At 42.5% G+C, this 143,790-nt stretch overlaps 3 protein-coding genes across 7 annotated transcripts; 2 read left to right on the forward strand and 1 right to left on the reverse strand.

Annotated features, from left to right (window-relative positions):
• Nucleotides 1-7,336: 7,336 nt before the first annotated feature.
• MTMR2 (myotubularin related protein 2) lies at nucleotides 7,337-70,169 on the forward strand. Of its 2 annotated transcripts, XM_036382893.2 has the most exons (15): nucleotides 7,338-7,487; nucleotides 29,080-29,185; nucleotides 44,709-44,784; nucleotides 48,038-48,132; nucleotides 48,310-48,420; nucleotides 50,435-50,536; nucleotides 51,241-51,324; nucleotides 58,077-58,226; nucleotides 59,022-59,210; nucleotides 61,280-61,465; nucleotides 62,342-62,548; nucleotides 64,103-64,195; nucleotides 65,567-65,680; nucleotides 67,060-67,236; nucleotides 68,189-70,169. In XM_036382893.2, the coding sequence occupies exons 1-15, from the start codon at nucleotides 7,405-7,407 to the stop codon at nucleotides 68,348-68,350; spliced, it is 1,935 nt and encodes a 644-aa protein (XP_036238786.1). In that variant the 5' UTR covers nucleotides 7,338-7,404; the 3' UTR covers nucleotides 68,351-70,169. The 2 variants fall into 2 exon arrangements, with proteins under 2 accessions (XP_054374057.1, XP_036238786.1); XM_054518082.1 differs by lacking the exon at nucleotides 29,080-29,185 and having other exon boundaries at nucleotides 7,337-7,487.
• A 790-nt stretch (nucleotides 70,170-70,959) lies between these two features.
• CEP57 (centrosomal protein 57) lies at nucleotides 70,960-93,834 on the reverse strand. Its single transcript, XM_036383011.2, has 11 exons — nucleotides 93,728-93,834; nucleotides 88,294-88,450; nucleotides 85,162-85,341; nucleotides 84,719-84,840; nucleotides 83,698-83,814; nucleotides 79,193-79,270; nucleotides 77,947-78,051; nucleotides 77,713-77,790; nucleotides 77,127-77,365; nucleotides 73,578-73,722; nucleotides 70,960-72,192 (listed from the first exon to the last, which is right to left on the reverse strand). The coding sequence occupies exons 1-11, from the start codon at nucleotides 93,767-93,769 to the stop codon at nucleotides 71,956-71,958; spliced, it is 1,500 nt and encodes a 499-aa protein (XP_036238904.1). The 5' UTR covers nucleotides 93,770-93,834; the 3' UTR covers nucleotides 70,960-71,955.
• Nucleotides 93,835-94,447: 613 nt separating this feature from the next.
• Nucleotides 94,448-107,158, forward strand: FAM76B (family with sequence similarity 76 member B). 4 transcript variants are annotated; one of them, XM_036393948.2, is made up of 10 exons: nucleotides 94,449-94,613; nucleotides 94,735-94,799; nucleotides 95,292-95,346; nucleotides 96,919-97,074; nucleotides 97,928-98,124; nucleotides 100,050-100,097; nucleotides 100,298-100,378; nucleotides 101,048-101,183; nucleotides 103,844-103,945; nucleotides 104,579-107,158. In XM_036393948.2, the coding sequence occupies exons 1-10, from the start codon at nucleotides 94,509-94,511 to the stop codon at nucleotides 104,666-104,668; spliced, it is 1,035 nt and encodes a 344-aa protein (XP_036249841.1). In that variant the 5' UTR covers nucleotides 94,449-94,508; the 3' UTR covers nucleotides 104,669-107,158. The 4 variants fall into 4 exon arrangements, with proteins under 4 accessions (XP_036249867.1, XP_036249860.1, XP_036249841.1 ...); XM_036393958.2 differs by having other exon boundaries at nucleotides 101,051-101,183; XM_036393974.2 differs by lacking the exon at nucleotides 100,298-100,378 and having other exon boundaries at nucleotides 94,448-94,613.
• The last annotated feature ends 36,632 nt before the right edge of the window (nucleotides 107,159-143,790 follow it).

Below are 143,790 nucleotides of genomic sequence, written 5' to 3' on the forward strand. Positions count from 1 at the left end.
CTGGGGTAAAAAAGTATCTTTGACTTGGAAATTCTTCTCTTCTTTGGTTGAGACATTGAATGTTAAACCTCTGTAATTTCACTTCTCAGTTTCTTTAGCATGTTGGCAACACCCCAGAATGACTGAAGCATTGAGGGAGCTATGAGGCGCGTGCTGGTGGTTCAAGTCAGGGCTCATTCTGAATTCCTGCTGACATCAGGCACTGCCAACTCCACAAAGCACCTCTGCTCTCTGCAGTTGCTTTTGCAGCAGAGTTGGCCAAAGCAAACATGTCCCAGCCAAAGCATCAGCCTCCAAACTGCCTCTGCTCCTGAACCACCTGAGCTTGTCTGTCAGCATGCTGAGGATGGGCTGAACCTGTTGGCAGAGCAGCAGCAGATATTACGCAGAGACACAGCTGAACTGCCAGAGCAGCTGCACCTGGGAGATGGTGGCGAACTGTGCATCATGTCACCATCCTGTCACACCACTCTGGGGCCCCCATGACAGGCTGAGGGATGCCATCCCTGAGCAGGATGGCATCCTCAAAAGGAAAAAAAGAGAACAGTTGCCTTAGGCTTCTTTGTTCTCCCTCCACAGCAGTGCCAACATATCCAGCACTAAAACTCCCTTCTCATCCTTCTCCTTCCTTGTTAGGGTCAAAAATTCCCCAGCTAAGAAATGAGGGCTAGCATCTTCCTTCACACACTCACCACTAGCAGTGTATGTCCCTCCTAATCTCCCAAACTGCAGGGACCTGAGTCCCCTGTCCTTCAAAGACAGGAAAGAAGATACTGGATTGTGCTCCTTCTCCTTCTCTTTTGAGCCAAACACACGAGACAGCTATCCTTTTCAAACATCCCAGACCCCAATCATAGAGATGTGCACAAGCAAGATGAGGGTATCAAGATCATCAAAGTTTCTGAGTTACTGTACTGAAGGTTCAGAGGTGACTCACTGAAGATAACAGCAAGGTAACTTATTACATTTGTGTAAGATAATTAATGCTTAATTTTGGCCTTCAAAAACTGCAGAAGCTTATAATTCAGCACAGGGTAAAAGCAGTTGATATCCAAATGCTGAACTATGAGCAGAAGCAGCATATTTGGAGTTGCTTGTGAAGCCTGCCCTTACGTGCAGGCATAAAACTGGTTTCTAATTGCACAGTTCCTTTATAATTTTTGCCCTGAACCTTCCCTGCATCCAGCATTGAGATGGATGTCTGAGTGGGATCCCTTTAGGTTATACTGGAAATTTGAGAACCAGGCATTTCCTAACTTTTGGTACATGTGGCATTGCATCCTAAATATTTCTTTCATGCATTACTTTGGTGAATACAACACAGATTGATGTATTCATCAATCAAACAAGGGGCAGAATGGATAAAAGCTGTCTGCTCCTTTTATGAGCCAAAGCCAGCTTCAAGAGGAGGGCAGTGCTGTTCATGCCTAGGAGAACAGTAACAGCAACTAGTGCTTCCAGCTCATGTCAAAATTAGTCTGAGACCACTTGTAAGACACTGCAGGCTCCTGCAGTTGTGCACTTCCCTGACTAGTCACTTGCTACCACCTTCTTGGGAGAAGCACACACTCTCCAGCTGTCTGGTGCCCCAGGAAACATTGCCCAGCATGCTCATACTGGGTGTGTGATGGTCCTGGAGCCAATGAGAAACGATTCCATGGGAGGTCCACATTGCTAAAATAAAAAGTGTTCAGGGGGATGCTGGCCATGGAGCCAGGTAGAGCAAATTGGCTTCTGCTCACACTAGAACCAGTTCCTTCTGGAGCAGTCTTGCCTCATCCCTGCAATACTCAGCCTGGTTCTCCACCAGCTCCATTAAAGCCCTGTGATCTGGCTTTTCCAAACTTTATTTCCATTGGAAATTGCAATAAGCTTTTTCCCTCATTGTATCCATGGGCTTAATGTGTCTTCAGTAGCTTCCTGAACATTTTCTACAGCTCACACACTGCAGACAGGTAACTTACACAGAGCAGACAATCAAACACTCTCAAATAGTTCATTTTTATTGCAGTCACTGTTAAGCTTGCAACTCCGCAGCCCTTTCATCACTAGAGCATAACACCCTGTTGCTTTTAAAAGAAAGTATAAGCCTTCCACATGGAAATTTGAGCCATCAAGCTAAATAAAAGGGAAACCAAGAGGAATTAATTTCTACTGTTTTATATTCTAGAAGTGTCCTTCTCATTTTAGTATCATCTCCAGATCTTACCATCAACATTTTATTGTGTTTCATTAAAACACTACCACAAATGTGCATCTTCCCTAACAGAAAAGGAAGTATGAATGCAATAAAATCAAGTATTCTTAACCATTTCCCTAATTGTAGCTATTAAACATAGCAGCTGCAGATTAAAATCTCACTTCAAGTAGTCTGTGTGCACATAGGAAATATAGATAGTACTATTTCAGGCAATGTAGACATAAAATTACTAAATTTTAAATTAATGTTTGCTTGAAAATTGGTGTATAAATCAGGACTGTAAAACACAAATTTGAGATCTAAGAGGTACAGAGACTTTTCTCCTCCGTATGAACACCTTTTCCCATCTCAGAGACTGCAAGTGCTTTTGCCTTGCACCCCCTCTGTGTTTGATAGAAACAGAAGCTATTGATCAATGACCCTTTAACACCTTTTTTTGGTAACTTTTTTTTTTGTATGCAGTCATGCAAGGTGCTACAAATGTGGGGCTCTGGACTCAACCGGGACCTAATCCTGTACGCTATAGCTTGTTACCTGTGTTTGAAGCACTTTTGATGGACACACTGTTTTTTTCTTCCTGCTGCTCTGTCTGTGTACTTCTTTCTTGTCCTCACTCCCAACAGCAGCTCATGGCTGCCCACAGAACAGTCAGGCATGATATATGCCACAGGCTAATAAGTACATCAGGTTCCATCCGTGTGTGCTCAGTGTGCACAGTCCTCTGGAGTCACTATGCAATTCACCTGGCTTTTAATTGCCTGATGCTTTTAATTCTCCATGGCCTGTGCATTACTGCAGTGCTCCATAGCCTGTGTTTGCTCACAGCTACGTGATGGCACCAGCGCAGTCCAAGGCACGGGACTGTAGTGCTGAGCAGACAGGGAGCCTGAGAGCTGTGGGCACCCGGAGAGCTGCAGGGTGCCATCATAGCCAGTCCAAAACCACACTGTGAGTGAGCTGAGGTGACCACTCTGATCAGGTTAACCAGAATTACAGTAACTTTGGAGGCACAGTGACAATTTCAGTGTAGATTTAAGTCCTAAGTCCCTCTCTTTGTTTTGACTAGTTTCCAACTTCAACAGCACAGGCATTATGATCAGCAGGACCAAATCTGTGCATGTACCCTATGACCATCTTGTAACAGATGTTCTTGCAACCACAAGCAGCTCTAGCTCCAAATCACAGCCACAGTGAGTTGTTCTTCATCAACCTCTCTGCCTGTGCCAAAGCTCTTGCTGTTTCTGACCTCATACTTTATCAGCTGATGGGGCTTGACAAAAGGAACACATGCCACCTCCAGTGTGATTTGATGATCATACATCACAGTGGGATCTCACCAGTGACAATCCTCCCTTCCCAAGGCACTGAGAATCTTTTATCGCCTGCCCACTGCCCTGAAGCTGTAGATCAAGAAGACAAGAAAATGTAATAAATCTCACAACCATTTTAGTGAATCAAAGGAGAGACAAGGGTGTCTCTGGCTGTGTGGTTTTCAGAACAATTATGGGACTGAGTCATGCTGCAAATTTTTTGGACTCATTGATGGGGACTAGACTAGAGAAGGCACAGTGTGTGAAGCAGACTTTGCCATGAACCATTTAATGTGCTAAGAGGGCACAGGAATATATGAGTATAGTGGCAAAAATATGGGAGATCCGTAGAGCTGCAGCAAAGAGTTTTAGGATGGATGAGATTTTAATGTTGGGATCGGAGCAAAAGGGAAAGGTGATCATTTTCAGAAGGGATTAGAGCTCTGACTCCCTTATTGTTCATAGGCCTTTCAACCATGTGATGAGTTGTGTGATGGGAAGAGGGGGAGGGAGGGGAATGTCTGATGAGCTGTGCCATGTAAGGACAGGTTATGACAAAGACTGCAGCAGGGGAGCAAGTTTTCTCAGAGTGGACCATTTGAGTACATGATCCTGCTTCATGGTCTACCCTTTCACCACTGTAGAAACATGATTCCTCCTCTGCTCTAGGGACATTTAGTCGAGCAGCCACAGACCATGGCCAAACATCCTCACGAGACCCCTGCAAAAGGTTGTGCCAGGATGTCCGGGCTGTGTGACTGTCCCTAGCTTTGGTGAGCCCCATGCTCAAAGTGTGAGACACAACAGACCTGTGTTTGGCTGTGCAGCAGCAAAGCTGAGGAGCTAATCCAGGAATGAGAGCATCTGGATTCATAACATCTGGCACATTGATATAGCAGATGTATGGACCACACATACATACAGAGCTAGAAAGCCCTTAATTCAACAGACACATAGTTTAAATACAATGGATACAAAATAGAATCTCACTTTTCACTCACAGGGACTGAAGTAAAAGCCTTACTTCCCCTCACTTAATCATGTTTTACATGTACATAATAATATCCCCTTTGTGCTGTGTTCACCACAGCTTTGACAGCCTCTAAACACCTAAGAAAGCCTGGGGCTATGTATTTTTCACTTTGTATATGCTACAACCACATACAATTTGAGGAAGTATTGGAGGATGTCTGTTTGTCTTTTACTTGGAATTAATCTTATACACCTTTGACTCAGGGAAGCTCCCTGTCATTCTCTCTTTCAGATATCACTCAGCTGTGTCAGCCACACAGTATTAAAGATGAACACAGATAATTCTGTTACTTATCCATGATGTTAATTTTATTTTACTGTTTCCTGTGTTGAAATCACAAAATGACAGAACATTCCCTCATTACAAAAAAGAAAAAAACACCCAAATCCAAATGATGATACTTGTAAGATAATGGTAGGGGATGTGGCAAGCAAAAGTAGGTTAAGAGACTGAACGACACTTATTTTGCATCAGTTATACAACAGTCTTGTGAATTGTCCTTAATTGCTTTTGGTTATGTCAGGCCTTTATTTAATTCTCCACCACTTTTAAGAGCCCTGAGGAAACACACTTCACTGAGAGAATATTCTGACTGACTTTGAAAATGTGGTATTGTTGAGCAGAAAGACTCACTGAGCAGACTGCTAGTTTCTTTCAGCAGCAGGAGAGATGCAGGAGGTGATTAGCTTTGTTCTCATTTACAAAGCACCAGTGGGAATTTCTAAAGGGTTTCACAGGCCCTGGGGATAAGGCCAAGAACAAAACAGAGCAGTGAAAAGCAAATAGAGCACTTCATCAATAAACTACTTAGAGATGCCACATCAATAGCAAATTAGGAAGAAAGGAAGGCATTCTAATACCTTCACATAGCAATGGAGGTTTATATATCGTTTTTATTCCTACTTGACTTTTTTAAACAACTGCACCTCTATCAAACCAAGCTTAGCAGAGGGAACAGAGGTAGTACCAACTCACCACAAGGCAATTTGATAAGATTTGAAAGGGAGACATGCACTGCTTTGTGCTAGTTCTACAGCGCTGACCTCTCCCAAGGGTTACTACCGCCAGGAACTCCATCCCCGGAAGGGCTGGGAAGAAGCACGCCAGTGGGAATAGGCTACCAGGAACTGCCTGACTGCTCGGCAGTGATGCTGAAGGACTGCTGCCACAGCACCCCCTGCCAGCATGTCCCCACAGAGGACACCATCTGCTCGCCGGACACAGGTGTGGATGGAAAGCTAAACAGAAGAGGCAAGAGAGACAGTTTGCCATTCATACATCAGTTTTTATTAATAAATGGTGCTTCTAACATGTTCATTGCCCCTAACCAGAGGGGAGGAAAAAATATGAACATATTTTAAATAATTTTATAGCTGGTACAAAATCAGCACAGGCCTATGTATTTTTCAGCTGTAATGATTTTCAATTGTAATGTTGAGGCATTTTGTTTGGATTTTAATGCTGGAATAAACTACTAGCAATTAGCTTATTTTTCAAACAAGGATCTCACTTTTAACCATAAAACAGAGTTTTCATTTTAGAAAAGCCTCCAGGAACTCAATTTCCTTGGCTGAAACCTTCCCTCCCCCAAATTTGCCAATTTGGTAACTTTTTGCTCAGAAGATCAAATGAAAAATACAAAAATAAATCCTGCTTCAACTAAACTGCATTTTCAAGTTTAAACCTGCTTCAAAACCATCCAGCATCAACTTTGCTCAACAGCAGCTGATAGAGACTAAAGGAAAGAGAAACAGAGGCAGTTTCACAGCTGGATCATGCAGTCTCAGGTGGGGATGCTTCAGCATCCTGCATGACTTCTGACAACAGGAACAAAATGGGAAACAACAGAGAGAAACACATCAACTACTTTACTCCTTGGAGCATGAAGTGGGATGATGTTTTGGTAACCATTCTACAGCCACACAGTATACAAATGTTTAGAAGACACAGGGTTTATCCTACTTTGAGGTAGTATTTAAACAGGAAGGTCCATTTGGATGGATGCTCCTGACATCAGATGCTCTTTGCCAACACGCAAATCTTTCTGGAAGCCCACCAGCCTCCTAACACATCCCCAGTGGCTCATTCGTTTTGCCTCATGAGATTCCTGCCAAAACAGCTAAACAATTGAAAGACATCTGCATCCTTGATATGGGAGGCTTAAGATGCAGTCCCTCAGTCTTTGTAAGCAAAGCCAAGAGCTTTTCTCCCACTCTTCGATTGCTTCAAGGAACTGGGCATACCATGGCTCTTCCTGCACAGCACTTGATACCGAACTGTGCCTGCGAAGCCTTCGGGACACAGATCGCCATGGATAAATTCGAGCTTTCCTGTCGGGTGTCTCCGCAGAGGATCCGTGCCAGCGCCCTGCAGCCGTGACTCCTGTGATTGTGACCTGCCACCTTCCACAGCCCCTGCTCCACCCACTCGAGGGACAGACTCGGTGAGGATCCTCGAGCAGACAGGGGCAATTACAAATGTGAGCAGCACAACTGTTTTAACTGTGGGTACACAACCCAGCTGGAAAGCCTAACGCAGGTGAGCTGACTTCAAGAGCGATGCTTGAGAGAGACCACTTCTTTGCCCTTAGGAACGACCACCGTGCTCCGAGGATAGAACCCGGGAGCTGCCACCTTCCCTCGGTTCTCGAGAGGACACGCAGGGGGATCGCGGCCCACTCCCCACCCTCACGACCCAAGCCCCGCTCCCGCAGCCCGCGGCGGCTCGGCCCCCTCAGCGCCCCGCCTCGGCCCGCCCCCCGCGCGGCACGCCGGGCCAGCATGGCCGCTTCCCGCCCCGCCGGGCCGCCGGCCGCGGCGCTGAGGGACGTGGGGACAGCGCCCGCCGCGGGGCCGCCCGCCATGGAGGGCAGCTCCAGCTGCGAGAGCCTGGGCGCCGGGCGGGCGGCGGCGGCGCGGCCGCCCAGCGGCGACTCCCTGTCCAGGTACCGCCCGCCGCAGAGCCATCGCCCCCGCCCGCGGGGCTCGGCGGCCGGGGAGCACCGCGGGGCGTGGGGGCAGAGGGAGGGAGCGGGGAGGGGCCGCCAGGGCAAAGGAAACCGGGGGGATGGAGCTGGTGCCGTTTGCTCTCTCAGTGGGCAGGAGGCTCCCGCGCTTCCCCGCGGTCGGGTCTCTCCTGCCGGGGTGTACCTGCGCTGGGGGTAGCCGTGGGGTGACGGAGCAGGAAGGCAGGCGTGGACTCTGCCCGGCTGCGGCACAGGCGCTCTCTCTTTTAGGCCTTTAAGCAGGGCAGGAGATGCTACTTCCAGCAGGCTGTCGGTAAATCCCTGCATAGGCAGAGCGGTGCCCCTGCCCTTGGTACCTGCGGTGGAGCGGTTCGGGAGATGGGCAGCACAGGTGAGCGGTGCTGGCAGGGCAGGCACGGCACCCGCTTGGGAGCTGCCTTTCAGCCTGCTGCCATGCCCATGCCAGGCCTTGTCCTCATCAGGAGCAAATTTCCTGTGGTGTGTTGACTGTCTGTGGTTTTGCCATCATGGTTTTTTCTGAGAGCCTGACTTTGTGGTCTGAATAGCTTGTAATGCCATGTGGGTAATATTCAAGGTCCTTAAGCCACGGAAGCTGAAAGGAGATTTGTGTTCTTCGCACCGTCCATGAGCTACCAGTGAAATTTGAATTTAGTGACTGAAAGCACATCCTGCTTGGGCCCTTGTGTTTGATGGAGAAGGTTGCAGTAGGGTAGCAAGGGCAGGCACTGAGAGACTGATAGGGCTGGTGGTGTGGGAAGCCCTGGTGTTGTGCTAGAGCCCAGGGGCAGGATGTCCTGATGGCTGCTGAAGGTTGTTCTGTCCCGTTCTGGCTGCTCTTACCATGCCCAATTTGTAGGATCACTGGATAACTCTGGGTGAAGAGATCTCAGCATCCCTGAGTCCAGCTTCCCACTCGTACAAGAGAGACAGCTTTAAGATCAGATCTTTTACCCAGTTTGATCTTGAAAACCTACAAAGATGAAGTGCACACAGACTCTCTGGACAGCCCATTGGCATCTCCTGTGTATCTTCCTGTGGCACTGAGCCTGCCTTTTTGGTCCCCCTAAAGCAGTCTCTCCCCAGTCTTTCCACACAGGCAGGGTGCTCCAGCCCTGCTATCCCCGTGGTGCTTCCCTGTACTCCCTCTAGCTCCCTAGTGACTTTCCTGCACTGTGAGGCTAATACCTGGATGACAGAGGGGGATCCTTCCCTGGATCTCCTGGTTCTGCCTCTGTTCTTAGAGCCCAAGGTGCTGGTGGCCACTGTTGCCAGCGTCTCAAAACTCCCTTGCTTGGCTATTACCCAGCTGCTCCTCAGACAGGCAATGCCCAGTTTGCGCTCGAGTTTCTTCATTCTTGAGTCCTTATGACTCCTGACCCTCATTTCACCCTTCTTCATCAAATTCTTCTGTTCACTGCTCTCTGTACTGGTTTCCTTGTGCAGTTCTACCAGTGCCCTGCCAGAACCTGCAGGCTTCTTTCCCCCTTACGTAACTGACCCAATATATTCTTTTTATCTCTGCATCAGCTCAGGCAACTTGGACCCATCTGGAGGTCATTCACTGTAAGAGGCCTGTGGACACTAAAGAGAGCTTAACTCAGAAGAGCCAGTGGCTACAAGGAAGCTCCTGTTGAGCCTCTCGGCAGCGTGCCCTGCACAAATGGAACCATGGGGAAATTGAGATGATAAATCTGTTGCTGTTGAGCATGCACAAGGCTGTGTCCTCCAAGCCCAGACTCTAACAGATTCCTTGGGATGTAAAAAAGCCTTATTCAAAAGCTTTCAGAATCTCAAGTGTACTTGAACATCTAAAGCCCGTAGAAGAAAGCTAGCCAGTTGGGAGGGTTTAATGTACTCCAAACAAAATATAGGTGTTTGAAATAGATTGATGCTTTTTATCTGTAATTATTAATAAAAATACCGTCATCTTGAGTTGGTGTACGCTGTGAAACTTTTTAGTTGAAATGGTTCAAGGTTAGGGCAAAATTACAAGAAAATAAACTCAGGGTCTTGTAATGAGAGATGGCTGGTGACCTTCAGAATGTTTATTATCAGCTTCCCTTGCAGTGATGCATATACACAAAAAAATATTTGTCTATGAATTGGACAGAAGATTGATTATCATCAGGGTTTTTTTTTTCATTAAAGCTGTATTGCTATTTGATTTTATACATCAGAATAATTCTAAACCTAATTGGACTATTTGTATGCATTGAAATATTTTAATCTCTATGACTGTGATCTAACAGCTAGACCAGCTTCAAACCTACGACACATTTTCACCAAATGATTTCGTTTAAAAAGAAGAAGTTAGCTTTGGGGATGATGTGAGGAACACAATGAATCATGAGGATGCTGTCATCAGTTTTGATAATTCATTTATTTAAAAGGAACAAAAATCAAAAAATGACTCAAAGGTCACCCATCCCAGAATCACCATTACCTAGCCATGTGAAGCTGTACTGAGTTGTAGTTACTGAATTGTTTTATGCAAGATTTAGAAGACTTGGAAAGGTGCTAATATGAAATACATACATCAGTGCATTCTTTAGATTCTCTGAGCTCCTGGTTGGAAGTGTTATTATTTCTGGAGGTATTTAAGATCTAGGAGACATGCTTGATGGAGTTTACTTATACATAGGGCTGCTCACATTTCAATAAGTGTCCTGAAGAACATTGTAGGTTTGTCTTTTAATAAAGCACATGAGATATGGCAATAAGGGCATTTGACAGTGAAAGTTGCTTTGATATTTTAGTAGACCCTAGAAATGTGCAGTACTTGTGGTCCTTGAAGAAGATGTAGGAATAATTAAACAAATGTTACCTACTTTCTGTCCCAACTAGAAAAACATTTGAAAAACTCCTAATGAGACACACAGTGTAGTTGTTTGTACAGGGTAAAAAATTGCCAGCTCTCTGTGAAAATACCGAGTTAGTTTCAGATGAGCAGGTCACAGCTAATTGACTCAGCTGCCCTCATCGTTGTGCTGAACCAGCTGTTCTGCTTTTCAAGTCTCAGCCATCTCACCCAGAGCTGGCTTTGTGTGGCACAGCACCGCGTTCTGCAGCTCTATGTGGTTTCCAGAGGTCAGTACTTAGGGTGGACATTCCCCTTCCATCCTGTTCTCATGGAAGACACATGACTATGAGCCAGCTACTCATAAAGAGCTGTGGTGGTATTTGACCAGCTTGCAAGGAGTGCTTGTGTGTCTGCAGTGTCTGTCCAGGAACGACCCGTGAGACAGAAGAAGGAGTGAGGTAAAACACTGATTCAAACATTTGATGAGCTACAGTATGGTTATGTCCAGAAGAGCGAGCTTTTCTCAATGTTATGGATATCTCTAGAATGGCCTGAGAATCCTAGGTGAGTGAGTGATAAACACAGTTTAGCTGTGCTGGTTATTCAGATTTCTTCCAAGACCATTCTTAAAATGAATTTGTGGGTGGGTTTGTATTGTTGTTTTTGCAGATTTGAGGTTGCATATGGACCGTCTGACCTCTGGAATTCAAAGGGACAGCCAACAAAATTCTACCACGATCTTTTCCTTTTGTGAAAGGAGAGCCAGATAGAGTTGTGTATGACTTCAGCAGAACACATGACTTTAGGGAAAAAAGTGGTAGCAAACTTCTTTTATTTGCTTTCCATGAGAAGTGATTAGGCATTTTGTTTGTGCAGCCCATGTGGTTATGTTCTGTAGTTTCTGAATGAGCATACATCTCTCTGTATTCCTCAGAAAAAGCATATATCACAGTTCAGTCTAAACAATGGTCCAGTAAGATACTAAGAGGCTTTCTCTTAGGTCTGCTGAAGATAAATTTGTATTGCCTGTGCAAATGTGTGGAGGTGATTGTACTGTAAAAAAACTGCTATAGGAGATGTCAGTGATATTTCAACATCAGTATAAAATTAGAGAACGATAAGGCAGTGAGTAGATATTTCCCAGCAGCACGACTGTAGCAATGCTTGATGTCACGGCTTTCCTGGTTGCTTGTTATCACCTTTGTTCTGGTGTTTATCATCCACAGAGGTCTGCAGACACGGTGGATCCAATGCACTGCACGTTTACTGAAGCATATGAGAGCAATCATGCTCCTTGTCTTTATGTTTGCAGGGATAAGTATGAAAACATAAACTCGGTGTAAATCAGTGCAGCGAGGTCTGTTGAACCAGTAACTCCACGAGGTATGAACTCCCCCCTTGTCTCAAATAAGGCTCTGTCAATACCTGGTCTGATTTAAGGCTGTGTTGAAGGAATTCTTTCCCCATGGGTGAGAGTGATGCTGGAAGGAGTTGGGTCTGTGAGCTGTTGGCTGAAGAGGGCTTTAGCTGTAACACCACATTGCTACCAGATGTGTGAGCTTTGCTGATTGAGTAGTTTTGTGATGAGTCATTGGAGTTTGAAAGGGAAGATTTTTGCCACTTCTGGTGTTTGGTGAAATGCAAGTAGCTGTCTTTTTCCTCATGGGCTTTGAGAGCATTTCTTGCATTTGATTTCTTGTAAGTGCCAAGCAAGGTTGTTATATTAAAGACAAGTACATTGCCAGCTGAGTGTTGATAATGAACTGGTTTTGCATCTCAGGATCTTGACACTAAGCCTACAACCAATTAGCGACTCCAGATGGGCTCAATATTATTGATTTTAATAAATGAGTGATAATTTCTAACACTTACTTGCAACTGTAGTCCATTCTGAGACAGGGGTGTTCTTTCTGGTGTATTGTGTATTGTGAAGATATATAGCAGTTCTGCCTGCATATAGATCTGTAAAATGAGGGGAATCTTTTTAATAGTCTCAGGGTTTGGGGCAGAATATAATAAAAATAACATTTAGTGAAAAGGACTTTAGAGCTTTTAATTTATAGCAGTTAAGAGAATCCATTGCCTCTAAAGAATTCACAAATTATTTTTACTAGCAGTCTTTGCCATGCACGTTTCTGCTTCTGCATTCAGCAGAAACCATTTCTACTGGTCCCGGAGTGCGAGACCTTCAGCTTAAAAGTTTTCCTCTGTCTGGCACATGCACATCTCTTGGTCCCAGTTCTGACTGTTCAATAAAATGCTTTTTATTGATGACAAAAATATTTGGGTTGAAGCATATTTTCCATTTGAGAATATAAAATACAAATGACACCCACCTGTTCATTGTGTTGTAATTAAGGTTACACTGGTGTTTAAAAGCCTCACAGGAACTTGCAGCATTGTAGTTCTAGCTGCTGTACAGATGGTGATGCTTTCTGTGTTGAGAAGATGTGGACCAGCTATTTAATTGTGCCTAAGCCAGGGCTACTCTATGTTTTAATAATTCTTGGTGGGTAATTTTACTAAGCTCTTGGAAGTGCAGTTGAGTACTGAGACTCCTTGCTAAGAGATTGGGCACAGTGTGAGGATGTCTAAGGATGAGATGGGAAGCTGCAGGGGAGACATGAGGCAGGATCTGACAACCGGCAAGGAGTGAAGCTGGGCTCAGAACACGACTCTCCTGGGTCCCATCAAGCACTGCCTTCTCTGAAGAGAGATGGTAATGCTGTGTTGACTAGCAGTCTCTTTGCTAGACAGCGCTGAGTTGTACACGTAGTTCCTTAACTACAGGCTATTTACAGCAGGGCTGCAATCACAGAACCTGAATTTGAAGATTGTGTATGACCTGACAGTGTCAAATTACACAATTCCTAGCTGTTGCATGATAGTGCTCCTGATAGGTTAACACCTGTCTCGAACATATTTTGTTACCTATTTCTGATGTTTTATCATCTCCCTTCCTTTGCTAATTCTTTTAGACCTCCTGTGTACAGGCAAGAACTGCATTTGAAAAGGTCATAATACCTCTTTAATGGCTCAGCAGATCAATTGTCCACATCTTCTTTTTCATTAATCTTTTCCTGATGACCTGCTTTACTGTTATTGGTGTTTCAGTTCTGAGGGTATCAGCAGTGTAAAACGAGACCATACCCCATACCCCCATACACCAAAGGGCTTTTGTTGACTCAGGAGCTGGACTTGGTCCTTGTGGGTCCCTTCAAGTTCAGGATATTCTGTGTTACTAGAAAGCTTAATCAAGGAAAACAAACAACAGGCCTTCATAAAAAATGAAGGAAACAGTCCAGAGGTCACCTTGATATATGGGTGTTATGTATTAATGTAGTTGTAATACAGCACATAAAAAAGTCTTTTTAATTGTCTATGGGAACCCCATTCCATCATGAGGGAAGAGTGTGACAGGAAGGGAATGAAGTGTTTGGTTTCTGGAGATGTCTGGGATAACCCAGGGAAGTGAGAATATAGGAGACACACTGTCACAGTAATTACCCCATCTTCATTTTTAACTGAAAGAACATCTTGCTTTTTTATTGCCCACTACTGGGAGCTAATTGAAGAAAAAAATCAGTGAAAGACAACAACAAAAAAAAATTCAGTGGAACTTTTCAAGTGTTTGCTTTTCCCTTTCCTACCATCTGTAGTTACTTTTGCCAGAGAATGTTCTCACTCAGTAATTTTCCATTGATTTCAAGGTAGCTCTTTTTTTTTGTTTCTTTCTTGCTTCTCTGCTACATGAATGCTTTGCAATTGCTTTTAAACCCTGATAGATTTGATGACGAGAAAGTGTTAGCAGTTTCTGAGTCCACAAGCCCTTCAAGGTGATTTTCTAGTAATTTTGTTAGCTCCTCACAAATGCTCCCACTTTACAGATCTGGCTTCTGTAGTCTTCTGGCCATGGCTCCAGAACCATTAATGCTAGGTCACCCAATGATTCAAATCTGGTCTGGGTCAGGTATGGGTGCGTGATCATATTTCTGCTGAACTATTTGGAAAAACAGCAGTTTATGGGTTTTTTTTCTTTGTTCTGGGAAGGCTGGCAACACCTGTTTAGAATAAAACAACATTTTTATCTGGAGTTATTTACTGTGATGTGAAGACTGCATGTCCAGACAAAGTGTTACACTCAAAACCTTGTTCACAGCCAAAAAGGCAGTGTGTTTTTATATAGCAAAGGATTTATTCTTAGCGTAACTGAATTTTTGGAAGTCTAATTGTGATTAATCCAGATGCTATTATTACAGAAAAATAAAGAATAAAAATGCAGTTAAAACTGTTGTACCTTTAGTTCTTGGTTTCTATCCCTCTTCTACTCCTCTCAGTTCCAAGGTTGCTGATTTTATTGTGGTAGTAGTGGGTGTTAGAGCAAATTGTCAGCGTCTGGAGTACTTTGCTGGGAGAAGTATGGGGTTCATCATGTTGATTTCCTCCTTTCCTCCTTTCCTGTAGGATCCACCTGGGGTCATTTTAGTATGTTTGGTAAAACAACTTTACTCCTGACTCTTTTCTTCATTGGTCTGCAGTTCCACATTGCATCCGAGTTTTTGCTATGCATAGTTGCTTTTATGTTATTAGATACAATTTCTTTGTTCTCTTTGTTGTCTCTGAAGCCAGTTTTGTCGAGCTCCAGGTCTGCATTTCTTTGGTTGACCGTTGGTGATTTGTTTATGGCCATGGTCTCAGGTGCCAAGCCTGTGCCCCGTTTCTCATCCTGTGCCTCTACTCTTCCATGCCACTTCCATGCCTCTTCCTGTGTCTCCACTTCTCCAGTCCTCTGCTGTGATACCAGACTGTTGTATTTCTCTCTACAAAGTTACATTAGTGGTAAATATTCTGTATAGAATAGCTGCTTTTTACTGTTGTCTGTGCAAAACTGTGGTTGTACCACACACAGACAAAAAGAAATAAAGGGGATACGCATGCCTGACCAGTTACAGGAATTGTAGTCACACCTAAACCAGTTAAACCAAAGCTACAAGCAGGCCAAGAAAAGGCAAAGCAAAAGTGACACGTCCCAAGACCTTGAAATTTCACTACAAAGCTTATGGCCTATGAAGAACAGTGGCAGTACTGAATGGCAGGGCTAAAGGTTAACCCAGCTATTTTTTTCTGTACAAAATCTAACTGCTGGAGTGAATATACCTGTGATCATTGCTTTGTGTTTTGTGATCAAAGTGTTTGTTGTGTTTCTACCCCGGTACAAAATGAACTGATATATGAATTACTGAGCTGAACCACACCCTCATTCGTACCTTCTGCCTTTAGTGAAAATAAAGCAGTTGTGCTGCTTTTATTGCTTTTTTAATAAGTCCTATTGTTGACTTCAGTTGATATCACTGCTCAGTGGTCTACTCAAAGAGAAAGATTGCACACATTGGTAGTAGGATTGACTTCATGAACAGATTGAGCTAAATCTGCCCAGGAAGGGGCTGGAGGCTGGGAATGAGTTAGGTGCAGTTGTGAGATTGAAGGGCCTGTGCCTGCTGTGGAGGGCAGATGCTGAAGGTAAGGGCAGGTCACTGGGACCTGTAGTACCAGAGATGAACTGCTGAAGGGTGACTGTCAAAATCAGTTGATTTAACCAGCAGATAGATACCTTTAACAAATCAAAATTGATCAGCATCTCACTTGTAAGTAGAACTTCTCTGGAAAGAAATTTAAAATGTAGGATCTTCTGTTCATATTTTACCCAAGTTGACTTTTGGAGTAGACTGTTCTTGAAAATTCAGGCTGTGTCTTCCAGTCTTAGAATAGGTATCTTACTCCCATACAGCAAATGAGTCCCCACACCTTATGAGGGAGTACTTCCCAAGTCTTTTTCCTCAAAGATGAGGCAACATGCTGACAGAGTAGTCATTAAACACTGGGGTGTGAGGAGGAGAATATGAGGGGACTGTTGTGGATGTGTTTAGGGTTTGTGCCAGCAGAGCACAAACCAGTATTCCCACCTGTTTGGGTACAGCATGTGCTGATCACTGTCTCCAGCATCACAGAAAGACAGAGTTCACCTTTTTTTGTTAAGACATACTCTGATTCTAGATTACACATTTGGATCCCACTTTCTGCTTCCACCTTTCATACAGAAAAATACAGGCATCCTGTGTGAGATTTTTCTCATCTGATTGGATCAATACAGAGTTCTGGTAGTCTCTGGGTTGGTGGTTTTTCTTTTTTTTCTTAATTTTTTTTTTTTTTGAAGACAATGAGAAAGAATCAATTTTATAGACAATGAGTCATCTCAGTTTCTCCACAGTGACTCTAAGTAGAGCCTACAGTGAGTAATTCAGATGTGACCACCTACACAGAACTCCCTCCCCATCATTGTGGTAAGGGCAAAGAGAGCATTGAATTTGGGTTGTTCTCAACTCCAAAAAAGGAAGGAGCTATTTCTTAACTCACAGCATCCTTCTTTTTTACATGTTAACTAAATATATTTGTAACTGAGAAGAGAGCAGAGATTTGTAGTCTGGTTTCCTAAGCCCCATTTCTCCATGTATGTGTATATATTTGTATAGTTTGTCCACTGATAATTTTTCTAACATTTAGACAGTTTTAGCCATGTGTTACAGAGGAGTGAAAATAGTAACTTGTGGCAAGTGTTGCATTTAAGCAAAAATGGATATAGGAAGGGAGGGCACAGCAGTTTTTCCTTTACAGAAAAAGTTTGTTTGATTTGCAACACAAGGGAATACCTACGTGAGAAGGATATCATGAATATGTGCAGATTGTCTTGGACAAGGCTTCTCTCAAGTTGGAGAAATACATTATATTCTGTTAATTTTGCATTTCTTTCTTCCCCTTTGCTTTCTCTGGTGTCTGCAAAAGGCTGTGTTCAGTTAAACACACAGCTACTCTGCCACAAGACACTGATCTTCAGGAAACCAGGGTAGGTTCTGGTTCAGATTACTATATCTCCATGGGAAATAGGCATCTAAAACCTCTCTCCCCTCAGCAGAATCAATAAACTCCACAAGTAATTCAGTAGAGCAAAGGAAGGCTGAATAGCTGTCTAAACTCCACTGCCTGGGTTCCCCTTAGCTAAGTAGAAGCAAACACACCCATGTTATCCACAAGCCAGAGGCGAACTATTCTGACCTCATTGATCCTACTCCTTTTTGAGTTACTTGGTTGTTCACATACACTGAGTTCTGCTTGAGGAAGCAGAAGTGGCAGGAGGAAGTGGCTGTGGGTGATCTTAGTTTAGCCCTCATTTCAGATGAATGAGAACTGATGAACAGAAAATCCTCAGATGAGTTTGCATGGTTTGTATTCCTCATATCACTGAAAGGCAGAAGAATTAAAAAACTTTTGTTTTCAACATGTACCCTAGAAGTTCTTCCTCATGTTGAGATGGAACTTCTTGTATTTTAGTTTATGGCCTTTGCTCCTCATCTTGTTGCTTGGCACTACCAAAGTGAGTCTGGCGCCATCCCCTTGGCAGCCACCTTGGAGATACTGCTGAGATCCCTTCTCAGTCTTCACTCCTCACACAAGTGCTCTGTGTTTCTAGAAACATCTTGTGTTGGCCTAGGTGGAATTTCAGGAAACAAAGCTGTGAAATTACTGAATACTTGTCTGACTTGAGCTTTGAGATTTTGCTAGGGACTAATTTCATGCAGGGGCTGAACTGTCAACAGAATAAAGTGTTCCCACTCTTTTTTTTCTGAGCTGAGTGTGGCAGAGCGCATGGCTGTGTAGTGTCTGTGAAAGCTTAGCAAGGTGTTACAGTTTCGCTAGGTGATACAAGACTCTTCACATTGGCTATATTTATACATTCTTTCCTCCTTCTTTTGATTTTCCCCAGGATGGAACAAGTAATGTCATTGATTAGTAAATCACTGGTATTTTTAATTCCTGTGGGTGTTCAGTTTATTGGGGTGAGGGGTTGTGGGATATGTGTTTTAAAGAAAATCAAAAATTGAACAATATGTGTTATGTTCTAAGGTGTTTCTTAAATAGGGACGTATGAAGGAAGCTAAAGAAAAAACTGAGACAGCACATGAACTGTTAGAAGTACACATATATTTGGTTAATCTAAACACAACTGGTTCTTAGTACATAGATAGAAATTGAGGTGCTGCCAGAATACAAATTGTAAAAGAGAAGTTACATCTGTCTTTTTATTGAGTTCTTGTTTCTGTCTTAAGGTAAGTACTCATTAATATGATTCTTGTTTCTCTTTAGCAAGTTAATAGACATTTCCTAAAAAATAAAAATTAACAAGAAAATTAAAGATTTGTTGTTCTGTGTTTCCATTTTTTTTCTTTCTCCTTGCTCTCCGGTTCTGGACTAATTTTTGCAACTTGGCATGGGAATGTCTGAATTTGCATCAAATTCCTGATAGTTTTTTACTTGTATGTCTTTCTCTGGCTTGATAAGTTTTTAAAGCAAAGGTGTCAATGTTTATGAGGTAGATATAAATATTGATTAACTGCAAGGGTGATTTTGAATTGTATGTAGGATACATCATGGCTTTTGTCTTTATTCAAAGTACTTGTGGAGACAGTTAGATGTTGCCAGCTCTCTTTCTTCTGTGGGATGCAGTGGGAAATCCAAATTTGCTCTGATATAGGAGATAGCAGCACCACCCAGGTGTCTTATTTCTCTGCCACAGGATGTCCTGAGCTCTGGAATCACATTTTCCACAGGCAGGGCTAGCAGACAATGGGTGTTCTTGTACCACCAGGTGACACCTGAAGTTGGATTAGTGAGTTCCCGTTTTGCCAGAGCAGTCGTGCAGCATGGAGATTCCCTTGGCTAAGGCAGCTGCCTGGGCTGTCTGAGGGAGAAAGCTGCAGGTCAGGACATGTGCTGGTTCATCAGAGCCCAGGAGATCTCTTGCCAGACGTCTTGTCAGTCAGCCATCTCCCTGATGGCATTCTGTCTGTCCCTGTGCAGCACTGCGTCAGCCATCTGAAGCCTGAGGTGCTCGAATGTCTCCACCTCAGCCGTATTTTTTTGACCTAGAAATAGTTTTCTCAGGGCAGGCAAGATCTTCATTTCTCGTTTAGTCCTGCCCTCTGTAGCATCTGATATTTGAAAGCAAAGGCTCTAGCTTCTTCTGAGCAATACCAGAGATGCCAAAAAGAAGCATAGCAATAACCCAGTATGCAGGAAGCCACAGAGAAGAGCAGGTGAGAGCGCTGTTCTCGTAGACAACCTTGTTTATATTGGCAGTAAACAGGTTGTGTTTTGAACCTCTCTTCATCTTATAGGCTTGGTTTATCTGCAATGCTGAGGGCGTGTGCTGGTGGTTGGAAACCCATAAGCTTTGGAGCACAGACCCAGATGTGTGCAGCATCTCTAGGAGGTCTGTCAGACCTTCCTCCCTAGGAAGGCCTAGGGCAGAGCCAGATGGACAGGGCTGCCTTTCCATTGTGTGTCACATGAGGAACATGGGATGCCTGCCTTGCCTGCCACTCCCTGCCCAAACTCCTAATGCTGCAAGCAAAAGGGCTTGTGCTGGGCTGGATTTTGCAATCCAAACATTTCCATTAGGAACTGGAATCAGACCAAAATGCTGGATTATCAGCCTGCTTTCAGAAGGTAGGGAACTAACTTTACATTCCCTGGATATGGGCTGAAATTAAATTGGTAAAGCAGAGTCAAAATGTCAGTTCCCTGCGGAAGTCTTAACAATTATTTGATTTTTTTTTTTCTTCTTTTCTCTTGTAGCTGAGGATCATCCCATACCAGCTGGGAGCTTGTTAGAAACTGAACTTCCCTTTTGTTCCTCTCATGAATACAGATAATTTTGTAGTTATCTTTCTTGTGCTGATCAGAGAATATTGATCCAGGGATCTCATAGCTCTTGTCCTTCCTGGTTTTTACCTTCTGGATTGTTGACTCACGAGAGCATGATACTGTGGGTTCCTTGCTGTTATTAATTACATGATGCATATTGGTTTGTCTTTGGGCGTTGGTCTTTATTCTTGGAATCTTGCAAATATTTTAAACAATCAGCCTATTGTTTAGCAAGTGCTCTACAGACACTGTGGGCCTTTTGTGAATTTCAGTTTAAAAAACAAATAAAAGAATGACTAATGGAGCACGAATGGTGCTTGTGACACTGTAGTCCATTGTGTAACTGTTGAGAGCAAAATTTGCATTCCTAGAAAAGCTTGTTCACAGTCAAAATATAGGGCATTTTCTTTATGGCTCATGGGAAAAGATGTACTGTATATTCAGCTCAGGATGCTACTTGGAAGGATCAACTTTTAAAAAATGTCATTTTCCTCCCTTGGAACATTGAAGTGAGACTGAGACCCGGCTTTGCTTGGCAACAGAAGTGACTTTTTCATTCAGGCAAGTGACATGGGGGGCTATTTTTGGTCTGTCACATACATGCACCATGATTTGTTTGCTAGAATGGCTTCTCTTTTAGATGATGGTCAACTTTGACATTGATGGCCCTTTTAAATAGTGAGAGTGCAATATTATATAATATAAATGTATGCCTTCTCTGAATGCCAGAGGCAGCCTGGCAGTCTGTGCTTTTCTTTCCTTCAAAAGCATATTTGTTTATGGCTTTTAGTTCTTCCCCTCTGAGGTTGTTACAGGTCAAGCAGAGGTTGAACCTGGATCTTTAAATGTTTAGAAAAATTGTGAGTTTCAGTCAACTCACCTGAAACTAATAACTGTCTGTCCTTCATATGCCTAAAAAGATGGTACTGGGTGCTCAGAGGGGTAAGGCTACATCTTACATATGCTGTAGGTAGTTTCCTGTGGCATTTGTTGTCTAGGTAGAATTACTGTGTTTTGACTTATTATTTCACTGTGAAGAATCAAGATCCAGTCGCTGCTCGCTGGAGATACCACTCTTTTGTCAGTGAAATCTCTTTGAGAAAGGCATTGCCTTTTATAATGGGCACACGTGGTGCCAGTCACTGTGGGATTCCTGTTCTGGGAAGGATGGTGTTAAAATGCTAAAACTTAATTTACAGCAGCAGAGCCTGTTCATGGCAGAGTGGAAGTCAGCAGAGAGTGCCCAGCTCCTGCTGCAAGGCCCTGGTTCCGGCAAGATGCCAACAGAGCATTCAAGGGCTTGCCTGGAGAGGGGTGTATGAGGGACTTCTGAGGACCCTTAGGAGTATGTGTGTATACACAGATAAGGACTATGGGGACCACTTAGCCTTAGCACAGATCCACAGAGGGCTGCTGCAAATGGGAGAGTCTGATGTGGGCAACAGCTGGGTGTCCCAGCCAGTTCAGCCAGTGCTGGCTGGGACAGAGTCATATTCATGGGGAACAAGCACTGGTTTGTCTCCCTCTGCTCTGATGTGACCCAGGAGGTTTTTCAGTATTAGCTTTTTCTTCTCTTGAAGGAACAGGAGTGTTGGAAATATTGGGGAGGGAGTGTTGTCAGTCTGAGTTTGGGAAGTGAGCGAGGAGTGCTCAATACCTCTGGAGCATTACACTTGTAAGAGAACTGCCCAAGTGCTACAAGTGCTTCTATTCATGGCCCTGCTGTAAATTCAAATCAATTGGACCCAGCTCTCTTGGCATCTAAAGCTTCAAATTAAATTGTATTTGCCACTCGTCATCATTAATTTACAGTTTTCACCTTGATTAATTTTTAGGAATGTACATAATGAGAAACTTTAAAAAAACAGGAAGAGAGGAAATGGATATTTGCCCTCTACAGTGTTTTTCTCATTTATGACCTCTGTGTCTGAAACTATTGCTCAGTGGTGCATTTTGTCACCTGTTTTCTATGTCAGTTCAGTGACTATTGAAACAAAATATTCTGTTTGATACAGAAGAAATGGTGTGAGCAGCTCATGCCAATTAGTGTCTGAGTAATTGGCACATCTTTGCAAGCAATGAAGCAGCTGCTTGTTGTACTGACAGAGATAGAATATTCATAAAGAAGGTGCTGGAAATGTGGCTTTTTCATCACTGACTACTGATTTTGGTTGTGTTATTTATAGGAGTGAGCCAGGTTAGTTTTTAAGACATTGGTACAAAAAATAGGTGTCCTCAAGCCCTGTGCATGTACTGCAACTCAAAGTGGGCATATTTTCCAGAGATGTGTTTCCCTTCTGTTCCATGAATTTTTTTGTAGAGTTCTGGGTGTTAAATTCATATGCATATTCCTGCTCCTGGATTTAGGAAGGGAACTTTAGGGATCAGAACTTAATCTTATCTTCTTCCTTTTTATGTTCTCTAGTTTTGGGTGGGGTTTTTTTTGTGTTTTTTTTTTGTTTTGTTTTTTGTTTTTGGTGTTGTTTTGTTTGTTTGTTTTGTTTCTTTGTTTTTGGGGGTTTTTTGTTTATTTTGTTTTGGGATCTTGTTTGTGGGGTTTTTTTTAGACAGTGTCTTACTTTGAAGCAAGACAAAAGTCTCTTCTTTACTTTTCAGTCTGAACAAGTGTCATAGAAACATAGAATGGTTTGGTTTGAAAGGGACCTTAAAGATCCCCTCTGCCATTGGCAGAGACATCTTCCCCTAGACCAGGTTGCTCAAAGCCCCATCCAACCTGGCCTTGCACACTTCCAGGAATGGGACATCCACATTTTCTCTGGGCAACCTGTGCCAGTGTCTCACCACCCTCATCATATCCAGTCCCTTTCTGCACAGGATTTACTTGTCTTTGGGAAGGTGTATGGAATTTATGTTCTTGCTGATCAGAAGTATACTATACTATACTATACTATACTATACTATACTATACTATACTATACTATACTATATGTATACTTCATGTTTTTGCTGAACAGAATGAGGCACACTTCTAAGAGCTTGCTCAGAAATGACCATTTTCAGTAATTACAGGCTGAGATGGTTTAGCTAGATCACACCTCATATTCATTTTGTGACTTCTGTCTAAGATTTTGCCAGGAGTTGTTGTTTGGTTTTAAGTGACACATGAAATTGGTTATTGTGACTTTTCTTCTTGAGTCACATGATACAAGAGAAGAGGTTGTATGGAGTGGTCATCCTTAGACTGATGTTCACAGAAAGCTTTTCACAGAGATCACAGAGTAGGAGTTTTTCTTTCCTCTGGAGTGTGAAGACAGCAAAGGAAGATATCCTGGCTTTGTAGTATGAAGAATGTTGTATTAAGTTCCCAACAACAGGGGTAAAGATATAAATAGAAGAGCTCAGTCCTTCAGAAATGGTTCATTGGTCTGCATCAAGTTAAAGCTTCACGGCTTCATGGTTTGATTCTGGCAGTTTCTTTGCATCTTTGGCTTCTCTTCTACCTGACTTGGGTTCACTGTTGTGCTCAGATCTCACAAGGTCAAAGCACCCTCTTCAGAAGCTTGTACTTGTGCTTTCTACTTCCAGGGAAAACTATTGCTTCTCTATGCTAGGAAAGAAAGAACTTCATATTCAAACTCCTAGTGTAACAGTTGCCAGAGCAAATGGCAACTATGAATTTTGTTTCTCTTCCTGGGCTTTCTTATACATCACTTTTTTTACATTGCAGGGAGATTACCTTGTATCATTAATGGCAAATGCCATTTAATGATACTTTTTGAAGTGGCTTGAGACTTTGTCACGGGTTTCCCCCGAAATATTTCCCCTGCATGTTCATAGTTTAACAGGTCAAGTTTGTGCATCACAGACACTTCTGTTTGCAGCTCCTTTCCATCTTTGTTGACACTTTAGGCTCAGCACGCTGGCATGCCTTCAATTCTGCTTCGGGTGCAGTAATACCTTTCAATTGCCTGAACAGGAACCACCGGAGGGCATCTGTCTGAGTCTGAGTTATGTTTGAAAACCACCTGGCATATTCTGAGATAGTCCTAATAATAACAATGAACACTTTATCAGGAGTTGAGTCACTGTGCTCAGTTTCCAGTGTAATACTCTTACTGGTTGCATGTATGTATTCCTTATAGCCAAAGGGTTACTACTGCGTGCAGATGTTGTATAAGACCATTGTGCTGACAGCTCACATTTGGACCGTTTATCATTCAAAATCTGGCTATAAAGAAAAACATTTAAATAATAAAAATAATTACCAAGATGAAAGACAGATCAGTGTTAGTTGCACCCTAGACCTGTTTCCTGCTTCTGCATAGGGGAGGAATGAGGAGAGGAATAAATAGGGATGGAAGTCACAGGAGTAAGGTCCTTTCCCTGAAGGTGCTTTTGACCTGTTGAAGGGGTGTCTTTTTATGCTTAACACAGACATCCATCAACAAGGACAAGGAAGAGCTGTCTGGGCCTGGGGAAGAGAAAAGCTCCAGGAGGTCCTTGGTCATCCCTGGTTCCTCACAGGAGCTCACTTATTTTTCTATAGGCAGATTCAAAGTATTTTGTGAATCTGAGTATATGCTGTTTTCCAGAACCCTAATGAAGTTCAGAGCCAATACTATAATTTTGCATGTTTAAGTAGTATTGCAGATAGCAGTGACTGGCACAGCCCTAGTGATTTCTAACCCTGCCTCAGATCTGTCCAAACCTACCTGTGTTCTCAGATGTTTGTCAGGTGCCCCCAGCCCAGCACTTACATGTGCCCATCTTACCCTGACCATCCCTCAGGTCTGCTCTGTGTTGCCTTACTGGTGAGATACAGCTGTTGGGGGTTTGTCCCCATGAGAACAGAATGTCCTCAATGGTGTCTTCAGCACATTAAACTGGTGCCAGACATACCCGTCAGGCTGCCAAAAGTACTGCACGAGACAGCTTTAACTTCACATCGGCAAAAGCTGGGATAGTGTGCAGAAGCCATGGCAGAAGCATGAGTAAATGATTTGCTTGAGATGATGCAGAGGGGCTGGTGGCAAAGCATGGAGGGAGCTCTGGTGTCCTCAATCTGAGTTTGCGTGCTGGTCCCAGGATGCTCTCCTGTTCTCCCTTATCCAAAGGCATATGAAACTCTGTGGTTTGAGGATCTTTGCTGTTGTATTGGCAGCAAAGGGGAGCTAAGATTGACTAAACCACTGAAACTAATAAACTTCTCATGTGCATGGAGGGACGTCAGATTAATTAGTTTGCTAAGCAGTGGAGCTGGAGCTGTGCAGCTGCCTGACAACGATAAGAGGAGGGAGCCACAAACCAGCGGCCTTTCTGCTGTCTGCTCCTTCCTTCCATCTCAGCTCCCTGGAAATGGCAGATGAGGAGAATAGAGGTAGCGAGCCAACCATATGCAACCTATGCATACTGTGCTGAGCTGCATAACCCAGGGGTATTGTTCGCTGTGTCTGCAGGCGTTGCTTCCCAAAAGCTCCCACTGCTGTCACTGGAGGGAGGCTTCACTGGTGGTTTCTGGAGGAACACAGGGACATTGGTGTGGGGAGCTTTTGAAAATCTACTTCTAAAATGCAAATGCTTTCGTTCTTTAACAGCCACTTGAAGCCAAGTGTGATCAATAAACACAAAACACTTTCACAGCTCAGACATGCTGTGGGTTATGTTTCTCCCCCTTTTGTCATTTTTCTCTTTCCCCTGCATAATGCTGTTTGCCCCTTAGTTTGAAAGTGAAATGAATTAACAATTTCATAAAAATCTTTGGTTTACAATGATTAGATAATCACTGCTTGTGTATTAAGCAGTCACTGGCAATGTATCTGGGCAGACAAGTTGTGTCAGCAGGAAAACTGGTGAAATGTTGATTCTTTTGTTAGCACTCTCCTTCCCTGGGAGCTGTTCAGAGCAAGTTAGACAGACAGCTCTTGGGAACTGTTTGGGTCTAGCTTGTCCTCACTTTGGGGCAGAGACTAGCACACTCCACTAAACCTGTCAGGTCTTTCCAGCTCCCTTTTCTGTCTCTAAAGGACATTAAATTTTTGATGCAAATGCTTCTGCCAATAGGTTACTGTGATTTTGCTGTGGTTGCTTGGTTGAGTAAGCTGTCCTGCATGGGGTACAGGGCCAGGTCAGCTGCTGGTGTGCCCTGGCTTAGGTACTTTTACCTGTGCTAAAGGATTTTTAAACTCAGCAGAGCTGCTGACCTTTAAAATGCATTTAAATACACAAAAGAGTGGGCCCTGAAAGGGGAGGGAGCTAGAAGGCTTCTGGAGGCTTACCCTCAGCCTCTGGCTCCCCTGGCTGGAGCCGGTGTGAGAGAAGGCACGGTGGGGTCCCAGGGACAGGAGTCAGGCTTGTCACCCAACAATAACAGCATCTACAGTGTCTGCTTCGTCTTCATTGATGACTTTTGGGTACCTTAAAGTACCCTCTAAGTACCATCTCCTTATAGGTTGCTGTACAGTAAATGGGTGCTGCTCTGTGAAATAATTAAATTAAGTGCTTTTTTTATTTTTTTTTACATGCTTTTAAAAATCAAGATAATTAAATGGGTGCAAAGACGAAGGTGAAGACTGACCGTGCAGAAACCAGGCTGAAAGAAGTTTCAAGGGAGCACATAAGGGGTCTGAGCTCATTTAAGGAGAGTAATGTAAAAATGTGGTTTAGTGCTGAGCCTAATTTAGCATGCCTGCAGGCTGCTGTGTGCAAAGTGTTCTCAGCCTTCCTCATCATCTCCAGATACAGATTCCTTCCCTCTCTGTGTGCTGCATCTGATGATTTATATAGCCATGTAATGAATCCAATCAGCCTTGTTACCCAACAGAAGACTCTCTTCATGTTTATTAATAGTTTACTGCCCTGTCAGATCGGCAGATTGAACTGTGCATCCCATGGTGCCTGTCCAGCACAATGGAGATGGCAGCAATGTGTACTCTGGGTCCAGAGGAGAGAGGAATGGGAGCAGCCCATCAGCAGCAGCAACGAGTTTATATCAGATTTGTTGTAATGTGAAACTATACCCAGATACAGTGCTTATATGAGGCCTTTTCCTTCATAAGAATGGGAGGTTTCACAGATTTGTTTCTTGCTGTTTTAGTGTAAGATGATTTTCTGCCTGAACAGAGACTGTAGGGTGGCTGAGGCGTGAGTTGTATGCACAAGTCACTCTGGCCATCCAGAATTACGTGAGTTTACCTGGCAACACCACAGGAGTTGAGCACATTGGAAGGCTGAGTGACTGGCTGTTGAACCTTGTACAACAAGTGCATTCAGTGGAATTGTGCTAATCGATTGGCACACCAGTGTAATTTATTTAAAATAACTTTTTACTGTTCCTAAAGGTTCCATTTTGAAGTTTCTACTTCATAGGATGAAAGAGGTGCCAGTGCTCTTTAATTCTTGAACAGACAGGACTAACTCCCAGCAAGAGCCCAATTTTTCTGTGGTCCTTTTTGTTTTTAATACTCCCTGTGCAATACTTTGCCAAACTCCAAAGAATAGAAATAAAAATGGAACATTTTCACCTTCTGGTGGCTGTTTATCAGGGGCAAAATGATTTTCAGACAATAACCAAATCTCCAGGCCCTTTGGAAGCTCAGATACAGCTATTTCTAGGTTGTCACACATCTAATTAATATAAGTACTAACAATAATACTCCTGCTGGTATTCTGCTTCAGCCAAGGTTAGGCTTCCAAGTCTGGTAGCTGATCCTTAAGAGTATCTTTACACCCAGCTAATACCTTTGTGGGGTTGGTAAGAATTAATTGGCACAGGTAGTATTTATCACTGTACAGTGACTTCAGGAAGTAACATTGTACCTCATAGGATCTTTCTTTGCAGTCATCTGGGGTTTTAAAAGCCTTGGTATCAAATACTCATTTTAAGCAATTAGGGTTCTAGGAGAGGTTGCAGCATAAAAATGCTGTAAAATATAAGCTTATTTTAATTGTTTACAGCTATATTAGGAAAACTGTATAGAAAAGGAAAGTTTTTGTTTTGCTTTGTTATTTAGAGAATTGCATTTTATATCACCAGAGACATATGCTGGGAGAGTCTTTTTATTCTCCTCAGCTTTGTATGCATCCTTGAAGAAGAAAAGTTGTGTGCAATGAAAGAGTTTTAATTCTGAATTTCTTCCCCCGCTGTACAGCTGCGGTCAGGGCTGTGCTGGCGTGTGTTCAGGAGTCTGTCTGTTTTCATCCCCTTGCAGTGCACTAATGTCTCCCATCTGAAGGGCTGAAATGTAGGCCCTTAGTTCTGCAATTTAGATTTGATCCAATGCTAAGGAAACTTCCCCATCCAACCATCCAGGAGCCAGTCTGACAGTTGCTCTCTCAGCACCTGAGCTGGGAGCAAAGCCCCTTTGCATCTACACACCCCGCACTCACAGACAGACCAAGTTTTGTTACCATCTCCACCCTGGATTTCCCACAGCAGAGTCTCAGATGACTGGATCCTTAAAACAACTTAATCTTAGTGCAGTAACTAAATAACAAAATAGCAGCTCAAGCTGGTGCCTCTGAGGAGGGACCCCAAACGAAGGAAGCCCTGGGCTCTTATACCCTGCCAGTGTAAATGCAGGAAGGTCTGGGGTCATTGGCTTCTGCCGTGTCTCGGAGTGTCCGGACACCTGGCCGGGCCACAGGTCCCCAGGCCCTTGGCTGTGCAATGGGTTGGCAGTTCTGGCCTCTTGGCTCAGGCTCTCACCACACACAGCCCAACCTGCAGCTCCACTGCAGCTGCTCACCCAGCTTTGGGCACTGAGTGTGTTCCTCTCAAGGAGGGCTCAAGGTGGTGGTTGTAGTAATGTTGGCTCAGTCAGAGACAAGTTTTAGTAATGAGTTGTGTGCGCTTTGGTAATCCCTGGTAATGGCAAGTAGAACAGGTTCTCTTAAAGCACTGCTGAGGGCTGAATAACTGAGAGTGGAAAGGGTAGGAACAGTGGGAAATGACTGTAAGAGAGTGGCTGGACTTGTCAGCTTTTGAACTTTCTTGAGCACAGTTTTGATACACTCTGGTGTTTCTCCTTATAGCGCTTCCACGTCGCAGTCGGACCATTCCACTCACACCAAATCTGCTTCTGCTTTGTCGTCTGACTCCATCTCCACCTCAGCAGACAACTTCTCTCCAGATTTAAGGGTATGTTTTGTCTTAAAAAATAAAAAATTACAAAATTGTGACTTCCTTTAGAGAACATCTTGCTTCTGTGAGTTTGCTATGGTAAAATAATGTCAGCTTTCAGTAATGCCAAAATATGTTTTGCGAAATTACTGAAACGACCTGAAGTCAAACAGGTGAAATTGAAGTTTACTCTCTACCATATGATATCCTTCTTTATAAAGTTGTTTAATCTTGAAAAAGCTGACTCTTCAATCCTCACTTGGAGATGAATTTTCAAAGTTGCTTCATTTTGTTTTAGGTGCTTTAAGTGAAATCCTCAACCTGTCAGTTGTATATACTTTTTCTTCCTTATGTATGTATGTATGTTGTGTGTATGTGTATATACATGAGGTGTTCAGTCTTGAGAGCTTCTGCCTGTTTGTAAACACTGAGTCCTTGGAAGTACATCCTTTCAGAGAAAGATTGCAGTCTCCGAGCTGATAAAAATAACCTTCAGTCACAATGAATTGCTCTGACATAAAAAAGGTCCAAAAAAAAGGGCTCTTAGATTATTATGCTATTAGATTAGTTAATTATAAATTCAGAGTTCTAGTTTGGTGTCACAGGAGTTTTGAAAGCTATCTGTATGTTCCTCTTATGAAACCAAGGGGTTTGTTGATATATCTTAGCTCTTAAAAAAAAAAGTCCCTGGGTATAAAACTGTTGGTAGTGGTACATTGTATTAACAACTCCTGCATTTCTCAGCTGTGGTTGAGAATCTTTGTAAAATGTAAACACAGTAAAATTGCATAAAAATCTCTGAATACAAAGCTAATTCCTTTGACAAGCATGATGATTTTTCATCCCGTGAGTGCTGTCTCAGTCATCCATAATTAATAACAGAGAGTCCACCTGTTCATGACAAGTATATGAATGCTTCTTTCTAAAGGCAGATTATTAGCCAATTTTAAGCTAAGATTTGGAAATTAATCAGTAGTTTATGTGCATTCTATGATAGCTTGCACCTTTTGCCTATGGATACAAATAGTTATCTTCTGAACATGCCTGGGTGTGGAAATTTGTAATATGTCTGAAGTTTTCCCCCTGTGAAGTCAGGGTATTCAGTCACTCTGACATACAGAAAATATCATTTTTAGGCTGAGGCTAAGTGGCTTGTTGATATGAATAAGATTGCAAATTCTGCTACCACTGTGACTGTATAATATTAAGTTATATATATGATATTATAAAAAAATTAAACTTACTTAACTTTCTTTTTTTTCAGATTCTTTTCAGTTTATGTCCAACTCGTCTTCTCACAGTTTCTGTGACACTTGAGGACTACCTTTAGAAGTAGAGGCCAAGCCAATATTTCCTTTCTAGAACTGCAGTTGTCTTTCCCTTCTGGTGGTTAAGATGGCTCAACATGTTTTCTTTGCAATCCTGATTGTATCTTGTGACTCTTTCCTCCCTTTTGTCACCTTATCTGTGTGAACTGTAAGCTGTCTGGGCAGGGATTCCAGCTCTCCTCAGCTTGTCTGGCTTCCCATTCAACAGAGCCTCTGTACTCACTAGCAATCAAAAATAGTGTCCACAGAGGAATGTTCACTTAGCTGCATGAGAGATTTTTTTTAAGCAGAAGATGCCTATGTGTTCCTGGAGGCCATTAGGAGCCCATAATTTCATGCTGTGCCACAGTTCCTATAATATGCAGGAGTGATTTCTTCACAGCCTGCCTGCTTTTTTTATTTCTAAGCAATCTAAAGTTCTGCCTTGGTTGAAACAAATGCAGCTCCTCTTTCATTTTAGAGTAGTGTTTCAGGAGAGATGGTAAAGCAGAGGATTACTTATTTACAATAGTGTCACTGCAGGCTAAGTGTGAGCACCTGCTTCTGCTGGCAAAAGGCTTCTTGCTCTTCACCTGCGTCAACACTGTGTGAACACAATTTGGAACGTCTTCTGTGCTTCACCTAAAGCTTACTCTTGCAGAGATGGTGTGAGTGGCTGCAGTGCACCTGTGTGTAGGTGTAAAGCTGGGTCATTCCTTTACACTCCAGAGGCTGCTTGTCAGTGGTAGGCAGACCTGGAGAAAATACATTCCCGTGCTTCTACTTGTATTAGAATATAGGGAGAAAGAGACAGTTTCCAATGCTACAGATTGATTTAATTCTCCTCAAGGAACTCATGCATTCATCATTTCACTCTTCGTTACTGAGAGTGTCTTATGCTGGAGAGCAGTTCTCGGGGGTCAGATGATCTGTTCTCTGCCTGTGTTCAGCCTGTCGTGCTGGTATTGCCAGTGCAACTGCAGACCCACCATCTGCCCTCTAATCATCGCTGTCAGTGCTGGTGTGTTACTGTTTGCTCCCTGGGCTTCCTCTTGCAGCCTGGTGCCAGCTCCCAAAGGGAACAGTTGTTATGAGAGATGGCCAGCTAATGCTATTTTCTTTCAGGTCTTAAGTCGAGGACAATGGACATTCTTTCCCTTGTCATTCTTTGTTTGGGTTTCTTTGAGTTGACATCTCTGTCATGTGACTGTTCCACAAGTTTTGAAAGTCAGTTCTGTGAGAGATCTTTTTAAGGTCCTGATTATTTTTGCTATTTTCTTTGAACTTTCTGAGATGTGGCCTTGCCTTGGATATTGCAAATGAGGCAGTACCATTAACTGATACAGTGGCATGAGCATATTCTCTACTCCAGGTCTTTCCTTACACACCTGAGCATCTTGTGGAGCTTTCATTGGCACAAGACAGCGTGAACTCCCAAGTGTTATTTAGATTTGAGTACTCAGGTGCTGAGATTTGAGCTAAGCATCTCACTACTGTGGGACAAAAAGAGGTCCCATTTTGTTCCTGAAAGAATGTAAGAGAGCAAGCCCTAAAGAGGGAACTGATGCATTTTGTGGTAACTCTGTGGTATGGGTGGCAAATGCCTGGGCTATGCAATGTTCTCACAGGAAGGTGTTGCATCAGTTAGCTTTAAGAGGCTGAAAATAAGCTTTTCAAGATTTTAATGTGGATATGCCAGTTATGGGATTATTATCTTGTGTGTTTAAATTTTCCCTGCTAGAGTGAATTGCTATGTGGATTCATCATCACTCCTACCTCTATTTGGTCTCTGCCTCTGCGTGTGCATTGGCTCAAATTTAGGAATTAAATTTCTGTGACGATGGAAAAACACTTTGTGATAGCTACAATTAGCACTCTCTTTTTCTGCGGGGAATTTTTAGAAGAATAGTAGGCGTCCATTGGGAGGAGGGAACCAGAGGAAGGACCCACCTAATTTCTTGCAGTCTGTGCCTGCAGTTTTCTTTTGGAGTGCAATTAACACTCTGTGTGTGCACGCGCATGTGTGTAATGAGGTCAATGAGACAGCCACTAGGGATTCCTACTGAATGCATGTGCAGTATTTTTCCTAAATCTTTCTCCAAAGTATTTAATAATAACCTTTATGAAGGTTTGTTGTTGTTTTGGGTTTTTTTTTTTAATGCATATTGAGCGTGTCAGTATCTGGAACTGAAATTAAATTGCCTTTCCAGTAGAAAGTTTACAGAATTTTCACTTCATAAACTAAATCTAAATAACTTTTGGCTGCTTCAGTTAGTTTCATAGAGAAAAAAAAAACCAAAAGAAAAAAAAAAAACAGCAAACCAAAACCTCAACAGAAAAGCAACAAAGCACTCTTAGGTTCTCCTTCCACCCCCTTCCTGATCTTAAATCCAAAACTGTTCAGAATTGATTTAGGGTATATATATCTTGGAGGGATTTTTTAGCAAATACCCTGCCATATGTTTTAACATAAGTTATAGGTCAGGCAAGAACAGAATTGAAGTAGTTGGAAGTGAAAATGGATTTGGAAATCCATAGATATTTTGTAATTTGGGTTGAGATGTTAAAAACACCTTAAAGCCAACTTTGCCAAAGGGATTGGAGTATATAAATAGCTGTTATAGATCTGGGAAGTTGGTGGTTAATAAAATACAGTGAGTTTCTTGCTGCTAAGTCCTGTAGGCAGTATTTTCTCCTATGCATATGAGGAGACGTGTCTGTGCATTTTATAGTACTTGAGTCTTCTTGCTGATGCTCTATTTTTTATCAGTAGGGATTTTCATTTTTAGGTAGTTGTTGCTTTATAGGATAATGCCTGAAGCTTACCATGTTCAAAGCTTTGGAGTGGCCCTTATAAAAGGGTTGGATCCTGTTCATTTGCAGTTGAGAAGCAGTGGATATAGCCCTAGAGCCTGCTGCCACTTCCCTTAAGAGCAGTACCTTTGCCTGATAATTTGTTAAGGCCTATTGTGTTTGCTTTTGGATTTCATGCAGCAAAAGCTTAAGCTAAAGGATGGAAACTCATATGTTGTTTTCTTTATATTGCTTCTTGCACCTAGAAAGAAGGAAACTACAACAGATCCATGTCACCTGCATAGTTGTGCAGCCTTCAGAAAAAGTGGTTTAAATCTTTGTTAGCATTGCTGTTGTGACCACGAAACTGTTCTGCCCTTTAAGGGCAACAAGATCCACAATTCCTGATACTCCTTTGAATCCAGACAAAACAAGCATATGACCATTCATGACTGTTTGTTCCCTACATAAAGATTTTCTTTAACATACAAGGACTTGGTGGATTTACTGTAACTAGGTTTATGCATGAGGTGCAAGAATATTGCTGTAGCATTCCCAGGACTTGAAGGTTAGAAATGGGAAGAAACAGAGTGGCTTGTAACTTTAATTTGTTCTCTATTATGTGTATGGTTAAAGACTGTAGACAAGCCCATGTGGTTTGTTTTGTAAGATACATAACTGGTGCATGACAAAAGGTATATGAAGGAGTATTTCCTTCCAAGACAGTAAATGGATACTGTTGCTGTCTCCTTAGGTTTCCTGGATTAAATCTGTTTGGGTAAGTCTGCATTGAAGCTAGCCAACCACAATTCCTTTGCGCTCAGTAGAAGGACATAGATCATTTATGATCTGATCTATTTCAGCTTTAAGGATATGCCCATGTTAGGTGAGAATGTAGTGGAGTTGAGCTAGAGAAGTCCTTGGTGCAGATGTTAGGAACGTACTTTGAGGGGCAGCAAGTGATTTCTGTGGATCCCAGCTTTAACTGGCCTCAAGTAAATGTGCAGTTTTATCTGTTTTGAGGACCTAATGTATTTCTCTTCTGACTGTGGAGAGAGTGCAGAGTAATATCTCCAGATATACACTTGTAAAATTGAGGTAAATCCTGTCCTTCAGATGATATTGGGCGGGATTGATTGAAATGCCAATCACTGACTTTGCCACCTTTGCTTTACTCTAGCTTTAGTGCAAAGTAGCTTAGACTAGCTTTTTGTAGGACACGTATATTGTTAGTAGAAAAACATATTGAAGAAAGATGTGATTCCCTCCCCCCCCCCTCCATCCTTTGCTGTAAATCACTAAAACTAGCCTCAGTGAGCTTTTCCATTACTATCTCCCTGCCAATGCAGGAAGTGTGTCAGGCTTTGGTTATGTGTAACACATGTTCAACAAGAGCTGGGTTTAGAGAGTGACATAACGTTTTAAACTCTAAGCACTCATTTAAGCAATGTTTTTCAGTTTTGATTTTAAGGGACTTTTCAGTCAGTGAGTGATGCTAGCTTGGAAGCACTAAATCATGACAAAATCTCTGCCTAAGCTCCTCCATGGTATTTGAAGACCTTCGGCCCTGCCAGTCAGCTCCGTGATAATATATGGAGATAAATATTCCTGTTTCAGACTAGCCCTTGACTCCTTGTATGAGACTGCCTGCAAGCAGCAGTTGTTCATAGCAAATGCAAAGATGTCTTCCATGCTGGGAGCTTTCCTTCCCGGTGCACTGGACTGTGACTGCTATTAAGTTACAGACTGTATTGCACAAGCCACCAGATGGTGAAGATAATTGACCTGTGGTCACAAAACACTTGGCTAGATGTGAGCTGGTGATGCAGCAGTGAAATTGAATAAACTGTTCATTTTTTTACTGTCACTGTATGAAGACTTGACTGTGTATTTCTCTGCGTCATTGCTTGGTTCTGTTCTCACATGGAGGTGCACTTCACGTTTTCATGTGTTTGTACAGGAGTAGAAGCTATGCAGGCAGAAGTGGCCTTCACCTGACCTGCCAGTTGTACTTCCATAGGTCCCTTTGTACACAGGGACAAAATCCAAGAGCCAAATCCAAGAACAGTCAGTGCTTTATGTTATCAAAGGTGTCAAACAGGGACTTAAAGAGCAGCGGAAGAGAAGTAAAGTCTTACAGGGAAACATAATTTAACTATCTTGAAATTCTGATTTTGAGCATACGAATTGCATTTGTGTGCCTGGGGAAAATGGCCTTCCTTTCTTTGGAGCATTAAGCTGTTGATGAACAAAGGCACAAAGGACTGGCTTTGGAGAATGAATGATGCTCTTGTCCATAAGCATGGTCATATCAGGACAGCCCTGTTAGTGACTGGAATTTAGCCACTGCCACATTTTTTGTGGACTCCAGTTTATAGTAAGTGCTGGATATTTCATAAGAATTACAGTAATTTTCATTTTAGAATATCCCAAGAGATGGAAAATCTTGTTTTCCTCCTTGCACCTCTCCCCTAAGTCCTTTTCTGCACCTCTCCCTTTCAAGGAAACAAACCCACAGAGTAGCCAACCTCTGGGTTGCAAAATATTGATTTCATGCAAATTAGATAGGGAAAAAAGCCAGATGCAGTCAGTTTTCTGTCTCCTTTACATGGAAATAATACTCCCTAAGTGCTCATCTAGTTAGAAAAGAGCAAAGACAGCAAACATGGCTAATTTTTCCTATATAGAGGTACCTAAAGGCTTGAATGTGGAGTTACGCACAGTGAAAGAAATCTCTGGAAGCATTTATGATTGCCATCTATTAGGAATGGAAAGCTAAGGAGAATGAGCAAATGGCCTTCATATGTTCTGAAAAATATTTTCATCTCTTCCTAATTGACTGCCATATTTCTCCTAGCTACAAAGTGCAAGAATTTTCTTTTTGTTGAGTAAAACCAGGTAAGAGGTGGCTTCCCCCCCTGCCCCCGTTATAGTTTTGTAAACTGAAGGACAGATCAGGCAGGAATGAACAAGCATGGTATTTAAAGGGAGTACATGGAATTGTGATTGCATGCAGTGCCTGCCAAGATTTGATTTTCTGTAGATGTTTTTGCACGGAATGAAACATCTTTGTTCCCTTCTGTATGATTGTTTGCTCATTATAAATATATAATTATCTGTATCAAACTCAAAAGTGAAATTCTTAGTAATGCAGGCAGTATTCTGTGACTTATTTTAGTTGGTGGAATTTATAACTCTGGTTTTGGTCAGAGTGTTTTTCTGTCACTTAAGACTTGATATGAAATTCACTGAACTAGTTTAATGGTTTCCTTGAAACTTTTAATCTTCTTTTTGCATGTAAGTTGTTTGTTAAACAAAATTCAGTAAAAATAAAGGATAGAGTCAAGCTAATGTGCTGTCCAAAGTTTTTGAGCAGCCCATGGAGAACAGAGGCGTTGTGGTTTGAGACGTATGTGGAACCCTTGGCAGTGAAGAAGGTTCTGTATTAAAAAATGTTGGACTTGTCTGAATAGATAATATCTGCAACTTTCTGTGCCAGGGAGTGTTGCTGAGTTGAGTCAATGACGACTTTCTGTCAGAGCCTAATGAGAGAATTGTCTTGAGGCACCAAGCCATACAAACTTGAAGAGACAAGCCAGCCGTGGTTGAACGAGTGGCCCTCAACAATGTGTTCCTTTGAGCTTCTAAGCTTTGCCTTGTAGTTGTGCAGCGAGGGCCCAGGAGATTCACCAGCCCAGGGAACCCAGAGAGGCTGTTCTTTGTCACTGGACAGCGGGTCTCAGTGGAGAAGAACATCGTGGACAAAACAAAGCAGAAAACCCCAGGGAAACACTGCATGGTGGCTGCTTCCTCCTTCAGAAGAGTCCCTTTATATTACTTTAGGGACTGTATTTCTTTTTTCTAAATACAATAACCTTCAGCTTTTTAAAGATTTTCAAGACAGTGGTAAGTAAGCGAGTGATTTCTCAAGGACTTTTATGCTTTCTCAAAACATATATGGTAGGCAGAGATCACAGTTTGTGACGTGGTTTTTTTTTAGTGTCAGGAAGGAGTAGTTAAAAGTAGTTGCAGTGTACTTTGTATGTTATTACTGTCTTTAGACTAGTGTAATACATGATCTGTTGTCAGAACATTTTTGATAAGAACTTCTTGTGTTCTGTTTTTTTTAACAAGCTAGGAGGCTGCCTTTGGCCAAGTGCTCTCTTAGGAGCTGAATGGGCTTGATGTGGTCTTTTGGCGGTATATTTGAGTCTTTGTGTACTCTTCTGAAATGATCCATGTGTCCATGGTGTTTTGTCTTTTACCCTGTGAACTTCTAATATCCCAAAGGAATAAAACATAAAGCATTTCTCTGCAATTAATATCTTGCAGCTCTGAATGTCTCTAACATAGTTTTTCAAGCCATCTGGTCATAATCCTCAGAAAAGTCCCTGTGCCTCAGTCAGGCAGAGATATTTCTGTTCTTTCCCATAGTCTTTCTCCTGTGGTATTCTTAATGATTCAAAAATAATCAACTAAGTCCATTTACTTGCTTGATTTATGTTTTATTGCATTTCCAGTAGGATTCTTAGCACACAAATCTTCTCCAAGTACACTTGAAATAGCCATAAATGGCAGCTGAAATTCTCCTCAGTGTAGTGCAGTGTTTGCAGTCAAGTAAGCATGGCTTCTGTTCCGTGGTCCTGATGGTTGAGCACTGAGAGGACAGAAGCACCTTAGCAGTGAAATGCTAGGAAAAATGTGCCCTTTTTCCTATGGTAAGAAATGTTTCATTTAGAGAAGAAACCTATCCACCTGTGAAAAACTGTCCTACAGAAGCATACTCATCTTGTTTCTGCACAGACCTGTGTCAGTTCTGCATCCTCTGTCAATGTCAGCTGGACAGAATTAGACCGCTGTGGGGATTTTTTCTGGCATGAATGGAAAGAGCTTCTCTATCTGTTTTGTTTCAGGTGTTTTTACACCATCATTGGAATAATGATAAATCTTGATGCACCTGCCATAGTGTCACTGTCCTTCATTGATTGACTGATGGAAACAGCCATGAAACAGGAAAGGGATGGAGTGGTAGGGCAATTCAGGGGAAGGAATAGGTGAACATGGTTTGAGAGCCCCCAAAAGGCATTTAAAGCAGAGAAGCATTAGTTATGTAAGTGTATATGTTTTGCTATTAATTTACAAATAAAGTTACTAAGTTAATCAAATACGTAAAAGTAATCCTATGGCTAAGTCTTTGCAGGAAGGCTGACTTCCCTTATGTGGTTCTTTGTGACAGCAGACAAGAGCCAGCTCTGACACAAAAGCTGTCTTTTATACCTCAGCTAACACAACCTGTCTTACAAGCTTTGGAGTCATGCCTTTCTAATTAAATCCATGCAGTATTTGTATCTGACTTGGGTTCATTCCCTGCTGCCTCTCGCACACAGCACATTTGTACTTTTCTGCAAACATAGGATATGACTGCTCAGTTGTTTGGGGATGTCCAGGAGATTGGGTTTTGCTACACTGACCACGAGGAAGGACCAGAATTGGGATTTGCCCTTCCATATCTGCGCTGACATTCCTTTACCCTAGTTCTTAGCCTTCAGTGGGAGGAAGGGTACTTATCCTAAAGGTGCATCTCCCAGGTATCCTGCTTTCCACTGACTTCTGCACAGCGCCTCGGGGGACCAGCACAGATCTCCAGTTTCAGGTGAAATCGTATTTCTGCAGCTTACTGACTACATTGCCTGTAAAGTTGCAAGAATGGTGATTAAGGAAGGCATTTAATACTTTTCCATTTCTTGCAACAAAGACATTAAAAAAAAAGGGAGCAAAGGAAAGTTTAAATATGTTAAGTACAACCAGAATATTCCCAGGTAGTCCTTTAAGTGTAAAGTATCAGAGAGATATTTTCCAATAGGAGATTAAACCTCTTACTTGGCTTTTGAGTTTCAATTTCATATTTGAAAAGATAGATAGATTTTTTTAAACAGTACTCATTCTCTCTGTTTTTGTACATGTACAACATGTGCATTCTTGTCCCTGCAGCATGACTTTCAGCTGTTGCTGCTGACCAGTGCGCGCTCACAAGGTAGACAGAGACATGCCAAATCTGAGTTCAGGGGCTGCAGAAGCAAGGGGACTTGGTGTGTGTATAATATTTGTCTGTACAGGCAGGTTATATGTGTTTATGTCAAGGGACCAGTTAAGCGACCGCCTTCCTGCTGTAGGAAACGACTGTGTAGCTGGAGCAAAAGCAGTTCCCAGCTTGGAGAGCTTGTCTTCTCAGTAGATGGAGCAGACATGGGGAGAGGTTTTGGGGAAAGGAGTAATACAGAAGCAAGGTGTTCATGCTGTCAGATTGAACGTGTCGAACCAGTGCTGTGGCTTTATGCACAACTCTCTTCAAAATGTGCAAAGTGACTTGGAGTGTGTAGGAGGTTACCAAGGAGAGATTAACTCAGAGGAAAGGAAAAAAATTACAAAAAAGGGTACATTTTAATATTGTCTAAGCCAAAAAAGATTCCTTTTGCTCATTTTTATTGTGATTCAGGATAGAAGAATCTTTGTGGACTTGTGAAAACTGTTACACAACAATTTGGTAAAACAAATCTCTCTCCCCTTTAAGTTGTGTGAAGCCAAACAATCTGACCTTTGTGGGTTTCAGAACTCAAACATTCAGGAGAAAGTTACAAAAGAATAACTGGTAGATGGCTAGAAGAGACCTCAGGTGCTCTCCTCATGCATCTTCATTATCAGGAGGCTTGTGCAGTGTCCAGGGATAAAATTACTCTCTCTCTGGTTGGTTCAAGCTACTCCCTCTCTCCTGCCTGGGTTTTGCTTGCCTTCAATCCTGCAGTCACACTCTAAGCTAGTCCTGGCAAAATGATCCAGGTTATGGAAAAATTTCCATTATAAAAGTCATAAAGTGGACCCTGGGCATCCTGACTGAGCTGGACACTGAAGCAGTGACAGCACTGGCAGGGAGGGCAAGAGGAGGCAGTCCTGGCTTGGCCTCAGCCAGCGCAGGACGGGGATTGTCAGCCAGGCTGTGCAGCATCGCTGGTAGGCAAGCGCCTCACCAGGCAGTACTACAGGAAAGCACCTCGGCTGTTTCCTTCATGGTCAAAAAGCAAACTCTGAATTTAGAGTGCCATGTACCCTCTCAGGTCTTTCTAGAACAGTGTTCAGTGGTGCACAGAGCTCTAAGACCTGTGCATAGAATGTGCTCGCAATTCCACTCTGTACCACCCCTGTTGGCAGCAGCTGCTCAGGATGAGCTGTGTGCACAAATTGTGCAGGAACATCATCCAGGAGAGGGATTTCTGTAGCAGCATGCTGGCTGCTGTATTAGGAGGCAGTGTGAACATGTGGTTGGAGAGACTTGCCAGAACTGCAGTACCCTAAATCGCAGCAGTCTTACCTTTTTAGCAGGTCCTAAATATCTTTGCCTGACCCCATACATGCAAGCAAAGGAGATCGTGATTTTGTTGCTTAGATCTTGAGGTTGCCTCAACAAAACTGCAGTTTCCCTGTGTTGGGGGCAGTAGTTGGGAGGGCATGAGAGAGCTCTGCACCTTCAGCTGGGGGTGACTGTGCTGGAGCTTACACAAGGTGGGATCCTGGAGTAGAGAAGTGGTTGTTGAATGTAGCAGTGTGGGTTTGTTCTGCCAAGTTGCTGCTTGAGCAGAGGACAAAGGTAGGTGGTGGCACAAAATCCTCACACCCTCTGAGCTGAGCCAGGACATGTGTTTAGGTTCTAAGGTACTCCCATTCTCAGTCTCTTAGCTGTTTCATCTAGAGGGAGAGCTGCTGACAGGTGGGATGGGTACATGATGTTACTTGGTAAAAGAAGACAGAAATAAAGGCTGTTCTGGTGTGTAACAGGACTTCATTTCTCCAGAGATTCAGTTACCAAGCATAACATTTTTGTGGGGAAAAGATAATGAAGACCTGGTTTGACTTAGAGGCAAGGCAGAGTATTCCACTGGTTTTTGGTCATTGTATCTGTTTCTTACAGGAACCATCTTAGTGATGATTGTGATGGAAAGAGCCATGTGTAACTCTTAAGTCATTGTGGTCCTATTCCTAAGTAGGAATGATTCGCCCAGCTCTGGATGTGTTCTTCATTGCAGATCTCTAAGAATTCTTTGATTTTATTCCCACTGAACAATTTCAAAGGCTGAGGCACACGGAGGTGGCACATTTCAGCTGCAGGCATATGTGATACCTGCCTCAGTAGCATTTATGTATCAGCAGCTGCTGTCCCCCCCCTGCAGCCAGGCTGCCGCAGTCATGTCCCTGGCTCCATTCCCTGCTTCCTTGCCTTACTGGTGCTCTTAATTTAATTTTGTAAGGTTTGCAGAGGGCTAAATTTGGGCCCAAGAATGTTATTTTTAGAGTCTTGAAAATAGGCTAATGTACAAAAAAAGATTTTTCTCACAGTTTAATGAACCGTTTTTGGATTTTGAGGGGGAGAGGAGGATTGGCAGTAAGATGGAAGGGCTTTTCATGTCACCTCCTTAGTCATAGAAGGCGCAAAGGGCCCATTTATGACACTGACGTCATCTCAGAGCTTCGTGTGCTTTGTCCCATACCATTCTTTCTCCTTGATCTGTTTCCTAAACTGCTCTTCTCTTATCCACCCACTTTTCTTACCTGCTGGTGGCCCCTGTCCTTGGCTGATGCTGCACATGTCTTCTCCTGCCTGCTGCCTGCATTTTCAGCCCCACACAGATTCATTTCTCTGAATCAATTTTAAGGAGCCATTGATAGAAGTGTGTTTCAGGAAAATGCCTACCATTCATTTCTTGGTTTCTGCCGGGTTGGGTTTCAAGTGCCCAACTAGAGGCTCATTCAAAATCTACTGCTGAGCAGACAGTGCACAGACTGGCACAACAGAGTGAAGTGTTTGTCCTGGGCTTTCTGACCATGTCTGTCTCAGCCTCGTGGAAAGGATGGCAGTTTTCCAGGGGTTATGTGCTTGCACCTTTGAAATCACCATGGAGTCAGTTCTTTGTTACCTGAGATAGATACTGTCCTGAAGTCACTTGAGGGGTGGTGAAAATGAGTTTAGTCCTCAAGACTGTAGCAAAAAACCCCCGAAATAATAAGAGGGGAGGCAAGGAGGCCAACCTCAAGGTGCTGTGCTTCCAGGAAGCCAGCCATCTGCTGCCCTGGGTTGAAGTGAGCACAGATTTGGATTGCTAACCCTTTCCTCTGATCCTGGGGACATTGCAGAGAAGTGTGAGTGAGCAGATGGATTTTATTAGACCTAGAAGAGACACTTTTTAAATTGAAAAGGCTTTCAACCTTGTCTTCAGAGAATGATGTTGACATGGAGATCCTTGTCTTTCATACTGCTAGCCTGTTCCCTCCTTCTCTCCCCCACTTGCAGGACAGGGTTTAAAACCCACCTAAGCACCACCCACCTCTGCCACCTCAGCAGATGTTTGTCATACCGAGTGCTTTCTATGTGTCTTACTTCATATTTGTTTTGGCTTGAGATAGAACCCAGTTTCCCAAATGTTTACTTCTGGACGTGCTCCCACTGACATCTGTAGGAGAGCAGTGAGTCCAGCTGTTGACCGAAGTGATCCTGGCAGCAGCTGCTGCCCGTGTGGGGTACAGACCTTCTCAAAGAAGCTGTGATCATGTTCTGAATGCAGAGTGTATTTTCACTCATGTCCTTCCAAGATAAAAGGCCAAAAAGATGACCACCACTTATGGGCTAATTAGCCAGAAGCTTCCATCTCATTTATCATAATCCAGATGTTACCCTGCTAATTTCAGGGCTGTTGCTCAAGCGCAGAATTGGACGCACAGGAGTTGGGAGTGGGTCTATATCACAGGCTTTTGTCAGGGAGGCCCTCAGTCAGGGCTTTGATGGGGTGTGTGATCTTTGGCCAACACAGCTGTGCTGACAAGAAGTCCTCAACATCGATTTCTGCTCATTATACCAGCAAAACCTTATTTTTACTGATGTTGCTGATGTGGGGGAAGAGAAGCTTCCTGGCAAGTTGCTGCCAGTGTGGGTTCTGTCAATGGTGACCTCTCCTAACTCATCCCAGCCCAGCTGCTCTGACAGCCTCCCTGGTAAGACCTGATCTAAGTGGGTGCAGTTGGGAGGTTTCTGTTAGGAAGCCAGGACTGTACTTGCTTTTATTATTAATTTTTTTTTCTAAGAGTCTTTTGAATGCATTTTTTAAAATGTACATTCTTGTTCTCAAGAAGGCTTTGATCTTGTTAATCTTTTCATCTATGCATCAATCTGTTGTGTGAAAATGCTGGAATGTGCTCTTATTGTGGCAAGGGCTTTCTTTGGGTTTGTTTCCAATTTTTTTTTGCATAGTTTATGGAATTTTTCTTCCCTGAGGCTCTCCCTCTGGCTTGATCCTACATGAAAGTTGACCACAGACGTGTCAGGTTCTAGAATGCCACTTTAGGCTATGTCTTTGAATTTTCTTTGGAGGGATTTCCTGATACCAATTTGAAGCAATTTTTTTCCCTTTCCTTGCATTATGATAAAAAACCATTTTGGGTGAGCCTGCACATTCAGCTGTGAGCAGCAGTGAGCTCCCTCTGCCTGTCTTCAGCAGGTGAGACACACCAACCTTGAACTCAAAGTTTTGTGGTTGCTATAGCATGAAGCAGAGTCTGGACTAACTTTCCTGCTCTCTGTCAGTTTTAAGAGGTTGAGCAAACTGTACTGCTGAGGTTGTGGTCATTTGTCCAGTTTGAGGCAGGGACAACATGATTAAATCCATCTACATGTGGCCACACAGCCTTAATCTTGGTCACTTATATTTGCATTTCTCTTCTAGTTCTTATAGATTTAGACCTCAGGTTATGCTTTCCTAGTTACAGCTATGCTTTCCTAAAATGTCTATCTGCCCATGGTAGCAGCTGTTCTTGTGAAATCCTTTGTGTAACTGCAATCATAGGTCTGAGAAGTCATGCTCTGTTGGTATAACATGAACCCAAAGGATGGTGAAGGAGGGGTCATTTGGCAGCCAAAAAAAAAAAAATCAAAACTGTACCCCCTATATATACCTGTCAAAATAGTACCTTTGTAACTGAGTCAAGTCAGGACTTTTGCAGTTGTGGGACCCTCAGTGAGCACAGTGGAGTGACCAAGGTATCCTTTTCAGTTTTCCTCAGTGTAAACTAGAAATTGCTCTGCTGATTATTGATGTCATTGTGGTAATCAGTGAGCACTTTAACTGGGAAAGGAACTGATTCCTTTGGCTCTGTCCATAACTGTGCGGGAATTTGACTTGTGAAAGTGGCCTGGGCAGGAGAAGGTTGGAGCATGAAAGGACACCTTGGAAGTGTGCTGCCAAAGTACAGAGCCTGGTGTTGGCCTCTGAAGAGACCCTAGGCAGTACTTCAAGATCTTTGAATATTTGTTGTCCTTGATACTGTTGACCTGTAAGTGTAAACTTCTTGGTTTATGAAAACATAATGAATTTCTGTTTGTACTTGTATCTTTTGCCTAGGTCCTGAGAGAGGCAAATAAATTGGCTGAAATGGAAGAGCCACCTTTGCTGCCAGGGGAAACCATTAAAGACATGGGTACGTGAAGAGGAAATTCCTTGTTTGCTGACAAACCGTAGAATATCCATAGAGCAAAATATCTTGGCGGTCACTGACCAACAACAGCACATTGCAGATGTTTTGGGAACCGTGATCAGATTGTTTCATTAATTGAGCAATTGCACAGCACATGGGCCAAGGTAACTGTGTCTTCTTTTAGCAGTAGCAAGTACAAAGCAATTCAACACTCTTCATCACCCATGAGTGATGGGGTGTGAGCTGTACAGCTCTGCATTTGCTGCCTCCTGAGAGGACATGGATCAACTGTTTCAGTTTGTCCTTGCCACAGGGTAACTTTCTAAGCTGACACAGCACAATTATGTGTCAAATCTCTGTCATGGGCTTTAGGAAATGATACACTGCTTTTGCAAAGAATTTACTGTGATGGGGGATGGGTTTTTTCTTTTTTCATCCGGACGTTCTGACATGCATCAGATTTGCTGATGCTCTCCATTCTGAAGGCTTGAGTAAGCCTCTTGAATAATTTTCTGTGAAAGATTTTGCATTTGCTTTTTTAATATGTTGCCTTCCTCTTAAAATGGTAAGGAAGAGTGCAACTTCAGTCCTAAACATAAAAAATCAAAAAATGAAAACTGAAAATACTTCACAAAAAAAATGCACCCATGAACAGCAGTATAAAAACAAGCAAGAAAACCTCCAAGCAACCCGCCTCCGTAATTAATCTTTTTCTCAGCCTCTTTCCTCAGAGTCCTAAGGACTTTGAACTTGTACTCTAACCATACACTGCAGACTTATATCTAACTCACTCCACAGATGCTATTAGCTCTAACAGTGAGGCAGTATTTTGAAGGTTCCTAGGGAATGGTTTAAGAGGTCAGAGTTACCAATGTTTTATCTGTTGGCAAATGGTGTGATGAGCCACGTAAATCTCTAAGACTGGATGGCTTTTGGAGTAGCCCAGACAGCAGCTGCCTGTTCCAGCAAGAAGCTAAAGGCAGCAAAAAGGAAATCTTTGTTATTCATCAGCAATAATTGTTTCCTGTTAAAAGTGTGAAGAAAGGCAAATGTAATTCTCCTTGTATTTTACAGGGAAGGGAAGAAAAAATATTTTCAGCCAACCCAATAATCTAGGGTAAGATTGGCCTGTAAAAGACAGGAATTCCACAAGCAGGGGAATTAGTAAATCTGGTTTCCAGTTTCTTTCTCCCATATGTATTCTCTTATACTTACCAAAGGCTGAGCTCATTAGGCTTTCCCGTGGTGATAGCACCACTACAACCTCTCTATTATAACTGGCATTCATTCTCACAAACAGTGAAGCACTTTAATGCCTTGGAGATCCCTGTTTATCAAGTAGAGACTGCTGAAATCATACAGCTGTGGCAGGGTTAAGGTCAGACAAGCCATGTGTGTAGGTACATTTGTACATGCGCAGTGTAATTAAGTAAAATTGTTTCCTTAGGAAACCAGGCTAATAAAATGCAAATGTGAAAGGTGGTGTGGCTTACACGCTGGCAAGGCCAGTGTTTGAGATCGTGCCTGGGGTTCCTTACCTGGAAAACATTTTTCTAGCACCTTTCCTCTTTACCCAGAAATCCTATTCCATTCCTTTTCAGATGTAAATGCATGCTTTTCTTATTAGTGGATTTTGCTGGGGTTTTTTTAAGCATTTCAAAATTACATTTTGAATAATGGGAACTCCAGTGGAAAAACTAGGCAGGCTGCCTTCACCCTTGTTATGCTTCCTGAGTCTGCTTTCAAACCTCTCTCAAACTAGCCTTTGAAAAGAAGTGATTAATAATCAGACACTAATGAAACACTTGGTTTAATTAGAAATGGCTATAAGCATTTTGTGTTTAAATGTCCTTCGAACAAATACATGTAAATTTATATAAATAAATATATAATGGAATTACTAGCATGTTTATTATAGATATGTATATTTTATTTCTTTTTAACCAGATATTGTGTGCTACGTATTTTGCTGCAAATTAGTCACTTCTGATGTTTTAAGGATCTTTCTCCACATCCAGATCTTGAGAGTCAATGAAGACAATTGCAGAAGCAGAGCTGACTTGAGGATGATTTAGTTATATGAGTTGCCAGTGCCCTGGAATAAGGCAGACTTCTTCTCTCTCCCCCTCTGGGCTAAATCTCATGGGATAAAGGTAGAAGAAATTTAGGTTCCCATTCTGACCCCCGGTAGCCTCACACCTCATGCTCATGATGGTTGTCTCCTGGGTGGGAGGCGAGCCGTCCTCCTGACACAGCCCTTGCAAAATGAGTCCCCTAGGGCTTGGAGGCTTGAGGTTATTCAGATGATCCAGGAGTTTTTTCATGGTTCTGGCAGCTCAGTGGGTCTCCTCTGTGTTTTTGAGGGGTGTTATTACTTCTTGGTGATAGTGCAAACCATTGCCACAACACAGCCAGACAACTGCTTCAGTGGCAGAAGAAGTGATAGGCAGCAGAGGTGGGGAGGCAACAACCTAAATCTTGGCATTTTTAAGTGATATAAAACAGAAGGGCAGTTAGAGGTGTTTGCTGTGGAAAGCCAGCAGCACCTCTTTCCCTTTGCTGGAACAAGTGAGAAATGTTTGAGGCCATTTAAGAAGGGGACTGTTTTGAGTCACCGTCACTCAGGCTCAAAAATAATTGAATTGTGCAGAGTAACTTGATCGCTGACTTCAGACCTAAGATCACAGCAGCTGGCTGCTACACAGATTCATGGCTCCTGCAAATCACTGTAGCTCTGCTGGCTTTTAGCATGAGGGCCTTCATCCCAGGGCTGACTCCACATGCAAAGGTGTACAGAAGGACCCAAGCATCCGAAAAACCACATGTATGAGAACTGCCTTCTCCTGCCCCTGGTGGCACAAACCATCTTGGGCACAATCCTTAGCTTCTATGCAGATTGTTGTCAGCTTCAAATGTGTGCATCCAGGCACGAGTGGTCTCCTCTTTTCATGCATGACGTTCTCAGCTACTGGCAGTAAGAGCAAACAGTTTGCACTGAACACTGGCCTGTTGACAGGGGTAGCAGTTTTGTGCAAATGTAGGATTCTGGGTGATGGTACTGTCTCTACCCAAACTCTTAGCTTCTCCACAGTACTGAAACTTGCCAGTTGGCTCTAGGCTAGAACCACAGATTAAGCTTGTTTTAATTTTATTATCTGCAAGGTACAGCCCACAAATATTGTTGCTGGCATAATTTTTCTCCCATAAATTAACTGTGAAATTTACATTTTCTTTTCTTTTTTTTTTTTTTCTTAAGCTAAGGATGTTACTTACATCTGCCCCTTCACTGGAGCAATCAGAGGAACCCTTACTGTTACCAATTATAGACTGTATTTTAAAAGCATGGAACGGGTAAGCTTTTGAAATAATCTACTTTTGCTACCTTTTCAATCTTTAGATCTGGGTGGTGTTTGAGAGTATTTCTGTGTGAAACATGGCTCTTTGTTTGGGAATATAGACATAAGGGAGCAGGAGCTGGGGATTTTTCCCCCTCCCCTTTTTAAACTCACAAATTTCAACTGTCTACAGGACCCTCCTTTTGTCCTAGATGCATCTTTAGGTGTAATCAACAGAGTGGAGAAAATTGGAGGTGCTTCCAGTCGTGGTGAAAATTCCTATGGGCTGGAGATTGTGTGCAAGGTAAACTTTTATCTGTGTTTTACAATAGGGGAAGGGGAACATATATTTTTAAAGGTTGTCTCTCTGGTACTGTAGGAAGTTCTGCAAAATGTTTCAGTCAGTATGTCTCACAGGTGTCAAAAACCATTATTTTAAAAGTAGTTTTCAGTATTCTCCAGCTCCACTCATTTGAGAAGAGATCCAAACCTTTTTTCCAGGCTTTGTGCTGGGCAATAGCTTTCCTTGATCATGAAAGTGTAGGCCTGCATCCTCATTTCTCAGGGTTGCCCACCAGACTTATTCTAGGTAGACTCCAGTTACTGTGGATTTCAGTAGGCCTTTCACTTATTTGCATTTCAAAAGCAAGAAAGGGGCATGTTTCCCCCCTAAATCATTAGCTCATGTCCACCTGCTGCAGTGCTTTGCCATGAGGGTCTGATGAGTAGCCTTCAGTCCTCATCAGGGCTGTTCTTTCATTTCTTTCCAGGCAGTACATATTTCACATGTGCCTCTCAAAAACCCTTGGAATAACTGGAAATACAAACTGTAGTAAAAATTAACAATTTGCCTCCTCATGTCTGCTTACAATAGACCCACAAAGTAGATAAAACCACCATCTCTCCTCCTAAATCCATATCTCTGGATGGCATGGCCCTTCTGCTTCCCTCAGTGAGCACATAGGAAGAGCTGGATTCAGAACCTTGTAAGTCTTGGGCTGTTTAGAGCTTGTCAGAGCCCCTCGATGCTAAAAGGATGCTGGATAAGAGCAGATGGAGGAATGAATAGGAATCCCAAAGTGTTCTGGTCACTGCTGTGATTTTGAGGCACCAGGAAGCTAAGCAGACTGTCAAGCTGTGGGTGTGCTGAGTCAGGACCAGTTACTACAATCTGTACCAAATAATCCAGCTGCTCCCTTGTCCTATGAGAGTCATAATTCACCCTGGCTAACACAGGGTGGGGTGCTTGTGCTGGCAAGCTAATTTGTTCCCTGTTTTGATCTGGATTCCTAGTCCTCAGCCATTTTGTCTATAAGCACACTTGGTCAGGTTTGGAGTGAATGGTATCATCATGTATGGGAAACTCAGGCACAAACTATAGGATGGGTGTTTTGGCCCTTTATAGCCTATTTATATATTTCAGCCTGCTTCACCAGGATATGCACAGCAGCTTAGTGTAATAACAGAGTGGTACAGATACATCTTATGCATCCTGAAAAGCTCTCTGTCTGAGACCAGTCATGTAATCCCTGTGAGGAAGCAAAGTCTTCAGCTGTTTATCTCGTTCTCTGACTTGCACTACCATCTTCATGTACTTGAACTTGATAGCTCATTTCCTTTTGATAAGTTTTAGACTCTTTACTGCAAGCATTTTAGTTGCAGGCTTGACTGGAAAAACTTAGAGATGTTTTATTTACTTTCCAAATTTGGTTTTGTAGATGACTATGGAAAGGAGGTCCTGAATGACCCCTTTTTGTCTAAACTGTGCTGCTGTGCAAAGTGGAGGAGTTCTTGGTTTCAAGACATCCTCTTGAGTGCCCTGAGAGGTGGAAGCTTTAAAGGGAGATGGTATTGGATGCTTTGCACCCAGCTGGCTCTTCTTGGGGCCTCTATGTGCAGTAGCTCTGTGGAGTTGCTTTGTTAGGCCATCCCCTCCAGTGGTCTTATGGCACTGCTTGGTGTGAGAGCTCAGTGACAGCCAAGGATGTCTGTCTCACAAAGTCCTGCCAGTCAAACATAGCTTTTTCCTCAGCAGCGCTCTCCCAAGACTTTCAGCAGGTGGAGAGCTTCATGTGAAGGCAAGATGCTGTGGTCAGGCACAGCTGTGCCCTCCCTCAGCTGCTCTGCTGTTGTTGGAGGCTGTAGACAAGCCCCTCAACCAAACCCAATGTTGCAACACAACGTTGTTCAAAGTATTAAATCAGTGCTAGAAGGAGCATTGTCATGTGACCCCGTTTTGAATTCTGGCTTTTGGATTTTCCTTGGATTTTGAAGTGGCTCAGAAATTTGCAACTTGATTTCCCTCTTTTTTCCCCTAGGATATTCGAAACTTGCGGTTTGCTCATAAGCCTGAAGGGAGAACTAGACGATCCATATTTGAGAACCTAATGAAATATGCTTTTCCAGTTTCAAATAATCTGGTAAGTGTCTTCTCATCAGCTTTTTCCAAAAGACATAGAGTAGCAGTAAACTGTTTTGTTCTGTCCTATCTACTTAATACAGCATTCACGTGGGGTGCATTTTCTTGAGGGATGAGAAGTGCTGGTTTTCAAATCTGTTTTAAACTTAATTCTGTAGGAGTTTAGATCATATAGGAAACAGGAAAAATCTGTTACAGTGCCTTTTTTCATGCATGGGGAACGACTTACTGATAAAGCCTTGTAACAGAGGGAAAGTACTCAAATAGAGGAAAGTACTCAAAACACAGTGACATCCGTCAGGGGTTCGCAGCTAATGGTGACTGCAGTGCCCCAAATCTGGAATGCAGCCCTCGTGTTCTCTAGTGTTATGACACTGCAATTGTTTCAAATGTTGAAAGGCTCTGGTTGTTAATCTGTAAGAGCATTCTTGCCTAAGTAGTTTTATCTTCTCTCCTTAATAACAAACTTCTTTTGTCTGTGAAGTACTAGGTAATAGCCAAGCAAGATCAGGGACGTATTGGAAGGTATATTGTTGTACTAATTACCTGCTACAGTGAGAGTGTTAATTTTTTTTTTATAAAACCCTGAAAGAAAAGTAATGGTGGGGAAAAAGAAGGGTCAGTCGTTAATTACTATTTGAGATATCAAACATCATATAAATGGGCTCTGAGTGGGCTCTTGAAGGTAAATTTTCTTTCTTTCAGCCACTTTTTGCCTTTGAGTACAAAGAGGTTTTCCCAGAAAATGGATGGAAAGTGTATGACCCAACTTGGGAGTACAGAAGACAGGTGGGTATTGTGCCACATCCTTCCTCATCCTCTGATCTTCAGAAACAAGGGTCTGTGCAGTGATAAAATTACAGATTACATGGAGCAGAGAATGATTCTGCTGAAAAATGCTGTGCAGGCTTGGCTAGGATGTTGTTTTTCACACTGCAGTGCTTGTTGAGAGCAGTACAGCTTTAGAGATAGAGGCATCCACTGCTGGACATCAGGTGGCAGAGAGCTGACTTAAGGCTCAGCTAGAAAGAGCTAATGCTCTGGCTTGGTGATCAGGTACTGCTGGCAGTGGGGAATGGAGGGTGCATGTTCCAGGTACATGCATCCCATTGTTGAGTTTCACATCTCAGTGCTTTCTTGTATTGGTTTTAATTCTTTCCAGGTTTTCCTGTCTGAAACTGCAACTTGGGAGGAAAAAATTAAGTGTGGAATGCCTTTACTATCTTAGGCATGGGCAAGGCATGCCTTCTCAGCATAGGGATCAGCCTAGAGAGTACTGTTATTTACAGTTATGTGTGTCCAGAGTAGACGGATCAAAGGTATTAATGATTATTAATGTGAAAGGCTGTTGGTTAGGAATACTGTGGTGAAAACTTGAGTAGTCCTCTGGGAGTAAAAGATGGGAGAATTTTGATTTTTATAATGAAATCACTCCTGTCATAAAATTCTCAAGTAGAAAAAGGAGCATGATTTGGTGGCACATTTGCCCTGGACACAATAAGCTTCAGTCTCCTCCAGATCCATGAGAATAAAATAAATTTTCTATTGTAAAATTAAGACATTTTAAACAATGCAATTTAAAGATTTATTTGGGTCTTTCTCATCAAATCAAACAATACCAGACCTCTGTCCCAGCCTAGTTGTTCATCTGATTCCCAGAATCCAAAACCTAAGGATTCATTTTTCTAGCTCTAGCCTTCTAAAAGCTGGGCATGCCTTCTAAATTGGTTATCTAGGCCTGTCATTAACAGATGGGAGAGAGTGCTTCACTGTTGGGGGTGATTTGTTCTCTCCTAAAATAGCTGCCTAAGATAGATTGCTGGCTTCTAGACTGCTAATGGGAAGCGAGATGTATCTTACTGTGTCCTACTGTATGCTGCCTTCAGTGCAAAAGAGTGTATTTTGCAATGAGATGCCACAATCTAAAATCCTGGTCAAGACAAACTCCAATCATTTGTAATCACTTTGTCTCTAAGGTCAACTTGAGCATAAGATCAGATAATACAGTGCTTATTGCTTTGTTTAGACTTTACCTCCTTCTTGGTAGTTATTTAATGGGAAGATCTGCTTGTAGAGAAGGATTTGCAACCCAAGCTATTTGAGCAAGACACTTCTTTGTAGGGTTGAAAATTTTGGAGTAACAACTAAAAGAATACCTGTGCTATCAAAGTAATCTCCCCTGGAAAGCACAGCCTTCACTCAGCCAAGCATCAGTCAAAACAGGTGAAGTATACAAAAGACATTTTTATAACACCTGGGAAGAGGAAATTAGATAATTTCAATGTAGATTATTTCACTTTCTAATTCCTGGCATGTCAGTTTTTATGATAGAAGCTTTTCTGTCCGTATTAGTTTTTATACTGTGATTTGGTACACCTTAAATTTGTCAGGAATTCGGTGACATGGTGGAAGAATACATGTGTTTGCATGCCTGTGATTTGCAGCTCTTCATGGCCTTTCTGTAAAGCGATGACAAAGCTGAGGCACTGTTGCAGTGTGTACTTGTGCTGTGGCCTGCTTCTTTGCTGTTTGTGAGTGGGAAGGACAAACTTGCCTGACTGCTTCTGTGTCAAGAAACCAAGCTAATGTCCATGTGCCGAAGCCCATGGTCATTTCCTTACACTGGTTACTGCAAAAGCAAATTCAAAGCAGGATTTTTTGCAGCCATAGCCTTTCTGAGTTTTACCCATGATGGGCCACAATCACTACCATTCCAGATCACACAATCCATCTGCTCCAGTTCCTTATCTTCAAAAGTGACCAACACCAGCTGCTGAAGAAGAAGCAAGCCATACTGCAGTGGATGTTTATGTTGTGATCTGTCCAGGAGGAGAATTTCATCCCTTTTGTCCGATTGATTTAGGTCCTGCAGCACGATGCTTTATGTCCCCTCCAAAACTTTTAGGTATTTCAGTCTGTTTATTTAATTCCAGTGTTTGTAACTATGGATGTTCAATTTATCTGTGTGAGTGTCGTAGCCTTTTTTCTTAATCCAACCAGGTTCTGCTAAAGCAATAACAAATACTACAGTAAATCAGGATTATGTCTTGAAATGGCAGCAGGGATTCGTTAACAGTGAAACAAAACTGGCATCATCAAATCAGATAATGGGATTACCTGTCTCTGACTCTATGAATTGTGATCAGAAATAGAAAAGCAGGACATATGCACTGTCAGCAGGACCTTCTGGAATTGGTTTAGAAACTGTTAGAGAAGGGCTGGCCTAGGGCATCAGCAGCCCAGCAGCATGGCCAGGCATTAACTTGCTATATCTTAGGCCAGGTCAGTCTTTTCCCTGTGGGAGCAGGAACACATGGGGAGGGGAGTGGAGCATAAGTAAACTCCAACTACCAGGCATCCAGAAAAGGCTTTTAGACCAGGATCCATGGTAATTTCTATGTCCATACTGGTATACATGTCAAGTTTGAGGGTGCTATTGTTTATTTATTACAATTTTTATTAAAATTAATAGAAATATGTTGAGATGATAGCAACTGTAGCAATTAGGAAAGATAGTCAGTAAACCCCTAACTTCCCCGTTAGCATTCTTGGGAAGGATGGAAATATGTAACTTATTAAAAATCTGTGATTGTGTAAAACTATGGGGAGTAATAAACAACCTGTAGAGAACAAAAGGAACTCAGAGAGGTTTGAGATTTAGTTGGTAAATGGAATCACATGTGGCAAATGAAATTTAAAACTGAAATTGCTCCCTGATTTTTATTACACATGGGCTGGCAGAATATAAAACAGAATTGCAAAGTGAATAAGACTCACTTGAAACCAAAAGTCCTTAAGATGCCTTTGGAGTAACTTAAAGCTTTATTTTCCTTAATAAGGTGGGGAGCATTTGGAAAATATTACAAGAGGTTGTGAAGTTGTGTGATGTTTCCCTACAAAAGTCATTCTTGTCTAATATCCTTTGCTCTGGTCATATCTACTGGGGAGCCACAGTCTAAGGCTGTTGCTGGTTGCTGCTTTTGGAGAAATCATGTCAAAACTAATAACTCAGAAGAACTGACTTGTTTTGAGGATTAAAGTGCCCAGCATTAGTATACAAGCAGAGTGAGAAAGGTAGAGCTTGGTAACATCATCCTCCAGAGGATTGTTAGGTGTAACTTAGGGGAGCAAAGTGAGGATTGAATGTTAAATGTCCCATGGTTTAACTGAGGTCCTGCTTATGCTGTGTATGTCTCTGCTGCAGAACAGATCACAGCTCTCTGGGGCTGAGTGGGCACAGCCTGGGCTCAGTAAATGGCAGAGGGACTAGCTTGGCTCTGCAGCTGTATCCTGAGCTGCCTGCTGCAGATCAAGGTGCACTTACATGTGGAAGCTCAGCGTGGATCTCTGAGATCCACAGAGAGATGGACTCTCTCTCCGTAGAGAGGTGTGACGGCATGTAACTACAGCAAGGAAATTTTTTTTTTCCTGTCAGTGAAGGATCCTCTTGTGCTTAACCTTAACCAGATGCTTTGCAAGGTGGTGATGTCGGTGCTGTGCTGGTGTGGCTTCAACAGTTTTTCCCTGCAAACAAATCTTCTGCAACATCAAGTGTAGATCAAGTGATAACCAAACCCAAGTCATTACGGTAAGGCATGAAGGTCTTACCTAGAGGGAAACCAAGTCTAGTTTGTGTGTGGGGAGGACACAAAGGCTGTGTCTCTATGGTTAGATGATACAGTTGTAAGGAGTGTTCCCAAGCACAGGGGCAAGTTTCAGGCATAGCTACAGACCAGGCTGTTACCATCCCTCTTTTGAGTGAGTGTGTTTGAGCATCTTCAGCCATGCACAAAGGTCCTGTGGTGCATGTTAAGGATCACTAGTGGCATTTTGGACAAAATATCCTGTTTGGAGGATAAATGAGTTTATTAGTACTGATGTGAGGTGTGTTGGTTCACCTGGGCTCAGTGAAAATGATCATGGGTATATTTAATTTATGACTATACGTGTGGCTTTGCTGCCTTCCTTAGTTTGCCCTCTGGCAGCCACCAGACATATGAATTCCCCTAGAATCAGGGGCTGCTAGCAGCATTAATTTACCTGAAGAAGACAGACCCATGCAGAAGTCTCTGGTCACTAATGTGGACATGCCATGTGCCCTGGCAGCTTCAGGATGATCACAACCTGCTTTTAGGGAGGCTTGCCTGAGTTCCTCCTGCAGGTGCACAGGCAGGCAGCACCCCGAGCCACTCCTTACCCTACAGAGGCCAATTGAATTACATCTGTAACAGTTTTGTTTCATAGTGGGCTTTTGGGTGCTTACAACTTACCGGGAAGCAGTGAAATGCATCTTAGATGAGGAAATACCAGTGTGCCTTATATCACGTTTAGCTTTTTCTATTGATTCCAGCTGGAGAAAGGGCAAATCTGAAGGAGCACGAATAAATGCAGAAGCTACACTGCATTATGGCAAACGTCCAAGGAAGATGCAAATTCAGCTTCTCTTCTAGCCCACTTGGCTTATTTCTGTTTGCTTCCAGTCCTTAGAGAAAGTCACGATCCAAATCCAAAGCGTTCTGGGTGGTGCTGTGATTCAAGGCTCCTGGGCCAGGGAAAAGCAGACATTCCCCACGAGGCAAAAGAAATTTGAATGCTGACACACAGCATCTTTTCTTTCTTTGGGAGCTCATCATGGACTTTTCTGGTCTGGGCTATTGCAGAGGAAAGATTTCCTTCAAATTTGTCAGTGTGGCGGCTGAAAGACCTAGAGCTTTGGAGAGCTTTAGAGCTCAGTTCTGACCCAAGCAGTGTGTTCTGAAGCCACACTGTGAAGGGGGTGCTTTCCAATGCCCACTCCTTGGTCTTCTCCATAAGCATTGGTAGAGCTGCTGGGTAAAATGAAAAGGAGCCTTTCTTTTGTGTAGCTGCTTGTTAGCTCCCATTTTTCTTGCCAAGACTGTGCTGACAGGGTAATTTTCATTTGGATTTGGGGGAGGTGAAATTTTCAGGAATTCCTTATGAATCATGTGCTTCTTAGGACAGGACCGAGAACTAATTAGCCATTAGTCCACTTCCAAGTAGTAAACAGATTGGTGACTGGCAAGAGTCTGGCTATTTCCTGGCTGGCAGCAGAGCTGGGGCCCAGCAGACTCCGTTCTTGCTGTGTACAGCAGGTAGACCTCTGAGCATGTTTTACCCATCAGTAAGCTTGAACTGTGCACGCACACTGCTTGATGTCTGGTTCTGCCAATAATTCTTCAGCTTCAGACTGGGTCAAAAATAGCTTTCCTTTAGGCCTTTGAGGTGATCCTTGTAGTAACATTGCCTTCCCAGGGAGGGCCAAAGGACAGCAGTGGTTCACAAAGCAGAGTGTGTGACTGATACTAGACAGAAGGTCTGGCCTCCCCTCAGATTTCTAACCATGACCTCTTTTGACAGCATGACTCACCACTGGGATGGGCAACCGGCCGCAGTCTGTGAGGGTCAGCCATAATTATCACAGCTCGTCTGACCCGTGTTAGATGTGCTGTTGATTTCCTGTGGGAGCTGTGACAGTGGTGATCAGTGTCCCACCACCCTGCTTTAAAATGGAGTAGTGTTCATTAGAACAGAGGCATGTATTGTGTAAGGAGTTGATGTTCCCCTAAAACACACTCGGTGCTTCAGAGCCTGGCCATGTTTGCTGCAGCAGCTGTGTCTTCCCCACAGAGATGCTTTGTGTCACTGCTCACCCCTGCTGCAGTAGGGGTCTGTTTAAATCTCTCCTTGCAGGCAGCTGCACCAGCCACTCCCTGTTGGTCTGTTCTCTCCCAGCTTCAGCCACACCACGTCTGCAGGTTGTCATGGTCATCCCCATTGTGCTTCAGGTGTTACTTGGAGATTGTTGTCTGGGAAGCTGTTGAGTGGCTTCCCCATCAGGGCATGCTGAGCTGTGTGATGTCTGTGTGGAGATTCCCTGCTCTCCCAGCCCAAATCCTCAGTTCAACCAGAGAGCTTAGTGTGATGGAAACATGGGAGCTGCATATCACATACAGTCATGCAAACAGAGACATACATTTGTTAAGCTTTTGGTGTTTTTAGAGGTTTGCACAGTTGTGCCACAAACACTGAACTAAGCCCAAATCAGGCTTTTTGGGGTGTTTTACTGCCTGTTCTCCCTTCTCCCCCTTCCCTCCATCCTGTCTGGTAACTCCATTTTGTATCCCCAGTTTTCACTCAACACATTTGAACTAAGTGCCATGTGGGGACTGAGTTCGTCACCCATTCTGTCCTGCTCCTGGCTCTCCTGTAAGCCCATAATGAGGCTGGGAGGTATCTTAAAGTTGAGCTCAGGGTGTGTTGCTACATTTGTAGCCTCCACAGTTCCTTTGCCATAGGTGACCCTGCCTGAAGCCCAGCTTCCCTGCTCTTCAGTGACTTGAGCAAAACATCCACCTCTCTGGGGAGAGACGTGAAATGCAAGTTACCAAGATAATGCATTCCTGGGTGCCAGCCCTAAATGACCTTCATTAACAAAAGTTGCCTTGAATTTCAGGTCTGGGCATTTGTCTGTGCTGAGGTCTCAGAGCAACTCATTTGCTAACCTGCATTTTCCTCTTTAGGGAATTCCCAATGAAAGCTGGAGGCTGACCAAGATTAACGAGCGCTACGAGCTGTGTGATACGTACCCTGCCATTCTAGCCGTGCCTGTAAACATTCCCGACGAGGAGTTAAAGAGAGTGGCATCCTTCAGGTCCAGAGGACGCATACCAGTGCGTGGGACAGAAAAAGCCACATTGATGTGGTTTGGTTACACATACCTTTGGGCAATAAGTAATACCAAGATCAGGCTGAGTAGATTCCAGGGAGCAAATAAATGGTCAGAAGATAATAAAAGTGACAACAACGTGTTTGAGGACATAGAAAATAACAGTATCTGCTGAAACTACTGTTGAGAAAGAGATGTAGACTAAATCAAAACTAGAAGATAAGATAATTTAGCACAACTCAGACCAAATCTCAGTTCAGTTCCTGGGAAACACAAGGCAGCCCTGTTTGGCTGTTTACAATTGTCTGGCCTACTCTGACTTTCAGGACAGAGAAATATGTAGTGATAGTCTTGATGAGAGCATTTATTTAATGAAATTAAGACAAAGCACATTGATATGATGATTATTTCAGAGGTACCTGAAAAGGTACTGGTTTACTCCTCAAGTCTATAGGAAATTCAGTCTGTTCCTAAAGTGCTTAACTTTTACATGGTGTAACATAAAGTTAGACACAGCCCACATACTGACTCACACAACAGCCAGAAAAACCAGTCTGCATCATATTTAGAAGTCAGACTCAAATAATTTGATCACCTTTTGTTTGTTCAAACTTTGGGAATGCCACCAGAATGAATAAAGACAGAAGGGTTCTTTCTTTCATTCAGTTGTGATGTAATAGAATCCAGGCTTCTGGAATCCTCTGACAGAGAATCCCAGAGCAAGCCATTACAGATAATTTACTTCATTGGTTTAATGAATCCCATTTTTCCTTTATTTATTTCCCATTTGTTTCTGAAGGTCTTGTCATGGATTCACCCAGAAAGTCAAGCAACGATCACGCGCTGTAGCCAGCCCATGGTGGGAGTGAGTGGCAAGCGGAGCAAGGAAGATGAAAAGTACCTTCAAGCCATCATGGATTCTAATGCCCAGTCCCATAAAATCTTCATATTTGATGCAAGGCCTAGTGTGAATGCCGTAGCCAATAAGGTTGGGTACTTTTTCCTCTGTCTAAAACCAGGAATGTAATAATTTAGAGCACATTTCCCACCACCATTTCATATTATTCTAAAGGATCACAAGGGTTTACCAGTGCAGAAGAAGTCTGAATGCAATGATCTGAGACTTTTATACCTTCACTGGTATCTGTAAGATATCACGTGTGACTGCTGATGATCCATTATATTAATTTACAATGGGAAATGACATTGGAAAGGAAAAAAAAATTGAAGTAGTTCTGAGGTCAGACTCTAGCAGCCTACACCTTGTGTATCACCATTTTTCAATTCACGTGGTTGAAAGACTGCTTCCTCCAACACGGCTCAGAGCCCTGTCCAATCTGACCTTGAACATTTCCAGGAATGAGGCATCTACCACTGTTCTGGAAAACCTGCTCCAGTGTTTTACCACCCTTATTGTGAAAAAATTCTTCTTTATGTCTAGTCTGACTCTACCCTCTATTACTTTCAAACCATTACTGCTTGTCCTATCATAGCAGGCCCAACTAAAATATCTGTCCCCATCTTTCTTATAAGCTTCTTTTAAGTACTGGAAGGCTGCTATAAGGTCTCTCCAGGGCCTTCTCTTCTCAGCCTTTCCTCACAGGAGAGGTTCTCCAGACCTCTGATCATCTTTGTGGATTTGATCCAACAGGACCTTGTCTTTCCTGTGCTGGTTCCCCAGAGCTGGACACAGCACTGCAGGTGGGGTCTCAGCAGAGCAGAGCAGAGGGGCAGATTCCCCTCCCTGGCCCTGCTGCCCACGCTGCTTTGGATCAGTCCAGGACAGGATTGGCTGCCTGGGCTGGGAGTGCCCATGGCTGGGCCATGTCCAGCTTCTCACCCACCAGCATTCCCAAGTCCTTCTCAGCAGGGCTGCTCTGATCTGTTCATCCCCCAGCCTGAGCTGATGCAAGGGGTTGCCCCAGCCCAGGTGCAGCACCTTGCACTTGGTCTTGTTAAACTTCATGGGGTTCCCATGGACCCACTTCCTGAGCTTGTCCAGGTCCCTCTGGATGGCACCCTATCCTTCAGGAGTGTCAGCTGTACCACTCAGCTTGGTGTCATCTGCACACCTGACGAGGGTACACTTGATCCTTCTGTTTGTGTCACTGATGAAGATATTAAACAGCACTAGTCCCAGTACAGACTCCTCAGAGATGCCACTTATCACTGCCTGGGCATTGAGCAATTGGCCACTACCCTCTGGATGTGATTATCCAGTTTCTCATTCATCAAACTGTCTGTCCATCATCCCCAGTCTAGAAAGAAGGATGTTGTGGGGAACTGAGGCTTTACAGCCTCAGTTCAAGGGCTTTACAGAAGTCCAGGTAGATGACACCCATAGCCCTTCCCTGTCCGCTGCTGTAGTCTCTCCATCATAAAGGCCACTGGGCTGCTCAGGCAGGATTTGCCCTTGGTGAAGCTGTGCTGGCTATCCTGAATCAGCTCCCTGTCCTCCACATGCCCTAGCATATCTTCTAGAAGGATCTGTTCCATGATCCTGCCAGGCACAGAGGTGAGGCTGACATTTCAGTAGTTCCCAGGGTCCATCATTCTACCCTTCTAAAAATTGTGTTCCATGCCATCACTTTAAGCTTTGTTTTAATGGTGGAGCTGCTTTGTTGCAGTAAAGATCTTTTTTTTTCTTTTTTCTTTTTTTTTAATCTGCCTTTCCCACTACTTAGGGAAGGCAATTAGTGTGTGGGTTATCCTCCTCTGTAATAGTATGGTAAATTTTTAAATGATAGATTAGCAAATGTAATGAGTTAACAGCTTGAATGGGGATAAATTATAATTACAGAGGAAAAGAAGGCTTGTAATGTGATATTCTTTGGTAAAAATTACAGCATTCATTAGGTATTGCAGAAGAAAGACACAAAGTGTGTGCCTGCACATGTTTTCTCCCAGCTGTAAGATAAAGCCAATGGTTTTTGCCTGCTTTAGATAGCCCAGCCACTGTGGTATTTTGTCAGCTGCTATTTGCTCAGGACAAATGACTGGGATAAAGTACAAAATGTGATTTTCCTTAATGATTTGTATGTGAATTTTGTTCATCAGGCTAAAGGAGGGGGCTATGAGAGTGAGGATGCCTATCAGAATGCAGAATTAGTGTTCCTGGACATTCACAACATTCATGTTATGAGAGAGTCACTGAGAAAACTGAAAGAAATTGTGTATCCCAATATCGAGGAAACTCACTGGCTGTCTAATTTAGAGTCAACTCACTGGCTGGAGCATATCAAGGTATGCATGTCTGCATCCCCTGCACGTGGCTGAGCAACCACAAGTCCTTACCAGTCTGGGAAAGATATCCAGAGTCAACTCCAGGATTTTCAGTTCCTTGTAAATGTAAAGACTTATAATTTGTTTTCTATTTATAAGCGTTTAAAACCGCAGTTCTTGGAGTGAGGAATCTTAAGGAGATGAAAAGAGGGACAAGGGAGGGGGCTGAAATACTGAAAGATGCTGTTTTGGAAGTGAAGGATGTTCCTGGATGACATGTAGCTGTGAAAGCTCTGCTTAGAACTCAGGAGTCACAGAGTTTCCAAGTTCTTGGCTCGGCTCCTTGACATCCTGGCATTATTGTGTGGGCCAGACAAGCAAATGCTGGGAGTTTGGGCCCTCTCAGCCTTTCAGGAATCCAAGCAGAGTCAGAATAAGGAGGCAAAATGCTTTGGCTTCTCCAGATGCTGGAACATTTCAAATAATGTTCTTTTCTAAAAATGTCCAGCTTACACTGTTGCTCTGCTGATGCAGGCAGGGGTAGATCTGCGCCTGGGGCAGCTGCAAAGTGATGGCCTTTCCTATCAGACACAACATGCTCCTGCATTTAAATACTGACTTGTCCAAGGACTGAGTTTCATGCAAGGGCTCTTCTACAGTTGTGCCTACACTACAGTTTAGTGCCTACATCTACAGTTCAGATGTGTCGTCATCTTGCTGGAATAGAAAACGTGTTCATCAGTTTTGCCATCCTAGTTATAAAGTAGTTGGAACTGATTTACCATTCTTCTTGAGGCAAGCAGAGCCCTTGGTTTGTCCTGTGCTGTCACTAGCCATTTTTCATTTCTAGTTTCTGTTCCAAAGAGATTTTGTAATGTGTTTCTTCCCTTGTCCTAGCTCATTCTTGCTGGAGCCCTTCGGATTGCTGACAAAGTGGAGTCGGGGAAGACATCGGTGGTGGTGCACTGCAGCGACGGCTGGGACCGCACAGCGCAGCTCACCTCGCTGGCCCTGCTCATGCTGGATGGCTACTACCGCACCATCCGGGGCTTCGAGGTGCTCGTGGAGAAGGAGTGGCTGAGCTTCGGCCACAGATTCCAGCTGGTGAGTCACTAGCCCATGGAGGGCACTGAACAGAATGTTGTTGTCCCTCTTGAAGGACTTTAGACAAGTTTAACGTTTCCTGTGGCAAGTTTCCTGGCTGAACTCACAGAAGAGAGGTGAACGCCGAACCTATAATTCCATTCACCTCTTAACCTCCTTGGGACTGTATTGGTTAGATACAGGGAACAGGTGGTATTTAAATGGTATCTCAGGTGTCTGACTGATAATGTCATGTTCCCATGCTTAGCCTTAAGCTAGCAGTGTGCTTTGGGTTCAGTGCTGGCATTTCTGCTGGCAGCTGGCAGAGACCACTGGGCATTTTTTGTCTTTATTTCCAGTTCAGTCCATTTTCTCAGGCTACTTGAGCACCATCATCTAAGAAATACTTTTGTATTGAAGAGGTTTGGGAATTTGTATATAGCCTTGACCTCACATTTTCTTCAAGCACACTTTATTTTTGGAGAGGCTTCTAATTATTTAGGTGAAAGAGGAGCAGCTTGAGCCTGGACCAAGAGTAGTGTGTGGTTTTGCCCTAGCAGTTGGCAGAGAGGCAGCTTTGTGGGCTTGTGACACAGCAGTTTGTTATGGGTTGCACTGATGGGAATTGAGAGAGCTTTTCAGTAGTATCCTTTCAGTCTTGTTGCCATTGTGTTTTGCTCGTAGCTGTTCTCTAGTGGTTGTTAATTTTGCAAGGGCTAGGACAAGGTCTGTGTGGAGCACTTGCAGTGGTGGGTTGCACTGTCAAATGCTCTGAGGAAGGTGGGGAAACTGAGGCACTAATGTGACTGAGGTTCTGCTGTAGCAAAATTTGTTATCTGGTATTTGAGCAATGAGTGTTTTAGCTTCTTCACTCTCTAGGCAAGGAAGATACCAACATTATTTCCTTCGGTGAGGGGAAAACAGTTTTAGGGATCTCTGTTACTTTGACATTCTTATTCTATCTTTGTGCAGTACTTGGGGCTCCCAGGTAATGTATAATCATTAATGATGTACTGTGCTAGTTCTGAGGAGTCGTGCCTCACATGTGCTGGCCACACAGCACGGTCAGGGTTGGAGGCTGCCTCTGGGAATACTGTCATTGCTGCCTCTCTGGAGGTGGCAGGAGATGGGCTGGGCTGGTGTTTGTACAGCTCTTGGCAGCCGCGAGGTGTTGCGTGACGGGTATCACCGCATGCTGTGCCTGTAGGTAGTGCTTGCATCCAGCACCCTCTACTACTGAAGTAGCCAGGACAACAGCTGCAACTGAAGCAAAAAGCATTCTCATTTTTCTTCCTTCTGAACTTTAGCTATTAACTGAAATCAGTGCCAGCATAGCATCTGGAGCCTCTACTCAAACAACTCTTGTTTTAACTTAGCATGAAAATATCCCCATAAAGAATTTTCACTTCAAAGACAAAGAGAGTAGCTGTCCTTTACTCCTTTACCCACTGATATGGACAAAGCAGTATCAGGACTCATTTGAAGTTTTTTAAAGCTGTTGGTAAAGGTTTAGGGGACTGAGAGCAGGCCCCATGAAGCCCTGTGTGACTCGTGTTCTTTGTCCTGCTGTTTCAGAGAGTCGGCCACGGGGACAAGAACCACGCGGACGCGGATCGCTCTCCCGTCTTCCTGCAGTTCATCGACTGCGTCTGGCAAATGACGAGACAGGTACACTGCTAGGTGGCACCCGTGTCCCCAGAGCCATGCACAGTGCACCGAGACATTGTCTGGTGTCTGGACACTGGAATGGTTTCTAAGCTGACCTCTGCAGGCTCTCCTTCCTGGGCTTGTACTCTTGCTTCGATGCTGTCAGCAGGCTTTTTGGGAGTCTGTGTAGCACAGAGCCTGAAAGCAATTGCTAATATAAGTCCCTAGCACAATGGGTGTAACAGATCCCTGTTGCCCCTGCTCAAGCTGATCCTGTAACATGTTCCATTTTAACTTCTTCTGAAGGCAAATGTACTGCTCCCAATTCATAATGTGAGGTACAGAGCTGAGTGCCTCACTTCAGACCTGGCGATGGCAAAGGTACAGTCCAGGAGAGTTCCCCTGTGTCTGGGAGATTTTTCCCCAGGCACGTGGAACCTGGAAGGTTTTTTTGGATCTTCTGTGACACAAAAGTCAGCTATGATCAGACAGTTCACTGAAAAAAAGCTAGGCTCACCCTGAGTTAAACCAGGAGGAATGGAAGAGGATGGCACTATATATGGAAGAAAATGATGCCACTACATATGGCACTGTACTACATCCATGCAGAGAGAAGAGGAGGCTTTACTATCATCAAAAGTCACTTTCATCGTGGTCTGCTTGGATTGCTCCTACAGCTGGGCATCCTGACCTGCAGCTGATGAGGTCAGGATGTCACAACTGGGGCAGCCTGGGAAGAGGGCGGTTGTGAGGGAGGAAGGCCTCCTGCTCTCCTCTCCATCACCCCTGCATGTCTTTGCAGTTCACTGCATTTATTCTTATTGGCCCTCTGAGGAGCTTCAGTTGTCCCTGTCTCAGGGACAGATTGATTCTGCACAGAACTCAGCAACAAACATGGCCTGTGCCCATAGACCTTCTGCTCCTGCTGACCTCTGTCACAAGATGCCTCCCTGCTGTTCCTCTGGGGAGTGCTGTGTTAGGCACCCAGGCTATTTCCATTTGGCCCTGGGAAATTTCCACTTTTTGAATATATTTATTTCACATGTGCCTTTTGTTCACAGTCTGGCTGCATGGCTTGTCATGAGGGACAGGCATAGAAGAGCAAGCTTCAATTTTAAGCAGCACGGAGTGTACATAAACACAGTGCTCTGACCCCTCAAACCTCTGGATTTTGCTCAAAATTCCTCTCTGAACATGCAAAGCAGCTTTCCAAGAGGGAAACTCTTGCTCCTGGAAGGAGCAAATATGACCCTGAATATCCAGCTAGGCAGGGAACAGGGACAGATCCTGTTCTGGAAATCAAGAAGCCAACTCCTTACCAAGACCACAGCATGGGAGAAAGTTTATTTTCATGTTTTAAATCCTAAACGAATTTTCTATTTCTGCCTGAAGTTTCCTACAGCATTTGAGTTCAATGAGTACTTCCTGATCACCATCCTGGATCACCTGTACAGCTGTTTGTTTGGGACCTTCCTGTGCAGCAGTGAGCAGCAGAGAGTGAAGGAGGTAAGACAGCTTCTCTCCGAGGTAAAAGCCTGTTCCTGATTGCTTTAGCTGGCCAGATATTGCTACAGAAGCTGGTTCCTCACTCAGAGATAGTTGTAGATGTGAGGCTGGGACTTGGGGGATTTTTCTCTTTGCATAAACTGCTATCTGTTGGAGGCTTCATGTTTCAGAGCAGCACCATCTCCTTTCTGGACACACTGTCTACTTCCAGTTAGTCACTAGTGGTTGAATAGCTCCTGGTACTCCCAGGTAGTGGAAATGCAGCTTTGCTTTGAACTTCAGTTTACTGTAACCTTCTCTGTGGGAACTGGTGCTTATTTGTCATGCCTTGTCTTTGAGGTGATCCCTTTAGGGTGCTTTTAACTACCTAGTGTGTGCTGTCATTCTGCACACAGAGGTTACAGCAAGTAACTGGTCTTTATGTGTGTTCTTGCTGTGCTTGCATCTTCCCAGGAGAGGACAGCTCTCCTACTATTATTAGGGACATGCCTCTCTGTCCTGCCACAAGCCAGCTTTGCCCTGCAGTCTGGCCAAGGTTTGTTTGCCCAGAGAGGAGTGTAGAGATGTGTACATCCAGACCCAGTCTGGAATTAGAAGGAAAACAATGGCATTTACTCTGTCTCACCTACCTAAGGATGAAGCATTCTGTCACCAAAGGCTGCAGCCTAACAGCACAGAGGTACATGAGGGCAGTGCTGTGTGGACCTGATGTGATTACATGTGGTAGAACATCAGTTAAAAATAATCATAAAAACTAGATGGAAAATAAAAGTGATAGCATTTTACTATTGTGAAATCAGTGTCCCTGTTTCTCTGGAGTCCACAGTGACTGAATAATTACCATTTCCAGGGAAGAAAATCTGCATGCTGTTTGCACATGAGTTTGGGTTTTTTTAAAGGCCTCAGCCTAGTGAAGTACTTAATCTAGAAAGTACTTCAGCACTGGTTTCAGTGGGAGTATTCACAGGCATAATTATTCCACTAGATCAGGGCCTAAGTCAAATGTTTTCTTTTTTTCCTTTGCAATTAAATACACCAGCAAGTCCTCCAGGAGCACTTCAGAGAAGTGAAGTTTAACTAAAGCACCAGGAGCTCACATGCCAGTGTCCCCTTGCTGTAGCAGTGGTGATTCCTGATCTGTGTTGACAGCTGGGTGGGTCAGAGGGGTTGTTCTGTGCCAGGGCGTGTGTGCCTGCCTGCATCCATGTTCTTCGAGTACAAGAACCACCACATCAAAAGAACAGTTTTGGGGGTTTTTTTAAGCTACAAAAACCAACCAGCTCCATATTAATGACAGGCATATGTCTATGCTGCTACAGTTTGTAGATAGCTGGGATTCGTATGGCAAATAAAGCCTCCTCCACCCCCTTCCCTTACAGAGCCTTCCAAAAAAGACTGTATCACTTTGGTCTTACATCAACAGCCAACTGGAAGACTTTACTAACCCCTTGTACGTGAGCTACTCCAACCACGTCCTGTATCCCGTGGCCAGCATGCGCCACCTCGAGCTGTGGGTCGGCTACTACATCCGCTGGAACCCCAGGATGAAGCCTCAGGTACGCCTCTTCCCACTCCTGCTTCCCTCTCTGCTAGTACCAATACTGTTTCTTTCGGGGTCAAGAGCTTTAGGTAATGTACAAACTTATGCTTAAATCTGAAAACAAACACCTAAATTCAAATGCCAGCAAGAGCAAGCACCACCTAGAGCTGCCTAATGCAGGTGCCCAGCTGGACATCACCACCTTGTGAAATCTGCAGAAATCTCTCAGCGATCTGGGAGATTTCTCACTGAGAATGTGGGAAAAAATATCGGAGTTCTCTTTACAAAAGTTCTTAAAACCCCTAAGACTTCTCTGAATGTGGGGTTCTATATGGGAATTTCGGGGCTGTATTTAAATTACTGTGATGGGAACCTGCTGCTTGCTCTGGCTGCCTGAGCCAGCAGGGAAGCTGGCTTGCCCAGGGCAGGCACCTCAGACTAGCAGTCTGAGCATGACCCTGAATGCTGACATCACTTTTTAGTAGAAAGGGACAAAAATTCCCAATTGCTTCAGTGCCTGTCTGCAGGTAGCAGTTTTGCAGATCTGCAGCGTTAGAGACAGGAACCCAGCAAACACTTTGCAGTACTGACTGTTCAACAGTCAGAACTATGTGAAAATATTTAGAAGAATCTGGCTGGGTTTTTTCCTCCCAAGCCCCTGAAATTATGTCCAGGCTGAGATGCCATGGCCCGTGTCTCCCAGAAATGTCAGAGATCAGAGTCTGGCAACTGTCATCTTTCAAAATACATACAGACTGTTTTGTTTAGCCACCATTGCACTGTGCTTGTTGGATCCAAATGAGCAGCCAAGAGCCAGAGCAAGCACTCAGATACCTGTGGGCTGGAGACTGATGACACTCATCTACCTCCTTCCCCTATAGCTGTCTGTTTGGTCAGCAGCAGCTTTGTGCTTCAGTCTCCCTCTTCCACGCTGACCTCCCAGTGCTCAGCCACACATTTCCTTGCAGGAACCTGTTCACAATCGCTACAAGGAGCTTCTGGCCAAGCGGGCTGAGCTGCAGAAGAAAGTGGAGGAGCTGCAGAGAGAGATCACCAACCGTTCCACCTCATCCTCGGAGCGCGCCGGCTCTCCCGCACAGTGCGTCGCTCCCGTACAGACAGTTGTATAATAGGGACTTTTTTTTGCTGACTACCTTCCCAGGACCATGGAGGGGCAGCTTTTCTGAAACCTCCTGGATTTCCAACATGGTGCCTGGGAGATGCCAACTTATTTATTTATTTCTCTCCAGGGTAATTTATTAGTACTGTAGCACTAGAGAAAGCTTAAAGCAAAAACCAACACAGACAAGACCCCCTATGCAATTACCCTTCTCAGTGGCTAGCTTATATTGCACTTGCCACCTGCAAGAAGCCTGGAGCTTGCTCTTTGTTCACTGATGTGCTGGAAATCACTTGGCTTGAAAGAGTCTGTGCACGAGCATGAAGTACTGTGGAGGAAAAACATCTGCTCAGAAGTTTGAAAGGCCAAACCTGACTTTGTATTGGAGCCTCAGATGCAGCTGTGCCATCACACACCCTCCTGCACAGCAGAGTCAATGAGGGCATTTGCCAGCACGCCTGGAAACAAGCAACAGCAGTGTCTGAAACAAGTCATTCCCTTCACCTCAATCTAGATCATAGGAAGCCATGTAAATGATGCCTTACTTAAAGAAAGGGCAGCTTCTCCCAATAAAACACTGCGGTAGAGGAGTAACAATACAGGACATGATTTTGTAGGACAACGTTTACTTCCATCTCTGCAACTTTAGAATCTCATGGTTTACAGTGGGTGTGCCAGGATGCAACTTAAACACCTTTATTTCACAGGGGGGAGCAGAGTGGGCTCCCCTGGCTTTCCACGGCTCCTCTGGCCTCCAGTGCCTCATAGTCTTTAGGGGGGAAAGGTAATGGAATACCAAGGGGCACCTGTGAACTGCTGGGATCAGCCATTACATTTTGCTTGGGTAAGCATAATCAGCAATTTTAATGCTTCTGTGCAGGGTTATTGTGGTGTACTTATGGTATTTCAGCTTTCTGCTAACTAATGGAAGCAACTGTGCATCAACCAAAGACGCCTTTTTGCCTGCATTGCAACTGCTGCTTTAGGTTTTTCTGGCAGACTGAACAGCTTAGCCATTTTCGAAACCCTACCTTTTTCCTCATAGTCTGCTTCAAGAATTGGTGTCACCCAACTAAACTCAAGCTGAAATTGAATTTTAATACAAAAATTTACTGTAGGGGATACAACACATACTTGGTGAACCGTGACTGCCTCCTTGCTCTTCCACACAGGTAAGCACGGGGTTGCAGAGAAGGGCTCTCGGAGCAAAGGCAGTTAAGTATGTGCAAGGCTGCTTCTCCCCATCTCTGCTGAGGAGAAGGGGTACTGCTTGGTGTGGGTTCCTGTGTTGCTCTTTCAGCACTGGATCCCAGAGTGTGGTCACCTGTTTAATATAACTGTCAGCTGCTTCACTCAGCTGCTATTCCACTAGAGAGGGATTTTTGGAGGGACCATAAGAGCAGACCTATTCCCACCTAAGAAATGGCCTTTCAAAAGCCACATTCCTTCCAAGGTAGTTAGCAGTCACTTCCTCCTGCAGTCTCCAGTTCTGCCTGCTCTACTGCTGCAATCACCACTCCGTGCTTACAGAGAAATCCAGAGCCGCCTTCCGACAGGATGAGTAACAGGCTGCACAGCATCACCATGGCTGTTATGGGGTGGCCTGTCACAGTATGGTTCAAAAGTGCAAAGAATCCACACAAAATACTTCCTAAGGACTCAGATTTGCTTTGAGGTTAAAGGGGAGGTCTGCTCTTACCTACAATCACTATATAAGATGGTTTAAAGCGTTATTCTGTATTAGCAAATTGACTATGTGTGTATATTTTGTTTCTTGATGAAGGCTGTTCGATTTCCTTAATGCTAATAAAAACAGATAAATAGATAAAGTTCCTGTGCTCTTATTTTCAACTATGTGGTTTTCCAAAGGACTTGCACAACATGCAGACATTAAATAAATAGCACTGCAAGTTCAGTGTGTGAAATCCAAATCTCTCTCATTCTTCTGCAGAGGGTCTTTCAAGTTGCTAATGTTAAAACTCTGAAGTCTAAAATGACAGAAAACCAAGATTCATCTTTGGACAAGTTTCATTTATCCTGTACAGACCAGCACTCAGCTGTCAGTATTATAAAAACAGAATCACAGAATGGTTTGAGTTGGAAGGGACCTTCAAAGATCATCCAGTTCCAAACCCCCTGATTGGCAGAGACACTTTCCACTAGACCAGTGCTCAAAGCCCCAGCAAACCTGGCCTTGAATACTTTCAGGGACAGGGCTATCTCCAGAGGTCCTTCCCAAGCAAAATGACCAAGTGTAAGTTTCAGCTACTGATTTTTCAGGACTCCTGGCATGAGCTGCTCTTTAAGTGGTTACTCCCACCATACCTGGTTAGCAGCATCTAACAGCAGCTAACCCCTTATGAGCAAGGAGACAAGCTGGGTGGATCCCCTACAGGCAACAAACTCAACTCCCTTCTGCCTGTGTTGACCCTGCAGAGTTTCCTGCCTGCTCAGCTACAGGCAAGGGTGGACTACTCTGACTCTAACCTTGCCTGCAGCTCTCATTCATCACCCTGACCAGGGAGAAGTCACCTTGCCATAAAAAGCCCACTGGCTGTGGCCCAGTGCTGCAGCAAACACCCAGCTAATATAGAGGAAGTGCAGCTTTCCCACAAGTCATTCAACAGGCAAGCTGGCTTTATTATTTTTCAACTGTATATACAGGTAATCTGGGTCTTCTATACATTCTATTAACAGGAAATTCTTTACATTATTAACATAATAAATAACATTTAATCAGCTGTGCAAGTCAGAGCACAAACTTAATTGCACTACTACCAAAGTTGATAGCTCATCAAAGCACATACTTAAGTTAAAAGCAAGATGCCAGGACCAAATGGCACAATTGAGGCACTTGCAGTTTAAAACACTGGTGTGGTTTCTCTCCCTCCTTTACCACCCAAAGCTGTCAGCTAGAGACAGGGTATTACCCCCTACCCTACAGCAATTTCCTAAGGCAGGATTTCTGTAGAAAATTTTCACTTGATCATTAAGCAATGTAATTCATAAGCTACTTTACTTTGCTCCTTTTCTAAGCCCTCAAACATTCATTCCCACTGATGCTGACTAATGCAATGTAGCAGATCAAGAACCAGGGATGCCTTTTGAAGAGAGCCCCACAGAACACCTCTGAAGGGGTTTACCTGTTCTCCCTCAGACACTCCCAGAGATGGAGCCATTGCAGCTGCACACAGAACAGAACTGACAAAAGCCCTCAACACCCAGGACTGCAGCACTAGTTTCACACGAGATGCATCCCAAGAGGCCTCCCCAATCAACAGCAGGAAATGGCATTGGCACATCATACACACACACCAACCCACGTACATGTGGGGTGCTTGGTGTGCTGGAACAAAAACAGAAGGACTACTGGAACCATAACATAGGGAACTGGGGGAACCCTACTGTTAAGATTCACTGGCCACGTACCTTGAAAATAGAATGTGATTTAAGCTAGACCATAATATATACAATCAAATGCAGGGATGGAGAGCCAAGAGCCTGTAAGCCTATATTTCAAAAGTGTGCTTAGCATACAGTAGTCTCTTCCACACAGCAAGAAAGGCAGAATGTAAGTTTGGCCAGGATGCTTCAAGAACATCTCCTGCAGAAGAGTCAGTAGTCCCAGCTGACATCATCTTTCTGTAGAGAAGTCTGTATGGTCTGCATGTCTCTCAGCAACTGAAGATTTTTCCGACTCTTTTCTCCGGGCTTCACTTTGATGGGACCTGCATTCTTTCCTTTTGTGGTTACTGTAGTTGTTACTTTAACCTCACTGACTGGGAACCTGCTGTCTTTTATTTGTTTAGCAGAAGTCTTTCTGGACTTGCATTCTCTCTTAAGTCTCTCTAGCTGAAAGAGAAACCCAAAGAAAAACATTAAGAAGTGATCTTGTTTCAGTTTTATGTTCAGCAATTCTTCCAATCAGCTGAAATATCCCACCACTTATCTCACCGAGGTAAGCAAATGGCTGTTTCCAAGTCACACTGAACAATAAATACTTTATTTTCCTTACAAAGCATTGTTATATTTGCATCCTTAGAGCTGTGTTTAGATTACAGTGATGTACCTCCTCTCTAAAAACTGAGACATTTGTTATGGGGGAACATGGCCATCAGGAATGTAACATAAAAAGATGCAGATGGAGAAAATTGATTTATCACTGTTACCATCCAGTGATTAGAAAAGAAAGCAAGGGTTTTTTACATACATACTAGTAATTTTAATAGCTAGTCACTGTCAGAGATGTAGCTTTGAAAGAATACCAGAGCTCTGCTGGGGTGAAAAGGTGGTATCCACACACAGCTCTCTAACATCACAGCATGTGAGTCAGTCTCAGTACTGCCCAGCAAAGACTGAATGGGGAACTGGACAGTCTGAGCTTCAGACACATTCATACACCCAAACCACAACACAGGTAGCTTCTGTAGCTCCCTCTCTGCAGGTGGTGGTGCTCCCTCCTTCTATCTGACAGCATGCAACAATTTTTCTAAACCCCAGCTCCTAAAACTTTTGCCAACAGCACATGTAGTATCATTACTGCTGAGAACTACATACAGCACATCTGCTTCTCTGCAGCAGTTCCTCTGAAGATCATAAGAATCAAAAGTGAGTAATGTGTCTAACAGCAAGCATTTCACAGGTCCATTCTGGATGTCAGGTCTCAGCATGTGTTTTGTGTATAAGTTACATCAGGAGAGGGTAAATAGTGGTTTGTATGAACTGAACCAGATTAAATACATGGAGTTAAGCTCTTTGGAAGAAATTCACTAAAATTAATGAAGACAAAAAAACAGGGAATCAGTATTTTTTTATAGCTTTGAATGAAAAGGCTACACTATCCAAAACATTCTGAAAGTTATAAAATAGGCAAAACAGGTATTTTGAGTCTTAAAAGATGCAAATCAAAATATAAATAGGTCATTTACTCCAAGTAAAGGAAAACTGTTCAGCAGTGTTCAAGAGACAAGAGCAGTGTAAAATGCAATGTGAGAACAGATGCAAAAGCCCTGTCCAGGACAGGGTGAAGAATGTGCACAAGGGTGACAGAAAAGATGTTTTTGCAAAAATACTGGGATGGATGGAGGTATGCAGACTAACTTTGGCACATCAAATGTAGAATTAACTCTAGTTATTTCTGCTTTATGCAATTGCTGCTAGATTAGGATATAACATAAAAAATGCCTGCTTAAGTCAGCAACTCTACATAAGTATGATCACAGGCAAAAGAAACTCACCTGCAAACGATGCTTCCGAACTTTGCTGATTTGGTCTGCCTTTGCTTCCATCCTTTCCACTAGTGCATCAAGCTCCCTCTCCAGCTCTTCCCTCACTGTAGCACTTGGGGCCTCCAGGATGAGCTTTGACAGCTGCTGGTGATCACTAGCACACAATTCAGACAGAACAAGGCTTGCATCAGTTTCCATTGGCTTCTATATCTTGTACCCAGTTCAGAAATAACACTTCTAGGAAACCATAGCACCAGCAGCCAGACATGTTCAGCACACCATAACAAACCAGTAAGAACAGTTTTGCTGGTTTGCAGCATTATTATAGTAGCACATCGTAGTGACAGGCTGCTGCAACACTGACTCTCAATAACTTAAGTAGCTTCCAACTACAAGATGCATATTCAAAATGACCAAATACCCACTTGAGAGCTTGATCTCAGCACTCACTCAGTTAATATTTTGTGTATTTGTACCTACTGCAGCTGTGCAGTACAGTAACAATTCACGTTCTGTTAACCAGGACAAGCAAAACACCCAGCACAGCTATCCTCTAATGGACTATTTGTCCAGATCCTGCTCTTGGCTAGGATAGAGTTTTCATTTTTAGTAGCTGTTACATTGCTGCATTTTGGATTCAGTACAAAAATAATGTTGACAACACTGATGTTTTCATTGTTGCTCAGCAGTACTTACCCTAAGCCAAGGGCTTTTCAGTGTCTCCTGCTATGCCAGGGAAGCTGAGACAGAGATATCTGGGATAGCTGATTCAAACTGGCCAAAGGGATATTCCATACCACAGAACATCATGCCCAGTATTATAAACCAGGGGGAGTTAGCCACAAGGGGACAATTGCTGCTGGGGATGAGCATCGGTCAGCAGGTGGTGAACAACTATGCATCACATGATTTTTTACCTTTGATTTTATCTCTCTCCCTTTTTCATTACATTTTACTTTATTTCAGTTACTAACCTGTCCTTGTTTCAGCCCATGGGTTTTTCCTTTTCCTAATTTCCCTCCCCATCCCACCAGAGCAGAGGGGCAGGAAAGCAGCTGCATGGTGCTTAGCCACCAGCCAGGGTTAAACCAAGACAGTATTTTCTGGCACCCAACATGGCCCATGAGGGGTGAATGACAGATCTGACCAGAGTGTGTGAAGACAAATCTTTTCTAGGCACCGTTCCATTGGTTTAGTAGTGGCAGGTCGCAACGCCGGTTCATGGTGCCACGGAATCCCTGGCCATGACATTCCCAGGGGAACGCGTGCCCTCCGCGCGCCGCGGGAGCCACCTCCTGGGGGATCCGTGTAACTACACCTTGCTCCTTCCCCGCTCGGCAGCCAAGCCAATGACAGCAGCCTTGGAGAACCCGCGGTATCCCGCGGGAGCTCAAACCAGCGTGGTCCCAGGGCTAGGATCAGCATGGTGCTGAAGGGGGTTCGGATCAGGGCAGCATTTGTGTCTGGGGGCAGTGAGCGAGCAGCCGTGTGGGACTGAGTTCTGGTCAAACCACGACAGAGAAAGCTACCTTCTACACTAAAGACAGGATAGTGAGGGTACACACCTCAGGGAATCCCGAGTTTCTCCTCTGGGACCACAGGGAGAACATCAAGTGGGATGGAAAACCTATGCCTCAACCCTAGAGGGACAGGTATGTGAAATGCAGGAAAAAACAAGCACAAATAGGAATTCTTCCAGGGAAGTTGCTGCTTAAGTCTTCAGTGGGCAGCTCCCCAGACAGAGTGGCAGGGCTGATGTTATTCCTGATCCTATGGAAAGGAATTCTAATTCTTTTTTACAGGAAATGGAGAATCCTAGGACCAGTATTAGAGGAGCCCTGTCTCCAGCCAGGTGCAGGAGAGGGACAACCAGATGTACTGGACTGTGTGGCTCAGATGGCCTGGGCACATCAGCCCCACGGGAGCACAAGGCTTTAGCAGACCCTGGTGCAGTGTACCCTAATGCCATCAAGCTGTACAGAGGCAGAACCCACTTGTATTTCTGGAGTGACAGGGACATCCCAACAGCTGATGGTCTTGGAGACTGAAACCAGCCTGACAAAATGACTGGCAAAAACACCCCATTGTGACTGGCCCAGAGGCTCTGTGCACCCTTGGCAGACACTGTCTTGGGCTGGGGCATTTTAAGGACTCAAAAGGGTACTGGTGGGCTCTCCACATAGCTGCCTTGGAGACAAAGGAAATGAAGCATCTGTGTACCCTGCCTTGTCTCTGAGAGGACCCTTCTGACGTGGTGCTGCTGAAGAAGAAGAGGTGATAGAATGAAAGAACAAGAGGTGATAGAATGATTTGGGTTGGAAGGGACTTTAAAAATCATTGAGTTCCAAACTCCTTAGCATAGGCAGGGCCATTTTCAACTGGCTGCCCAGAGCCTCATCCAACCTGACCTTTATGTTTCCAAGAATGGGCATCCACACCTTCCCTGGACAATCTGTTCCAGTGCCTCACCATCCTCACAGTAAAGAATTTCTTCCTAATATCTAATCTAGGTCTGCCCTCTTTCAATTTAAAGCCATTACCCCTCAGGCAAACACTATACACCCTAGTAAAAAGTCCCTCTCCCCAGCTCTCTTGTGGCCTCCTCTGAGTCCTGAAAGGCCCCCAGTGAGGTCTCTCTGGAGCCTTCTCTTCTCCAGGCTGAACAAGCCCAGCTCTCAGCCTGTCTTCAAAGGAGAGTTGCTCTCTGATTGTCAGCCCTCTGATTGTCTTTGTTGGCCTCCTCTGGACTCACTCAAGCAGGCCCACATCCTTCTTGTGTTGGGGGTTCCAGAGCTGGACACAGCACTGCAGGTGGGGTCTCAGCAGAGCAGAGCAGAGGGGCAGATTCCCCTCCCTGGCCCTGCTGCCCACGCTGCTTTGGATGCAGCCCAGGACACGTGTGGCTCTCTGGGCTGGGAGTGCCCATGGCTGGGCCATGTCCAGCCTCTCAGCCACTAGCATTCCCAACTCACTTCAGCCATTAGCTACCCACCCACCACCTTTTCCTGCCCTGACAGACTGTTATGACAGCTGAGTCCAAAGTCATGGACTACGTTAACTCAAAGGACTAGTAATGGGATAGTCCATAGACTATAGAATAATATCTGGGTGTACCTACATCAAAAGGCTGGAAAGGTGATGGTGGTTAACTGGGGCATACTGGAAAGTGTGGGGCTTGGGCAGGATGTAACTGGTACAGTGTAAGGAGTGAATACTGCCCATCCCAACACAGGAGAAGGCTGGGTGTGGGGGGTGTGAGTGGCAGCAGGATCCTGTGCTGGCTGGCTCCACACCACAACAGTCCACTGCACTGGGGCTGTGACCACTGAAATCAATACTGCTGCACATAAGCACAGGGCTGGTGTTCAAACTGTTTAGCAGAGACTCTAACTGAAAGGACAATTGACAGCCTCTGCAGCCAGCAAGACAAACATTACATTCTAGAGATTTCCTAAGCTAAGAACTTTCTCAGGCAAAACCTTCCAAGTTCAAAGCAACAAGGCAAAAATATGAAACATCTGCATTTGTAATCTGCAGAAAAAAGTATGCCAGACTCACAAACTCATCTGTCCAAATTCATCTTGTAAAGTCAGCAACACTTCTGAGAGCTCTTCCTGAGATGAGGACGAGTCCATTGTCAGGGATGGCCTACTTTTGCAGGCAGGATGACCAGTGCTGGTGGGTTTGGCTGGAGTATCGTTCACCACATGTCTGTTACACAAAGCTTTGCTGTGATGTTTCATCAGGTGCAGCACATGCTGCACATTGGCAGTAACCGAATGACTGGGACTGGTAGACTGAAAGGAAAAGAGATTTCTTTTAAATGGGATTATCAAGAACTTGATCATACTGGAGAGCATTCAAAAGCAGTGCCACTTTGGTTTTGCTGACAAGAATGTAATTTTTGTTTGAATTAGTATGCACTAACAAGAACATCTTGTCAAGCAGCATAGTGCAGGCCTATTTTTGGAAATACCAGCACAGCTAGTTGTCAATATCCAACAAGTATTTCAGAGACAATCTGTATGAAAAGTGTCAAAGAAAATTAAGTGATCTGACCACTGGGTGTCAGAAGTGCACCAACCCAAAGTCCCTTGAGGAGCTGCAGCTACTGGGCTCTAAGCTTTGGAATTAATCAGCTCACCTTCCCAGCCACAAAGGGTACATCACCCAGACACAACCTGTAATGGGGCTGCACAGTGGAATGTCTGACAGAGCATTTCTGGAAAGAAAGAAGAGACAAGTATTTAGCAAAAATTATAATACCAAACACCCTTTCCCTTTACTTTGTAGTAAAAGAGGCAACCTGCTCCCTCATCACATGCACACAACCTTATTTACCTCCTCAGTAATTGCCCTTCTCCTCACCACATCTTACCTTCTCTGGCTGCTTAGCTTTTTTCCTGGGTTGTCTTACTTTTGGAGAAAGCAGTGGTGATGCTGCTTGAATCAGTAGTCTGTTGGTTTCCAAGCCTGTCTGAAGCTACAAGTGAGGGAATAAGGGGAGTTACTGAAAATATATTAATAAATAATCAGAGACAGTGCAAGCAGAGAACCGCAAGAATTTTTGAAACATAGGCTCTCCAGAAGCAAAGGTTGCAAATTTTTAGGGTATTTTTGCAGTCAAAGGCCAACTTAAACATTAAATACTTCCTCTGTTAGCACTACTCATCAGTAATCCTAGTAAATTAGAGAATTAGCCTTAGTCCATTAGTCCCATGCAGGCAAGTGCCAAAACATCAGCTGTGCTTTACACTTGGCAAGGAATTGGGGAGCTCAAGCCACCCAACCGTGATCAATTGATCCCATGACGTACAGTTACCAGGCAACTACTCCTTCTGTTCTATTAAATTTGACAGTAAAAAAACCTCCACACAAACAAACAAAAAAAGACAATAAACAAACTAACCACCAAATCAGCTGCTGAAAGAGTTAAGGTTAGAACTTCCTGTCGACAGTGAGAATCCTAACACGCTTTGCTGTTCAAGAGGCAGATACTGCATGGATACCTTAGAAATCGTGCCCTGAAGAAGCATTCACAGCACAGTTGTTCATTATTAATTTGAGGTACCCCTTTCCCCATCACACCAAACTTATGGCAAAGGTTAATGTTAGAGCCTGACACATTACCTCCATAATTCTCCAGCATACAATGAAAGCTTAAGGAACAGCACACTTTCAGGTTAGAAGACCACTCATCATCCTTAAGGTCTTATAATCAAGAGTATGTTGCCTCTTTTTTTGCTTCCCTGTACAGCATTTTAATTACAATTATGAACAAGGGGGCCCATTTGTTGACTTTAATATTTTGAAAAGTCGCCATGCATACTCAATTATGGATTAGTCTGAATTTCTACTCCTCTTCTCCAACTTTTAGTAAAGAAGTCAAAGTTGCAGTGCACATGTGATGATAGGTTTCCAAAAAGCTCGAAAAACTTCAGAACAGTTAGTACCTCAGGCAGAAGGAAAAACAAAAAAAGAAGAAAAGAAGACTAAAACCAGGATTTCACAATTCTGTGAGGCATATGGGGGGCACTTTCAGTAAGCTTAGCTGAAAAGTTGATAAAAAGGAAAAGAGCTAATTACAGTGCATACCAGTACAAAAGAAATTTCCTGTTGGTTACCTCAGCTGCTTTTTCCTGAACAAGCTTCCTTGCATGTTCTTCCTCATAAAGCTTCTGTTCCAGCTCTTTCATTTTTTTCTAGGCAAAGTTAAATCAAAATAATAGTGTTACTAATGAAACAATTATTTTTTCTTCCTGAAGCCTACAATATTAAGAGCTTGCACAAAACCGTGAGTTCATCTTACAACTAAAGGATAAATGGAGACTTGAGCATTAGAATGATTGCTGATGCTTTGCCAGTACAGGCATAAATACAGCAGTCAAAAGCTTATGCTTATCATTTAAATTGATTTTTCCTATTCTTACTTTCACAATGGGTATCTGACCTTAGGTCACAGCCAAACACACACAGCAATACACAAGGCCCTTTCTCTTCAATTGTAAAAACACCCTAGGACAGTAGGTTACTTTGTGTACATGATCCTCCAAGATTCTGTACTACAAAAGAGCTAACAAAGACATGTCATTATAAGGCAAGAGAAGACTTGCTTTATTTAGACCACTAATGGTATTCTTGCTAAAATCTGTAACTTACACTCTTACAAGAAAAGAATTTTTGAACATCTAGCCACCTTCCTAATAAAGAAGAGGGAGGAAAGGTTGTATGATGCCCCTGAGATACCTTTAAATACAACTGAAGTAAATTCATATTTTTATTACAAAAGCTTTAAGGCCTCTTTTGAAACTCATTTTCAAAGGAAAAGGTTAACAGGGAAAGCACACATCTCTTTGTAAACCTCCAACAAGATGAAAACATTGTTTAAACAAGATACACTGAAATTCCCAATGTGAAAGTTATCAAATAACTTTCTGGCTTTATACAGCAGTGAAAAACAACCCGGAGCTCCAGTCCCCAAAACAATTTCTCTTCTCTTCCTCCAAAGACTGATAATTCACACAGCCACTAGTCAAACTTAAGGCAGAAAAGCATGCTACAGAGTGACAGCTGTGTTTGCACACTTGTTTGTTTATAAACCCACTACATAGAGGTACTAAATATTTCAGTTCTGCTTTACTTAAGCATTAACTGCAAGAATAATGTAATGAGCTGTTATACAAAGGTGTTAAAAGGCAAAAGCCTGGATAAACATTGAGGACAAAGGCACTATATATAGGAACCAACTTTTTCTTTTGAATGAAAGAATCATTCTGATGAATTTTTTTCATTCAAAACAAAGGTATTCCAGGTAACTTAAAATCATCTTCTGCCCTTTACAATTATTGGCACAACTCTTTGTATCTATGTGGTCAGTCTCAAAGACCTTTTATTAACCTCTTAAGTCTGACATAATTTTTAGTATGAAAATACTAAGGAAAATATTCTGTTTAAACTAAAGATTGACAGCTCAAACTACACAGCAAGAATGTATCTTACTATATCATCCATGACAGACAGGGTCAGAAATTATACATCCAACTTAGATTCCCTAAATATTTTTTTTCTTGTTTATAGCAGAAGGTAGTATGCAGATTACTGGACTGTCACTAAGAGAGAGGCCACAGAGGCAAGCAAACAGCCCCTGCCCAGCAGTGCTGCCCATCATGTAAGACAGCACTGCAAGGGGGCAGCAAGCAGGCTGCAGGTCAGCACTGGGCTGCCTGAACATCCACTCAATCACCAGGAGCCACTGTAAAAAACTTTATTGACAAAATAGAAATAAAATATTTCAATGTCTATTTTTGACCTGTTTTCTAACAGAAAATGAATTTCATGCAACCATCTACCCAGAGAATGCCAGAATCACAGGGTGGTTGAGGTTGAAAGGGACCTTTAAAGGTCACTTAAGTCCAAGGGACACTTTCCACTAAACCAGGTAGTTGCTCAGAGCCTTCTCCAAACTCATCTTGAATGTTTCCAGGAACAGGGCATCTGCCACCTCTGCAGACAATCTGTTCCAGTGTTTTGCCCAGTCCACAGAATTGGGGGAGTGTGGTTTTAATCTCACTGTCAGCATTAAGATCAATTACTATAAACTACAGTTGTTGAAAATGTCGTCCACACACACATTCAAATTCTGGTCCTAAACAAGACCACAGCCCAAACTGGACTTTTAGGGAACATTTCTTACTCTATCTCCAGACACAGACATGTTCAGATCTTCTCAGTCAACTGTCCAGAGAGTGCACTGCAGGACTACAGTTGAACTAAAGATGCCTCAAAAGCATTTCCAGGGTAAGTACTCCACATAAAAAGCAATCTCAGCATTTCTTTCTCACAGCCACTACTGACATTAGCAAATTACTTGAAGACAATACTTATAGGGCCAGGTAGTGTCTCTGGGGAGATTAAATGTTCTCAGTAAGACCCCCACAGAACCTGTGCTCTGGCAGTGTCTGAACAGAGGCAGGATACATCTCTGCTCACTCAGGAGCCATCACCTCACCACTTTCCATCCATTTCAGTACACCATGTATGAAACAGTCTCTTATTTATTGCTTCAAATTCAACTTGAAAATGTTCCTACAATCTTGCCACAACTACAGCAAAGATCAAGGAGGGAACAGATGCAACACTTCTGACTAGAGAGTGCAGCCACTCCTTGAAGATATTCAGCTAATACTTATCACATAGATGCTCACATACAAACATAGCCTATAACTAGAAACAGGCAGACCTGACAACCAGAAAATGGCTCATAACTACATAATGAAGACAAGAAAAATGAATTCACATCACAGCTTAATCCATATTTATTTTAGGTCCTGGAATTGCTTCAAAATTGTGTGAATTTAGCACTCAAATCCTCTAAACCATATTTAATTGTGGCAGCTACTAATTCCTAAAGATAAAGAATCAAAGACCTCTGGTTTGATCCAGAAAAGAACACAAAAAGAACCATAAGGCGGAAATTATTTTCACTAGCCAAGCACAAAAAGACAAACAACCCAGTCTCACCAAACTTCAGCTACTACCAGTCAAAAACTTAGGAAAAGCCTTTCAGAGGGAATGCCAGCTACTGAACATGTTGTTTCAACTCTAACCCTGGAGGAAATCACTGCTACTTTCAGAGTACAAGACCCAGGAGACTCCTATTTCTCTTTGCAACTGTTTGGCCTAAGTAAACAATGCAATTGCACTCTACAACTGCAGCTCACCACAACAGGGTGTCAAGACCTTAAAAAGCTTGTTGCAGCTGCTTTGGCTCAGGGACTTCCAAGAAGAGTTGCAGCATCTAAATGTCCTGCAGCAAGCCAAGCAGCTACAGATTTACTACTAAATGTCTTCTTATGTACTTCTGGAGAAACACCATCTATTTTACCACCTGAGGTACAGGCTGGTGTACAAGGTGGGAAGCCCATGATTTTGACAGAATCCAGAACCGCCATCCTCAATATTACAATCTGATCATGAGGTATCTGGTCCTTTTTGGGAGAACAGGGGAGAAATTTGCAGAAGGAAGCCTCTCCCTGGTTAAGCTCTCTGTAGTTTCCAGGCTTGGGAGATTTGTGGTCTCTCTTACAGCAGGAGAAAGAGGTATGTGGATGAGCATCAGAGGCCAACACCACAGAAGGTGCAAAGAGATGTATGGGGTTTGTGTGGTAGCTATGGGGCTACAGGGGTGGCTTCTCTGAGGAGCTGCCAGAAACCCCCCATGCCAACAGAACCAATGCCAACAGAGCCAATGCCAGCTGGCTCCAAGACAGACCCAACACTAGCCAAGGCTGAGCCCAACAGCAATGGCAGTAGCACCTCTGGGATTACAGACAGGGAGGGGGGAAAAAACCTGTGGGGAACTGCTGCCAGAAGCAAGGAGTGAGAATGTTTGAAAGCAGAATCCTTGCAGACCCTAAGGTCCACAAGGGAGGGGGAGAAGGTACTCCAGGTGCCAGAGCAGAGATTCCCCTGCAGCCCATGGTGAGACTGAGTTTTATTTCTCACCATAAAATTAGAAAAATTATAAAAATTCAAGGGTGAACCCACCACAACACAATCACAGTCACATTGAGTTTGTAGAAGCTACTGATTCAAACAGAGTCCTGAAAAGGCAGACTGACTCAAATCCACAGGGAGTCCCCCAGTGCTAGAGGCCTTGCAACATGAGACCACAGAAGTCTGCACACAAAATAACTAGTAATAATTGTGTTTCTTAAGAAGGAGGGCAAAGAGGAAAAAATCCCATCAAATTCATACAAGTCAGGGTGAATCTCGATAATAACAGGAAATAACTACTATTCAGTAGCATGGAAAGCAAGTCAAGATCTTGAATGGCTGCAATCTTACAATGCCTAGGCAACAACTAAGCACAAAAGAGGAACACCAAAAGACTCTTAAGGCATAATTAAACTCCAACTCTTGCAATGCAGTGCCCCAAAGCCTACCTGAACATGTACACTTGCAGCAATAACTTCAAGTTTCCACAACCCCTCAGTTTAAAATAAAGTTTAGTTGCTGTCTTACTCTAAAGCACTAAGTTTTGCTCAGCTCTGCTATTGCCATAAGCTATGAAGTACAGATTACAATAAACAAGATAAATAAGATACAGTATTCAAGACAAATGCCAGACCTCTGCTGTGGACTGCATTGTAGTTAGTCTGCTGTACTCTTTTTCCAGTATATCCAGCTTTTCCAATTTAGACTGAACATGCGATTGGTCAAGAAGCCGATCTCTCTCCAAGGAGCCCTTGAAGGGAGAAGTGAAAAGAAAAACAATTATAAGCACAAGAAAACAAGACCATCTATAGCAAGCATCTTTGTAACAACTTTGTGTCTGGAGCACGAAGGAGATCCATAAACAGTCCAAAGGAACTACTAATTCCTCCGTGCAATTTTAGATGGTGCCACAACCAGGGAACAAACTGCACCACTGGTCCACCACTGTTGGGGAGCCAGACATTTAACCACATCTGAGAGAGGATTCTGCAGTCTCTCCTTCCTCCCAGCTCAAAATATTAAAAAAATTTATGCAGAAATTAGAAATAGCTTTCCTGATTTTTTTTTCCTTCTATTTAACAGACTGAAATAGAATAGCCACAGAGACCAGTGAGCAGATAGCTCTAGGTGACCCATATGCCTATAAAACAAAATTCAAGTTCATTTTAGATATAGGCAAAATCATAATCACTTATGATTGGGAATGATTGGGTGATGATGGGAAATAGAAATTTTACTGCTATTTCTACAGAATCAGTCCTTCAGGCCCAGTTTAACAAGAGTAGCACTAGTAAAGAAATCCCCAAAGGCCTGAAGACTGTAAACACAAAAGGGAGGTTATTTCCCAGTGGCACACAGGTATAACACTGGAGGATAAGGGTGAGCTACTGCAGTATGCCAATCATGCAGAAGCAAACAATTCATATTAATGCCAGAGCCTGCTATTGCCTTAGAAACAGGTGCACAAAGAAAATACCAGGGTCATGAGAAGACTGGGAAATTTAAGTAGGGAAGCTATCCATACCTAAGAATATGAAGGCCAGCTGAAGTAGACACCTACACTTAAAGGTATAAAAATTACAGTAACTATGAAAAATCATGACATAATTAATTGACTTTTATGATTTAACCCCGAGATAGTTTTGGGAACACACCTGTTTCTCCAAGAGATGCGACTTCTCATTTTCTGCATGCTGGATCATTTGTCTCATGTAGTCCAGCTGTTTCTCTAGAAGTCTGCATCGAGACTCAGCAGCTGCCAGCTGAGAAGTCAGTTCTGAAGATAACAGAAGGCAGAAAGTAGAAATCATGCATTGCTTGTTTCTGGGATTTTTTTTTTTTGTGGCTGTTTTCAGGACAGTTTCAAAACAAACAAGAAAAGGACCATCTAAGAAACTTACATATTATGCTGAATGAACTTTTGTATAAAAACCCCTAAAATTAAGAATGCCTTAAAATTCTCTTTCTTTGTAACTCCCCAAGTCACCCCATTAAAAGATGCTGAACAAAGTAAATTAAAATTGATTTCTGCATTTATAGGAATAAAGCTTCATCCACATCAATATTCTATAGTAGCTATATACACTTTGCAAACAACCTTGATTTTTCTTTGACACTTCAGTCTTGTCCCGTTCTTTGTGTTGCATTTGTTCACTCAGCATTTTTTTAAAGTTTGCTGTTTCCCTGCTGAGGTGTTTTACATTCTCCTCTGCCTCAAACCGTTCCAACTCCAGTTGATGAATTTTTTCCTGGAGATTCTTCAGAGCAGAAAATATTGCTGCAATTGAACAAATACCTTTTGTTAGATACCATTAAATCATTACTTCAATACAACATTAAACTTGAAATGTTATTATAAAAGCATGTTATGTAAGAAGGTCAGAGTGTTCGTTACCAGCATCCAAGAGTCCTTCCAGGAATTAGGACCTATTTCCCTTTAAACCATAACTGATTCTAAAGCTAGTCTCAAACAAATAGATGCCAGTAGTGCACACCCTTCACCTGACACATTTGGGAAAGATACAACTATTTCCCAGAACAAGGCATATAAATATTGTGTCAACTGAGAACAAACAGAGTATCCTCTGACCCTTTATCAAAAGGAAGTGAAAAGTCACAAGTAGATAGTGAAAACAGCAGCAATTCTCCATATTAATATTATTCCTACCACAACAAATACACAAACAGTGTTCCCATGAATGGCCACAGCATTATAAAGGTTAACAATGAGAAGAGCTATAAAAGTGCTTATAAATAAGCAGACTTCTTTTTAAATTCTGGGTTTTGTGTTCCCCTCCTCCATCTACAAACATACATCTCCTTAGTGCTGAACCATTTTGCCTTTCTGCTGCACTCCCAGCTTTAGCAGTCAGTAAACAAAGCCTTTCTATGTTCTTCACCGCAAAAGGAAAAGCAGCTGTAATAGAACACACATCACCTTGCAATTAGACCATCTGCTGGTAATCTGATGTATTACCTGTCTCTTAGCTGGGCTGTTTAATTCTGTGAAGGGAACCATAACCATAAGCCCTTTCCCCTATACAGTGCTGCTGAAGTTAAACATAAGAACATGTGTAGACACAGCTCAAATAGCAGACTAATCTGCAAGGTCACATTAGCCCACTCCTTTGTGCTTAAATCCACTCCAGAGAAAGAATGTACCTGTAATATAGCATGCTTGAGCACTTAAAGAGTTGGGACTGCATATTGGTTTGTCCATCAGATAACACAAAAAAAAATTAAAAATATGATCAAATCTTGAAGTGAGTAACAGCACATGAGAGTATCACATCAATGCAAGCCTGTTAAGTACATAAGAAGTAGCAGGAGCAGTCACAGTTAAGGGGAAGTTATTGATAATTTGGCCCTATTTGTAATATCAGAATCACCAATTACACCCTCTTCTGTATTTACTGTTCCTAGGATTCACTTGAAATGGGCATAGCTGAAACAATGAACAGGTTTGTTACTATTATTGTTAAAGGCTACATTTAAATCTCACAATAATGACTAACAAAACACAGCAATGAAGCAACTCAAGCAGTGAATAGATAAAGGTGAAACCCGACAGGCCAAATATTATTCAGTCACATTGGAGTATTAAAGCCACCTGTGCATGCTGACACACATATACAACACAAAGACATTAAACCCAAAATAAACAGAATTTACTATACTCAATTTCAGGATTTTTCAATAAGATTTATTTAATATGGGGAATGGGAGGAGCAATAAGGACCTTCAAGAACAACCAAATCAATTTTGTCATTTGAAATTAATTCCCACATCCCTAAATTTACTAAAATATACACTGCAGAACATTTCTGCATTTTTAAAAGCTATGCAAAAAGAGAAACATACTGGATCATCCATGTGTTGGATTACATTTTCAGTACATACATTCACTTGCACTTCATTTAAACGCTTTTTGAAAATAAAATTGCTAGTTTCTAAAAGGGGATATAATTTATCCGATTGTCTTCTACCACCCATTCTTATTTCAGAGTAGGCAGAGTCACTGTTAGAAAAAAATTGCCAAGTGAAAACTTGGAAGTCAAACCTTTATTGTTAATGCAACATGCAGCACTCTACAAAAATACACCTGCATCAGTAATTCATAAGGAAGCTCTTTCCTGCACATCCAATTTTTCATCTGTAAAGATTGTTTTAGTTTTGTGTCAACAGCACTCTCAAAACTGATGGCCTTGAGAGTACACTCTGCATTTTAAATACTGCTGCAAGAACTGAGATTTCATCTTTAAGGTCATTAACACACAAGTCTCTAGTAACTCAGACATGAATTGTGTTATTGGAACAGATACTTGAGGCTATCATCCTGATTTTTTACTTAGTTTTGGGTAATATTAGGATTCATCCTAAGCATTTCTCACTTTTCTTCATAAGAAAAAAATATCAAGCAGTGCATACCTTTAAGCCTCCATAACACTCCAGTCTTACAGGGAGCATTTCTGCAATGACCCTGAGCCAAACAGCTCTTCAAAGGATCAGTCCTGCTCTGTCTCCCAACTCTTCATGATGCACCCTGCATGTACCCCAAGGGAGCTCTGGAGTAAGTCTCACTACATGACAAGCTCATTCACTAAAACAACAGAAAACTAACCAAGAACAGTTTTTTTTGTTCATGCCCAGCATGGGAAAGGAGGGAGAAGGAATTGCCTAGAAACAAGAAGAATAAATGGGAGTAAAATTACCTCTATTTTGGTGTTGTGAGCACCAGTTCAGCACTTTGCTGAAGCTTTCTCTGTATCTTTTACATCTTCACTGATAAGATAAATACTCACAACACATCCTTCATCCATGACAAGCCTTCCACTTTTAACAGGACCAAACCTCTTCCTTTGCTCCAAGTCATTGTGGGGACTTAATCTCCTTATTTCTAACTCAGCTAGGAACTCAAGAAAGGAAAAGTTGAAGGAGAGGAAGACTGAAGAAGGGACAAAAGATCTGAGTAGTTCATGAATTTGTACTGACAGACAATCTTACAAATCTCTACTACCAAAGAGGAGAGTATTTCTCCATTTGTAAGATGACCTTTATCATCGGGTGCTCTTTGGAAAGAGAAGTGCCAAGGACCTACAAAACAGGTGACCTGGACATCATTGGGAATTGATAAAAGGATAAAAAGACTGCAACCTTCATAGGTGTGGAAGACAGAGTATTGTACCACAATTTGGAAACAAGTAGGAAAACAACTTTGCAGAACTATTACCTCTGCTGTGGCTTTCAGGATATGGAACTACTGGTTTCCACGAGGAACGCTGCAAATCTGAATTAATAAATGGCTTGTGCTTTGGATATTCTATAAAGGAAGCTGAAGAGAGTCCATCCGTGGCTGATGCAGAGTTCTGAGTGTTACGCAGATCATCCTGAAAACAAAATAAAGCTGTTATTCAGCACATTTGTTTCTTTGTCACGACAACAAAAATAAAGAAAAGTGTCACTACAGGACATGAAACAACATGACACAAACTCGCTGCTCTTTCCAAAGTAAAGAAAGGGACCTTTATTTTTCTGACTCCAACATTTATAGATTTCCAAAAGTGACAGTGGATTGGAGGCTGAAAGTGGCACCTCTCCAATGACACTGGACAAACCAACAGTCCATCAAATTTCTCCTCCTCCATAAAAGGATGCAAAACAATAAGTTATTTACAGAAAGTGTGTGAGAAAGTTCGTTACAAGATGTAAACATCAGAGGGCTTAGAAAATCTTAAAAAATCAGGGTGACAAGTAAGATTCTATCAGATGATGTGTAGAAGGACTGCTACAGGAGACTCATTTCTCAAAAGCTGTACTTCCTTTTTTATAGCCTTAGGATGTGTCATTTTACATCTAACTCCCCCTCCACTAAAAACAGTATCAAACAGAAGAGTGTCTTTCCCATATTAGTTTCTGATTTACCCTTTTTTTTCCATTTACTTGTACTGTCTACTACTTATTAGGAGAAGGCAACCCACAATCAGTTGGAAAACAACCATCTTCTTAATTACTGGTTACATTTACTGCACAAGATACTGCACAAGATACTGCACTAAGGTGGCCAAACCTGATAAGGCACACCCAGGAGCGTGGTCCTGCACCCCTGATGTAACACAAGGGCTCACTGACTGCACATGGGGCACAGGACACTCTGCAGCTGGGAAGGTGAGCTCAGATGTCCCAATCCAACTCCACTCACTTCTATCCATTCTCCTTATCTTTCCATTAGTAGCTGGAACTTCACAAGACACATCCAGATGACTTTATGCTACAGCTGATTGGGGGTAAGAGCACAGGAAAACCAGCAGATCACAGCCAGGATCTAAGCAGTAATAGACTCTTAAATCAGCTTCAGACTGTTCTGAAAAATGTGGCTATAGAGATGAAGGATTTCCCAGCAGTCTGCACCAATTTTGCAAACACCTGCTGTGCTTTGGATGTTGCAACAACCTGAAAGGACCACCTAGCTGGGAAGATGCCCTTCTAAATAGGAGACATAGCAGAATTGTGTGTTTATGGTTTTAGCTCAAAAACTGCTTACCTGGCCTAAGCTTTCCAATCTGTATGTACAAATTAAACAAAATGCTTATTTTTAACTTCTCTCAACTGCACCCATCACTAAACATTTCAGTGATAGAATTGGAAAGCACCCTAAGAGAGGTGGGCTGCAGGCAGATGTAAAGCTCCTACAGCTTCCCTGTTCATGAGTAAGTAAAAAAGGAGGAGCAATTGCAGATCTTGGCAGGGTGTTTTTATGCTTTTGCATACCAATCATTAGGAGCATATAATGACCGAAATTAAAATACAGAAAGTATTAGGTATCTCTAGCAAATTACACAAATGCATTACAAGGAGCCAAATATGGGAGAAAAATTAAGAAAAATTTAAAGTTATTTAAAGCCCATACACAGCTGATTTCCTCTTAGAAACACAGTGATTCATTGTGAGCAAGAAAACTAGGATCCTAACTACTCTGTGTGTATCAATTGGTATTTCTAAGCACAGTTTTACAACTGCTTTGCAGTTTGTGTTTATAACATTTTCCTACACAACATAATGGCTTTTCTCAAAATAACTGCATTTGCACATGCATTTTCTACCACAGAAAGCAAACTGAAACACTAACCCCTAATTAAGAATATTTTAATAAAACTATTTTTACAGGTGTTTTATGCATAAACACACTGTTTCACACTCAGCAGCCTCACAAGTCTAACCAGAGCACATGAATCCATCTGATCAAAAGCCTGTTAGGTGCTAACATCAAAAATGCCATCAGCATTACAGGATATGGCATTGATGAGCACAGAATACTAAGACCAAATGATGGAGTAAAAATGAACCAAGCAAAACACAGCACTTCTGCAGCAGGCAGTACAGGAACAGCAGCAACATAAGCCTCAGCAACCCAAACAGCAACTATCGATTCAAATATCAATATCCTGTCTGCTATTGATTCAAACCAAAGGTGCCCCATCAAACAGTCAAAACAAAAAGGGGAATCAGCTTGAAGCCAAAGTAGGGCTGACAGCATCACAATCCTTCTAGATGTCACTATCATCTTTTATGTCTTTACAGGTAAACTCTTGTCTGAGAATTAGATGTAACTGCATAAAAACACCAAAATAGAGGATTTCTTCTGTTTGTTTTTGCTGCCATTAGTAACATCTCTCTAGCTAACAGCAGACTAGCTGACAGAAAAAGCTGGAGTACTCAAAGCCCTGGAGCACCAAAGTCACACAAAGCAAAGCAAATTGAGGCTTTTGACTATTATATGTCTTCTAAATTCCACCTGGATGCAGGCAATAGGCACTAATTTGAACAGTCAGTAATAGTAACTCATAATAGTAATTTGAATAGCGTAGTAGTCGGTACAGATATCTGCTTCAAATAGCTACTCAAAAAATTTGTGCTGAATATCATCTGTTACATAGGCAATCATTCTTTTTTCAGTCTAAACAATAATTTGCTACCACATATATTTTTTCTTACCTATTTTTAAGCAAAAGAGTGGCTTATTTTCAGTTTCATAAATAGTGACTTTAAATAATTTGACTGAATACTTTGGGAAAGTTTATGAAACAGCATCAAGGAATTTCCCTTCACAAAGCTCAAACATCACAGTGATTCTCTGCTCTTCTCCCCTATCTCTCAAGTCATTAACAATCATTTAATTGTTCCTGCTCTTGCAAAGTCTCACAGGGAGCATCATGCTCTGATGCCCAGGAAAATTGTTAAAAATAAAAATAAAACAATAAAACAGGAAACCCTATATATTTGTTCTGAATCCCAGCTAGGTCATGTTTGCTAAGGACATCTCCTCTCTTTCAGGGCACTCCTCATAGTCTTTTTAATCCACACTAAAGCCTCAGAGTAGTAAATGAAGAAGCTTAACAGTCCCACAAGGAGCCAAGTGCACCCTGTTACATAACAGTGAGCTGAGTGTGTTTTATCTGCACAGGTCAGAGAACACGGCCCTCCAAAACTCATGGCTTTCACCACTGCATATCAGCTGCCTACTCACGCAGAAAGAAGGGAATATTGAAAACACAGACCAGAGATAACACATCACCAGCACAGGGACCTCCCGAAGCTCTCACAGGCTAAACACAGTGGGGGGGAAATAAAAGACACAAACTCGTACAGAAAGTTTTTAAAACAGGGATTGAATTAGAATGGTTGCTATTACAAGTTCTCATCTGGGTGCTCACAGCCAAACAACAAAGAGAAAAAAAGATTAATACCTGGTAATGCTTTAAGTGACACACAGTGGTCTTTGCACATGGTTTAAAAAAAAAACAACAAAAAAACCATAAAGCCAGGAAAATTATGTAGGGAATGCGAAAAAATAGCCCAAAATAATGAGATATTGAATGCAGTGATTATGAAACATCTGAGTACCCAGTTACTCAAATTTTCATAGTAATTTTGGAGGGATGGTCTCAATTAGCAGCCTACCATCCCTCATTACTGTGGTACTAAGAAAGTGGGGAAGGAAGGACAAGGAAGGACAGCCCTTATCACCCACAGGCCAAATTAAGTGCTGGCTGTGCCTCCCTGATATAGACTGAGTCAGGAGCATTTTACATTTCAATAATATCTCTAGTTAAAAGCAGACATAAAAAAAGTTAACTTAGTTAAGCAACTACATCAAATGGGGAGGAAAAAATGTCTGCCATAGAGTGCCAGACATACTAAAAGCAACTACTTTCAAAGTTCAGAAAAATAAAAAGTTAGGGCTTGTTTCTTTTTTTGAACACATACAGAAAATCTACAGTGGGCAACTTTTGCCCCAAAAAGTTTTTTTTTTTTTGCTAACTAAATTGATTAAACAGCCTATATTTACCTACTGAAGACTAAAACGAGTCTTCTGACATAGTTTTCCAGGCATGCTAGAAACAAGAGCAGAAATAAGGGTTCTCAAATTTCTCCTGCTGGCCCAGGTGTAAGTATGGGAGCACAGTGCAGGGCAGGAGTCACACAGGAGAGAACCCCACGATGGGTGCTCAGCACCCAGCCAGTGAGACCCCAACCCATGAATCCCCCCCACAAGAGTGACCTCGCACTCCCTGCAGCCCATCCCACTGCAGCCTCTTCCCCATCTCTGCTCCTCCAAAGCACGTGTAAGACACAGTTTCTCATGCAAAAAAAAAAACCAAAACGAGGAAAAGCAACTAAAACCACAACTTATTCCAGAAAGCTGCAAACATCACGCCAAAACTTCAAGCAAGAACCCCAGCTGGGAATGTGTTTGAGGTGCCAACCTGGTGGGCATTGGGAGCATTCCATGAGCCAAGCGCAGGCTCCCTCCCCGTGTCACCTGCCACCAGCCGAGCCACGTGTCCCGCTGCTCCTCCACACCCAGCGCCCTGGGAGCAACGCGGGCACGGGAATTCTGCTCCCACATGGCGTGCACGTGGGTGGTTACCTGTCCCGGCCCGCCAGGTGCTCCCGCACACGCCTAAGGGCACAGGGCGCCGACTAAAGCTAAAGCTCGGCTTAAGGCAGCGCTTCCAGGCAGCAGAGGAACACCCAGAGGCGCAGGCACCGCCAGCTCTGCCCCGGGAGCTCCGGGCTGGCCCGGCACGGCACGGCACGGACAGGGCCGGGCTGGGCCCGCCCGCAGCTCGTGTCCAAAGCCACCACCAAAGCCAGGGCATGCCTGGGGACAAACCAAAGCCAGCATTTTATTCCCATTCCCTTACAAACATGATCTCCAGACACCGGTACGGGGACAGCAAGATACACAATAGCAGAGCCTCTTTCTTTCCGTCGCTTTAGAAAACACGTATGAATGCACCATAGGTTTACACGCACATATACATACATATACGCATGTGTATACACACACAGACATGCATACGTATACACACACATAAATATATACACACACAGATACGTACATACGCACATATAAACACATATATACACGTGTAGATGCGCGCACACACACACATGTATGTGTATATATATATATATATATACATATACATATATATATATATATATATGCACATCATTTAACAGACAAGCCAGCTTCCACAGCCTGTACGGCCCCCGGCACGCAAGCCGCCGGTCCCGCACGACCCGGCCACCACCCCTCGGATCTCACAAGCCGCCCGCCCCTCCTGCTCCTCACCGCGGGGACGCCCTGCGAGCCTCACCGTGAGCAGATAGCCGCCCCTAGCTGCCGCCATGTCGGCCATAAGGGACCCCGCTCAGCCCATGTCACTTTAAGGCTCGGCACCCGCGCGGCGGCTCGCTGGCTCGCTTGACTGCTATCCCAGCCTGCCAATGAGAAGGGAGGAGCGGGTATAAGGCCCGCCCCGTCTTCCTCTCAGAATTGATTGACACGGCAATTGTCCAATAAAAGAAGAGCGAGGGCGCCGCTCAGCCAATCGAGAGAGACGGGCGGCGGGCGGGCCCCTGAAGCCAGCGGCGCGGGCGGGGGGCGGCGCGTGGGCACGCGCGGAGGGAGGAGGGCGGAAGAGGCCGGCCTTTGTCAGAGGGAGCCCCCGCGCCTCGGCCAATCGCAGCGCAGGGGGGCCGCCGCCGCCCGGCGCAGGGCAGGGCGCCCGCGGCGGGATTGGCGGCGACGGGGCCGGCGGGGGCGGCGATTGGGCGGCGGCGTTCGAAGGCAGGTTTGGCGCGGGGCGGCGATTGGCTGCGCGGGCGCAGCGCGAGCCCGGGCCCGGGGCGGAGGGAGGAGGAAGGAGGGAAGGGCGGGGGGCGCGCGCGGGGTGACGCCGCTGCCGCCGACACAAGGGGGACGCGGGCGGGCGGCGCGCGGGGCCCAGGGCGGCACCGGCGGCAGCGGCACCGGCAGCGGGACGGCGGCGGCGGCGGCGGCTCCTCCTCCTCGCGGCCCCGGCGGCCGCTCCGTCCCTCGCCCCGGCGGCACCTCCCCATTCCCCTCCCTCGGCCCGCCCGTGTCCGCCCCGCCGGATGGCGGCGGCGGGCGCGGCGGCCGCCCCGGCGCTTTATGCCTGCACCAAGTGCAACCAGCGGTACCCGTTCGAGGAGCTCTCGCAGGGCCAGCAGCTGTGCAAGGTGCGGCGGCGGCGGCGGCGGCGGTGGGGCGGCCCCGGCCGGGGCTGTTGGCGGGGCGGCGGGCGGGGGCGGAGCGCGGGCCGGGGCCCGGCCGGGCAGTAACGCGGCGCTTCCCCCGCAGGAGTGCCGCATCGCCCACCCCATCGTGAAGTGCACCTACTGCCGCTCCGAGTTCCAGCAGGAGAGGTACGGAGAGCGCCTGCTCGGGGCCAGCGCGGCTGCGGGAGCCGGGCCTGCCTGCTCCGGGAAGAGCGGGCTGAGAGGGGATCTCACCAATGCATATAAATATCTCCGAGGCCGGTGCCAAGGGGATGGTGCCAGGCTCTTTTCGGTGGTGCCCAGTGACGGGACGAGAAGCCGTGGCCATAAACTAAACCAGGGAAAGTTTCACCTCCACATGAGGAAGAACTTATTTACACTGAGGGTGATATAGCACTGGAACAGGCTTCCCAGAGGGGTGATGGGGTCTCCCTCTCTGGAGACACTCAGGATTCGCCTGTACACGTTCCTGTGTCACCTGCTCTAGGTGACTCTGCCTTGGCAGAGGAATGGGACCGGAGGCCCCTTCCAACCCTACTCTTCTCTGATTCTGTTTGCAAGTAATTGCATGGGAAGGAATATTGAAGTGTGTGTTCATCACCTAATTCAATGTTGTGCCATTTTATCTCATCTCTTTAGCAAAACCAACACAATATGCAAGAAATGTGCCCAAAACGTGAAGCAGTTTGGAACGGTGAGTAGTTACTCGGTTCTTTATGCTGAAGTTGAGCTTGTTTGTGCTTCAAACCGAGAACAAAGTTCTCTTGCAACTAATCAATCCTCTTATTTTCTTTTGAGAGAAAAAAAAATCCCAAAAACAAGCCCATGCTATAGATTGCCATCCAGAAAGGTGATGGAAAAGCCTGACATCTCTTGATTTCGTCTGTGGGTTACCATTTCTTTTCACAAATTGAAATCACTTTGGGTTATATATAGCTTAACAGTTAAGAATAATTTCAATATAGCTATTTGTAACAAAGCAATGTTATTTCATGCCACACATGGTAAGTTATTCCCTGCATATTCTCATAAGCACATGCTTCATGGCAGGAAGACCACTAGCTCTCGTTGTTCCTAATGAGTGGTAAATATGAAAATCTAGTAATACCACATACTTCATATTATGTAAGTCTTAAAAAATGCATGTTAATCATTGCATGTTGGGCTAATGCATCAAAATGCACGTTGAGCTAATAAGTAGAAAAGATTTTGAGTATTATCTGTATCCATGTTACTTTGCATTTTCTCATATTAAATTTTAGCTTCAGTTCTGTTGGAAAAATGAATTTTTCTATTATGTGAATGCACACATTGTATCTGAGCTGCCCTGCAGATGGGAGTTTTAGAAGGTATCAAGATAATCTTGTTGTGAAACAAAGAAGCCCTAACTTTCCTATACTTGACATAAACTATATTAGTTGAAATTCAACTTACTTGAGAAACATAATAGCTGTTGTTATTTGAGAAACATAATAGCTGTTGGTATGTAGTCAGGCACTTTGTGAATGTGTATGTAAACTGAACAAAGAAATGCTTTCAAAAGCTTAAAATGTAGCAAAATGAATGGCAGGACAGAGCCATCAATGATTTTATCAGTAGTTCATCAAAAAACAGAACTGCACTGAAGATATTCAGCTGCTTTTACCTATGAAAACTGACATCAGTTTTCTTTTTCAGCACTCCATAAGTCTAGTTGAGTGTATGATATAAAAGTTGATAACCTGACAGTTCAGACCAAACAGACCTGAACTTGGCTTTTGTTTGGTGGTGGGGCTTTTTTGTTTTAAGTTTCCTGCAGAATTACAGGGATTAGGATACTAATCTTGGAACTGTAGGATTATTGAATCCCTGAGCTGTGCAAAGGAGAGAGATGCCATCAGAAACTTCCAATCTAAAAAAATCACTTGGTTACTCTTTTTTCAAAGTTCTGTAAGTAATTTCTTTAGTAGTGCAGTAAAACTGAGAGAAATTGTCAACATATTTAAAAAAATAAAAAGCAGTACGTGTAGAGATCAGGATAGATGTGTGTGTTTCTTTTATTGTGTTTGGGTTTTCATGGAAAGTCCAGGCTGGTTTTAACCCTTGAAGAAGCATCATTTTAGAGGAAAGGTTTGGCACTGAAGATAAAAATGGTAGGAAAAATGTTCTTTAAGGTAGGTTATTTAAAGCCCTACTGGTTTTGAAGCATCATTGTGCAAATTGAAATACCTGTGTTCATTACTGCAAATACAAACGTATTGACTTCAGTTCAACTTTTTTTTTTCAGCCCAAGCCTTGTCAGTATTGTAACATTATTGCAGCATTTATTGGCACAAAATGCCAGCGTTGCACCAACTCAGAGAAGAAGTATGGCCCACCCCAGACCTGTGAGCAGTGCAAACAGCAATGTGCTTTTGATCGAAAAGAGGAGGGAAGAAGGAAGGTAGGCTTTGTTCCACGTTTCTCATGGCTTTGTCTGACAACAGTGTTCCTCTTCCAGAAGAGAAAGATTAACAGGAATGTATCTTAAGTTCTCTAATACTGGATTAAAGTTGCTGATCTGTGCTTTACAATATTTGAATTAAATTTTGTAACTTGCAATTGTTATTTTAGCTACTGAGCTAACTTTTAATTAAATCACTCTTTCTAAAAATAGGCATAAGTTTTAGCAGACAATCGTAGCTGGGGAACAGCAGTTAAGCAGCTCAACGGTTTCTCGTGTTTTGATATTTATTTTACTTTTATTTTCATATCCATTGGATCTCATGTGTGTTCATAACTTGAATCTGTCACTTTACCTCTTATCTGCCTGCCTTGCTTTTAAGTAGAGCACCAGAGAGGTAGATTGCTCTGAGCAGCCCTTTGTGTTCTGTTTTGTTAAATAGCTTTGTTGAGTGCCACTTTCTCATTCCAGAAGGTGCTGAGAAAATGACCTCAAAAGCCTCTTGACTGAACCCAAGAATAATGCTGTTTTTACAGAAGAATTTACTTGGTATAAGTAACACATTGTAAAAAGCTTCGTCCTTTTTTAAAGTTATTGTTATTTCTGCAATGTAGAGCAGGTCCGAAAATTGCTAGGACTCTTTGTAGCATAACTTTAAATGACAAGTGGAATAAGATTCACTTTACTAAAAGAAACTTGCATATATTGGAGATACAATAGCGATGTTTCATACCAAAGATGTTTGTTTTTCCAAAGATAATGGATGAAGTGAAACAAAATCTCCTTGCAAATATTGAGTACATCTCTCTAGTGCAATGTACTTGGAAATAAAACCTGAATTATTTCTCAAAAGGTTGATGGAAAGTTGTTGTGTTGGCTCTGCACGCTGTCCTACAAGAGAGTGCTACAGAAGACAAAAGAACAGAGAAAGAGCCTAGGATCTTCACATTCTAACTCCTCATCCTCATCTCTTACTGAGAAAGACCAGCATCATTCAAAACACCACCACCATCACCACCATCATCATCGTCACAGCAGCAGTCATCATAAGTAAGTATTTCAAAAATTAAAATAGGTGTTGGTAGATCTTCATCTTCTGTGTTCTGTTTGTACTGAGATAGTAAGAAAAAGCTATTTAAAACACGGTGTCAAAAGCAGTAGCAGAACATTGTTCTTCATGGTCTTTCAAAATCCTTGGATTCTTGGAGTTTGACTGAAGGTGGTTCATTAAAAAAAAGGAATTCTTGGTGATTGTCAACCTACTTGATGTTAGAATTGGTAACAGGTCTAGGAAAAAGGCTCATGGAATGGCTTCAGAAATGAGTTACTTGAGGGCAAACTTGTATTTGGTTTCTATGCAGCAACTGCTGAGTGGTACCTGCATTTGCCAAAGCAGTGAGAATCCTCATCCTGACTTGCTTCACCCTTATTTGTGTACAAGTAGTCAAAATTAAGAGGAGAAGCAGAAACAACAGTGTGGGATTGCCTTCAGTCTAGGGCCAGTTTGTACCTCTTTGCTAGCTTTTATAACCAAGTCTTGCTGGAGAAGGCAGTTTGGGAGTGGCTGTGATACAGACATAGGGACATAAGACTGTCAGTTCAGATACTGTCTCTCTAGTAACATTTCACATAGTTTTATCCCAATTTCTGCAGCTTTTCTCAACACATCATCTCTGGCCATGGCATAAGCAGCATACCAACCTTAATCTACATATCAAACTTATTTAGTCATAAACTCCCGAATTCATTTGGGATTTTGTGCTGCTATAATAGTAGTCATGATTCTTATTTTCATTTATAGATTTGTGGCAGCATAACTTCAGAACTACTTATGTTTTGTGTTTGATAGTAAATATTATGTCTGCAATGGTAATGACCCTGAACCCAGACACACAGACACTTTCCTTCTAAACTTCACATTTCTAGTGATTATAGTTTTTCATCTTGTCTGAAACTTGCCTATCCAAGTGTGACTTAAAGATAGAAGCCAAATAAGATGAAATTATATTGGTAATTAGTAAAAGAGAAAGGCCCATACTTTCACTTTAAAAAAGAGAAAATATTTGGCATTTTAGGAATTTGAAGGAAAAAATTTTCTCGTTTATGCATTGAGCTATTGTACTGTTCCTGTTCTTTGAAATCTCTGCTGAAAATTGAATTACAGAAAGTTAAATCTAATTTAATGCATTTGGCACAGGTACAGTAGGGATTAAATAGAAAAAATAAACTCTTTACTACTGGGCAGAGCTTCTGATACACTCAAGAGTTAAAGCAGTACTCATATCGATACAGATGACAGTGCTCCTGGTTTCCCACCTTTTTTTCTGTAGACTGCCACAGGTCCATTGCTTCTGGTCCAATTAATATGACTCCTTTCCCTGTCCATTTCAGTTATTGTTAAAATCAGACAATAGGAACAATGAGGTAGAAATACAGATGAGCTATTTCACTCAGTGCAATCTTATTCATTCTACCATTGCTATTTTAGTGTTCATTATTAGCTCCTTTTGAAACGATTGAAAGCAATTGGTTACACCTAAGAAGCAGTTATTTTCAGGGATCCATAACTTACTTACTCTTATGGCACCAAATGAGCACCATTTCAGGCAGTGTTCATACAGCAGTATGGGAATCCCAGGAGAGCTGCTTAAGACCAGCTGGCTGAGTACAAGATTAGCAAGACAAAGTTCACAAAAACTGGGAGGTATCAGCAAAAACGTTTGGCCATCCGTCTTGAGGCCTATGCCTTGTGACTTGTAATAGTGTAGATATTTAGCCAAGAAGTAATTTTATAGCATCCTGACATGCTAAAGCATGGTCAGAAACTCCAGTGTCCAACTGAAAATTCATAAATGTTCACCATATTAGGAAAAAAGAAGGAGGGAGGGACTTTTCTCAAGTAGAGATACCATTCACATAAACTTACAAGTAACGGCGTGTTTGATCAGTTACCAAGTACATTTCACATATTTCAGAATCAGCAATCTGAGTCCAGAACAAGATCAGGGACTATGGAAACAGAGGTAAATATGATATTATTTATTAATTTTCCTTTAATTTGTCTTGCTGTTTTCATTTAAAGAATTTCCTTTTTTCTTGCATTTCTGGCTAGTCTCTAGCATTCCACTTAGGAGCATGAGTTAGTTTTTTTACATGTACCAAATGGTGATACTAGAGAGTTGCATAGTATGAGGCTTTAGGTTTACATTTTGTTTGATTTCAGCCATAAATCCTCTGCAGCTATTCAGAATGAAACTCCAAAGAAAAAACCCAAACTGGAATCCAAGCCATCAAATGGAGATAGGTAAAGTTACATTTTTGTAAAGCTGAGCCATTTCAACCAAACAGAGCACTGATTTGTGGCCAGTTGCCTTTCTTTGTTTGTCTGAAGAATGAGGGATGTGAAACTTGTGTCCTCCCAGATGGATTATTGGGTGGCATCTGAGTGCTGTCAGTCAATTAAGTTTCGTTATTAGCAGAAAAGTAGCACTCTTTTCCTGCTTTTGTTGGGGGCAAAATTAAACAAAGCTTATGTACAAGGTGACAGTTATCAACCCCATGGTGTTCCCTCACATCAGGACATTGTTCTATCAGTTAGATGCAGGGTAGAACCTGCTGTTTTAAGCTGACCCAGTATCTAGAGAATTCTTTTGAACTTTAATGTGGGAGACTGAATCTTTATTCTGTCTCTGGCCAAATGGTCAGAATAAAAGTTAAAAGTGGCTGCTTCAGTCAAAAGGTATTTGTCCCCCTCAAAGCTAATACTGAATTATATTTCTGCAGGTGTATGTAATGTGTGCCATTAGTAAGGTAATTTGCCAGTTGCATCCATTTCTGTCAGGTACATACTTTTTTTGCATTAGTCCTTAAGGATGTTTATGGAATTATTAATTATCAAATTTGAAAGTTTTTTAAAAGTGTTTTTCTTTTTTTTTTTTTGATGCTGTAAGTAACTATTGGTTTTCACTTTTAGTAGCTCTATAAATCAGTCTGCAGACAGTGGAGGAACTGACAACTTTGTCCTCATAAGTCAGCTGAAAGAAGAAGTAATGTCACTTAAACGTCTTCTGCAGCAAAGAGATCAGACTATTTTAGAGAAAGATAAAAAGGTAAAAATTACACCTGCTTAATGAGAACTTTATAATTTTGTTTTCTGATTTGTCATCTCCTAAAATGTCAAAACAATAAGATAAAACAACAGTCAGATACAACTGTTTTATATAGCAGCTAATCGGATCTTAACATCTAAAGGAAAACTTTTGCACTCTTGTATCATGAATATATTTTGTCTCCTAAGTCAAAGAGTAACTCATCTTACCTCACTTCAGCCATGAAGAAGTTAGCCTGTTACTCAGGCTGCATGCCACAGATCATGGATAAAGAGCCAGACAGTTTGAGCATGTTTTACATGCTCTTAACTGAGTCATGGCAAAGAGCAGTAACCATTCTGAGTTTAGCATAGTTTTTATTTAGTTTTAAACTAAAGCAATGCTACCCATAATAAGTTGGTGTCCAAATTTCCATTAATGAAAATAAAGTGGTTTGTTTTTATAGGATTGGTAAGTACGTATACTATGAGTTGTCAAGTCTTTGTGGGTAGTCAGAGACTAGAAGAAAAGCTTGGATTAAGTGGCTGTCAGTCAACAATTTAAGTGAAATCATCAGGCCCAAGTGGCTTCAGCAGAACTCTTACAGAATATTCACCCTTCCAACAAACTAATGACTAGCAAGAAAAGAGGAATAACAACAAATACACACTTTGATTTGCATTTTCTTTAGTTCTCTGCATGCAGAGAAATAGATGCTTTTAGGACACTGTAACAGTGGCTCTAGAATGTCTGTTTAGGATTGAGTAGGTTATGGAATTGTATTCCAAGCAAATTTATTATATTTTCAAGTAAAATTTTGATTATGAATGCATGGTGGCCTACCAAACATTGATGGTTAAGAAAGACTCATTCATACTGAAAGGAAAATGCTTACACTTTTAAACCATAGTTCATTATTTTAATTTCTACACATAGTTGTGCTTTGTAAAGGATATTGATCCTATTTTCATTTATGTTACTGTTAAAATATACCTAGTGTTGGAAGTACTTGCTATTCCAAGCCTCTAAGTGTTTAATGTGAAAGAGCTGAACAGTCTCGCATGGATTCTCTTTAGGTATTTTCTTCAAAGGACAGACATTAGGCCCTGATCTTTCTCTTATAAAGCTAGGAGAAGACCATGAGTTAGTAGGAAGTTCACTTACCAGTTTTTATTTTCAATCTACTGGACAAAGCTAACAAAAGTGGTAGGTAAGGAAATGTCACCTACTTCTGCATAACCACTGCAGTGACTTGTTTTGTGCTGTTTCCATAGGGAGAGCATCTGTTGAGTTTAATATCCCCACTGCTATAACTATTTGACTTCAGGGTCTTCGAACTTAGTCTCCTTCAGGCACGAAGTCCTCACTTTCTGAATGTCACTTACTTTTTCAGCTGCTGCAGGGGGGACAAAAGCTGAACACATTATGCAGTGTTTGCATTGCTGAAAAATTACAACAAATGAACAAACTGCAGGTTTTTATCACTGTGAGATAGGAGACATGTACTGGGTGAAAAGCCTGAGCCATACCTGTGGGAGATTGCTGTTAAGGTTGTGTCTCAAGATTTGTGAAGGGACAGCATTTGAACAGTTTTCAATGCTCCAAAAGTAAAACCTTTGAATTGTATTGCATGGCAACAAAAACAGCTCAGTACGCCATCTTTACAGATAATACTTATTCATCACTTTCTGTTATGAGTCAAGGTATCAGCCATGTCATTATCAATGCTTATTGTGTGCAGCACTAGCCTTGTTTGTCTTTCTGCACAAAACGGTAATGAGAAACCACAACATTACTGTGAGGCCCTGAGACTTCATTGTTAGGACAGGACCACAGTTTGCTGAATGTTCACAGGTAGTTTGCTTGCCTAGTTGCATACTTCACTGTGGTGCAACACAATAAGTGGGACTAGTTTTTTATATTTAGTGTGAGATATGTGGGTTTGCACCGGATGCCCTGTAGGCTACAACAGCCATAAGTGCATGCCTTTTGCAGCAGTGTGTGTTCAGGGAGTTATGTACCATCATAGCAACATATCTGCACTTGGCCATTGATTGACTGCTCTTTTGAACAGTATCTGTTTCACTACATGTGATTTAACACATACTAAGGCTGGCAATTGCAGTCTTGGTAGTCACTTTAGGAGGGTATGCTCTGGTTTGTTGTGGCGGGCATCTTTGCTAGCAAAGAGGCTTCATTTCCTAATAAATCTGGAATGTATACATTATATATATTTTTCCTTCTGCTTAGGACAAAATGTAGCATAAAAGGACACAAAAACATCCTTTTTATTGTCTTTGTAGGAAAGATTTTTTGGGTGTTACCACACCTTATTACTGAGAGATGTAACTGAAGATTGTGGTAAGCATCTCACAGCTAAAAGAACAGCAAACTATAAATCACCAGTCTTGTATTTGAATTTTTTTTGTTGAGGTTTAGCCTATTTTATACAAAATTCTGAGCCAATAGTATGGTTCTATGACTACAGTTGCTTTCTGCATATAAAATAGGTATACACATTTTTCAAACTGCTTCTCAAGTGCTGAGCTGTCAATACTGCAATAGTAAATAAATACAGCGTTTCCTGGGATTCCTGAGCCTTTGCTAAAGATTTTGTGTATTGACTAGAAGATGTATCCTGTTGCAGTTCAGGGAATTTTCATAGGATCTGTGTTTTTCAGTTGACAGAATTGAAGGCAGATTTCCAGTACCAAGAGTCTAACTTGAGGACAAAGATGAACAGCATGGAGAAAGCTCACAAGGAAACTGTGGAACAGTTGCAGGTGCGTAATTGCTTATCAATACTTGGGAAGTACTTCAGATCATATATTTAAGGATCATATATTTAGGCTGTTCAGCATGTTCACTCCAATACAGTAGTACCAAATTCATGAATGGTCATTGCTGTGCTTAACTTTGGATGCATTGTGCAGCAATTCTGAGTCAACAGACAGCTTCCATATGAGTTAAACTCACTCTTTAACTAAAAAGGTAAAGCCTTATCTCACGTGCTTTCTCAAAGTTTATTTTTTGTGTCTGTTCTCTGACAATTTATCAGTTATCATTGGGCTATGGATCTGATTTAAGCACTCAGCATTAACACGTTGGCAGCTAGATGTCTCTTGTTAAAGTATGCTTTATCAGGAGGAAAGCCTGAAGTAGTTGCCTTACAAATCACAGACTGAGCAGACAATCAATGCAATAGTGGGTATACTAAATTTTGCAATATGGGGAGTGTGATTACTCTCTCTGTTGAAGACAGAATATGCATATCAAGAAACAGATACAGTTCTTTGAAAAGTGATCGTTACCTTCTCTGAATGTTCCTAGCATGTACATTTTCAGAATTTGTTCATAAATGCGAAGCACATGACACTACTATTTCAGTAACATACTTTTTTTAATCTGTGTTGCAGGCCAAAAACAGAGAACTGCTCAAACAGGTTGCAGCATTGTCAAAGGGTAAAAAGTTTGATAAAAGTGGGAGTATCCTCACATCTCCTTGAGGAACTGGTTCTTTGTGGGGTTTGCTACTCAACATACATTTGAGTAATTCTGTGAAGCCCTTAAAATCCTGTGTAGTGGAAAAAATATTTTTGCACACCAGATTAGTTGGCATGTTTCCTACATGTTTTTATAATTAATATGCAGCATTTTTTAGTTACTGTTCAGATGAAATACTTCAACTGGCTTGAAGAATGTTTTTATTTTTTTTATATTGGAAACCTTTTGCCAGCAATAGTATTAAACAATTGCATAGAGAACATAGCAGTGCTCTTTCTGAAAGGACAACATGCAATAACAAACTAGTTGTACTTTTTACAAAGTAGCAACTGAGTCTTTTAAACTACAATGATGTAAGCCAAAAGTTCATGAATCTGCAGTGACACTGAACACTGGTTTCTGGCAACTGTTCTTTTACTTTGTATGAAAATATAAATTTGGAATGGAAATCATGGTGCTCTCAAGTGGAACTAAAAAGAGGCATATATGTATGTGTAAATACGACTGTAATGGTTATATTCTTAGTTATAACAAGTAATTAGTGTTTAACATTCTTGTGATAGGGACTGACTGAAAGATTATCTATTGTACAGTAACAGAGGCAGTGTGCTTTTTGTAAGATTTACTGTAGACTTTTCTTGCAAGTGCCTTTCTCCAACTGTTTATTTATAGGAATATTGGTATTTTGTACATAAGGTTTTTATGTTTTAAAAATCATGTTTAATAAATGTTTTATGTAAATATAAATGTGTGTACAGAGGAATCTGAAACAAAGATCAAAGTGGCTAGTGCAGTGCTCGAGGCAGCATTAAGAGCTGGCTAGCTGATTGATGGACAGTGAGTATTGGCTTTAGATAACCTTTGTAGCTTGTGTCTGTGAGGTGTAGAATTTTATTAGTGCTGCTTATGCCAAACACTTCCTGAACAAAAAACAAAATTTTTTTTGCCACACTGGAGTTTCGTGGTTTGTTTATACATTTTTCCCATTTGGCACAGCACTGATTTTAATTCCATAGCAGACATTGTACTCCAATGTTACATCCTTAGCTAGTGATACACAGTCAAAGTTTTAATTGCGTTTCTTTCCCATTGTCTGATTTAATGTACTTGGTTGTAACTTATGGTGATTCTTCTTAATGAATTACAAGATTCACATCCCCCATTGAAGATGCACACTGAGAAAAGAGTAGCCAAAACTGAAATATTAAGGGAAGTCTTGAAATTAATTAAGGGAATGGATGTGGTGTTGTAGGGTGGGTTTTAATGTTTTGGGTGGATTTTCATTCTAAATTACATCAGTTTAAGGTTAGCTCTGCTCCTAATGGACGTGAGTCATATTCAGAAATTTCTATTAAACAATAATTTAGTATACCCCAAGGTATCTGTTCAGGAAGGTAAGTTATGAATCAGCATAAAAGGAAGTAGACTTACATGGGTAAAGGTTTAAGTCAGCTCTGGATACTGACTGGTAACAGGGTAGCTGTTGGTATTTCAGCAAGCTTAATTGTGTAGAAACAGCTACACATTTTTAATTGAAGAACAAAAGTCTATAGACCCTTGGCTGTTCACCCAGGTACTGAACTATGAATACTTTCTCAATAGTTCAAATGAGTTCCAGCAGCAACAGACTACTGAAAAATATGAAAAATTTAAGCTATCTTGTTTCGTATAGTATATGTGTATTTTTGTACCCTAAAATCAACTTTGTAAGTTTATGAAAGCTCCTCTTTAAACATATTAAACTAGGGTAGAGAATGCTGCTATCTTTGGGGTTGTTATTAATTTTTTTAGTATACAAATTTATGACTTTTATTAATTCAGATTCAATAATTGGGTCATTTTTTTCCATTTTGATGGTGACCCATACTCAGTGAGTTTTAAAATACAGAAATGCATAGCAAAATTAAGTGTTTGAATTAAGATTACTTAATGATATCAGTTCAAGCTGCAGTCAGGACATTTTAAAGAAACAAGCAGAAGTTCTGTATTAGAAGTAATTGACTTCATAAATCCCAGTCAGAAGAATTTTTACGGGTTTCAGAGTGTTTAGTTCTAATTAAATACCTGTGGGTTTTCTTACATAACCTCATTTTTAACATTAATTTTTTAAAGTTCTTAATTAGCCAACTGAATCCCTGTCCTGAGAATCGTGTTCTGGAGCAGTAGATGATTGACATAATAAACTGATGTTCTTTAAACGTGGATCTGCGAGGAGATTGTTGTACTGTATTGTGCTTTTTAGCCTGTTTCCAGATGTTGATTAGCATTGACCAGTAATGGCCATTTTGGCTCAAGTTATTTATGTATTTTAAGCCTGTGAATATTGCAGCCCCCTTTAGATAGTTTGTCCAAATCCACGTTCTGCAGTGAAGCTGTTCAGCTGTCCACCTGTATAGATAATTGAAATCCTGTACTGGCACACATCTGACCGTTGACATTTTGTACCTTTTCTAAATCCAATGTTTCACAATAAAATCTTGTCAAAACATTCATCTGTCTTTTAAAAATTATTCAAAAATCCATATTTTGTGTTAATCTTTCATGCTACATTACTCACTAAAAGTCTGTGGTCAAAAAATAGGCAGAATTTAATATTTCAATTTCTGTTAAAATTAGACACGTTGGGCTGTCTACAGATTGTAACAAACTACAGCTACAGAGTACTTTGTCTCATGAAAATATTTTTGTTTTCTACAACAGAATTATAATATATAGAAATATTTTCCTATCGAGAAGAAAAACACATGAAGTGACATTGATAATTTCTTTGTTCCCTTTCTTGTGTCTGCAGGAGTTAGGTGCCCACAGCAGCATCCTGCTGGCTGTCAGTCACAGTGGCTCCTAGTGTTTAGAGCTTAGGTCCTGCAGACTGTAAATCTCATTTTATATTTTTCTCAGCAATCAATCTTCGTCCTTCCCCTATCCAGAAGAATACTTGTCATTCAAGGATTAAAGTTCAAAGCAAAAACAAACAAACAAAAAAAACCAAACAAAAAACCAAAAAAAAAACCCCACAACCCCCCCCCCCCCCCCAAAAATACTAAAACAACCAAAAAAAACAGGTCCAACAAGAGAGTAAGATTCTCTATCTGGTCAAGGCAATTACTGAGAGGATCTTTGAGTTTTAGAGCATCTCAAAACTGTTGATGCTTTGTGTTAGGTATATTAATGTTCTAATGCTGGATTGCTCTCAGACTCATTTTAATGCAAACTGGCAGCAGCAGCTTTGAGGCCATTTATTTTTGAAGCTGAGAGCAAGTCAAAATTAGGTGTGGTGTACTTATTTTAGGTGTGGCTTTCATGTGACACGTGGAAAATGTGTGTAACTGACCATGTAACCAATTGTCTCCTGAAAAGATATTTGCATCATCTGAAGCAAATTTCCTTAAAGAAGATTTAAACTGATACAACCTGTGTATAGGCATTCAGGCAGTTCTTTATGGTCTTTAGTACCTTCAAAAGTTCAGAATCCACACTGATTTTTATGAAAACACTGATGTTTATGATTATAAACTATAGCTTTTGAAATGGAGTAACAGCTTTTCATGTCACTTTTATTCATTCAAATGATGACTAACATATTGGTACTACAATAGAATATACATTTTCTGATATATTATGTGCAATTGCTTTAGCTTTTGTACTGATACTACTGAGGTACATAAATTACTTCTGTTGAATCTCACAGAAGAAGTAGGGGGTATTGGACAGGGGGATTATTGCAGTGAAAGGAGATGTTTGTGCTGCTCCTGGAGAAAGGAGGAGGATAATGGAGATGTCAGGGCTAATGGGGAAGAGAGACCTCTGAGAAACCATGTTACTTGTTTATTGAATGTAGTGAATCACACAGCTGGGTTCTTTCAAGAGATACATATTTTCTATATCTGTAAAATGCAGTGTTGCTTACAGGAGATTTTTGGTTTTGTTGGGTTTTGTTTTTAGCAATACTAGAGCCCAGGTTTTAGAAATGAGCAGAATAAACTGCTTGATTAAATTGAAATACAAAGATGTAACATCCACCTTTTAAGCAGTTAGTCATAATTGTGTAAGTCAAAAAAAAACAGGTAAAACTACAACAGACCACTGCATACCATAACCCCCGCTGGGTAATGGTGCACGTTTCACTATACAACTCCAAGTGACTATCTCTCTATTCTCACACATTAGACAGAAATTGTCCTTGAAGGTATGTCACTCAGCAGCACATGAATCATTGACATTTTCCCTTGCTTTAACCTAAACAGAAAACAAGTCTGGAGTTGTCTGTTTGCCTTTGGAGCTGTTCATTGTAGTACACTGGCACTGTTCTAACTGACCCTGTTGCTCCTGGCAATTTCTCTTCAGTGTATCTCTTGGTGGGTAAAGGTAATTTTGCGTTTTGACTGAAGGAGGTTTAAGTGCCATAGATGCTGATGTGCTAGGCAAGCCAGGGGACAGTAGATACTCATTTCTGAAGTGTCTATTTTCCTTCTGCTAAAGGTTTCTGACTTTGTAGTACTTGGTAAGTACATTCATTTTTAATTGTCAGTTGTAAAACAGGCCTTCCAGCTTCTGCAGAATACTGAAGGCTAAAGTTAAACCTGTATCACTATTGCATACAAAAGGTCAGTATTGGAGGTGTAAGCAGAAGACTACTTTTATAGGGTCTTCTTTTGACTGCAGAAGGCTTGTGGACAAACAAAAATAGATTGGACTAACAAATAGGTGAGAGTTTAGACCCAGGCAATCTTACTACGGGTTGGGTCAGAGGAATGTGATGTATTCCTCCTATGGCTTCTGTGGGTATTAGAATTTGCAAATTGATTTTTCCCAAATTGATTTTTACCTCCTGTTGTAACACCTCTCCCACTTTTTCAGTGCCTTAGAGCAATGTGTTTTGAACTGAGTGCTGAAAACTCATGTTTTCCCTTATTTGAATCAACAGATAAATGTTTGCTGTATTTCAGTAAAAGGTGTAAAGCATTCACAATTTGTCCTTTATCAGATGCATCAACTCATGTCTTTAGTTTTATTTATAGAGATTCCTTGGGAAACTTTTTACAACCTTCCAAAAAGGGGAAGAGCTGTTAAGGTGTATTTGCGGGAATAACTTAAACCATTGCTGAAAGGCAAACAATTCAATCTGATTCACCTGAAGCAGTTTAGTAGTGCTCATACAACCTATTGCAGTGCTGTAGTTGCAGTGCATGTTACAAAACACAACCAGGAACAGTAATTTCAATCATTCCTTCAAGATCTACAAGGATTTGCTTGCTGGTCACTTACCTGACAGAGTGCATCATTCAATGAAGTTACCATAGGCAAAAAGCCTTTGTCATACAATCATGGAGTTTAAGTTGCAAAAGATTGTGGAGATCCAACCATTAACCCAGCCAAGTCCAGCCCCCCAATCCATGTCCCTAAGTACAAAATGTACACATTCTCTGAACACTTTCAGGGATTTGCCTAGGTAGCCTGTTCCAATGCTTGACAACCATTTCCATGAGGAAATGTTTCTTACTAACCAATATAAACCCCCCCAGTGCAATTGAAGGTTATTTTCTTTTTTCCTATCACTTGTTATCTGGGAGAAGAGACTGACTCTCACCTCACTATAACCTCCTTTAAGGTGGTTCAAGAGAGCAGTATTTCCCTGCCAGTCCTCCTTTTCTCTAGGCTAAGCACCCCCAGCCTCCCTCAGCCAGCCCTCATCAGCTTTGTGCTCTATAGCCTTTCCCCAGCTCCTGTGTCCCTTCTCTGGACATGCTCCAGCCCCTTCTTGCAGTGAGGGGCCCAGAACTGGACACAGGATTTGAGGTGTGGCCTCACCAGTGCTGAGTACAGGGGGACAATCCCTGCCCTCCTCCTGCTGGCCACACCATTGCTGATCCAGGCCAGGATGCCACTGGCCTTCTGGGCCACCTGGGCACTGCTGGCTCAGGTTCAGCTGCTGTTGTCCAGCATGCCCAGGCCTTTCCAGCTGTGACCCAAGCGCAGGACCCAGCACTTGGCCTTGCTGAACCTTTTATAATTGGCCTCAACCCATCAAGGCAGTCTGTTCAGCTCCCTCTGCAAACTGTTCTTGCCCTCCAGCAGATCAACAATCACATTTGGTGTCACCTACAATCTGGCTGAGGGCACTCAATTCCTTTCCCCAAATCACTGATAAAGACATTCAACAGGAGTGGCCCCAATACTGATCCCTGGGGAGCCCCACTTGTAACCAGCTGCCAGCTGGATGTAACTGTGTTCGTCACCACTCTCAGGACTTGGCCATCCAGCTGGTATTTTATCCACTGAGCAGCACCTGTCCAAGCCATGAGCAACCAGCTTGTCCAGGAGAATGCCATGGGAAATGGTGTCAAAGGCTTTACTAAAGTCCAGACAGACAATATCCACAGCCTTTCCCTTATCTGCTAAGTGGGTCAGCATATAAGGAGATCAGGTTGGTCAAGCAGGACCTGCCTTTCCTAAATCCATGCTTGTTGGGCCTGATCCCCTGGTTTTCCTGCATGTGCCATGGGATGCACACACGGTGATCTGCTCCATGACCTTTCCCATCCCTGAGGTAGGTTTCATGATCACTGTGTACTAGATCATGTGCACGAGATGGCCTCCAACTATCTTATAACATCTGCAAAAGTGGAGTGAGCACTTGATACCTCCTCTTACTGGAATGGCATGGTGCTATTTTGCATAGAAAACAAATTGCCTTGCAACATGCATTTGAAAATTATTTCTTCATTCTTTCATTAAAGATACTTCAGTCTTTTTCCAGTCATAAATATGCTCCAGTTTTTAAGGTGGGATTGGTACACTGTTTTTTTTTTTCTTTTAGTTGTCTCTAAAGGCAGTGATATGTAAAGATTTTTTTAAAGCAAACACACTGTTGGATCATGTTTATCAAAACTGATGGAATACACCTCTCCCCTTACTTCCTGATGATAAATATATAAAGGGAAAATAAAGCTAAATAGGATGGCTGCCTACCTAAGATTAGCCACTAGATGCTGCCTAAACCCCACAGTGTATGGTTCTGCTTTCTGTGTAGCAGCCAGCGCCCACAGTGGGTAGCTGTTCCTGTTCAACACTGAGGCTAAAATGAGAATATCCTAAATGCTGAAATATAGTACTTTGGAATGCTTTTTCTATGTGAGGATGACTGTGCAGTGGAACAAGTTCCTTAGCTGGTGGTAAAGTCTCCATCCATGGGGAGATTCTCAAAAGCTACCCAGTCATGATCCTGGGCAACTGGATCCAGGTGGCCCTGCTTGAGCAACAGGGTTGGACCAGATGACCTCCCAACCTCAACTGTCCTGTAATTCCAAAACCTAAACAGGTTTCCTTCATCTATTAAAACACAGTATTTTTAAATGAAAAAAAAATAGGTAAGCAACATTTTGATGTGTTCAGTTTTTCCCTCACAGTGTTCAGTTCATTTGAATAGACCAGAAAAAAACCCCAACATTTTTTGTAGTAGCCATTCACCTGCTAGGCAGAGTGCTGCACTAGGGAAACATATCAAATTATATGTATGATTGTTACATAACCGTCAAGATAGTTTGCTGATCTTGTAAAAGAAATAGCTTTGCATGAAGAAACATTTCTAAACGTTATTTTTGGTAGCAAATTTCAAGTAAACAGAGCAAGGAGAAGTAACTTCCCATCTATTTCTTTCCTGTTAATCTCCTGCCAACATGATATAATTCTCATACTATGCAAAGTCAGAAACAAGTCTGTTTGAAAATAGTGAAGTTCCCAAGAGTACTTATCTTGCTGTCCAGATCTCTAAAGCCCTTTCGCTTTGTTTTGTTTTTTGTTAAGAGACAGCATTCTAAATTTGGTGTGGAGCATGTAGGACCTCAGGAGTGTGTGCAGTGCTGCTTTCCCTTTATCCATAAATACCTCTTACCTTCTGTCAAGTGTGCCTATGGCTGAAGTACAGTTGTAGATCACATTCAGTCTGAATCACCACTTGTCAGCCAAATCCCAAGCACTGTTCTTCTCAAACAACTTCTGCTTTATTAAATCTGGGTTTGGATGTGTATCAAAATCCTAAGTCAAGAGTCAGAAAAGCAGCATTTTGGAACTGTTGAGGTTTTAATTTTATCTTTGCACAACATTTATATTATTATATATTTTTAGTTTATTAATTCATTTGAAAAAGCAAACTCACAGTTACAGAGTAGCTCTTCACATCTTTCCTTGTGTCAGGAGAGTAGTCCTCCACTTGAATAAGGAATGTAGCTTTCTTTTTGACTTGCTATCATGAGGACATTTGCATTTTCCTGAAAAGTATCCTTGCAACAACTCACTCAGTATTGTTCCTGAGGCATACAGAAACCATAGCAAAAATCAGATACCATCTTAATCCCTTCATAATTCTGTCATAGATAACATTTTAAGTTGAGTAAACTAGGTGATAGTGTTGGAAAAAAAAACATAAGCTATTGAGATAATTTTAAAAAGCAGTAAATATGAATTTTATAGTGATTCAGAATGCACTCATGAGCTTGATTCTACTGTCAAGATTGCTATCAGGCTGATAAACATGCTTGATCTTATAAAGACAAAAAAATGAGTATGCTTTAGAAAACAGAACAAAAACATGCTTTTCATTCTTCGACTATAGTTAGGAACACAGATATTGATATATTATTTACTGAAATAGAATTGAGCTTATAAAAAAGTAATTTATGTAGTCTAAAAATATCTCTGCTTCTTCAGTAGAACATGAAAGAATTTTTTTGGTAGTTGACAGAAAATCATTTCTTGAGAAATAAGTTTTCTCTTTAAACCCATTGGAAGTTTCCTCTAGCCTAACTTCTGTTTCTTAAATCTCACTAGAGTTGTAACCGTAGTTGCATTTTCTGGCCAAAATGTCCATAAATCAATCAATTTTATCTCAATTTCCGTGATGGTTTTTCTTCGTTAATACATTCATTGGCTTAGGATTTAAAGACTGTGACTCTGCCCTCAAGGATCAGTGTATTCAAAGATTCTCCTAGTACTTTTATTCAATTATACCACTTTGTTGCTAATTACCACCATTGACTTTTCCTCTTCGCAGTAAGATTTGTTCTTCCAGGAGTCAATAAATTAGTCACTGTATATCTGCGGGGGAAGGGGGAAGGGCCATCAGCTCCTTAATGTGAAATATATTTCCAGCCATTTTTCTAGGGCTATTTTTTACCAACAGTAAAGATGCCCAGTTTTTGGGTGCTGGCACTAGTGAAAGCGCTGTTGCGGCCCACCCTGGAGTGGCTCTATTCTCCAGTTCATCCCACGCGCTGGGGTGGCTGAGGTCCAGCCCATGTCCACCTACAGCCATTCTCCAGGAGGCTGGCAGAGGTTGTTCCCATCAAGCCACCACACGTTACCTCTCAGTGGAGCACAGGTCTTTGTGACTGACAGCACTGCACAGCCCAGGAAGCTTCAGCACACCTTGCTGCAGCAAGGGCTCTGTTTTCTTAGACAAGAGAGAGGCGGGCAGAATTGCTGGGTGCCCATCCTGCCGGGGGTTCCCTCTCTCAGTCCCCTTGAAGGGCTGTTAGAAGCTGTGCTGCCAGCCCCATTCAAACCATTACTGATGGCCACTCAGAAGATGGAAGCCTTGAGAGGGGAAATCTGTGAGGCAGTGCAGATCGTGGGCCCCTGAGGAGTAGATCTCAAGTTGCTCAGAGTACAGCTTTGTTAGCTTAAGATCAAGCTGAGATGTTTTCAATGACCAGTTCCACCAGAATAAACATCTCTGGCGCTTGGGGCCATTCACACTGCCCACCAGGGGGACAGTCAGTCTGTGCTTCCCATCAAGCCACCAGAGAGCAATTTAGAGTAAAAAAAAGTGTTTTCATTTTTGTCCTCTGGATGAGCCTATTTTACACCACTGTATATGGGTCTTACTCCCTAAGAGAGAAGTGTGAATGCTCTTAGAGTAACTTTTCCTAAAAAGGCCTCTGTTTGACTTATTTCTTAGGGTTTTGCTGTACATGCAGATTCTGGCCAGAGTATGCTAATGTATATTGCCTCCTATGTCCAAGTGGGAAATGCTTGCTTCTTTTCATTTTCCCAGACTTTCAAGATGCAATTGCACTCATTGATGCAATTTTGAGGCTTAAAGGCAGAATTCTATGCCCTGCTGACCCTACAATAATGTCGCTAAATAGACCTTAGAGAGGAAAATGAAGCAAGAAGTGAGTAGCTTTAATTTATATAAATTATATGTACAATTTATATAAAACATAATTATGTAGAATACACCATAATATTATACAATACAATGTATTGTATAATATATAATGTGTCGTATAATATTTTTTATTTAGAATATAAATATATTTTCATATCTCTATAAAATGCCTTGTTATTTGTCTTTTCTCTCACCTAGTGCAAAGCTGATGGGAGCAGTAGCGTGGGTCCTAGTCATGCCTTGTATCCTTTTATAGACTTATTTTCTCTTAAAAGCAGGGCGTCTCTTTGCATTCAGCCCACCTTGGATCAGTTGGTAGACATCAGTAGGATTGTTCTTTGGTTTGAAACATAAATGGGTGGAATAGGGAGTGGTTTGTGGTTTGGTTTTGAAGTTGTTGTTTTGGGTTTATTTTGTAAATACCTCTTTTCCAAATACAAATCTGTCATCCAATGCCAGGTCTCTGTTCCTTTGCATGGGTGGGAAGGGACTGCAACTTGTTTATTTCCCTGACCTCTCCAACAAACCTCACATTTATGACAGTTCCCACTCAGCACTTCCAAAGCAATCCCTTGATAAGCTTCTCCAGGATACCTTCATCTCCAATTGGGGTGAAAATTGGCAAATACTGTGAGGGCTGATATCTCAATGCACCAGTGACTGCTTAGGTAAAGTGGCAAATACACATGTCGAGTTTACCTCAGAGAATGGACACTCCTCAAATTAACATTTGACAGTCAGCAGCAGCCCAAACCAATCTCAAAACTGTAGTATGGTAAAAAATCCATAAGGCAATCCCAAAATGGAGGAGAGAATGCAGGCTAACCACTGGCATATGTAGTAAAGAGATTTAATTTCCTAAGTGCTCTAAGCATGGCTGTGCCACAGTTAATTAATACCTTTGTTTTTAATGGGGCTTTTACTGGATGTATCACATTGTTTCCCACTTGGTGTATTCTCCTTACCTCTCCATACTTTCCATGATTGCATTAACTTGTTTTCAATCTAAGAAGCAGAAGTGAGCAACTTTTTGTTGCTGGTCTGCAGCTGAGTGTGATGCTGTGGCCCTAAATAACACAGATTCAGAATCAGGGTATTAGCTAGTAGCCAGGCTTGGTACTTTGGAGCATTTCTGCTTTCTGCTCTGTGATACAAAACATCATATGTGTTCTGCAGTAGTAGCATATTTCCAGCCATCTGTAATTGCCTCCTACTTGCATATGCTTAGTCACTGCATACAAACACACACCTTCTGCTGAACTTTAGTAAAACTCATTATGTTTTTAGCCATATGGTATTCTACACAGGCTCTTTTTGACAATACTAGAACCCAGTGATCCTAAATTACCTCCAAGGAGGCCAGAGGGGATAATTTAAGCAAATCATTGTTGTAAGTATTTACTTTCTCATGTGATCCAGTGACATTTTGACAGAACTTTTGTTGTCATCACTTTTGCTAAGTAAATGGAAACATATTAGTATGAAAAACAAATAACAAATTTATTACTCTTAGAGCTGAAATATCACAGGAATACTCTAAACCAACACAATTTAATAACTCTTTTATTCCCCAGTGTTTTTAATATGTCTTAAATGACCCTTCATGCTATTGGTAAGTTAATACTTGTCAAAATCGAGGAGTACTCAAAGGTGTAATTAACCCTTCCCCCGTATCACCAGCTGGAACCCAAATTGGTTGTCTGTCGTAATCTTGTCTCTGAGTCTGGGATGGAGCTAAATGACAGGTTGGTGTACTTTGGGAAACCTATGTCTCCTGAACAGATGGCTTCCTGGGACTCCAATCAACACACAGAAGTGGGCAATCTTATCCTGTAGCAGGCATGAAATCGAGGTGATGCTAGTCTTCTAACAAAAATTAGTTGTATTTGGGGAGGGAGAACATGTCTTGGAAGGTTGTCTTACTTCCTGCCAAGACAGTATCCCAGAAGAGGAACCAGATACTGATAGCCAAGGTATTTTTTTTCTTAATCACAACTCTCTGGAAAACCAAGAGGAGTGAAAAATGTCAGGCTGCAGACCGTCTTAAGGATTTAAGGATCTTTTCTCTCTCACAGTTTGATAGCATGAAGCTTTTAAAAAGAACTTCCTTTCACCCTAAATTACTTTTTTATCATTTCTATATTTTTTCCAACCTATGCCATTGTATAACAGCTGAACTATTCCTGACATTTCAATCTGTGTTGCTGATAAGCTCTTCCAGTCCCATTCCTATAGGGCTGAGATTGCAGAAGACTGTAGTGCCAGCTACACAATCACAGCTGCAGTCCTGGCATATCCTGAGAGGACATCATGAGATCACTGCTGTGTAATCTTGCTCCTCTTTCCTCCTTCTGGCAACAGAAGAACAGAATAAATAGCCAAGTCCACAACTGGTTCTGTCAAAGAGTGCAAAGAGGCTTAGTAACCTGTTTAAGAATTTATAGTACCTATTCATGGCAAAGAGAAGATCTATTGCTGCTTGCTGTTCCTGTTTGATCTGCATCCTGGCTTTGTGAGATCCAGCTTGTTGCCAATATCCAAAATGAATTGGCAGACTTCTCCAGGAGAGCACCACGCATCCTTCTAGAGGAAGAATATTATTGCATGCCACATCTTGCAGGCTGAACTAAATTCTATCGGAAAAAAATGAACACCTGTCAAATTACAACCACTTCACAAGACAGAATTTTCGAATCTGAAAGATCATCAGCTTCCAGATCCCTGTCATGGGCAGGGAGGGACATCTTTGAGTAGACCAGACTGCTCAAAGCCCCTCCATGCTTTATGCAACAAAAAGGTTTAACAGGCAGAAGCATGTGGTGGCCCTGACACCTGGGGAAAAGCAGCTGTAATTCAGTGACTGGTGAGCCTGGCTGGCTGCACTGGGTTGGAGCTGGTGCTGGCACAGGAAACCTGGGAGCATCCTGGGCTGGCTGTGTGGGGAGACAAGCTCAACCCCCTCAGTAGTGCAAATCTGTATCTGTTTGTTCTTTTGATGAACTCTCCAACTTTGCTTCAGTTCTCTATCCAGGAAAATAGCTCTGCCCTATGAAAATACCTTAAGCAACATTAGATGGTCAAACACAAAACTGTTGGGAAACACTGAAGTACTTAACTGGATAAATGGAGAATGTTCTAGTTAAGATCTAAATTTTAGGTTGGTGTTTATATAAAACACTGCAATTATGTTGTGAATTGATTAAAATACAAGCCCTTCAGGAAGAACAAGAGCAAAACATCTTGTCTCTACACTGAGGCCGTAAAAGTAATTCTTAAGATGAAAAATAATGAATGCCTTGTATAAAGCAACAATATGATCAGCTGGATAAAATAATGAGCTGTTTTGAGAAATTATCAATGGACAAAGCAATCCTAAGGGAAAAGAGGCATTAATTAACAGAGAAATGAATGCCATGCATGACAGCAGAGGGAATTTCTGCTTATCCCTCTCTAGGTTTGTATTCATGAATTGAACCTCAATTTGGCTGTGGATATTAATTTTGTTTTTGCTTTCACATAGTGACACTAGAAAAGCACTAGGATAAGACAAAGAGAACAGACAATATTGGAAAACAGCCCCAGTAACTCCAGATGTTTTAGTAAAATACATATACTTGATAGCTACATGGACTGAGAAGGAAAGTAAATAGATCTCAGTAAATATCTGACATTAGATGTAGGAAAAGAAGGAAATTAGAGAGGCTTTAAAAACATGGCTGAACTACCTGCTGAATGCTGGTTATTAGACACATACTTAATTTCTTTGTCTTAAATCTTAAATATTGCAAGTAAGATTTGAGCTTGACACTGCATCACTTTTAGGAGAGATAGATTGCCATTCTGGTTCCTCCACCAGCCTTCTTGGGACTTCACCTCTGCTTTTAGTTTCCCATTTACAGATGAAATTCAGATTACTTTTTCCCATGCTCTTTTTGTCTTCCTTGATTGTTTAGACTAGAGATGTTCACACTTTTTCATTTTCTCCTTTTCCTTTTGGTTTTCTCCTGTTCATTGTGAAGAGTAAGAGCAGGATGCTTATCCCCTCCTCTCCCAGGGTGGGTTGTGGAGGAGATGTTCCCAAACAGCCTCTAGGAGCAGGATAATAGGTGCAGGCTGAAGGTCCTATGGAGGCAGGATTATGGCTGTGGGAAGGATCAATGGTTATAAAGGAGCTGGGGTAAAAGGAAGAGAAGCAGCAGAAGCAATCTCAATCTCATGCTTTCTAGCATGTGTGTCCAGTCTCACTTCTGCCCTTCCCAGTGCCTCCCACCCTGGCTTTGGTTGGCCCAGGCCAAGAGACTGGGTTTGACTTTCTTAAAAGGCATATTTGGCCCACCTTTGCCTGCTTGTCTAATTATAGCCCTGAATGATTAGAGTTTACTGCTGGGATGACTAACATCATGCCCTGGAGTCTCTGACAGAGGTAGGATTTGCGTGTATAGAAAACCTTTCCTTGTTCTTATTATCTGTGTAAATGTTGGTCTTATACAAAATGGTGGTGGTGTAGTAAGAGCAGTTCTGGAATCTGCTTCATGTCCCACTGGGTAAGGGCATGCTAACTTCATTCCAAATGAAATGCACTTTCTTTGTGTTAGTCTTCTGTGGTCTTCTTGAATTAGCTGGTGTCTATCCTTCCCTTGCCTGTGAGCATTGCACAACAGATCTGCTATCATCCTTGACTTCCTGATTCCAAAGCACTGGCATCATTTAAGTTAACACACTGATATATTACAAGGGATAAGCTGTGCACATAAGCTGTGTGCATTAGCTGTGTATATCTCTAGAAGTAGGTCAACTAGATCAGAAGAAAATGGAGGCACCAACACAACTTTTATTTCCTTTAAAGTGTTTATCATCTGCTTTTCTCTATTTCATCATATTTTACCATTCTTTGCAAAGCAGTTATTTGGCATTTCTTTGTACTTACAAGTGTGCAGAGTTAATTTTACTTGGGTATTAATGTTTTGAGTCTGTGCTGCCAGTTTACATTACGTGTATCTATGCCAATACCACTAATGGCTTATGGTTTCCAGCATTTCAGTGACTGCTCTCAGGACACTCTTTTTCCCAGATAGGCCAAGGATTTGCATGTTTCTATGCCTTCTGGGCACTTGAAGCTGTTATGTACAGTCTAGAAAACTGAAGATTATTTTCCTTTCAGAGACTGAGACAAAAGGGAAAATACTTCAGACTTACCAAAATGTTGATGAAACCTAGAATCACAGAACACCCTGAGTTGGAAGGGGCCCACAAGGATCATCAAGTCCAATACCAACCGCTGGCCCAGAAGCTAATTTGAAAAATGGCCCTAAATTAGCTCAGCATGCTTTTTCTTGCCCCAAATATTCAATTTCTCCTTCTAGTCATTAGGATAGGCACAGGAGGCTAAATTTATTTAATCGAGAGAAGCCATTAGAAGGCTTTTCCATTATTTCTGTCCAACTCAAGTCTTCAAAACAAGCAGGCCTTTTCTTCAGAGGCAGATTTTACCCAGCAAGAGTCACTGTCTTGTCCCACTGTGCAACCATGGGTTTCTCACACAGCCAGGTCCCCATAACAATATTTATAAGGTCTTCCACCTCTAAGATAAGAGTTTGCTCTCCATGTTTTCCTGGGCTGTTGTCCCCTACTCCTTTATCTGTGCACTGCTGAGTAAGTTGCCTTAGACAGTGCAGTGCCTGAGACACCGTGCACACCTGGCAGTTCTGATGGATGGCTTTGGAAGATGCTGGCCCCCCCAAGCCTTGGCCAGATGTTGCTGTTCTGCCTGGTAATTGTTACTGCTGTGGTCCTCTAGGCACTTGCTCCTCAGTTTTGGCAAAGCAAGGTACATGCTTCTCTGTCCTTTCCATTTTCAATTGTTCTCTGAAATTTTTTAATTCCATTTGATACAGAGCTCAACTTTCCCACATATCATGTAATTGTAATCATGTTAATGTGTATGGAAGTTACAGCTGTTTCTACTGCAGGATTTTGAGTCATGCATGTGTTTACCAGAATTTGGTTTATTGTTCTTTTTTGTTTCCTGCTTTTCTTAAACTTGAAATCTGATCTTAAATCTTCCAAAAATCTTTTCATCTCCAAGATAATAGATTTTGCAATTAGTCATTAAATTACCAGCATAATGCACTTACTGGAATTGTATGGAAATTATGTTTTGCTATTTGAGTGTTTTCCTTGCAGGTGTGTGAAAGGTATGCTGATCTCATTTATACTTGCCTAAATTGCTTAAATACAGAAAGACTGTGCTGAAGGCAGAAGATACACTGTCCTCTTAAATTCATGTGTTTAGGATAAGAATCTGAGCCCACCTTGTTTTAACTTTAGTCTTCTTTTTTTGGAGTGGAAGGAGTCCCTTCCCTGTACAGTGATGATTAATAATTCGTACATCCCAAAACAGAAAATACATTGGAACAAAAGCAGTCCTCGCTCTCGCTATTATGTTTTTTAGAGATGATAATTTGTTTCAAAATTATTTCTTTCTCATAATGCATGCCTGCCATGGGAACCATTATAGAAAGAACTTTGTTACCGCAAAATAGCGTGATTAGATGCTGATATTTACTGAGTGCTTTGTTTGCATATTAAAAAAAAGTTGATTTCCACTACAATCCTGCCCACCCTGAACTTTGTGTGGAAAATGATGTTTGTTTTCTTGGAAAATTACATTGTCATTAAAGCCATTTTAGAGCTAATTTCTGTCTTCCTGACACTCCTATCAGAAAGTGCAGAAGAATCTTCCAATGAGTGCCTTATCTCTCTGTTATCTTGAGACTTCAGGTTTCATGGAACAACAGTCCTTTAAGCATTTTTAAAAGTCTCTGCCTGTCTTTTATTTGGAAAAACACTTCAAACACTCTTCTGATAATAGCATCACAGGACAGGCTCAAAGGCTAAAGAATCAGTTTTGAACAATAGATAGAAGCACAGAATTTAAAAGTATCCCTGCATATGGAAATACAGCAAAATGCCTCTTCATATATGTTCACAAATGGTGTGGAGATGATTATGTAGATCAGGTGAGCTGTGGAAGAGGATGCAGGCAGAGTACCCTCAATCACTGCTAGTAGAACAGCCCATTTATGTCAAGCCATGCTTATAGCAAGTCAAATCAGAAGGGTTGCATGAAGTTAATTGTTCATGGGTCTTTACCCTTCCAATCTGTTGTTTAAAGCTTCCCCTTCTGCCAGAATTGTACTTCTGTTTCCTCCATGCCTCTCATCTTCTTACAGCAACCATCCTTTATGGCTTACCGGTAACATCAGCCTTGACAGGTCATTTCTCCTCATCTCCCAGAAATCACCTTTGCCTGTCCCTACACTCTTTCTATCCATGTGGCCTCTGCCTGTTTTTTATGGATGTCTTTCCATGCTTATGGGCTGAGTACAAGGCTGTGGATAGGTCTTGACTAGTAAAATAATTATATTTTTTTATTTAAATTTGTGCTTCATTACATCACTAAGACTGTATATTGTCTGAAGCAGAGGTAGTTATCATATAATTTCAAGTTTGCTTTTCCTTTTGTTAATCCTACACTCTTTGTCTGTGGGCCAGACCTCTGGAAGCAGTCACTGTGTAGTGTAGAGTTCTCAGTTCAGCAAAGTACTTGGCCATATGATTAACTTAAAGCATCTACTTAAGACATATGCTTATGTGCTTTGATGATTGCTTTGCCAATTTCTGTGTCTTGCTGGGAAAAATAACCACAATAATGTGCCAAGAACTTGACTATTAGGCAGTTGTTAATGAATATAACAACCTGAAACATTTGCTTTTCCAAATAAACTTTTGCTATACCTTCTCTTTTTTGCATGGAATTTCATAACAAGGAAATTTAAGTGATTTTTAACTGCTTAACTTAGTTATGCCACCTAATAATCATGTAACAGATCTCTATATAATTGCAAAGGAATAAACTGCAGAGAAAGACAATCAAGGATGGAGGAATAATAAAGTGAGATGACTTTTCCAATTTGATTGACATCACTCCAGCACAGCCAGTGCCAAACCCATGTAAACCAAGGAGAATCCAAACAACATTATTTAGAATTTTGGAGTCCAAGCCAAACAAATGTGCAGATTTTGTTCCAGAAAAGATGTATAGAATGCAAGTATTTCCATCAGAAGATACTGCAGGAAAAGAAAGAAATTAACTTTATCCACTTGCTTACAGAGAGGAAGAAAGGGAGATGGAATTTCCATTTTTTCCTTTGCACGGGTTACCTGTGGGGCTAAGTTGGGGGGACTGTTGTGCTCTTGACGGAAGGCTGGATCCTCCCTCAAGCCCTGTTCCTGCTAAATTCACATCCGCTGGAGAATACTGATGATGCTTCCTCCCTTTTTCCCATGACCCAGCCCGCAGAACAAAGCAATGATAAAGAGCAGGTCCCTAACATTTTTCAGTCCAGACTGGCTGCTACTTGTCACTGTTGTGGGACAAGGGAGCAGTCAGAGTCAGATGGGCCCTGTGAAGAGCCTCGTGCCACAGCTGTTTCTGGGATCGTTCCTCTGGCTCAGAGGAAAATGGATATTTTTGTATGTCACTGATCTTTGCTCCACAACCAATGCTCTAAATGAACAGCACAAGTAAAATGCTCATCTTAAGATTATGTTCTCCCCAGTGCATGGGAAAGAAATCAACCAAAGGAAAGTAGTGCAGTGTCACTTAGAATATTATCCTCCCTAGAATATCCAATAGAAAACAGAATCCCCTGGTCATACAAACTAAGTCAAGCAAGGGCAAACATCAAATGCAGGAGGAAAAAAGGAACTATGTCATCATGACAGACCTGAATACTGGCAGGTACTCTTCCATGGTGGTGATTGCCTAGAGCAATATATGGTGGTGTGACAGGAGTGTTGGATGTTCTGGTAGCACATTTAAGGAAGGCAATGCAATGAGTCTTGGTGTTTTAAGTGCCTGCAGACCCTAAAAGGAATCTGTGGACAAGGAATAAACCACTGGATGCCTAGATTTCATTACCTAGGAAGCATCAGTTTTCCCTAAGGTCTTTAAATTTTATTTTTGTAGAAAATATGAGGAAATTAGGTGCAAAAGTCTTGCAACAGAGGTGACTAAGCAGCTTTCACTCACAGAAATGGTGAAAAACGTGTGCAAGAGAAGATTAAATTGTAAAATTCAGCAAAGGTACAGAATTTGGCATTAAATCTAGGAAAATGTATTTTTTTTTTAATTCTCTGTCGCAGAAGTGCTAATTTTGAGAGGTCCTCTGAGGTGACATTCAAACTCCTCCACACTGTGTACAGATTTAGGAGTGCTGGGGAGGTCTGTATCAGAAATTGGCGTGGTGATTCACGCAAGTTGCAAAACTGCATTCTTTACGATGCACAGAGCACCCCACTGCTACAATCTCTCTCCAGAACATTGACCCAACACAGACTTTCCCAAAGATGTAGTTCAGTTTTCCAGGGTGGATCAGAAAAAAAATCTGAACTGTCCAAAAAACCGAGTATGATAATGGGTTGGGCCCAAGGTAAGATAACCATCCTGCGTCCCTGATTGACCTGGTTGGACACTGGGCATCTGAAGGTTCCTTTCCAAGTGCTGCCAGTTATGGAGAAGACTTGCCCTCATGTATAGCAAGCCCTCCAGAGAACATCTTAGTTTTCAATATGGCTCTGAGCTCTTTCTGGAAGGCCCGGTCAGGGCACCTGCTAATGCAAAGGGCAAGACCTAGGAAATACTACTACAAGCTGTTCCCCATTGAAGAGTGGAAAGCTTGAAAGCCCTCTTCTATTCAGGGTGTTTGAGACCTTGACGTTTCTGCCTTGCAAACATCTGGCATGTAGCAGGTGCTTTGGGATATCATGTTTCTTGCAGGTGGTCTGCAAGGCTTGAATCCAAGATGTGAACCCTGAAACCTAACCTAGGTTTCTCAGATGTTTGCTCAATAAATGAGAGAGAAATCAGAATAGCAGGATGAATGCTGGCAGAAACATGGCTGGGCTGCCTGAAAAGCAGACTGGCCAGCAGGTTGAGGGAGGGGATTCTCTTCCTCTGCTCTGGTGACACCGCACCTGGAGTGCTGTGTTCAGCTCTGGGGCCCCCAAGACAAGAGGGAAGTACACCTGTTGCAATGAATCCAAAGGAGGTCTCAGAGTTGATCAGAGGGCTGGAGCACCCCCCCCAGGGAGGACAGGCTGAGAGAATTTGGTTTGCTTGATCTGGAGAATGGAAGGCTCCAGAGAAGGACAAATTGGGCCCTCTCAGTACTTAAGGGTGGCCTATAAGAAAGATGGGGGTCAAGGAGAATATTTTCACTCTCTAACTACAAGATTAGTCTTCAGGAAGAGTATGGAGCAGGGTTTTCCTTCCCTGTAGATTGATGATGCTTTGGTGCCGTGTTTCAATGCAGGTATTTTACTGTATCTCAGAACACTGGTTTTGCTCATTCACCTTATTCTCCTATATTATGATTTGGGATGAGAAATTTGCTTTCACCTCAGATTGTCAATGGCTTGGGGGAGAAGAGTTGCTTTCCTCTATAGTATGAGGTATTCTTTGTTTAGAAGAGCTGGCCTGATTTTTTATGTAACATACCCCTGCCTTTGGAGGGACACACCATATGTTTCTCCTGCTACCTCGCACTGGCCAACAAGCCCTGACTTTTCACTAGGACTAAAATTTGGTGGCATTGGTTTGCTCCACGGCTTGCAGCGTGGCTTGTAGCATGGGAACACACAGCAGCTGTGATTGATGGGCCAGGGTGGTGTGGGTGTGATTACACCCATGCAAGAGCCATCACAGGGAGCTGAGCTCCATAACAGGCTGCAGGACTGATCCATTCACAGGCTACACAAGAAATTTGTGCTGCTACCACTTCTCCCTGAACATGTCCATAGCTGCTTCTTGTCCAGGAAGGCACCAGTTTGTCTCTCTGTAGTACAAAGCTCACATTGAAAACCTGAGTGAACAAAAAAATATTTCCTAGGGAAGAGATTTCTCTGGAAGGTTTCTGACAGAGAAATATGAAGGTAAAACCCTGGAGTCATGCCTTTACTGAAAAATAATCTTGTTTGCTGATAGTAGCTGCATAAACATACTTAAATTAGAGAACAGTGAAGCATCTTTATTTTTCTCTCTTTCATAACAGAACGTTTAGCCCCCCCATAATTTCCAAGTGAGTCACTGAAACAGAGCAGCTTTCAAAGGAATCACCGTGAAGTTTGCAGCAAGTGAAAGCAGCCAAAAAATGAGATAAGGGTGAGGCATTTCGTGCTCATAACACAGTCAAGCACCTCAGTCCAGTCAGCTTTTGTTCATGTTTTGTTCATGTGGGAGACTATAAAACATAGTGAGGTTTTATGGATTGAATGAAACAGGAGGCTTTAGAACTATACACAGGCTCTAAGCCTCTTAGCTCATAACTTTATTTACTTCAAAAATATTTCTTCTTAAAAATACACAGCCATTAGCTGGCTTTGTCAAAACACACATTACCAGTCTGAAGAAATTTAAGAAGAGGACATTGATAATTTTTGAGTAAATAACTGAATGTGAATAAGTGTGGTGAATCCTTGTACTTTTTGTATCAAAATTTTACATCTCTTTAAAACAAATTATTTAATAACTCCAGTGAAGATTTATATCACAATGTATAATAAAAAAATAAATAGAGCTGTTTGCCATGCTTTAGCCTGCAGTTTAGATTTTATAGTTTTACCTTGCCTTTTAAATCCTATAATCTTTACAGCAGGAAAAGATTCCTCAGCATGCTTTGAATGCCCACCTGTGTGAGACCAGGTCCAAATCTCACTTAAAATTAATGTGAGCAACTTCAATATCTTTGGTGTTCTAGGGAAGAGACCCTCACACTAAGAATATGATGCTCAAGCTATTTCATCTTGCATGTCTTCATAGAGAGAAGGGCATGATCAGTAACAAGGAATCTTATTTTGGCTAGTGTTGTTAACAGCTCTGTGAGTGCCCTGAGAAAGCCAGAGTCTCAGTGCCTACCTGCCAGAAAGAGCAGGGGCTGTGGGAAGTGCTGCAAAGGCTCTGATGAAAGGTGTTAACAGCATCATCCCCCTTTTGATTGCTATGGAAAGCTTAAGTATATCCTTACCGTGGTTAGGCTGATTGCTCTTTTTTGAAGAACATCATATGAGCAGAGTTAAAGAAGCTCTTTGAAATGTTCTAACCAGAGCCCCACCTCTCATGAAATGAGACAACTGCAACAATTGTACATCTCATGGCCACCAAAAAGGGCGTCCTGTCTCTTTTTTTGTCTTCTCCCTTGCTTCTGTACCTATGGCACTGAGTGTCACCCTGCAAACAGCCAAATCAGATTGTTGACCCACCCCAAAAAATCCACTGCTTTTTTTTGGATTAGTTCTTTACCAATTTCCTGAGCTGGTTTAGCTCACAGAGGATTTGCATGAATGCTCAATGGGACTGTGGGGTTGGAGGCATGAACCTGTGGAGCATATCAGTTTACCTCCAGAGATACAAGGAAAGACTCATGCTTGAAGATTTCTCTTTTTCCAGCTATATTGATTTAATCTGGATACAAAATGATACCTCTCCCTACAAACTTGTGTGCTTTATCCTTCGACCATCACAACTGCAATATGACTGCTCAATAATGCACACAGTGATCCCTTTAGTCATTAAAGGAAATCCCCAGGAGCCATCCTGGACTGAATAACCTCTGTGAAGCCCTCTGGAAAGGCTCGTTATTACGTGGAGTGGACAATAAAGGGAAATGAGGTTTATGTTTGCTTATCCAAAAGGCCAGGGAGAGTTCATAGATTATTCTTTGCACAGATAAGCTAGATGTAATGTAAACATTCCTCACTGGCAAGTATCTGCTGTTTGTTTTCCTAACTTTAACCATGTGGCTAGCAAAAGCAGAATAAATGAAATAAAAGACAGGCATTTTCATAATAAAAAGCCAGGTTCTTTGAAAACTCATGTTACTGTTCCTTGAAAAAATTTAAAAATTAGAGTTGTCTTTTCTACTCAGTGCATGAAACATATACTGATGTGACTGCAAACCTTTCTTGTAAGTGAAAAGTGGTGAGTTTACAAGCCTATCCCAATAGATATTCTTCACTACGCTAGAGCAGAGCAACCTGTCCATTTTAGTTAAAACACAACTCAATGTCCTTTATTTGGACAATACTGAAGTTATAATGGGTTTTCAATGAAAGTAATAGATATTTGTCCATAGGGGAGTTGGAGGATTGGAGGGAAATGTTCTAATGCTTTTCAACTCTGCTATAGAAAATGCAAAAATCCCTGATGAATATAAATTAGCATAGCATGTCTCTTAAAAATCTCACCCACTACCCATCTGTATCTCTAGGTTCATAAATATTTGAGGAAAAAAATCTCTCTGTCCTCTCTGCCAAAGCTGTTTACAGATTATTTCAAATCAACTTGCAATTAATTAGTTTTCTCTTCACTGTCTTTCAAATGTGAGTAAACTTAACAATTTATATCACCAAAGTCTCAGCTCTCCATAGTCTGTTATCCTACTCCACCAGAGTACTTGAGAGCTAACAAGTGTGGGTTTTCACAATTAATCCTCCTTGATAAAACTCTCCACTCCCAAGAATAAAACTTGAATATCTCTTTTCTCATCAAATATTGCAGCACGTTGTAAAAGAGTTGGAAAGACAGGGCTGGATGAGGGATAAGAGGACCGGCCCCCGTAGGAAGAGCTGGCTGCTGGAGCTGCTCTGATGCCACGATGTAGTGATATTTATGATAGCTGCCGTTTCTATGGCAACGTGACAGCATGATTTACCGCAGCAAGAGGGAGAGCAAAGGCAAAGCTTTTGTTTCACTTCAATGCCATCAGCTATTTGCTGATACTGGGGAGGAGGGAGGGAGAAGTCCTATGGCTTCCAGTTAAGCACATTACTAGTGTCTTAAATTTAAAGAGAAGTCAGTAAAGGGGACCATGGTGTTCAGGTCTCCCTGGAGCACAGAGCTGTGTCACCCTTGCTGACACAGCACTCAGTTCCCTACAATCAGGGCATTGCAGACTTCTCTGGGCAGACCACAGCACCCATCCATCAGCCAGCTCAGGAGAGGGGTTCAGCCCAGGTCACCGAGCAGAGTCAGGGGCAGCTGCTGGCTCAGCCTCCCCTCTGGGCCGGCTCTCTGGACAGTGGCTGCAGGCTGAGGGTCAGATGAGTCACCAGCCCAGGGGGGCTTCTGGAGCGTGTCAGCAGAGGAGCGTCTAGGAGTGCCAGTGAGCAGGAGAAACAGCAAAATTCTCGGGAAGTCCAGTAACAAACTCGTAGTTAAAAACTTTTAACATTAAGGTAGAGCAAGGTTCTTGGCAAGTTTTAAAATATAGCCATTTTGGTTAGAAATGCAACAATAAAAAAGCACCAAAAAATCGCTGAAGAAAACATATCAGGGAAAAGAAAAGAAATTATAAGAGTGGAAAGATACATAGTCACTACCCATGGATCGCATGACCAGACTGCATTGGTTGAAATGATGGCCTTGATCCATCAGGGATCCATGGCCTTTCCCTAGGCAGAAAGGCAAAACAAATTCCAAAGCTCCGAGCCCTGGGGGGTACAAGGCCCCTGTGCTATCTTGGTTCTTCCAGGCTACCAAGGTTGAGAACAACTCTTTGAGACACATTTTCATGGAAAAAGTACAACTACTGCCAAGTCTTGATCCATCAGGGGTGGGGGAAACCCACAAAACACAAAGTCTGGTGGCTTTTTATTTATCTTCAGGCTCAGTGGGAATGTTCAATTACCTCCTCTAGGGAGTTTTACACTGGATGATGTAATGCTGTGGATCACAGGACACTTCAGGGGTCTTTGACACCTTCTAAGACACACAGCTGCCTGTGACATGTAGTTGAGTCAATTTTGGCCCACCAGAAGGGATGAATGCCTTCAGGCTGAACATCCTGGTACTTCTCTGGTGGGGAGTTTTCACAGCTGAGCCACTGGTGTAAGGACTTTGGCATGATAAAAAGCACTACCTCACTTTGAAGGATTTGCATCTTCTCAGCCTCTTCCCATATATTTTTCAACACCCAGCTGTAGCCTCTGGTGGCAGGTGTGCACCCCTCAGCACCCTGCTGATTGTTTGAGTCATTAACCATTAACAATCTAGTCTTTCACTGATGCCTTAATCTTTTTTTTCTATGTAAGTAACATGTATATCATCAATAAATAGCTTTGCTGGAATGACAGAAAGCTTGGGGATAATTATAGGGAAGAACTTTCCTCTTTACCTTCTTTCTACCTTGCAATTATGGAAGAGTGTTTATCTATTCTTCTTCTAATCTGCGCCAGTTCTTATTCCACAAGAATAAGTGGTGTGTGCTGCTGGAGTGCATTTGTAAAACAAAATTAGCAAAGAGGACACAGATGTTGCTTTCCATTCTCTTAGCCATACAAATTATAAACAACGTCTCTTTATATTAAGATACACTTTTCTGTCTCATATTGGTTTTAGAGCTGATTCTTTCAGTATGTTTTCTGCTTGGAGCAGCCTGTTCTTGCTTAAATATCTCCACAACTGTCCTCCATCTGAAAACAATGTTGCTTTCACATTCAGTGCACATATCTCAAATCCATATGTATATTGCTGAACCGCTGTGAGGACTGAAGAATTAAGAACATTGTTAAGGGTCACAAAAAATGAACATCACATTTCTCACTGAAGTCTACACTGAGTCATCAAGTGTACTTTGGCTTGTGCATAATGAGGTAACAGGTAGCAGCCCCTAGAGCGAAAGTGCCTTCACTGCTGTGACCTTACTTTGTTCACGTTAATGAAAGGTCCAAGAGCTGATGAAGTTGAGTTGTTTTTCACTTGCACTTTATTGCAAAGAATTCTGTTCTACTGGAATACATGGTATTTGAAAGCCTGAATGCAGATTTCATAGCACAGAGATTTTAAACTTTTTTTTCTGTCCAAATCAAAAGAAATTATCCATACTTCTGGTATCATCTTTTATAACATGGATATGGCATTCTGACTTCTGTCAAATTTTGATTTGCTTGACTGTGGCTGATCTACAGATAAAATTATGTATTTTAGGTGAGTGCTTTTTTTCCTTAAAAAATTTGTAAATAGTTCACATTGGCTATAATTTAAATTACACGCTCCTACCAAACATATGTTTTAAGACAAATATATTATTTTAAGGCAAACAGTGTTAAGATCATTCCTCTCAGCCTCTGAGTAGACATCAACAGATAACAGCACAACAACAGTGTGTGAGCATGGGGGAGGGGGTACTAAAATTGCCCCAAACTGGAAGAAGTTTATCATGAAACTGTGAACAGCTGTTGTTGAGGCTCATTCTGAGCAGAAGAATGCACCTCCTGATGTTTCTGTTCGTTCAGAACATTTCTGTGCCACATGGGGTCCATCACGCTGACTGCTTTGCCTATGGGCTCCATGGCTAATAAGACAGAGCAAGCTTTATGTTGAACAGTGAGATGTCTTGAGTCAGCATGTCATATGCAATAAAAAATTATGGGCTTGAGTGGCAAAAATTAATTTAAGATACTACAGATTGCCGATAACAATTTCCTTCAACAGTGACATCGTACAAAAAAAATTATCATCCTGCTTGATCATTTGCTTGTTGGTTGTTGTTTTAATCTGGGGAGCAGGATTAACTATTTGGGACTTTGACATGACACATAGTGGGACTTGAACTGGATTTTTTAGACTTTTTGGGGGAATCATATTACAGTTTGGGGTTTTTGTGAGGGCATCAGCCTGTAACAGATCTTAGAGCTGGGAGTCCAGTCTCATGTTTGGGAAAGAGATTGACTGAGATTGAAGAGATGGACTGAGAATTGGCCGGAGGCAAACAGTAATCTTCTTGATGGACTGTGATGGATTTTTCTGTGTTATCAATGTTGAAGTTACTGCAACAGAACAACTTGCAATCATGAATAATTTTGGAGGAATGTTTAATTGTACCTTTCCACTTGTTAGCAGCATACTTCAGTTGTAAAATTGCAGAAAACACTTTAAAGGAGATCATAACCCGAGAGTACTTTCAACTTCATTTTTTGAAGTGCAAGGCTTTTTTCTCTGCACACCCTATGATTTCTCTCCAAGTTTGGCAAGACAAAGACCCAAAGCAGCCATTTTATAACCAACAGCTGCCTCTTCCTAATCCAGCTGGCAAGCACCTTCACCTCTGCCTTTCTATTTTTTTTATTGCTGATAGGTTTTGTCTCATTATGTCTCCTGAAAACAATTAGAGAGTCATCAAATGGCAGCCCTTCCAGTTTGTCTTGGGGCTGGACTCTGGTGAAAGGTCAAACCATTTCCAATCATCCCTCTCACATACAACTTTCCTTTAAAACAGACCTCAAAAAATAATCCAATGCAGGCAAGACATTTGCAGCTGGCTCATATGAAGGAGCATTCATTATGTTTCTGTGTGTGTGTGTGTGAGAGAGAGAGAGAGAGTTTATATAGGTCTCTTCATGAGGAGAGAACAGGAGCTGGAAGAAGTCCAGCTGGTGCCTTGTGCATCTTGTCATGGTTTAGTCAGTTCTTTCCCCTGGGTCTTCCTCCTGTCCCTCTTTTACTTCATTTCAATCTCTAAGCCTTATGCTTTTCCAGCTTCTGTCCTATGATAGAAGCTGGAAAAGCATAAGGCTTAGAGATTTTCACTTTCACTTTTCACTTTCACTGCCAACCTTTGGCTGAGATGTGCTCTGAGATGTGCTGTGCCTCAGAATCACCTATCCTTCTACATCAACTCTCTAGGAAGCTGAAATGACTGACTCCCACACAAACATCTGTCTTGCAGCCATCTGGAGACAGGGGAGAAATGGCACCAGCCACAGCTCTCTGAAAGCGATGGATTCATAGACAAGGGTACTGAAAGCAGTGGAACAGCACAGCACAGGGCTTGCAAACATTTCATCACAGCACAGCATGAGGAACTGCTCTCCTTTGTCAAGACCAGGCATTTGTCACTTGCTTAGAAAAGTTTATCAAAGAACCAGCAACTGAGCTTTTTCCATTGCATAGCTCAGCCCAATGTCATGGCCAGTGTTTTATTGCCACTTGTATTTTTTAGCATTAGGAGTTAGCAACTAAAAGGTAGAGTTTTAATATACAGGTATGGGACCCAAGAAACATGTTCAATGCCTGCCTCTGTGCAGATTTCCAAGATCAAGCTTTTTAAGGAGATGTGACCAGGACCTTAAGATTTTTCCATATTTTGTTTCAGCAGCTGGGATTAAACCTGCAGTCCTAGTGAGGCTTCAGCATTGACTTCAGCACAGAGAGGGTTTCATTTTCTGTGTGTCTAAACCACAGCTGAACATCTGGAAAATAGGGGACTTTTCATTCCTATTTTGTTTTTAGATCATCAACTAATCAAGGCATTTTCTTACTAACTGATACAACAAAAGCCTGCCCCAGCTCAGTCCACAAGGGAAGAGATTGTTATTAATGCTACTTCTGACAGCCTGGCAAAGAGAACACTTAACACTTTAGGTAATGAAGAGGTGGGTATTTCAACTTGCTCAATGTGAAATTTTCAAAAAGTGTAGAAGAATCATCCCCTAAATACTCGTTTTGTTCAGCAAGTGTATTGGAAGGATAAGAGCAAAATCTGACCTGTGTGTGTGGGCATACAGGCATGCACACACATGGACATGCAGGCCTCGTAATCTGTTTGCAGTACCCTAATGAAGCCACCTCCTGGAGCTGAGCTCTCCTGAGATCCTCAGGGGGAATACTGACTCTGCCCTTTCCAATCCGCTGAGAAGAAGCATTTCATTTTTGAGTCCTGCTCAGTGAAAGGGCTGATAGCAGCTCTACTGAAGATCCTGCCTTTTGAATAAACACTGACTTGCTTATCCAAAAGGCAGTAAAATCACCTTTGGTTTGATGGATTCAGCTGCAACATTGAGTAATGAGTTGAAAAATAACATTGCACAGACCTGTCAAGGCACCTCTGCATGATCAGACTCAGCATTACACAAGTTGACAGCAGTCTGTGGTGGGAAGTTACCCACTGACAAACTTTTTCAAACCAAGTCAGCTCCTGGCTCACATAATACAAGTTACAATTGTCTCCCTTAATCCTCTCTGAGAGTGGTTTATCTGTAAACCATTGGAAGCGCTTCTTGAGCTTTTCCAGCTTTGATCTGCACATTATGACAGCTGTGACCTGGCCTGTGTGGAAACTGTGGCTTGCAGGGGTGCAGACATGCTCAGCACAGCCCGTGTGTCCTGGCTGGGAGATGCTGGTTGGAGTTTAGGGGCACTGCTGAGCTTGCTGCTGCAGTAGCACCCAGCGTGGGCTGAGGCCACTCTAATCACACCATGGGCACAATGGTGGCACTTCAAACAACACTTGACATTTATTTTTGACTTGCCCTTCTCTCCAGGGCAGTAAATGTGGTAAATGGCCGCCTCTCTCCACAGCCAAAACCAGCAAGCCCAGAAGCAGGACAGCGTTTGCACATCTCTCATACACCTACATGAAATGCTGCTATGGCTGTGCTGCAGTTCTCATAGACAGCAGGGGGGAGTATAATTTCCACTTGCTGCTGCTGTGCTGCAGAATAACATGAACACCAGGCCCTTCTGGGCTCTGGGCAGTGCTGCATCCTGCGGGTGTGTGCTGAGGCAGCTGAGCTGGGGCAGTCCAGCTCAGCGAGGGGCCAAACTCTCGGGGCTGCTGGAGCATCAGGAAGTTGTGGCTGTGTTTCCCCCAGCTGCGTGCAGCCAGGGGCAGGCATTGCTGGGCTGTGTCCTGCTGGCCACCATCCCCGTCCTTGCTCTGCTCCTCTGGCTGGGTGCTGCAGGACAGTGCCATGCTGGGGAGAGCACTGCCCTGTCCCTCACCATTGCCCTTGGACCCCGCTGGCCTGTCCTCTGCTGTCAAGGGGCAGTTTTGGTGGAAACACTCTTTTCCATTTTTAAAACACAGCACAGTCCCTTATGAGCCTGCCAAGCAGGTGTGGGTGAGAAGCAATGCTGTGCTGTAGACATGACTGCAGCATGCACCCAGGCTCCTGGCAACATGCCCTGGCATGTGTCCTGACCAGAGGAGCAAAGCAAACAGGGACTTGGAGAAGGCTTGTGTGCCTGCCTGTGAACTGATCTCCTTTTCCAACTGCAGAACAATATGTAAAGACCAGAAAGTTGATTCAATAAAAAAGTATTGCCTCTGTCTATAAAGCATGCCTTGTCTAGGTCCTTAAACTATCAAGGCTACAACAATATTATCAATAAATGCACCGATATTTCACTGCATAGACATTTAATAAAAAACCCTTTTTATTTTGTGAGAGTTTCCTCCCTGCAGTGCAAGAAAAGTAATTCAAAACAGAGTCAGGAATAATGGGATGCACTCTGTGCAGAAAAGCCAAGGTGACCCTTCATATAATCTTTAAAACCTCAGAAAATTAGATATTTCTTTTGCCTTGTGAGGACTGAAGCCCTGATGACCTGATCCCTAATACAGATAACACACGTGAGAAGTGTGAACATGACTTAAATTGATGATGGCACTCCAGGTTAGGCTGTGCTGAAACATGCTAGGACCCTGTGCAGTTGTAGTTTATAGAAGCTTATGTGATGATTATTGTCTGTTATAAACATGCATGGACATGTTAAATGTGTTACACATGTTACAGAAAGTATCACAGATAGATGCAAGCCATTGCTGCAGGTAACCTATTGATCCCTTAGTCTTTGTAAAAAACCACCAGTAGCAGCTCTTTAGAAGTGAACATTCTATGAAGGGTGACCTAGCTTGCCCTAGGATGAGGATGTTCTCACTGCACTTGTTTCAGATTAATTCTCTATATCTGTCAGCATATTTCAATGCTTGCTCACCAGTTGTCCTATTAGCAGACACCTAAACCTTTTGTGCTTAACTACTTGCTTTCGAGGGGGAGGAAAATTTTCACTTGGCTTTACTGCAATGTCCCAAAAATACCCCCACTATCTATGTGCAGTCACACAGAGCTAGTCTGCAGGGCTGTGTGTATAGAACAGAAGGCAGCACGGGGCAGAAACCTCCAGGCACCTCTGGGCAAGGTGGAGCAGGTGCCAGGAGGAGCTGCTCACTTGCTCACCTCCGAGCAGCAGGGCTCTCTGCAGGCAGTGTGACAGCAGGCAGAGGAGCAGCAGCATGGCCAGCACTGTGACTGTCCTTCATCCAGCTCCCAGGCACTGCTTATGCACAGGTTCTCTTATACTGACTGAGAAGCAGTTCCTGGACTCTCCTTTCCTGAGAAATCCCACCTCTGTCCAGCCCATTGCTGGTCTGCATTCTTGGGTTCCATCTTATTTAAGCCTGGTCTGGTCCCAGCATCCTGGGAGCCAGCAGAGCGTACCATGTGATGGGGGAGCTGTGGGTTCAAAACCCCCAGGCACTGTAGAGTTTACACCTCCTGCTTCCTGGGGGTGCTTTGTAAAACATGCTGTAAAAAAACCCTGTCTCCATATTCTCAGATGGACTACAGGAAATGAAGATGCTCAGCCTCATCAACAAATCTGAAGAAACGTGAGATTTCAGAGACAACACACTACTTAGCAGTGCTGCTTGCCTGAATCTTTGTTCAGTGTGTCAACTCTCATTTGGAGTCGCTGAAGTTTAGGATCTCCCGCTCATGTACTGGTAAGAGACATGATTGTACATCCGAACACTGGGGTGCCTGTATCACCTCGAGAAATCACTTGAGTGCTTAAAGCTTTAATGCTGCCATAAGCATTCACCTTAATTGACTTTTACATGAAGGGCAAACAGAGATCCATCCCCAGTCCCAGCTCCCTCCCCATCAGCCTGTCTCCTCACTGAATGGAGAACTCAGGACAATATTTTGTATTCCCTTGGGATCCTCTTAAACACTGGTGACCTCTTCCTTGGAGGCCAGCTAAAGCATCTCAGTGGTTGACACAGGAGCACAGTACAGTCCAGGTTCTGAAGCTAGCCCTGCCTCAGGTGAGGTCAGAATATCTCCCATGGTCCCTACCAAGCTGCATTTTTCCCTCTGATCAATGAAGAAATGCCTGTAGACTGATTTAGTTGCAGAAATTATACTGGGGACACACTGTGACCTGCACTGTAATGTCAAAGAAAAGCCCAGATAAAAGTTTATCTGTGCTTCTGAGATTAGGGTCCAAATTCTTTCTTTATTGTTACAAAACCCAAGAGCACTGTCAGACAAATCCTGCTAAGTAGGATATCAATATTATCACTGACAATAATGTTACAAAGGCATGATTGATAAGGAAATGTCCAGCTTCCATTCAAGTATTGATTGCCATTTATTTATTCTGGATATGCCAGTTTATTTGGAATAACTTGGTTTTACCAAGTTTAAACCCCCACCACTTTATTTTCTTTGCTTTTAAAGTATTTGTAATCAAAACCTGCAGAAAGAAAATAGCCCTCACAGCTGTTAGGAGATCTGTGCACATGCAAAAAAATGTTAAAAAAAAAAAAAAAAAGTTTTGCAAAGTGCCCTACATATCCCAGATGTGGGCTGAGAGAAGGGGTAGGATCAGCACCAAATTTAACTTGTCCTGCCTCCTCCCTTGGAAATATCTGTCAGGGACCCACACATGTGTGCAGTAACACAGTGCTCACTCACATACCCCTGTTTGTCAAAGCTGCAGCAAGGCGGCAGGGGAGATGCCATCTCTCCAGCCTTTCCAAGGTTCAGAGATTAACAACCACACCTTGAAATACCATCTTCTTATGAGCCAGGCAGCCAGTCAGGATCCTGGAGCATGCTTTCATGTGTGGTCAGCAGGCAACTCTGATTTATGAGCGAGGGCTGCATTTTGATCACAGATGCCTGCCTGGTTTTGACAGCACACTCTCACTGCAGTTTAAATGAAAGATGACTGCTATGTTATACTGCTGGTAACCAGGAACACTGTGGTAGAATGTGAAGTGATCAAGAGACAGAAGTTATTCTCTGCTGCAAAATCCTGTCTGGCAGGCTCGTGGGATGCTATCATCCACTGGAGATGTAATTCCAACACCATGCTGGGGCAGGAGCCAGTACTGAGGTCCCTCTGGGAAGCAAAGGGCAAAGCAAACAGGCAGCCTGGCAGCCTTTCCTGAATGAGCACAAGGAGGCAGGTTGTAGAGATGTTTTTTAACAAAGAAAGAGTGAGAGATCTGGGACAGGAAAGCCAAGTTTTGCAAACCAGTACAGTGTGTCCTAAAAAGCAGTAAACATCATTAAGATGATTTAATGACTTTGCATGTACATGCTACCTTCCTTCTGGCCAGACTGTAACCATGTGGCTTCCATGTTCCTACAAGAAACTGGCCACTACTTTGTCTTTTGCATCCGTCCTTCTCATGTTTTTTTTTTTCCCTTCAGTTTCCAGCCAGTGTGCACTTTCTTCCCCCTCCCTCTTAAAGTCTCCATAAGAGCTTTCTGTCTGTACAGCAACAAGCATAGAAGTAAGAGATGGTCTCAGAGTGGAGATAAGAGGTCCCACAGAATGCTGCAGCTCCAGCAAAGTTATAAATAGTTATTCTGCTAAAGATGTTCCCAAAGACTTGCTCAGCATGATAACACAAGGCTGAAAGCCAAGGGTGAGATAATACAGTAATTACTTTACCAACACAATAGCTGAGCCAAATGAAGAGTGCAAAGCAAAACTCTTAAAATTAACACTGTTCGTAGAACTTCAGAGGGTTCTGATCAGGATGGGAAGACGTGTTTGCCCATTGTCTCACTATACTTCCATCACAATGACCCTCTTTCATCAGGGAGGCAGGTTTACTAAATGCCCAGGAGAGCCACCTCAGCATCAGGGAGGGGAAGGAATAACTCGCTCAATCCTCACCCCCATCTCGTCTGTGGGTACTAAGCATTGATACCCTTGGGACAGCAGGAAAATGGATTGTACCTGGATTGTGTCTTAGGGCTGATGCTGCTGTGCCTTTGCAGGGCTTGTTTTGGTTTTTCCTCTTCCTCATATTTCTACAGGTGTGTTGGAGAGAGTCACCACTTTGTAGTGGTTTTGAGTGGGCCCTGCAATGAGCAGGAGGACCATTCCATGCTCTTGTGTACAGAGTTCATGTCCTCATGAGGTGAAGATTGTCATCCTCTGGTTATACAACCTAAAGTAAATAGAATTGTGTCAATTGCTAGCAACTGCAGGTCTGACCCAAGGCTTACACCTAACCTTAGTGTTTGGAAAAGTAGGGGCTAGATGGGCTCCTCTGGATTTCTAATTCTTCTCCAGCAGATAAAGGCCCACCTGCTATGTAGTCTGTATTCTTAAGTGTTCTAGTATGAAAGACCAGACAGGATAATAAAACATAAATTAACTTATGGACCTGCACAGGGTTTTTTTTTTCCAACGTAGGATTCACCTCAGGTGGGCATCAAGGAATTTGTTATTTCATTTAGATGCTCAAATTATATATTCCCTTGTCTGAGTCCTCTGCAAAACATGAACCTCTAGGTGTGCTTCAGCCATACACACACTTTGTCCTTGGTCCTTGCAGCTCCCTTCCTGAACCATTCCCCTAGAACAGTCCGGTTGAAGAGGCTGCATTGCCAGCCTCTGTTGTTGGCCTGGGGTGTGACCCCATCCCTGTGCTTCTGGACTGGGATGTGAGGCATTGATCCTGGAGGTGGGAAGCACAGGTCTGAGGTCATAGGTTTCCACCCACAGCCCAGTGTGCCCAAGCTGCCCACTGACAGAGGGGGAAGCTGAGGGATGCACATGGATTCCAGTCTCCTTTGGAATCTGTGCACTGGGAAGTTTTGGGACTGACCAAACGGGTGAGGGGACATCAGTAATGGTGCTTTAGGGTCTCACCTGGGGCACAGGACAGTACTTTGTCCCACCATCAGGCCTGTGCCCATCTCCACAGGGTGTTTCTTCATTCTCCATTTTCTCCTCTTCCATGAGCCATTCTGGGCAATATTTAATCCAAGTTCCTTAGCAAAGAAGAGTGAAATGAGAGCCGCCCCAGAAGGCACCAGATGGTTGGAAGATGGACGTTCACACTATTTTTGTATGTATCCCCTGTGTTTCCATATTTTCCTCTGTGCCTTTTACTAGAGGAAGGTTACATTCTCCTGCTGCTCCCTCTGCTCCAGTGCTCCTCATCAAGGCTCTGCAGAACTGGACTGGCTTTGCTTAGGGCATCATCACTCAAAAATCCCCAGTGGCTGATGAGACATTTCCAGGTATAATGTTACTTGTTGTTCAAGTTTTAGCACTCAAATTCCCAGCAATGTGGGAAGGATTAAAAAAAAAAGGAACAATTGAAAATGTTTTTCTGTTTGTTTTAACAATGTTTTCAAAAATGGGGTGTAGGAGTTCTTTTGCTCACACCGAGTGGGTTCTGGAAAATGGTGCCAACAGCTGAATTTTGAAAGACATGTGAGAAAGACCAAAGGGGTTGTTGGCCAAGTCAGCAAGGAAGAGGCAGCAGTCAGGAAAGAGTAAGTGGAAGAGAGTCTGGCCACATCTTGGCTGTGCAGGCTGAAGGCAATGCAGACGTTTCATTGTGCTATGCAGGAAAGCGGGATCTGGATGTGACACGACTTCTGGGAGGGAAAGAAAATGAAGACTCAACCAAGCCAAGACTCAGGTCTGAATGCAGGTTTTAGAGTAATAAGAGGAAAGAAGGGACAGGATGTGACTAAAGAGGGAAGGTGCTGCTTGCCTTTTCTCAGTGGGTAACAGCAGTACCAAATTTTCCTTATGCCTTACACCTATCCCACATATCTGTTATGGATTGGTACATGAAGGTGTTCATGGCAGTCTGGTTCCCAATTCCCACCAAGCTTTGAAGCAGCATGGATGCTCAACTGTCACAAAGTGACCTTGGGAAATCTCATCCAATGTGTGGGGGAAAAAACCCCAACCTCTTCAGCTGCACCTTCAAAGGATGTGCAATGCTCACTGGCACCAGTCTGGGACATAAGCTGAGAGCTGACTCAGGAAGGAGGTTACCTCCTCCTGTATGACTTCACAGCTTTCAGAAGCCACTGGGTGTTTCTTGAGAGACTCACATCCACCCAACCAAGTGTGGTGGGAAGACAGAATGGGGAAGATCACTGGGCAAATTTTCTACTTGCAGAAACTGATCAATATGACACACTGTGGGTAGAAACATCTCTCAAACATGCTCTCTTCAGATGAATCAGAGGAAAATTCAAAACAAAACAACACAGCAGAGACAAGGCTGGGATTTATTTTTTTAACGTTTAATGCAGAAATATCCAGTAGTTCTAGGAGCTTCATCTCACACTGAATTGCATATAGAAATTCATACAGTTACCCTATAGCTTATAAAGTACAAAGCAGACACTCAAGGAGAAGAGTGGGATTTGAAAATGCTCTTAAAAGTTATAAAGCAGAGCTTCCCCTGTTTCAGAGGGGCACATGTGCTTGGGTGACACAAGTGTTTTGTGAGGATCCTGTTCTAAGTGATTTCTGCAGAGGGATTCATAAGTTACATGAGAGGTTGGGTTTAGTCTTCCCCAGCTCTTCCATTCCCATTAAGGGCCTTATCCATTATAGTCTAAACAAGTCTTGCCCATGCAGTGTCAGTCACAGCCTTCTTGAAGATCACCAAAACTCTGTAAAGGCTGGCAGAGTCTTAGAAAAAGCAAAAGAATTAAGTCAAGCTTGCAAAATTCTCACAAGACCTCAGGCCATCCAGGGCCTTACAGCAAGACATTTGTGCCCCGCCAGCGCTTTTTATTTTCAAAACACTGGAGACCGGGTAGAAATCCAATCTACATGAATATTTTATGAGGAGTATTGCACTGGTAAAATGGACAGATGTGATGTAAATTTAAAATTGGACCTTGCTTGGAGGCTGTGCAACATTGCTGCTGGCATCTCATCAGGTCTGATGTGGGAGCAGGGCTTCTTCACTCTGGCCTCCAACCTTTCCTTTGCCTGATAAATAGCCTTTTCCCAAGCATTGCTCAGTGAAGTGGGGCTGCAGTGAATGCATGGCATGTTTGCATGTTTTGCAACTCAGTCAGAGGAAAGGCCCAGCGGGAAGGTGTTGTGTGCCCAGCAATCTGGAACCTTACTGGAATGGACTGAGGCAAACAGCCTGCATCCATCAGCACCGAGGGCTGTGGGCAAGGATGAGACTCTTCCTACAGAGTGGTCCTGACCTGCATCCTGAGCCCTGTGCTGATGTACAGCTTCTCCATGCACAGGCAACTTCAGCAGTTCAGCTTTCTCACCATTCCCAGTGAAAACTTTGTTTCACAGGCCAAGAGCCTATTTTGGTAGGTAACACAGTTACAGGCTGTACCTGTCAGCTCATCCAGACCCTGTCCTGGCCTGCTTAATGGGTAGTGGTAGATGATGATACACTCTGGCTCCGGAGAGGAGAACCTTGCTCCTTTGTACGTCAGCCAATGCGCTTCTGGAATGAAGGATCTATACGTAATAAGTGGGTAACAAGGACCAGCCCTGCACAGGAACAAGCCTTCCCCACAAAGTGGGGTAATTCATTGTTTAGTACAGAAATCGCCTCCAATGAACTGCAGTGTGTATGACCAAAGCCAAAATCGAGAGTTTTCTCTGGCTGGTGCCATAGAATTTTAAAGGAAGTGCAGCCTTGCTCAGATGAACCCTCTGTGCTTGAATTGTCTTGTAGAATTTCACCCGAGGGGCAATAACAAATGGGCTGGTTCCTGACTGACTCCTTTCAAGAAGCATGAGTTTGTGAGAGGGCATTTCAGAAGTTGCCCAGCTATTCAAGTACTGGCACAGGAGGAAGCTCACTATATCCTTTCCACAAAATTTCAGTGTTTCCTTCATCTGTACTGGTGCCCCACTCCTCCAGGGAGGCTACACAAAGGGCAGAGCCAGGTTTTTACTTCAGGCCCATCTAAAGGGTAAGAGCCAAAATCCAGTGCCTGCTGCAAATGCAGTTAGCACAATATGCCATGCATCCAGCATCCTGCAGAGGAGATTTTTGCAGACACATGTGAGGAAATAAAAGAGAATGGATTAAAGCTTACAGTGTGAATGAACAGGATTCAGGGTCGAGCAATTTTAGCACTCAGAAGCTGCAAGAGGAAACATTCCTTATGTTCTTCTGGTCCTTCCTGCCTACTGATCATACTCATTTGGGGCTGGCTCAGTAAATAAAAGTTGTGAAGCATGAGTCCAATGTTGCCTGAGGTGTCTGCAACTCCCTGTCACACTGACACTTAACAGCCACCTCTGGCTGTAGTCTCACTTCTCTCAAAATATAAATTTCAGAAAGTCACCATTAATCTGCCTCTGGCCTCTCCCTGTCCCAGTCCCACACTCTCTTCTTCACCAGGCTGTCAGGAGCAAGCAAACATAGGATGGGGGTTGGGAAGCAGCAGCTTATAAAAAAAAGGTATGGAAACACTGTTGTGTAGCATTTAATATTTTTATTTCCTCTTTAATTGAAGCCTAAATGATGCTGGATTTTGCTTGGGGAGGTAGTTAAAACATCATAGCTTTTGACAAACATGACGCCCAGCCAGAAGGGCTCAGCTCTTCTAAGCAAGGAAGGTTTGGTGTCAGTATTTGTTGAATCATCATTAGGAACTAAAGGTGCCTTCTTTGCAATACATTAAGCAAGGCAGTGTTAGTGCTACACTGATCTTTCAGCATCAGAAAGCAGTAATGGAAAAGTGTCAGTAAATCATATGGTCTGGCAGAGGAAAGTTGACAAACAGCAGCTTTGTGAGGGATGTGCAATGACTGGATGTGTGAGGAGAGCAAACACAAAATGAACCTGAAGAGATGTGCCAGAGCATCCACACACACATCTGCACAAGTAGAGCTGCTTGGGACACCTCTGAAAGCTGTCAGATGTTGCACAGGATCTAAGTGGCACCCATGCCCTTTTGAAGCAGAAGCTACAGATGAGATGGGGATGCCCTATGGCATCTCAAAAGGGTTTAGAATCAAAGGAATCCTTGACCTCCAGCAATCAGAATAGGATCCTCAATATG

Source organism: Molothrus ater, chromosome 2 (genome assembly GCF_012460135.2).
Source record: "Molothrus ater isolate BHLD 08-10-18 breed brown headed cowbird chromosome 2, BPBGC_Mater_1.1, whole genome shotgun sequence".
Classification (NCBI taxonomy): Eukaryota; Metazoa; Chordata; class Aves; order Passeriformes; family Icteridae; genus Molothrus; species Molothrus ater.

What these genes read in the sequence shown, in the direction of transcription:
- MTMR2 (XM_036382893.2), top strand. Translation starts at nt 7,405, where the DNA reads ATGGAGGGCAGCTCCAGCTGCGAGAGCCTGGGCGCCGGGCGGGCGGCG. An exon ending in ACTTCTCTCCAGATTTAAGG is followed by an intron (nt 29,186 to 44,708) that starts GTATGTTTTGTC and finishes TCTTTTGCCTAG; the next exon opens with GTCCTGAGAGAGGCAAATAA. An exon ending in ATTTTAAAAGCATGGAACGG is followed by an intron (nt 48,133 to 48,309) that starts GTAAGCTTTTGA and finishes AACTGTCTACAG; the next exon opens with GACCCTCCTTTTGTCCTAGA.
- CEP57 (XM_036383011.2), bottom strand. Translation starts at nt 93,769, where the DNA reads ATGGCCGACATGGCGGCAGCTAGGGGCGGCTATCTGCTCACG. An exon ending in AGTGTCAAAGAAAAATCAAG is followed by an intron (nt 84,841 to 85,161) that starts GTTGTTTGCAAA and finishes TGTTATCTTCAG; the next exon opens with AACTGACTTCTCAGCTGGCA. An exon ending in TACCCTTTGTGGCTGGGAAG is followed by an intron (nt 77,366 to 77,712) that starts GTGAGCTGATTA and finishes TTTTCCTTTCAG; the next exon opens with TCTACCAGTCCCAGTCATTC.
- FAM76B (XM_036393948.2), top strand. Translation starts at nt 94,509, where the DNA reads ATGGCGGCGGCGGGCGCGGCGGCCGCCCCGGCGCTTTATGCCTGCACC. An exon ending in AGGGCCAGCAGCTGTGCAAG is followed by an intron (nt 94,614 to 94,734) that starts GTGCGGCGGCGG and finishes CTTCCCCCGCAG; the next exon opens with GAGTGCCGCATCGCCCACCC. An exon ending in ACGTGAAGCAGTTTGGAACG is followed by an intron (nt 95,347 to 96,918) that starts GTGAGTAGTTAC and finishes TTTTTTTTTCAG; the next exon opens with CCCAAGCCTTGTCAGTATTG.